This window comes from Tetrao urogallus (assembly GCF_951394365.1).
Source record: "Tetrao urogallus genome assembly, chromosome: 8".
Classification (NCBI taxonomy): domain Eukaryota; kingdom Metazoa; phylum Chordata; class Aves; order Galliformes; family Phasianidae; genus Tetrao; species Tetrao urogallus.
In genome coordinates, this window is record NC_136821.1 from 31,749,166 (window position 1) to 31,893,006 (window position 143,841).

At 42.3% G+C, this 143,841-nt stretch overlaps 3 protein-coding genes across 4 annotated transcripts; 2 read left to right on the top strand and 1 right to left on the bottom strand.

The window, feature by feature from the left end:
- Positions 1–1,376: 1,376 nt before the first annotated feature.
- Positions 1,377–6,318, bottom strand: DUSP19 (dual specificity phosphatase 19; the record flags this gene model as incomplete). The annotated part of the gene is made up of 4 exons (XM_079539300.1): positions 1,377–1,598; positions 4,671–4,823; positions 5,978–6,024; positions 6,099–6,318. The coding sequence occupies 4 exons, from the start codon at positions 6,316–6,318 to the stop codon at positions 1,377–1,379; spliced, it is 642 nt and encodes a 213-aa protein (XP_079395426.1).
- A 13,406-nt stretch (positions 6,319–19,724) lies between these two features.
- Positions 19,725–72,986, top strand: NCKAP1 (NCK associated protein 1; the record flags this gene model as incomplete). 2 transcript variants are annotated; one of them, XM_079539159.1, is made up of 32 exons in its annotated part: positions 19,725–19,832; positions 30,737–30,754; positions 31,884–31,994; positions 40,128–40,220; positions 40,387–40,443; positions 41,340–41,482; positions 41,561–41,651; positions 43,830–43,967; positions 44,625–44,673; positions 45,134–45,290; positions 45,907–45,963; positions 46,638–46,734; positions 46,931–47,037; positions 48,665–48,797; positions 50,149–50,230; positions 50,662–50,720; positions 51,883–52,028; positions 53,240–53,372; positions 54,913–55,032; positions 55,329–55,468; positions 56,300–56,431; positions 57,072–57,290; positions 57,589–57,719; positions 58,085–58,182; positions 59,779–59,872; positions 60,834–60,916; positions 61,325–61,405; positions 64,793–64,886; positions 66,098–66,214; positions 69,995–70,104; positions 72,206–72,295; positions 72,870–72,986. In XM_079539159.1, the coding sequence occupies 32 exons, from the start codon at positions 19,725–19,727 to the stop codon at positions 72,984–72,986; spliced, it is 3,405 nt and encodes a 1,134-aa protein (XP_079395285.1). The 2 variants fall into 2 exon arrangements, with proteins under 2 accessions (XP_079395285.1, XP_079395286.1); XM_079539160.1 differs by lacking the exon at positions 30,737–30,754.
- A 9,666-nt stretch (positions 72,987–82,652) lies between these two features.
- On the top strand, positions 82,653–97,290 carry FRZB (frizzled related protein; the record flags this gene model as incomplete). The annotated part of the gene is made up of 6 exons (XM_079539033.1): positions 82,653–83,106; positions 88,934–88,981; positions 93,219–93,284; positions 94,686–94,890; positions 95,138–95,201; positions 97,180–97,290. 6 exons carry the CDS (start codon positions 82,653–82,655, stop codon positions 97,288–97,290), a joined length of 948 nt encoding a protein of 315 aa, XP_079395159.1.
- Positions 97,291–143,841: the final 46,551 nt, after the last annotated feature.

Sequence of the window (143,841 nt, forward strand, 5' to 3'; positions counted from 1 at the left end):
GCGGCGCGGCTTCACCTGCGGGAGGCGGATCCATGGCGAAGCCGGCCATGCGGGCGGCGGGAAGAGGCGGCAGCAGCTCCGCCGGGCGCTTTCAAACAGACCGGAACTTCCTCCCGCCGTCACTTCCGCCGCCGCCGCCATCTTGTGACGCAGGGTGGCGCGAGCTGTGCCCGCCCACTCCGCTCGCCGCGCTAATGGAGGCGCCTGCGGGGCTGGGATGTGGGTCGCGTCCCAGGGACGCGTCCTAATGCAAACGCAGTGATCGGTTCGCCTCGGAAATGAAGACGAGGGAATAGTAACCAGATTTCACATGTTTTTCATTTAAAACCCCAGTTATTCACACACACAGCGTTTATTTTGGTCGTTATATTTGGTGTTGAAAGTTAATGTATCCAACCGCTTAGAACAGGCACAAAGGCCACATAAATACTGCTATCAACAAAGTCTTTGTCACAGATTTTGTATTTTTCTTTCCTAAACATGCTATCTTACAACACAACCTCGTCTGAGATCTGTCAGCAGGGTGACAAAAAAATAAACCGAGTTCCTATCCTATGATGTGTGTTCTTTATACTGCGTGGAGTGGAGCGAGGGGGCATTGGTAGAGGGGACTAAAGCGAGAGTTTTGAGATTAGAAAAATGTTTGTGACTACCTACCTGCTCCCAAATGATCTATAAAACCATCAACAGCAAAACCCTGATAGCTTGTTTCCTAGGACTTTGAAAACATCATGCTAGTGTACTTCCCTTTGCTGCCTGATGGGAAACAGGAGAAAGAAGTGAGGTATTAAAGCATCCTACACCTTGTTACTTCCATCAGTGGACTCTATCTGCTTTATTTTTTATACATATTTAATGGCTGGCTAGCCCATAACATTCAATAAAATCCTCTATGGTTTTTCCATAGATGTAAGACCCAATATCGAGCTACTTCCTTATATTAACACCTTATCCAGGTGTTACAACCAGCTAGAACATGTAAAGATTTGGTCTAGCATGAAAGTAAGTGGGGCAACTTTATAATCCCAGTTACCTTTTTATTTCCTCTCTGCATTGCCTGCATTCTCTGGTGATTCATTTAAAAAAAAAAAAATCATTCTGTCTCTTTCCTCGCTACAGCAAGAAAAACTATCTTTTTTCATTGCTCTCTGAAGAACTTTCTCTTGGGTAAAACATCTGTGAAGTCAGTCGAGTACCATTTGGCCTCTATACCAGATGCTGAAAAATGGGAGTGTAAAGGTGAACATAAGAAAAAAAAATACACAGAGAAAGATTTTAAAGTGCACCTGTAAGAGGACTGCAAAACAAGAGGTTAAAGTACATCCAACATCTGGTACTATATAGTCAGAACAGATTGTTTCACTTCTCCCTTTCCATCAGTCCTGATCATTTATGCTTCCATTTGCCTTTATATTCTGTTCTTGGTACTTGTGAAGCTGTTCCATGAAGCCAGGATTGGGACAAATAGAAGGCCTTACACTTTTTACCAAGGAAAAGGCTGAAGCAAAACTCAGTCTTTCTGAATTCATCAGAAAACCGATGACTATTGCTGCTGCACGGGAGACTCCTGCATTACAGTGGACCAGGACCACGCCATCCTTTGAGAAACAAACGAAACATTAGTGAGGACATTCATGAAGTAGATAAAAACAAAAAACTATAGCTAAAAAACTCGATTTATAATATATTTAGTAAAAGTTCCTTGCTTAGCTCAAAGCAAATATATACATAAATAAATACCTCCAAACACAGATACGTGAGCCCCAAACTAAATAGTTTTCTAGCCTAGGCCACTTGATGATTAGCCAATACTTCACACCTCACTAATGTTTCAGAACTAAAAAGCATTCTCTGTCCTCTTCTCCAAGACCTTGCAGTAGCTTCCTCACATAAACACCAGATCATGGACAGTTGGGACACTAAGACTCTTGATCTACTTGGGCGCTAACTTTAAAATTTACTTTATTTGAAACGTGGAAGGAAATTGACTGTCTGTTGTTACCAAGTTAAAAACACAAAAAGGCAGCTGTAGTGGCAATGCTAAGTCGTGGCCTAAAGCAGTGACTGAGCACCTGGTGGGAAGGCAGGGCCAACCCAGGGGAGCTCAGGTGCGTGCAATACACTGAGCGATCAGAAGGGCTGGAGCCAGGATCCACCCCTTCCCAGACCTCATTTAAGGGCTGGCAGTGGAAGCAAGAGGATTTTTCTGGAGATCCCCAAGTATCTGAGGTCTTCTTTAAATAAGCTCCTTTTTTTCTTTCCTTCTGTACTCCTACCAGTTGTCATTGGGTTCTTTCTCATTTGCTGTAGCTAGAGGCTTTGTTACCCTACTATTATTGTGATATTTTCCATCCCTTATAGCATTACAATTGCAAACAGTTAGACGTAGAGGCAGGTATTAGAACATCCTGTAATGTTAATTGCATGTTTATTTCGTGTTCTGGAGTTCTTTATTTAAATCTTGGTTAAGCAGAATTGCAGATAGGAACACAAAAATTAGACAAAATATTATATGACTTGCAATAAATCTCCTTTTCGCTATTGTATGACTAGTACAATTGTTGGTGCAGGTGGTTCAACTAAGGCCCCTTACTTGGGGATTAAGTATCCATCTGTACTCAACTTCCCAGGAATTCACAAATCTTTCTCCTAGTGGTTAAACTCAAGCTTATCTTGAATTACATATAAAAATCAGTATTTTTCAGCCTGCTTGAACACTTTCTACACAACCCTTGAGACACCTGAATAAATCTTCAAAAAGACATTGTAAGTTTCATTTACAAAATACTAGGCACAAAGACATCTAGACAATTCAGTGTGGTGTAGGCCAGCTTTACAACTACCAGGTGTTATGATAGTGTCACTTTTGTATACCAGATTCTGGCCTGGCAAAGGCTCAATCCAAACTGCTTGCCAAGTGATAGTGGTGGTGCTGTTGAGATTGGCTACTGCAGATGTCAAATAAAAGATACTGAAATGTGACAGAACACACTCGGTTATTTGAGACTACACAAATATATTCTTGACATTAGTAGTCTGTTCTGTCTGTCCTTGTCGTGCACAAATTATTAAATGGGCCTTTTACTTAGAAGAAGAAAAAAAAAAGAACAACTGGGCTGCAGGAACCTTATGACTTACGCAGACCTGGAAGTTCCAATTATCTGCTGTATTGATATACACAGAGCGTAAAATGATTCCTGCTCCAAAAATACTCCAACCTAAATTACAAGATGAAGTATGAAATTGAGTTTACAGTCCTCACTGATCACAATACTACCTCTTTTCTTCTTCAGTGGAAATCACATCCCCTTCCCACTGTCCATTGGGAACATGTTCATTTTCCTTCTCACACTTACTCCATAGAGTAGACTTGAAAACATGTCAATAATATTAAATCAAATATAACACTGAACGCATTTACTTTTCCTTGGTAAAATCTATTGCTAGTTTATACAGAGGTGACTTTAGCACTAATTTTGCATTAGGTACGAGCAATATTATTGACACTGGTTACCCAGCATGTCATGGAAAATCTGTCTGCTAATTTGCAGCCTAGAGAAAGAGGCGGTGACCAGTATCAGCATTTGTACCACAGTGTCTACAGACTCGAGCAGTTAACAAGTGTTAGTAAACTCAATCCTGTTACAAGCAATAACTGCCAGGGACTCATACAGTGCACACTTTTCTCACTTCTTCAATGTAAGTGTTTCTCCTAAGTTAACCACGTCCTGGTTACAATTTCTTATACATCTAAACTTTCTCATTAGTGAAAATCCCTTGCCCCCCACCTTAGGAGATGAAACTGCAGCATCTCTTTGTAATTACTTACACAAAATAGCACTTCATGATACATCTCATCATAAGGTCTTTTAACGTTGACTTGACATAGCCAACGGTATTATGCAGAGAAGAATGTGAGGTGGTTTTTAATTACTTATATTTTTCATGAACTAATCTTAGAGAACACCTATTCCACTACCTGATCTTCATTACGAAATCACTAGTACTGATGGGAGGTGGAGGGGGGAGGAAATAAGCAGGAGAACTCCCTAGTTTACAAAATAGTAACTGGAACATAAATACCAGAGGTAGAAATCAACTTTGTGGAGTTATGAATGGCAAGTCTCATTTAGAAATGAAGTGGAAACAGTAACAAGAAACCTCGAGCAGGTCACTAAGTGATAATGTGTATCACATAGCTTGTAAATGATATATGAGAGAAGGAAAGAACATTGTGTGACACAAAGCCAACTGGGGCAAGATTATCTTCTTTTATCTCAAACTGTGTAAATAATGAATATGGTAGAAATAGTCAAATAATGTATAACAATGTCTGGTTGTCAGGTCATAGTGTCAAAGCTACCAGTGATATAAATTAAACAGTAAGGCCAAGTTGAACAAATAGGAGTCATCCCTCTTGGTTTTACATGTAAAGCAGCTAACCAACCCCCAAACGCAGGTCACTCATCCTACTCCCTGTGTGATGACTTCTCAGGGTTTTATCAGCAGTTAAAATCACTGGATGGCTCCAAGCTACTAACCCATTCTCTGATAGTCTTGGTACATAACTGTATGTGGATACACGGCTTTTGACAGAGGCAGCTGTTTAGATTTAAGAGGAGGTAATAAATAACCATACTGTATAGTTATATTGTATAGATATACTGTACCTGGATTTTGGCTTTCTCAATAAACTCAAAGCATTCTGGGAAATAGGAGGTGATATCAGTTTCTGGAAGATCCAATATAGATATGGTCTTGTATATGAAGTCATTAAGGAAGGCATTTTGGACTCCATAGGCTACATTTAGAATATGTGTAACCTAAGTTAAAAAAAAAAAAAAAAAAAAAAAAAGATTCTGAAGACAGCAAGCAAAATAAGCAGCAACAAAGGTATATTATTCTTCAGACATAAACAGATTGTAACTTCTACAACAACACTGTTTAGATGTATGTCCATCTATGGTGTGCTTTTCTTCAAGTTCACTCAAGATCAAGCTGAATCAGGCTCAGGGCAGCCTAATCAAGCTGTAGGTATTCATTGTGGAGGACTTGGACTGGAGGCCTTCAGGGGTGCCTTCCAACTCAAATCATTCTCTGATTCTATAATATGTTGATAGGTGATGGTTACCACCTCAGTGCTGAGTATGACGGTGAGGAAGACTTACTCTCTAGGGAAGGTCACTGACATGAGATCTGTCAGACAATCTGGACAATGAGCTTTAAAATTCCTGCTACACACCATGTGCTTGAAAAGCTCTATTTTACCCTCTCAGGATGAATACGAGGAAATGTAAAGATCTGTGCTTACCCAAACACGTGGACTGAAGGAAGGACTTTAAGCAGCAAAGGGAATCGCCAGCATACAGGTGGAAAATGAGAAGTGGTGGGAGAGCAGAGATCATCCAGTAACTCCCCAAATTTTAAGCCTGCCCTCGCCCATCAGCCCCCCATTTGTGCTGCTCAGGTACCTGCACAGCTTACTGGATCACGAGGATCCCTGAGTAAACTACACCTGTGCTTGGTAGGAGAGACTAAGTCTGGCCTCCTACCACCTCTACTCTGCTCAAGCCATGGCTGGCTTACATTGTTGTCATTTACAGGGAACTGATGTTTAGATTGCAACAGCCACCAGAGTAGCGCACTCCCCGTCCTGCAGAACGTCCTAAAGGCCTTATTGTCCCCTCACTCTGATGGAGGCGGGTAGAAGCACCAGTGCTGAGGACGGCCTTGGAGCCGCAGCCTTCCCTCTCTCAGCCTCACAGGCACGCACGTCTGGCTCTGCTCAGCTGACATCTGCACTGAGGGCAACGCGGGGAATCAGCCGCGTCAAACAGCGACACGTCCCAGCTCCTCGCCGAGCCCTCAGACACGCAGCTACGACGTTGCCACTTCCCTTCACGCCACTCGAAAATATGTCAGTCTCGAAGAACGAAACCCGCGCCAAATCAGCACGCCAGACGCGCTGCGGCGTTACCTTATGCTTCCTGAGGGTCTCCAGATCGTGAGCGGCGTCCTGCGACCCTGAGGAGAGAGCAACCCGTCGCACGGCGGCCCCGCGGCGCCGAGAGGCCCCGCCGCCCTCCTCGCTCACTCACCCAGCAGCAGCCAGGGCCGCGCGGCGCCGACCTGCAGGTCGCAGCTCAGGTCCCGCACGAAGCCGCCGCCGGGCACCGCCTCCGCCTCCTCCTCCACCTGCAGGCAGGCGCCCCGCCACGTCTCGATGATCCTCCGGCCCGTCAGCGTCGTCACCCGCGTACGCTGCTTCCGCAGGTTGGCCTTAGAGAAATTCCTGATCTCCTGAGCGAGGGAGTGCATGGCACGGCCGCTCGGCTGCCCGCCGCCGCCTGGCCCCGCGCACGAGGCGGCCCCGCAGGCTGCCGGCCCGCTGAGGGCGGCGCTTGGGTGCGCGGCCGCGCGGCGGGCGCGGCCCTGAGGGGGCGGGCGGTAGAAGAGGCGCTGCCCGCCTTGTCGCGCTCAGGGAGGCGGGCGCCGTTAAAGGCGCTCCTTTTCTCGGCGACATCCTCCGTGTCGGTTCGTGGGATAAAGGCTTGTGAATTACTACGTCTCACCGTGCCCTCTGATGTTAAAATATCCCTAAATATTCGTGCGATGGCTCTGAAATCATCCTTCCCCAGAAGCAGCTACAGAACCGAGCCGGGCGTTGTAGCTCCGGTAAGGAAGCCGACAAATGCAGTTCAAGAAGCGGAGGATAGTGCTGGGGACTGCAGCGCTGTGAGTTATTTTGGGCTCTGCCGGAGGCGATTATTTCACAGGAATTCGGTTATGAAATGAGGTTTATCTGAGAAAGGCAGAATGCTGCTGTGTTTGGGAAAGCAAGAGTCAAAACCAGGAGATAAAGCCAAGGAGAAGGGTCAGGGTAGGGACAGGAGCACGGAGCAGAGATGCCGACAGAAGGCTACGTGTGACTTAAAGCAATCCTTTTCTACATCCGAAAGTACTTTCTAAATACAAGCGTGAGATTTTGTAAAATCCTGCACGACAGATGTGTATTTAATAGCCTCCTTGAAAGTGAGTTGTGGCTTACAGTGTGTATGGGAACTGCTGAGTTACGGCCTGAACCTCTGATCACCTAAGGCAAGCTGTGAGTCAGCCAGAGGAGCACAGGTGAAGGCAATTCACCTGTGCTGCCGGAAGGGGTGCAGCCTGGACCCCTCCTAGACCTGTTTAAGAGCTGGCTACCAGTGGGGAAGGATCTCTTCTGGAGATCCCTTCTTCTGGTGCTTTCCATTTATTCTCCTTATTGTCCTAATCTATTTTGCCTAACTTTCTTGTGGTTATAACATCTTAATATCCATTGTTTATACACAGTGGTTACCTTAAAGTATTAATGACTTAAGTTTTATTTTTTTCCAAGGCCTGGTAGATAATTTTGATGAGGTAGGTCAGCTGAAAGGCAGTAGGTGAATGCTGTTTGACAGCATACGATTTTAAGGTGCATTGGTTTGCTACAGCTGTCCTTGAGAAACAGAGAAAGACCAAGAGCTGTAGAGTATCCTGCAAGAGTGCAGGGAGCCTCTTCTGTCAGGCAACTTGGCAAAGTATTTGCTTATAGTTCAGACTCAGAAGCCTGCCTCTGGAGGAGCAGGGCTCTAGGATTTGCCTCATAATTGACTTCTGCACCACGCAAGTACAGGATCTGAGAGCTTGCAAGGCTAAGCTCTTACAGACACGTAAGGTTCCTACGGCTAAAAGATAGTAATACGATTACATATTGTTCCTTGACACCTGAGGAAGACTGCAGTTCACGTGAACGCGGTAAAGAAGCTGGTTTCAGAGGGGCTGATCCGACTTTTGCCAGGAATGTTTGTCATTGCCATAACTACACTAACCACCAGGGGTCCCTGCTGGACACGAAATCTGTACTGTTATCTGCGAAGTGCAAGTATTCTGCAGATATTCATTGAGGAATTCATATGATATTGATTACTGTGTCAGTGTAAGCACACTGAAAGCTAACAAGCCCAGATATTAACAAGCACCGTTCTTGTTTTTTGTCATGCGGGCATTTACTTGTTGCTGTCTAGTTCATACCATACATTACGTGATAGCAGAAAAGATTATGAGATTGGAGTTTTAAACTGGGATCTCATTTCACAGGTGAACACTTTCTCTTGCACTGTTTCTCAAAGATAGAAAACTTCTCTAAAGATGTGACAGGAGTTGGATGCTGTCTCCCTGTTGTTGGGTGAGTGTGTTTATGGTCTTGCTGAATCTTCAGTTCTTGAACAAGCTCTCTACCAATGCAGTAGAGCTGTAAGCTGTCTTTAAGTTCATAGTTCTTCTGTTTTCTGTCAAGAAATTTAGCAGAACCTGTTCTAATGTTTGTCAGATAGAAAACAAAAAAGGTAATAGTTACAGAAAATGTACGTATTCAGAAAGCCCATGTGACAATATCATCTCTCTGCTGTATTTATTTCCTTCTGTTCATTCTGGCCTAGATACTGCTCTTACTCATCTATGCAGAAGAGCCAGATTCTATCAGAAATAGTCAGACATTCCAGATAGCTGACTTTGAGAAACCAGCCTTGTACTGCAAAGAATGTGCATGGTAGAGGGTTGAACTTGATTGCAAAGTGTACCAAGAATTTATGATAGATTGCTTATAGCAATAATTTAACTGAAGCAGGGAATGAAACACAGGTAGTATGCTATTAATATTACATTTCCAACTGAAATAACTAGATGATTTTGAGGACTGTAATAAGAGAAATGATGCCAAGATCAAAATATTGTTAGTTAATATTTAACTAACAATACAAGCCTCTGCTGTAGTATAGAAGTTCATAAGCTGAAAATAGTGACAAGCTGAAAATAACTATGTGTACTGGTTGATCACAGAGTGACTGTGAATCATGAATGTACTGTGGTGATGAGAAAGGCAAGCATGACCATGGAATGCATCGGGAAGTAATCAGAGTGGGAGGGGGGAGTAATAGTGCTGTTTTGTGAGGTTCTTGTAAGCCTTTTCTGGAATGCATTGTGCTATTTGAAGATGATCATATTCAAGAAATTTGAAACAAGTGCAAGGAGTAGCTTACATCGTAAATCATAGTGCATGTGTTCATCACTTGACAAAGCACTTGGTGGTACGTGGTTCCTTTGGAACAGGCAGGTCGTGTCCATACTGACCTTCTGGCACAGCACAACCCTCTGGCATAATAAATGTTTCCCTACCATTTGTGTTGCTGCTTAATTTCAGCAGTGACTTCCCTGCCTTGTACATTCCAGAATGGTGTGCCTCACACGGTGTGGGGGCCATAACCTGGTGCAGAGTTTCAGTTTCAGCTTTGCAAAGTTGTCAAGACACAATGCCTACTCCTGTTGCCCTTCCTACTGCTGAAGAAGACAGGAGCTTCGAGGAATAAGGTCAGAATAATTCACAACCTAAGCAGTAGGACAAGATGGCATGTAGCAGGATGCCTGGAGTGAGTCTAGAGGAACAGAACGCCATAGTTCTTGTCAGAGGCATTTGTTTTGTACACATCCGTGCTCTGTGCCATTTCCCTCACATAGAGAAGTTTTGACTGAGAGACAGCTACTGATTCTTACCTGTTAGTTATCACACTTAAGACTTGTTATGAATAGAAATGGATCTACTTCTGATAGGAATGAAAAGAATTTTCTAGAAGAGAACTGGAGTCCCAGCAAAGTGTGAGCAATGTCACTCAGGAATGAACTGTCCTCCAGCCCAGCTGTGTAGTTCTGTCTTGAATCACGAAGGAAGGAACAGATACTCCCTGCTTTGTCTTGGTACCCAGTAACATGCCTGGGAACTTCAAGAAGTGTAAAATGTAAGTAATAAATACGCTACTCAAGTGCGGACGGAAGGTGGAAATGGCGTTTCCCAGGGAGGAACGAATTTGTAGCAAGGACTCTTCTGAACTGGGTGTTGTGAAGAGTGATAAACCTGCTAGGATTGTCCCTTTTTGTGCATGGAGATCACGTCACTGAGGTGAGCTGTACAGGCCTGAAAAACTAAGCTTGTTCATTATTACAGGGTTTTTTTTTTTTTCTAGGATCACAGAAAGGAAGGGAAACGGTGGAGTGGATCGGTAAGTTGGTCATCTTACTATGATAACAAACCTGAAAGACAATTTCATGCTTCAAAAGACTGCAAGCAATTGGAGAACCTTCATCCTCATAATCTTGGGTACGGCTGTTGACCTACTCCAAATACTATCTCCTATCTCTGCAATGAAGGTAGGCAGCTTCACTTTGTTATTTATTCCAACAGTTTGCTGGTTCTTGCCAGCATGAACCAGTGGTGTTCCCCTTGGGATGTCTCCACATAGTGCTGCAGGGATATTTCCCCAGAAGCAAAGCCGAGCACATAATCCAAGTCAGGACTTCAGGAAAACTTACTGAGGCATTCCTCTCTGTTCTCACCACGCTTTGTGAGCAATCCACGTGCATGAGCAGGCTGATTCACTGATATAAAGACGTGTATTTTTATAATGTGTCAGAAATCGTGTTGAGTCATGAGTGCTGAGGAGTGGGGCGGAATGCAAAACTGAAGTGTTTAAGGCATCCTTGAGACCTGGTGTGAGGAAGATCTGGCACAGCTCCTGTCTATGTATACTTAAAACAAGTAGAATCTGCTTTCCACTCCCACTTACACTCAAGTTTCTCTTTTGCAGAAGCTCTTCATTTTGCTTCACTGCGCTCTTGTATGAGCAAGGATAAGCGTGTAAAGATCATGTTTTCTGAAATGTCAGTGTAAAACAGTTTGTGTCAGTGGAGATACGGAGTTAATCAGGGAAAGGGGAGATAAGAAAAACATCATACTGTACCAAAGATGTCCATTTACAAAATGCCTTCCATTTGTGCTAGCTACTCTATAAATGAGTGATTGTTAATTATGCAGCAAGCACAGACTGTCAATCACTAGGGCAGTTATTCTCCACCAGCTGGTATGCAGAGGTCTCTTCCTGCCTCAGTCTCAGCCACTCTGTGCATTTCTGTGTGTCTGTATTTTAGGAATACCTTCAGTAAAGAGAAAGAGATTTCAGAGAAGTGAACTTTGTAGTGTGGCCTGAAAAGAATGTGTAGGGTTCAAGACCATCACTGAGAAAAAAGCTTTTCAAGAGAAATCAAGTTAACTTAAGTGAACTTCTGTAATGTTTTCAATTCCTTTGGAATCCAAAGCACAGTTTTCTTTGGTTTGTTTTGCAGTCAAGAACAGAAACCAAAAAGCAAGCATAAAAGTAAAACTGTTCTTCCATGGCTGAACATTAGACCACTCAGAATTTCTTGTTTTACCAGCACAGTCAAAAGAGCAACGTCCATTCTGTGCTTCAGCTTCTCACAGCCTACTTCTGCGGATTGTAAGTCCACAAAGGTTTCTCTGGCAGCAAAGGCCAAGCCTACAGCCTGGAAAGTCAAATCAGAGTTAAGACGCAACAAGAACTGTGAAATTGTGTGTAGGTTTTGCTTCTGTGTAGTTCAAAAGGCATAACAGAAGATTAATATTAGGACTTATTGGGTGCATTACAAGTTTTCCTAGCTTCAGAGCTCAACAGGGAAACCATCACAGCTTCTAGCAGTATTTAATGTCAGGATCAAAACCCAAGTGCAGTAGGAGAATTATCTTGTAGCCAGTCAGCCATGGAAGTAGAACCTGTTCTTACTGTTTACATTTAAGAGATGTCTTGTATAAGTAGCAGTTAAAATCATGGGTAACACGTGTGAGTATAGCATCTCGCTTCCTACCAAAATGCAGTTGGAGAGTATGGCTTCTCAACATGTCCCTTTCTTGCCTTAACATATTGCTAATATTGCATCGTGCCTGTATGCTCACGCGTGGGAGGAAGTTCCCTGCAGGCAGAGAAGGAAAATGTAGTTATCTGTACCCTATCTCATTCCACATCTATAGCTTGATCCAGCCAGAACCACTAAAGAGGAGAAATCTGGTTTTTCTTTCCCTCTCAAAATAGAAATATATTCAAGCAGTAGTGGGCTTAAATTATTCCTTCATATCCTTGTGCTCTAGACACTGTTAAGCTTTTGCTTTAAAACTGTGTGGGTGCAGAAAGCAATGGACACATCCACACAAGAGTGGAGCTCTTGTGCAGCTGCATGACGTGTAAGATGGTGTCCCTGTCTCACGAAGCCACAAGCTGTAGGGAACCTGGGAGTGTATTTTGCAGAAGCACAGATGGATGTTTTGTGCTTACGCTCTCCCTGTTGGCTCCGTTCTTTGAGTCGTGAGTTAGATATAGGGTATTGAGCTGTATGGATTTTTGGTCTGAGCAAATCCGTATGTTCTAATTTTCTTTCTTAAAATCACTTTATTTTAATTCCATAAGACTCCTGACCCTAGAGATTATATCTGTGAATTATAGAGACAGTAAATCACAGATGATGAATTAAAGCCCTTCTAGTCAATGGTGGGATAAAAATTTCCATCGTAACTAAGTTTGTGTCAGCAAAGTAGTTACATTGCTGGGATTTATTGTCATTATGGGGACTGTGATAGATGTATCTATTGATATTGTGGGGACAGCTGAAAGTTCCTGAAAACCAAGGCTTCAAAAATGAGAAGTGATCAAAGTTAAAGGAAAGACACTTCTAGAAAAAGAGATGACAGCTTGGAATACACACGTGTACTCGCAGCCTGAAAAGTGAATTATTTTTGCTATATTGCACAGTCAAAGAATGATCCAGACTGACCTAAGTGATCTCTTACAGTGCATTCAATATTTTTCTTCAATAAGCAGACAGGTTGAAAGGTCAGGATTTTGTTCTTTTTGTTGCTGTTTCTATTTCAACATGCCTTTGCTTTGAGTGTTTCAGTAAAAAAAGAAAGGACAGGATCACTTTGTTACTCCATACTCCATCTTATTTAATCAAGATTTCAAGTAACCAAAGGCTTCCGTTCTGTTTTCTCAGGAAAACAAGTAAGTATATTAATAAAATGATTGTGCCTAAAAATTCAAGGTGAGATAGAAATATTTCCTGATTTACTTGAGGAAAAAGTCTAGTTAATTTAGTCATAGACTAATGGCAGAAAATTAAAAATTTTGGAAATCAATACGGGTTAATTTGAACTAATTTACTACTTCAACAAAATCTTAATTAGCAAGATTTCTTACCCTTGATGCTGTCTTGTCAAAACAAGTCACAACAGTATTTCCTTTTCTTCCTGGGTTCCCCCCCACATCTTTTATTCACATTTTCAAAATAACCGAAAGATTGATTTGAATGTGAAAGAAATCCATCAAATTTGAATGATGAGAAAACATCCCACCCAAAAGGCTGCTTCATATTTTGAGCACCACGAGCCACTCTTTTTTTAGAAATATTTAGAGTTCTTGGTTTTACCTTAATTTCAGAACTTGACAGTGTTCAGTGGGATTGAATAGCTGTCTCCTATTTAACTCTAAACATTGAACTTGATTAGTTAGTTCTCCACACATACAGATTCACACTGCATACTAGATAGTCTGTCATGTCTATCACAGTATTGTTTTCACGACAGGTTTAGGTTGCATATTTCTGTGTTGTGTGAAACAAGTGTTATGTTTTCTATACCCTCAAGTGATTCATATTTTTGTCAAATGCAGAAAACATTACAGATGGAGATGTAGAGGATAGCTGTCACAGGTTTTACTTTTTTTTCCCCCAGTTTGACATGGAACGTGGATGTGACAATTTGGGTGATTCTGGTGTCATCTTCCACTAGCTTGCTTTTTTTTTCCATACACTTCCTTTCTATAAAAAACCTACTATTGGATTGCTCTGTCATATGTAAACCTGAGACTTTTAAAGAGAACAGTGCAGCTCAATTTTTACTGCAATTGGTACTCAGGGTTCCCACTGGTTGGTAAACGTGATTCCTAGCAACAGTGGAGGATAGCACTTTTCAGACTGTTCATTGACTAAAATTTTCCTCTCCTAAATCTAAGGAAAGTATAGTGCAGAAAACTTCTTCCTTGCTCTTTAGATAGACTATGAAAGCTATTGTATTTAAAGGTGTATGTACTACTCCCCAGCTTTTCTGTGGGGCGACAAAGAAACCTCTAATAGGTTATTTGCCTAGGACAGAAGTGTAACAAAGCCTGAAGAAAGTAGGTCAGAGCATGAGGTTCTATGTGCTTCTCAGAGAAATCTCCATCGATATTCCAAAAGGCAGAAACGTGCTTGTGAGGCCAGTGGGAGCCCCACAGCTGTTGTGTGCAGGGTGACCTTGGCAGGTTCTGTTTGATTAGCTGCCATCTGTATTCCAGCAACAGCTTGCTGCTTTCTGACCTCACCCCAGGTTCGAGCAGGATGGAGATTGTTCTTTGCTAACTGACTATTTTTGACTTAGTCTAGTCAGTGGCCAGTTCCTTCAGTCTAACTCATCTTTATAGTAAACATTAGGCATTGTCTCTACTTGGTAGCTGCATGAATACCTCAGAGATGGCTTTTGGCTTTTCTTGACTTGGCAGTCTGTAAGGAAACTGCAAGTAAAATATGCTTTGTGCTACGTGGACTCCTAATCCAGTGCCCTTTCTGGCTCCAGTATTTACCAAGGTATATTCAAAAGTTGTGATGTAAACTCTGCCTAGAAACATAATGTAAGGTCTACGCCCATATCAGATCAGGACCTTAATTTGGTTGGGTGACTCATCCTGACAGGCTTCCTAAGCTTTGTTTGACATTAAGAGAAAAAACTCTTTAATCCTTCTGTTCACTGAGTTCTGCAAGAACCAGATGTAACCCAAACTCTGAAACCGCACTATTAGACCTAAGGCTGGCATTTTGAACCCACGTTTGGTCCAGAAGTAACCAGGCTTCACGCTGAAGTGAGCCATATCCTACTGTGTCAAACCTTCCTGACTTCCTTCTCTCTAGTCACACTGCTAGCTCACACGTAACTAATTTGCTTTCTGCTGCCACAGACTTCCGTGGCTTCCAGACTGACAATTGATTTGCTATTAATTAGTGGTAAATCACGGACCCGGGATACACTGAAAAAGTCAGGTCTCACATGCTCCTAACATCCTGCATCTCTACTGATTGAGGCCCATTGGCATAGCGTAGGACTGGGTGTTCTGGAGCAGGCTCGTTATACTTGTCCTTCCAGTATGAGCAGAAGTGCCTGTGCTTTCTCAAACCAGCAGGTTTCTGCAGTGCATTACAGAGCAGCTGCTATAATACTCTTCACCATTTTCAAACCAGTTCTGCACATCTCTTTCATGTTCTCCTTGGAGTTCAAAGGCCTAGGATCTCTGTGCAACTGGCTGTGCATCGTATACAGCCTCAGCAATTAGAACTTACTTAGACGTGCAAAAAACTAAGCAAGGAGCAGACACGCATACATGCTCAGATGTTAATGACAGTATAAATTAAAATAATGCCAAAATACTTATTGAAAGAGGGGAAAAAAGGGATATAGAAAACTGCAGACATGGTAACTTCCTGAGAATTTAAAGAATGAAAAAGTTTGAGATTCATCAGAGAGACTGTAGATTGAAATATGATGAGTCTGTGTCATTTTGGATAAGTGAGCATGATAGGCCTTTTGAATCTGTCCCCTCGGAACAAAAGCCTGTCTGATAAAGACAACTGCATTTGTTTAATGCTATTTATTATTGTTGTAGGTGACTGAAACAATGGCATAGACTTTGTATGGTGAAGTTTGCAGCATGTGTGCCTTTAGATGCAAGATTAACATTAACTTAACTATTACTGACAAACAAATATCTGACATTAACTAATTGGGATTATGGTGGTGGTGATTTAAAAGCTCTAGTTGGTTTAGAGAACTGTTTGGCTTTGTTTTGATTTCTGTTTGAAAAGGAGATGTTGAACAAGAGGCGTCTGTGCAAGAATTACTCCTTGGGCTCTGCTGGCTGATTGGCAGAAGCCAGGCAGCGGATCATGCTAAATCACTTGTCGGCAGCTCCTGACGGCCACCATTTCACTGCAGTCATGAGTTTTGAAATAGTCCCCAAGTCAGAAGTTAAACGAAGAATAAAACGCAGACAGGCAAGCAAATACAGAGAGGGAAGTCTAAGTTAGAAAGGTAGCAAGGACCGAGGTGACAGTGCACTCTGCTCTGCAGTAGTGAATTGATCATTGCGTATTACAAGTAGCACTGCTAGAGAAGTGTACATACGTACAATATACATGCTTTGCGAAACACCAGATGTAGTTGGTGCATAAGGAGCTGCTTGATGTTGTGTTTCTCCTTCTCAAATTCTCAAGTGAAATTTTCATTACTCAAAAGCCCCTCGGTGAACTGTATTGTTAACCCTGGAGTGAACAGAAAGTTGGCTTTAAAAGGTTCAGAGCTGAGCACAAACCAAACCTGAACTTTTTGGAACTTATCCTAGGCTTGTACTTTTGTAATAAGTATAGTAAGCTATTTGAATGTGAATCATCAATATCAAGTCAAGCAAATGGTTGTGTCTTAAAGATAATAGCTGTATTTTTCTTTTCCCTTCAGTTTTGCCACACCTCTAAGAGCTTTGCTGTTACTGACAAAGCTTTTGTTGCCACTTGGTCGGTGTGCTTGGTGCTAGACTGGTGAGCCCAAGTTGTACGACACATTTTTGTAATCCAACCTCCAATAGAACTTCCTGCTGAAAACCTATACTTACGAAGCCAGCAACTTCTGCATAAGGCTCCTGCAAAACTAGTATGACATGAGCTTTGCTGTACAGCCATTAGAAGTGATAAATTCTGCTGACAGCTTAAATAAATACAACCACTTGAACAAAGTTTAATCTTAGTAACAGCTGCTGCTTGTACCTGGGATTGCTCTGTTCGCAAAGGGAGAAGGTTGTGGAGTTGTTTTTCTTTTTGATGCCGTTTCTAAGAAAAACAACTTTTCAGCTATACTCTATCTTTCCTAGCACATGTGCACATTTTCCTTCTCTAATAAGCAGTGAAGGGTTTAGAAGCAAGAGGAAAAAAGCACGCTTTGTAGCTCCTAACTTAAAACCGGTCCCAACACTCAGATCAGCAAGATGCTGCCAATTACGTGACCAGCAGCATCTTGTGTCTGTGTGGGCAGAAACATGGTCTGTCAGGGAGTTTTGAACTTGCCTTTCACATCTTGGTCTAGCAGGGCTGAGATACGCCTCTTTCTTCTAATCAGTACCTTGCTGAGAAAACCTTGTTCTGCCAAGGCTTGTAAGGGACATTCTGCTCTATTTAGTCAGGCTTCATGAAGAGTTTATTTTTCATTTTAATGTATCTGCCTGAATATCAGACCAACTAACCATGCTAAGGTGATAATTCAGATAATATTCTATTTAGTACTAGGTCTGTACAGCTGCAAGGTAGTAAAAATTCCTTATATCACAGATTCTTGCTTACTGGTGCTGCTCCCTTCCCTCTTGCGATATTCAGTCTGTTCTCAAGAAAAGCAGCTGATTTGGCACCATTTGCATTGAAAATTATAGCAAGCAGAGGTGCTCCCTAAGACAAGATTTTGTGAATAGCCTCATGAATAGCGTGGGGGGTCAAAATGGGATGCTCTGCCACTACTATAGAAGAGAACGAGTCAGAAATGTTTTCTTTTCACACTTCAGCCTGTTGTTATCTGTGCAGCATGGAGAGCAATTGTGACTGCTTTCACCTGAGAACTGTTACTAGTCACAGAGAGCCTGAAAGCTCTCCAGAGAACACTATCAGAGCAAACCTTACTAAAATCGAGCAGCCTGGTCTCCATCGTGATCCATAGCTTTCCTACTTATTTCAGGGAGAGAAATTTGGGATGTTAGCACACCGGTGTTTTAATATGACACCCACAACTTCACTATGAGCTGTCACAGTGTTAAAGCCATTCCACTTACTTGGCAATAGAGAGGGTTGGCTGTTATTGTTTGGAAGTTCCAGTAGACTGAATGTGGCTCAGAAGTAATTCAGTGCTGGATTAAAAATTGGCTGCTGTTTCTTTCAGCTGTAAATAAGAAAAAAAGTGTAAAAACAGGAGGGGGACTGACTTTTTATATGGCCTGATGTGATAGGACAAGGGGGAACTAAACTAAAAGAAGGGAAATTTACGTTAGATGTTGAGAAGAAATTCTTTGCTCAGAGGGCAGCGAGGCCCTGGCACTGCTGCCCAGAGAAGCTGTGGGTACCCCATCCCTGGAGGTGCTCAAGGCCAGGTTGGATGGGGCAGCCTGAGCTGGTGGGGACAAAGCAGCCCATGGCAGGGGGTTGGAATTGGGTGGGCTTTACGGTCCCTTTAAGTCTAAGTCATTCTATGGTTGAATAATAGCATTGTTCTTTTTTCTTGGGGTATAACTACATGGGAAACATCTTTACTGTGATCGGAAGCATTAGTATTTGTTTTTAAATGAATTCAGAATAGGAGGAACAGTCTTCATGTAAACATATTCCTATAGATATTTGATTAAACACTTGGAAATTAAATAGCATTTTGTGCTTTATTAATTAAAAGATTGATTTGAATATTTCTGATGTTTTCACAGATAGCGTTGTTGCTAGGAATTCCAGGCTCCTGGACAGAATGCCTAGAGAAAATTGTTTGATAAAGGACAACAAATGAGTCAACGGCAGCTGTAAGATTGGAACTCCAAGTTCTCGCTTCCCAGTTTTGTTCTGAATCATGAATAATCTTGTAGCAGCTAAAAGGAAGGAGGTCAGTAATAATTTAATTACGTTTAGGCTTCTCGTATTCAATTCTATGCTTTCTAAAATCTATTAGTTTAAAACTGCTGAAAGACAGAAATAATCTGATTTACACAGTAGAAATACAAACTGAAAATTAAATAGAAGTATTAATATGCAGCAAAAGGAACAGATGGTGAGACTGTTATTTAAAAAATGAGATTAGAAGGTTAGTTCTTAAGCCTCTCCTATGAACGCGATGAAGGAGCCCCTCACAGCAGCTGGCTGTGGGAGCCGGCAGCAGCGGGTGGCACTGAGCTCTCACTCGGGCCTTTATGCAGCAGTCACTGTGAAATTCATTACATTACAGCAACGTGTAGTTCAGGCCTTGTTGTATACGCCACAAGAAGAGTAAGGTTTACATGTTTCATTCCAGCACCTGTTCGTTCTCAGCTCACACGGCACTGGATAAGACCTCTGAGATCATTGTGTCCAACCATCCCTCTGTCACCACTGTTCACTAAACCACGTTCCTAAGGATCACACCTCATGTTTTATGGTGGGGATGCATTGGCAGTTAGACTAAGTCATCTTGGAGGTCTTTTCCAACCTCAGTGAATCTACGATTCCACAGGTCTCCCTCAGGTGCACTGGTACCATATCTGTAAATACGCCCTGCAGTGTTTTTCCAAGTGTCTGCGCTGGGTTTTAGATGATGATTGGCAAAAAGAATCACGAGGAACTTCTAGGAAGAACATTCACGGTTGTTTCGAACCGTGACTTAGAACTGACTCTGGAAACCGAGAAATCAATCAGAAAAGCATTCACCATTTTGCTTTGACCCTAACATTTGGACAAGCGCGCTTCTCGGCCCTACGGCCGCCACAACGACACCGCCCCCAGCGCCGGAGCACCCCGTGCCGGCTTCTCCGACGGGCCGCGAGGGGCGGCCGTGAGCCGCGCCACGTGACACCGCGGGCAGCGCCGGGCCGTGGCCACGCCCCGCGGAGGCAGCGAGCGAGAACGGCGGCGGCGGCGGCTGGGAGGCAGCGCCGGGCCGGCGGCCGCGCCACGGCGGGGCTGCGAGCGGCGGCGGCGGCGGGGTCCGGGCCGGGGGCGCGGCGCGGGGCAGGATGTCGCGGTCCGTGCTTCAGCCGAGCCAGCAGAAGCTGGCGGAGAAGCTGACCATCCTAAACGACCGGGGCGTCGGCATGCTCACCCGGCTCTACAACATCAAGAAGGTGCGGGGGCCCCAGCGGGGAGGCGGGGAGAGGGACCGCCGCGACCCCCCCCCGTCCGTCCGTTCGTCCCGCCGCCCCTCTGGGCCCCGGCCACCCGGCGCTCCTCCCGTCGCCCCCCGCCGCGCCGCGGCCTAGCTGCGGGGCCCGAGGGGCAGGGCAGGGCGGCGAGGGAAGGAGAGGGCAGGGCAGGGAAGGGGCGGGGGGCCTCCGGGCGGTCCCGCAGGGCCGCGGGGGCCGGCAGTACCTGACGGCGGGCGGGCCCGGAGCGCGCAGGCCGCGGGGCCTAGGCCACGGGCCGCTCCCCGTGAGTCAGGCGGCGGCCCGGCTTCCCCGCGCCGCTGCGGCCGGCCAGGGCTTCGGGTAAAATTAGTGAGTTGGGATCCGCGAGTCGGCGTTGCTTAGCGGCTCGGGCGGGAGAAGGAACCAGGAGCTGACGCGGGTGCCGCGACCGCCCGCCGCCTCCCCGAGACGCGGCCCGGCTGCCCGTCCTGCGGCGGAAATCCCTGCCTTGTGCCGGTGCTCCAGCAGCTCGCCTGGCCTTCCCGGCTCGATTTTCCCAATGCGAATGCGTGATCAGGAGGAACGCGTTTGTATAATCCAGTTCCAGCAGGGAATTTTGCACGTGAACGTATTTTATGGGAGAGTTTTTCATTTTCTCGGAGGAAACCTCTCTTCTGTGCTGAAGCAGCGAGCACACCTTTGCAGGCTGAGTGCATTAGAAAGCCTTTGCTGTTCCCCGTGCTGTGTGCTGCTGTGGTGTTTGGGGGCTGCAAAGAAATCTGAGGTCCAATGAAGTTCTGAGGAGCTGGTCATCATCTGTGAGTTAGTTGTAGAGAGTGAGTTGTGTTGTAGCCCTGAACCCCTTTCAGGTGGGAGACACCCTGTCCAGTGCTCTGTCCAGCAACCATGCTCTGGGAGCAGCGTGAGCTGCCGGCAATCCCACGCACAGAGTTGGTCTTAATTGGCTGTCGTTTGCAGGGAAAGAAAGTGACTGTAGTATTCAAAATCAGTGTTAATCCCAACCAACAGCAGTACTTGATGCGCAGTTGTTGTTTCACTAACATCAACTCATCTAACCAAAGTATTGCCAATTTATATTTTCCGGAAATAGAAATGGAACTCCTTTTAACTTGCAGTTTTATGTGTCAGAAATTTGCTGCTACTTATTAATGGCAGTGGTGTAAGTGTACATGTAATGCAAAGCAGAATTTCTCTATTTATGGGGAAAAGCATCTAAATGTTGAAGTCATTTGTGTGTGCGCTTTGAGAGGCGTGTTGGCTGAAAACTGGTCCAGTAGAATTGTGCCTGAGCTGTGCTGTGTAGGAAGGAGGCAGGAAAAGGTGAAGCATCTCTTGGCATAAAGCTGTGCCTTAACGAGTGTAAGGTTGTGCTGCGATTACTGGTTTGGAGATGCTCACGGTAAGCAGCATGGTGCCTTTGGATGTGTTTCCGTCAGCGCATTTGGTGGAGGGAGTCCTGGGTGGGTTGGTCCATATGGCATTGCTGTTGGTGCGGTGATGCGTGCGGATGGGCTCTCAGTGTGGGAACAGAAACACTGGAGGTGACAGCAGGTTTTCCTGCAAACACCGTGAACGGACTCAAAAACTGTGTAGGTCTCAGCACGGAGAGAGGAGTTGAATCCAAGTGACTTGGTGACTGAGCAATGTAGAGCTTGGCAAATCTGGAGACAAGCAGATAGAGCACTTTATATTCAAATGGTGCACTGAGATACAAACGATTATTTTCTTAAGCTGCAGTAAGTACTGGTTGATGGTGGTAGCTGGCTGGCTCTGATGGTGTGGCCCAGAAGTCATGTTTGTGTTTCGTCCCTTCAGACTGGTTTCTGGCTTCTTGGAACCTTTTCTTTTTCTTTGTTTTCCCACTTTTTCCCTCTTTGCAAGCGGTTGGTTTCAAAAGTGCTGCTAAGGCTTCTCCCGGCTTCCTCCGCAGAAGACAATATCAGATCTCTGGTTTGCAGAGAACTGCACAATATGCGGTATTGCGGTTAAAGGAAGTGGCTGAGACTCATTTGAATAAGGGGAAGTGAGAGCTGCCGCGCTCATCACTGCTGTGTGGACTGCTAGAGATGCTGGTTAGGGAGCTGAGATTTTAAGGGATTAGGATTTTCCTGAGTTACAGAAATTGGAAAAAACAGCTCGATAGTTACACTTGCTTTAAAAAAAAAAAAAAAGAAAATAATCAATTTTGATCTCATTTTCCTTATAGCTGTTAATTGTTCCTCACTTCCTGTTTGCTGCCTGAGCCGCAGTCTTCTGAAATGGTTTATGATTCTTTTTAAAGGTGGGATATCTGAACACACGATTTTCTGCCTCTTTAGGAGCGGTATGGAAAATATGAAATGCAGAGTTACTGAAGTAACGGTGGGTGGTGAGGCTGAACTCCTACTTGATCTGTATGGAGGTGGAACTTTTTATAAGGAATGACATTGCGTGCTGCTTTCAGCTGTTTTTAGCTGCCTATTGTACTGGGACCAGCATCAGTCCTGAATTTGGAAATGTTATCACTGCAGTTTCTCTCCTGTTTTGCTCCTTCTGCTTTTAAAATGTTTATCCTCAATTGTACAGGCTAACAGTTGTCTTGTTGCTCTTGCTGTTTGTACGTACGGCCATGTCTGTAAGTCAGATACAGCATTTTTCATGCCATCCTGGCTCAGGTGAAACTTGAATGCTGTTGTTAGTGCCAGAGTAGACAGAGATGGTTTTGGTATGCTTTGTGTGATGCTGCAGTATTGTAAAATTAAAATCAGCGTGGTGTTGAAGGAAAAACAAAACTGTATGTGGGTCTGCTTTTGTTTGTTTATAAACTACTTGGATACCAGAAAGTACTTGCAGTCAGAGATTCAGTGTTGAAATAGCAGACTTTGAGCAAATAAAGAGAGTGTGGTTTTGATGGATGTCAGAGCAACGCTACTTAGAGCTAAGCTGTTTGGGATGAGAGGGTTTTGAACTATTTGGAGTACGTTCCTCAAAAACGGTGAGTGTTACTTGGTGCTAATGGCTTTGCAAGCAGTGTCCTTCTGTTATTTACAGTACAGGTTTTAAGTTTGTATGCAAAACTTATTTCTTAAAATGTCTTTAGTGCAGCCTTCTTTTGGCTGTCAGACCTCCCGTGATCGCGTGGTACCTGGAAATGAGAACCTAGAGCAGACTCTTAGATTAGATACCAGCTGCGTAACCAAGCTGAAGGCTTAGGTCAAGGGCAGAATAAATCCTCGTCAAGGCTTTAGTTGGCTTTGTCTTTGCCATTCTAAACCAAGATCTCAAGTTTGGTCCCAGTCCGTACAGCATAATAATAAGTGAGATATGAGATTACTTAGGTGATTGATTATTTGTTGGTTAGTACTTCAAAGATGTAATTTGGGAATAGTGTATTTGTACCTGTCTTAAAGGTGTTGCTTGTTAGCCATTTTAAAGGCCAAATGAATACTTTTTTCCTGGTTATCTCCTGCAGCAGTTAAATGACATACTATTTATGAAAGAGCAACCGTGCTGTGAGGGTAAAGAAGGACGGCACCAGTTCTCCTGTGGTAAAATGATGAGAAGTTGGCTGGGTTGGCTAAGGCTGCATAGAGGGCAGACCCTCGCATCTCCAGCCTTTCATTCTGATCGTGAGACTAGGGTGAAGGAAAAGATCCCAGGAGCTCCAGAATTGGACTGGAGAGGACTTGACGAAGTCTAAACATTGATGAGAAAGTTGTAAGCCAGTCAGTGAAGTCTGCTCTTCTGCTCAGGCACTGCCATGGCTTTTTTGGAACAGTGCAAGAGCCTTCAAAGTGACTGGCAAGCATGGAGAAGTTCCCGAACTACAGAGCTCTGAAACTTGGAAGGGTATAGAATTAGATCACCCTTTGGACCCTGAGCTCTAAGAGGGCTGCAGAGCATTGAGCTGAGGGGAGAAGCTCACTGCTGATCTTGTTCTGAGTTGTAAGTTTGATATTGGAAGGAGCAGATAACGTCTTTAAGTCATCAGGAAGTGACTTAGGGTGGGGTAGGGCTGTTTTTAGTGCTTGATTGATATTAACAGTTCTTTAAAGGTTAGGACAACAGTATTTGTTGGTGCATTTGTGTTTGTAGCTTTAGAGGAATGGTCCAAAATACTGTCCAGCTGGTAGTCAGGAGAAAACAGCAAACAAACTTAGGATCCATGCTGCCAAGGCAGAAAAGCTACTTGCTTTTCCCTGGAGGCAAATACAAACTGTTGGTATCCTGTGACCTTTTTTTTTTTTTTTTTTTTTCCAGATTGAATATTCCAAAAAAATTCCAAAAAGCAATTCATGTTGTCAAGAGACATTAAGCTTTTAAATACAGTACAGAAATATCCCATGATACCTTCTCAAATATACAGAAGGAAATCTAGATGGGCTTATGCTTGTGTCTCAATGGTAGGCACCTAAGATTATTTTGCATTGTCTCTTAGTTTAGAGGCATCCATACTAGTTGCTTTCCCCTGCCTCCCAGTTGCTCTTTCTTTGCCCTGCTGTGTGCTGAAAAAAACAAGTTCTGTTTTTGTTGCAGGTGATTTCTGAGATCTGTATCAAAGGAGATGTAGCTGGAGAATCTAAACAATCCATGCTATAGAATCGAAATGGAGAGGATGTTCCCATTGCCCCGTGTTTTTTTATCAGTGTTACTTTATAAATTACAATCAAGGAAAGTGTTGTGGCAGTGAAACTTCTTTCCATTTTGTTTTTTGTTTCATCTGCCCTATATTTGAGTAATAGACCCAAGTGCTGATTTAAATAGGCATTACAAACACAAGAAGATAATATGGAGTTATGTATACAGGTAGTATCAAACCAAGCATGTTTCTTTCATCAGTGAGATGACAGGTCACTCTCATCAGGACAATTTGGTAGTTATTTTGCACGTTGACCTTAGCAAGGCTGCTGATGTTACCTCATCTGATTGTTCACATAAACAATCTCAGGAAATAAGGTCTGTATGAAATTGTGATTATGAAAGCAGATGGGTAACCATGTTAGGGAAAGGTTATGAAAATGTCCTTGTTGGAGTGTAGCCCTACAGCATCTCCCTGGGCTGTGTCCTAGCTCTGCTGCAGCCAGGCTCTGCCTTACCAGCTGTAGTGGCAGTGCTAAATCACAGCCTGAAGCAGTGATTGAGCACCTGGTGGGAAGGCAGGGCCCACCCAGCAGAGCTCAGGTGCATGCAATGAATCTGATTGACCAGAAGGGTTGGAACCCGGATCCGTCCCTTCCATGATCTCATTTCAGGGTTGGCAGTGGAGGCAAGGGGGTCTCATGCTGGAGGCCCCTGCCTGCCTGCAGCCTTCTTAAGGTAAGCAGCTCTTTTCATTCATTTTTGTAAGTGTGGCTGCTGCATTTGGGCTCGTTCTCATTTGCTGTAGCCAAAGACTATGCCACCCTGGTGTTATTGTGGTACTTTCCATTCCATTATGGCATTACAACAGCCTAGGTGATGAATACAGCACGCTTATTTAATTTTTAGGTAACAAACTGGGAAGAGCTGCAGAAATAATGAGCGTACTTAGAGTTCAGTTGGAGCCTAAGAGGTTGTAGGTATGCCCAAACAAATTTTGTAGGTAGCTGAGCAAGCACAACTGTAAGTCAGTTTATGCTTACTGAAATGTGAAATAGAAGGTAAAGAGTAATGAGGGGGCTGGTCTGCAGAAAGTAGTCGGGAGAAGCGGAGGAAAACTTGGGCCAACTAGGTTTAACTGCTAGAAAAAAAGACAGATTTGATAAAGGTGTGAGTAGGTACATGGCATACATGGAGACTCACCTGAAAAACAGCAGTTTCAACACGCTCTTGAAGAAGGATGTGGACAAAATGGAGGCAATCCGAAGAGCAGTGCAGGTGACCTGGAACGAAGAGAAATTGATCCACTAAGCGATGAATCCTTTTAAAAGTAGGTTGTTATGTTTGATACGAGTTTTCCAATACTTTAGACTACTGCAGGGCAAAGAGGAATACCTTGTCCAAGTCAGCATGGCCACAGAATGTGAAGTGGTGAATTAGATTGTAGCAAGAAAAATACAGCTAAGGTCTTAGAACATTCTAGTGATAAAGATGACTGAATAGTGAAACAAGTCATCTCAGGATGCTTTTGAGTTGACTCTATTGAAGGACTGATTTGATAGGTACCCCTTTGAAAGCAAGAGAAATGCAGTTGATCCTACTTTGGACAGGGAAAGTAGGGTAGGCAAGTTCTCAAGGCGTATTTCTAGCTTTGTTTCTTTGGATTTCACATGAGATTACACTCGATATGTTGTATCTTTGAGTTTAAATTCAGTGGATACTCTGTGGTTCAATGCACGGTTATGAGCAAATAAATCTGGACTAGGACGGTTACATTTTAGCCATCAAAATACTAAGCTGTAATTTGTCCTTTTGTGGTTGGCTGATGCTTGCGTATCTTTTCATAGCTGTTAAAAGGGTTTTCATTCACAAAGATCGTCTGGGACAAGCTAGTTTATTATTGAACTCGAGCTACCTCAAAACCTGAAGTGCAGCACAGCAGCCATGGTAGGTCAACAGAAGTAGTAATGGAATGTGAACTGCTTCCTAATGCACTCAGCTTTCAAAGCAGTTACTCTTTGATTATTCACCTCTCTGTTCTCTGTAGTTTTATTTTTTTTCAAAGTCAGAAATTGTCAGTTGGTAATCTCATTACTTTTAAATGCATGATGTAAATGAGAAATACATAGCGCGCTCTATGCTACAGCAACGTGGAGTTAATAATGAGCTCGTCTCCTTGAGTATTTCTTTGCCATTTATTATTTAGTATAATTCTGTAGGATGTGCAACCACAAACCAAGTGTTTAAATTCAGATCTGTTTTAGGGAGAAGTCTTTAATGTCAGCATCAGGGAAGAGGAATGGTTTTTACTGCACATGCCTTTCCCGGGTGTCAAGAGAATGTGCTGTAGTGATCTGTAGATGATACAGGAGTTTTTTCCTCTTTTTTAATACTAGATATCTTAGCATATTTCTTTTTATTAATGTATGTTACTGGCTAAGGAAATGACTTTTTAAAAATACCTATTGTAGTTGAAATTGCACCTATTTGCTTGTTAAATGTTTTTAATGCAGATTCATTCACAAATGAAACTTGAAAGCAAGGTGATTCATTGATTGTTTCAGTATATATTGTCACCAGTGAAGCTGCTCAGCAGTATTTTATCTCAGGTCTGTAGTAGCAGTGAAATCCTAAGTATAAAACCACGTTAAGCTACTGCAGTATATGACTTATTTTATCATAGTCTACTGATGTTGACAGTTTGAAGGATGAAAATAGAAGAATACTGATTCAAGCAATAGCTCTCTTCTGGCTCTCTTTCTTTTTTCATTGGGCAATAGCCCTGTTCATCATTTGGAATAGATGGGGCTTAGCGCCAACAAGAAAGGTATAAAAGCTGTTTCCATATTCCAGTAACTTAGAGCTGTATCACGTAACTGAAGTAGCATTTGCCAGTGCTCCTGAGGATCCTGCAGGTCTGTGCAAAAGGCTGGAGTGAAGTGTAGCTGTTACAAATGGAAGATTGTGCCCCGCACACTGTGCCATGCTACTGGCTTTTGTCAGTGATTGTGCCTGCACGTGAGCTATCCTGTCACATCACCTGGAGCCTGCCCTGTTTAATGATGACTGGGGTGAGGAGATGGGGTGCACCCTCAGTATGTTTGCAGCTGGCACCAAGTTGGGAGGAAGTGTTGATCTGCCTTACAGAGCCATCTGCACAGGCTGGGTGGCTGGGATGAGACCAAGTGCTGGATCCTGCACTTTGGCTGCAACAACCCAGGCAATGCTTCAGGCTTGGGGCGGAGTGGCTGGTGGACTGTGTGCAGGAAATGGACCTGGAATTGTTGGATGATGCTCAGTGAAATGTGAGGCAGCAGTGTGCCCAGGGGATCAAGATTGCCAATGGTCTCCTGGCTTTTATCAGTAATAGCCCTGCTAGCAGGAGCAGGGGGGTGATCATCCCTTTGTATTCAGCTCTGGTGAGGCTGCACCTTGAGTACTGTGCTCAGGTTTGGGTCTGTCACTACAAAAAAGCCACTGGGGCTCCGGAGCGTGTCCAGAGAAGGGCATTGAAGCTGTGATGATCTGGAGCACAAGTCTTCTGAGGAGTGGCTGAGGGAGCTGGGATTGTTTGGTTTGCAGAAGAGGAGGCTCACGGGGGACCTTATTGCTGCCTACCACTACCTGAAAGGAGGCTGTGGTGAGGTGAGGCTTACCCTCTTCTCCTGTGTAACTAAAGATAGGTCTAGGGGTCATGGCCCCGCGTTGTGCCGGGGGAGGTTCTGGTTGGGTATGAGGAAACGTTTCTTCCTTGGAAGAGCAGTAATGCACTGGAATGGTCTGCTGGTGGTTGAGTCAGTGACGTTGGAGGTGTTACAGAAACATTTAGATGTTGTATGAAGGATGTGATTTAGTGGGAAATATTGATGGTAGGTGGATGGTTGGATTGGATCTCAGGTCTTTTCCACTCTTAATGGTTCCGTAATTCTATATGTACGGTAGTTCTGTCCATGAATCTTTTTTGCCCTTGTCCAACATCTGATGTCCTCAGCTTGGCAGTACAGAGTTAGGCTTTGATTTTTGCAGTGGTAACTCCAGCTACTACTGATAACTGTGGCAAAAGGTTTTCTTGACACACCTCTTGGCATTGGTGTTCTGTGGTACAGGGACAATTATACTTGTGGTCCTTGGTGTTCTCTAGAGACTGCTTAACCTTCAGTGTAGATATTAAGCGTGCTGTTGCTCGGTGCTTTCTTGTAGGCTGCTGCTTATGCAGTGTAGTCTAAAAGTGAAGCCACGTAGTATTCATTGTTTCCAAAGTGACACTTGTGTGGAGGAATGCTGTAAGCTTCAAGTGAAGAGGAGTCTGAATTTTGTTTATTAATGTAGTTTCCAGAGGGAGGAAAATGCTGCTTTAGTTCAGAATACGTGGCATTGTAAATCACTTGAACAGTTTATGTGACTTCCTCTATCTAGTCTGTTTTGATGACCTGTGCGTATGATGGCGAAGAAATGTTCTGATTAATGACTGCGAGCTATAGAAATTGGCTTGTTCTTGCTAGGGTTGAATGCACAGAATCGGATCAAGAAAAATTGCTTCCTTGGTTAAGAGCTTGTTGTAGGAGGGTTCTAAAGTACTGTGGAAAGAAACGAAGCCTAGTTGGATGGAAATCCAGCATCTGCGTCCTCCCTAGTGTTGTTTTTTAAATAGCGATGCAGACTGGTCTCAGTGGTAGTTCTGCATTGGCTTTTTCATCACTAGTGCTTGACAGCTGTTTGGTAATGTTCAAAAGAACTGGGAGGTGTCTGCTGGGAGATTCTTGTGGTATAGTATGTTGAGCTTGAATGGGCTGGAATCCCGTAGCTTCAGAGAGCTGTATTCCACAAATGCTGTGCTAGCAAGTCCATATAAATTCTGGAGTTCTCAATGCTCAGATACATAGCCTTGAAATGTAGGTTTGTGTAGTTTCTTAGAGGTGGGATTTAGGGTTATGTAAGTAATGGTTTAAAGCTCTTAGCATGCTAAAGTTTTCTTCCTGCTCTTTGGATTAATCTTATGTCATTTATTAGGAGGCAGAATTACAGGTGCTGTATGTGTAATGTTAGCAAATAAGCAGTGGGAAGGAACAAAGCTGTGTCTTGCGCTCTTGGATGTCTGCAGGGATTTGCCTCTTAGGCTGCGAATAACATTTGTCATTGCTGGGAACCAAGTTGCTGAAACCCAGTGAAGATGTTTGTGTTTGTGTTTTCCGAGGGCTGTTTCCATGTGAAGAAGCTGCATGCAAGGGCCTGGTTGGAACGTAACTTCTAGTAAAGTAAACCTTCATTTTATGGGAGAAAGGCCATCCGGTGCTAGGAGGCAATGAGAAATAGCATACGTGGAAGTACTTCTTGAAGTCAGGCTGAGAAACTTAGGGAAGGTGGTGGCAGGATTAAGAATTTTTACCTGTATGAGTGCAAGTGCATTGAAATATAATGGATACACATGCGTGTTGGCTGTTGAGATCCTTCCTTAGTTTGTAATCCTTTTGCTAGAGAAAGCTACGTGTGTGGCAAGGATACCAACTTCCATTAAGCTGATACAGATTTTTAGGAGATTTGTGGCTTCTGGTTCATTTAGACTTCATAAAGCTGAAGCGTGAGTTGTTCAATTTCTGACACTTGTAATTTTTACTTTAGAAATAGAGTGAAGACTTTGAAGTGTGTGTGGAACAGACCTTTTGTGGCTCGCGTTGTTTGCTGCTGTGAGAATACCGAAGCAACCATTTTCATACCTCATCAGTGACGTGGGCGCTGCTGAGTTGGTGGTGGTTATCGATTGCTCTTGGGATGTTATGGATGGAACCTTTTGATGAAGTTTAGTATGTGTTGTGGAAAAACTAGCAAATGTCAGAGTGTAGATGTTGGAGTAGTTCGTTAACATGCATTTTGATGGTCGTGTGCTGCAGGCAGGAGTTGTAGAAACTTACAATAATGACTTTTGTTTTGTTTTTTTTTTTCTTGGCTACCGTTTCTTTTTCAGGTATGTAAAACTTCACTGAGTTTCTCTCCTGTTTTTCCCTTGTAGATGCATGTGATGTTGAACTCGTTTTTTTTCCTTCCTTCCCGAACTTACGTTTGAAATTACTATTAGAAGTTACGTGTTTCAGCTTGTACTTGAACTGTGCGCAATAGTAAAATTCTATTAAGTACATGTAAACTTGTTTGTGAGTATCAGAATAATCTCTATCCGCTAGAAAGTGTGCTGTCTGTAGTAACAGATGATCGTAATGTTCTCTTGGATGGAGGTAATAGTGTATTAGCTCACTTAAATGTAACGTATTGTAGAATTTGAGTCAATTGTTTATGTGTAATTTTTCTCTCTTTCTATTGCAATGCTTTCCCAGCAAGGACAAGTTTGGAAGGTTTGCAAAGCTTTTCACCTTCCCTTTGCCCGCTTGCCCGCTTTCAGAACCGGTCTCATACTCCATGACTTCTGTCTTCTACGGTCTGCAACTCAGCCATAGAATTGGATGTGGAAGAGTTTAAACGAGCTGTCATTCAAGTTCACTATGTTGCGTAGAAATGCGTAGCATGTAATTCAGTTTTGCATGTGACACGAAAATCCCTCTGAGGAGTGTAAAGCTAAATACATATTTGAGAGAAAATGCAATTTGAGCACAAATTGTTGCCTTAATAATGCTTGCTGCCTTTAGTTTGTCTCTCCCAGCTAAACCGTGTAGCATGGCTCATTAGAGTAGTTGGGAACAAGTAGCGTGTCCAACAGCATGCTCTGCAGCTGGCTAAAGTAGCTGAGTCGCTCCTCCAACCTGGGCTTCTGAGATGTCTGTGTAGGCTATTCAAGAGGCTTCCACTGAGCTGTGGCTTCTGTTCAAATGGAAATTTAATCAAGTTTCTTCATTGCTGCTTTTAAAGCACAGCTTATGCTACTGCAGGAGTAAAGGAAAATGAGCAAAACGTGAGTTGCTAATTTAAAGAAATAGGGTGTTTTAGGCAAGTATTGGTGTTTTTATTGTGGGGTGGAAAACTCTCTTGCAGTTCACAATTAAAAGATAACTTAAATGCCGATTGGTGGTGGGGCTTCTTTAGTTTTGTTTCACCAAGGGTAGTCCTCCATAGATGATGACACGATCGAATTTTCTAACAGTTTATTAACTCCACATGAATACAATACTACCTCAAACCAGGAATAGCAGTAAAAAGAAAACCTTTTTTTTTCCCTTCTTTTAGGATTGAGTTGTTTTTCCCTCACTGCTGTTCTGCACTAACTGCTTTGATACTTCCATGCATCTTTTTCAGTAGAAGAGCATCTTTGTACTGTTTCTCATTGCATACTTCAGCTGTGACAGTCCCTGCACTTTGCCTCTCATTATCACCTGCTCACTTAAAAAATAAAAGTAAAAAAAAAAAAATAAATCAACAAACCAAAACAAAAAAATCTTTCTAGTTTGTCTTCAGATTTGCAACTATCGCTTAATTTGACAAAGTTGATTATTTTTTCTACTACATTTTGTATTGTATTTTTTTTTATAGGCATGTGGTGACCCCAAAGCCAAGCCATCCTATCTTATTGACAAAAACCTGGAATCCGCCGTCAAATTCATAGTCAGGAAGTTTCCAGCAGTAGAAACACGCAACAACAATGTAAGTAACGAAATGACTGTCTGTGTACTGTTTCCTTCAACGCCCTTTGATACGTGCTGCTCTGTTCTGTGAATTATGCCAATGAAGCACCTGACGCTGACCTACTTGAAATAGGGTCGTGGATGCAATTGTCTGACAAGATCCTCCAGCAAGAGCTAACTCCCTAGTTAGAATGTTACACCTTGTTAGTGTAGCTTAGGTTTCAGTTTTCTTTTTGCTTATTCTTTGTTCAGATTCTGAGAGCTGTTAGTGGGAGATAGTTCTAGACACAAAAATCTACATTTGCATGCTGCCTTCCTTTGATAGCAGAAATCATTGGTGAGTGGAAGACGAAAGCTGTGCAACTTCTAACTTCTTGTGATGAGGCCTGACAAGCAGATCATTATAAGCCAGCTGACTGAGAAATGGGAAAATGTGTTTGTACCTCATGGGTGCTCCTGCCTGCGGTAGCAGTCTCCATGGAAATAAGGCATGTGTACGTAGGAGAAGCCTTGCACAGGACAGAAGACAGATTCTGAAGAAATATAATTATTTTCTTTTCAGATGCATTGAGATCAGCTGTGATTGCTGAGTATGATGACATTGTAGTCTTTAATTAGATTGCAGGTGTTTTTTTGGCAGGTAATGCACATGAAGTTTCTCTGTTTCAGTTTGAAAGTCAAGGGAAAGATTTTTGTTTTCTTTTTATCTGCTTATATTTCTTTCACAAGGTGGAATGCAGAGGTAGGTGATGGGGTTTGCATGTTCCCTGCATGCAGTAAATTGCATGTGTGCTTGAGAGGGTTAGCCTTGCTTTAAGCATTCTGATTTTTGCAGAATGGTAGTGATAGCAGCAGCAGGGGTAGTGAGTTGGTTTTTAAACCTCCTGAATTCCCATGTAATGTCCTCAGTAACGCCAACAACAACTCAAAAAGCAAATAAAACCACCAGAAGCTCTCCTTTATGGTAGAAACTATTTCAGTTGCAATGGAAACAGCGTGCTTTCTCACTTCAGAGCTTACACGTTTTGTACTGTTTGATACTGCTTGTTTTTGCAGTCAATATGATTGTGCTAGTTGCAAATAGTGCAAATTCTTTATCAAATTAACATTAACAATTAATTTTTTTTCCTAATCTCTTGGTAAACACTTCTGTGTTCTTTTCAACTTCTGTGGCAACTACGCTATTGAAAAAAGGCTCTTCTGTACAGAAGAACTCATTCAGCATGGTTAAGTGTATGTTTCCAGTGTTTTCCACTTCTCGGCTATGAATTTAGATCTTAACTAATGATGGCTGTGTATGAATTTTGTACTGTGAAGTTTATGAGATACCTTGACAATCCAATTTTCTGAAATAGGACACACTCAGATGTTTCGTTGTTGCTTTTTGTTTGTTTGCCACGAGGTAGGCAGGGCTGTACTGAAGGAAAGCAGTGATAGTAGGGCAGGTCATGAAAAGCCTGCATTACATAGGAGCACAGTTTAAGCTACGGATTTTGACTTCCAGCAGTAGGCATCCATGGTTACAGGAAACAGCAGTTCGTTTCTTTTCCAAGATTTCTTTTATAGCGTTATATCTTTCAAAATAAACCTTTATAATCAGTACCTTGTGGGACAAAAGTCATGTATACCGCAGGGAGAGTTCAAGTTCAATGTGAGATAAACTTCTGTTCCTAAACCTTAACTTTGGAAAGGCGTGATTATCAAGCCTGAGTCAGGAAGACTCTGTTCCCCTACTTGTCGTCTTTCTCCCATTGGCCAGCAGTGCTCACCGTAAGTTAAAAGTGAGTTCCTCCATCAGGGAAACATGATGAGAGATGAGGAAGGGCAAGGAGCTAACTGGCACAAGGAAACAGCAGTTAATGAAACGTTAGAGGATAATTACAGGGGAAGTGCGTGAGACATCATAACCTGTGTCTTTGCGATGAAAATTGGAGCACAGCCTTTTAGGACCTTTTTTAGATTTTTCAGCTGCAGCAATTCCATTGTTTAGCATTGTGCATCTACACAGTATTACCTATTGATGTGTCGGTAGGTGATGTTGCCAAGCAAGCAAGCTTGCATTCAGTTAGAGAATCATTAGTGCTTGTATTTTTGATTTTATTTTTTTTTTGATTCTTAGCTGTTACGTGGGTTTCTCACATACCATCACTTGCAATGCTGTGTGTGTCAAAGGTGGACAACCCACTTTACTGAGGAATATGAGTGGTCTCTGCATTAGCTGAATGGGTGCCTTATCTTAATGTGTGTTTTAAGTCCGTTGAAACGAGTGACTCTGTGACATTTACTACAGAGAGCTTTAGATTTTCATTGACTAAAGCCTTGGCTACTGATTGTGATCCTTCTCTGACATGCTGTCACGCTGGATTCATGTCCAACAGCTGCTAACTTGAAGTACTGCAGCAAGAGTGAAAGATTATGAGCAGTTTAAAAAAAAAAAAAAAAAAAAGGAAGTACCTGATGAATCCCTGCTGCCTAGGCTGAAAAACTGCATGGAGTAGCCTGTCTTCAAAAAGATCGATTATAGAGAACTCAGGACCTCGTCAGTTCATAACTCTCTCTCCTTTTCTCAGAGGGCATCCCCAGTAACCTTACATTTGCCCTTTCTTCTCCAGTCACCACCTAGCGCTATATAACATTGAAAATGAGTAGCGTGAAGACTGAGCTCTTAAAACTGCCTGTTAATGATGTTGGCTAGCCAGGTAGCTCTGCTTAATAACATGTGAACAGACATCTGATGCAGTAGGACCGAAAAATTACTCTTTTCTTAGCCAATGCTAACATTTAATGACATTGTAAAGACGGAATAAAATACTTCACGCTGGGGAGCTGGAGATGGAGGGAGAGAAGATGTACATTTTCTGGACGTTGTGGGTAGGATGTGAAAATCTACTGCCTGCATAGGTAAAATTCTGTTTTATGTAATAGAGCTAGCTCACTTTCTGCTTTCCAAACATATGGGAAGTAGTGAGAATTTCTGCATTCCTTCTTGAACATATGTTCTTCTACTCAGATGGCTCCTGAGCATTTTTCCTGTAGAAAAACTTCCTTTATTTTGAAATGTCTTCTGGTGATGCTGCGACTTAGTCATTGCTTAACAGCAAGCAGACTGATGAAACCTTACAAGTGTGTAAGGTATACTTGGTGGGGGAAGTGTCCGTGCTTTCCAGCTACTGTTAATCCTGATTTGTCAGTAGCTACGTTCCTGTTCTTATCTCCTCATTTAGCTTGATTTCAAATTCTCGAGATATTCTTTTCAGAGCTATTTCCTTTAACTCCAACTGCAATCTGCTGGTTTGTGTTGGAGGGGGCTGGGAATAAGATCAGATAGAGAACAGAGTGCGAGTGGTGAGGCCGTTTCCAGTCTCCCTGGGTTAGGGTTTGTACACATGAACTATCTCACTCTAAATTTTGTCTACTGTTCTTCATGGGTGCTGGCTTTCTCCCTTGAGATGGCAGTTTGTATGTCTGGGCTGCTTGCTTTCCCTTTCATGGTTTTGATTCAGAGTGATTGGGCTGCACCAAAAATGAGCTGAGTGTGGGAGGGGTGCTGGGTGGCACACGTTGGCTGGACCTCCTGGCTGAAGCATGCTTTTATTAATATTTTCTTGTATTGTAATGTTACTTAAAGATGGGCTTTATAACCAACCTTGAGTTTAATTTGTGGTAGATGCTTCCACTTCAATCTTTTTCAAAACGCTGAAGTACTTAAAATCATGCTCTTTTAAAATCACTCCTTTCAGCTCTTTCCAGTACAGTGCCACAAAGCAAGTGCTGTTGGTTGGTTTGTTTTTAATGAAACTCTTAGCGTTGCCATTTGCACAGTGCTAGTGGGTACAGTCTAGAAATTCTCCTAAATGAAAAACTACTTCAGGGTCTCAACTGTGCTGTCTTATGTATTATTAAAGCTTCTTCACTAAATAATAGTTGTTTACTTTCCAGGGAATGGTGTGTTATTAAAATGTATGGCAGCTGTTATTTAAAAGGTAACTTAATCCTCCCAGCCAGTAAACTTGAGAGTAAATGTCCTTCTGGTGAGCTGGGTCTCGTGCCTGGAGACTTGACTTTCCAGACACCTTATTGCTTAAGCAATAAAACCAACTCCCTGTATGCTGCCACAAAGCTACCTGGCTTCCTGGGCAGTAAGACAAAAACCTTTCTGGGATAGAGGATGCCTTGCCCTTGTTGCACAGCTGTTGGTTCAGCTCCCATGCTGCCCAAAGAACCTACAGTGCGGTAGACACTGCAGATGAGCTTAGCTTCCCCGAGCTCCCCAAGGCATCATCTGGCTTGCAGGAGATGCCCTACGTGAATAAAGCAATCTGAGCAACAACCAGTCTGCATTAAGCTTTGCACTAGCTGTTGTTTTTAATAATATTTGAGAGTAGGGTGCAGTGATGACACTTTTTCAGAAGAAACAGCTGCCTTTTTGTCTGTGTTTTTACAAAGAGTCAAGAGTTGAACTGCTCTGCCAATGCTGTGCTCTGATAAAGTCATGCCTCCTGTTTCCATTTGATGTGCAGTAGTAGTTCTGATGTCTTCAGTCCTTAAAAGTCTGGCCATTGAAAAACACAAACCAACCCACCATGCTGTCGTTCGTACCTGAACAGTATATATGGTTATAGTTATATAGTTATATGTAGTTATATATGGTTAACAGTTATATGGTGACGGTGGTAGGGATGGCGTCTCAAAACTGTCAACCAACTTGAGTGAAGTTTCTTCCCAGTTTCGGGCTGTAAGTGTTAAGTGTGCAGGCAGGTGGACTCCTTTTTTTGCCCCAAACATTTTTGCCTGTACAACAGCATGGCGGGGAATTGTTCTCTATAAATGGTTGCTACAGTGATGTCAAGACCGATGATCAAGGCTTGGATGATACAGCAACGTGTAATGAGCTGAGTGTAGGAATTAATGCAGAAATTTGTGTGAAATTGAGGGAATAGGGTAATGTGGTGAAGCCTGGCAGATCAGCTTCTGCAAAGGGGCCTCCTGTGCTGAGAGCAGGCCCTGCACACAGTAGCAGTTGTGGAGGACCTAGGCAGGATTTTATTTCCTTTTCAGGAGAGCTGCCTCGGTGCAAGAAACTCAAAAATAACCAAAAATAGATCATATGGTATGAATGGTTACTTATTAAAAATGTAAAAAATTCAATTGGAGAGAAAACCAAGGGCACATCTATCACTCTGCAGTTAATTTACACTGCTCAAAACTTTTTCTTCAGGTAGTTAGATTCTCCTTCTCTTTCCACTGTGCTGCAGTGGTTTTTGTATATGCAGAATTCGTTTCAAATGAATTGAATTTTTTGAAGTATTCTCTGAAAGACTGTTTGACAGGCATATGGAATAAAATAAATAATATCAAGAATACTGTCAGTAAATATTTTCCCTGTGTCCCCTGAATTGTAGTAGGCAGACTTCATAGTACTGATTTGGGAGCATATATTCCAGCTGGCAAGATGGAGGTGATGGTGTGTGCTCTGAGGGCATTGTAGTAACAGTACAGTAGTATTGGTTTGTTTAAAAGTCAATAAAATTACACTATTGAATGCAGGAAGGATGTCAGTATGTAGAAACTGGAGAATTCCCCTACCTATCATCTCTCTTGGATCATGGTATCAGACATTTGTGCGCGTGCTGCTGCTGCTAGTCAGATAAATGATTCAGTAGTTACAGAGCTGTGCTTATCCTGTTTTTCTGCATGCAGTTCCCTTAGAGATTTTTTCACTTGTCCCTTGTTTTTCTTGTGGATTCATATTTACTGATGTCAGTAATGTGCCTGCATCTCTGTTGCTGCTCTCATTACTGAGCATTCATACGAGCTGTAAATGATGCTGGCTTGCGATTGCTGATTTGATTCCTGTTTCTTTTAAGATACATCCTCTGTGAATGTAATCAGTTGTTTCAAGATTTAGGGGTTAATATGAATAAGGAAATATGCATAAACTTGGTAAAGGTCAGCTTCTCTCTTACAGATAACGTGCTTAACAAATTGGTTTGTTAAGCATTTCACAAACATGCTTTTTTTTTTTCTTTTCTTGCTCTTCATACATCTTAAGTCTAATTAACCTTGTTTAACAATTTTACTGACATCCTTGCTGGTATGTTTTGTTCTTCAAGTTCTTGGAGGATAAATAAAACTCTTCTGTCTAACCAGTAAGTAAGGCACAGTTAACTGCAGTGAAAACAATGTCATGGTGAAAGTTGTATTTCAGCTTATCCTTCTTCAAAATTAATACTGAATAATGGAAACAGAAGTATTTGCTGATAGAGAGATGAGAATTACAGCTGAGGAAAACAGCCTCAATCAAATACAAGGCAGTATGGCACCTAATGCATCTCAACAGCTGTTAGGAAATTGGTAATGGAAGATGTTGTTGCAGTGGGTGTGGTAAGAGCTACACCTACATTCCTGAGCAATAAAAACACAAATAAACATCCCAGGCCCTACATGATGTAAACAGCTTTCAAGTATCGCTGTTCAGCCTGTGTTGTGTGAGGAAAGCTTCGTGCACCGTGCTTCGCTAACATGATTGCAGTCGGCTAGGTAAAAATCCAAGTGGCAGTGTACAGCAGTGATGCCTTAATACGGGGTAGGGTGCAAGTAATGCTTCTCTAGATGTTTTTGATTACCAACTTCCTGGAATTTCTGGAAAGCAGAGTTTCCAGCACTGTCTCCTGTTTGCTGTGTCTCCCCACTCTCCGGCCTTGAAGCATGAAGCACAAACTCGGATGTAGGTATTGCATACAGTACCCTGTCGCCTTAGCATTGCCCCTTGCTTAGCCCAGGGTGGGATTGCAGTAGGGAGGAGACGTTAAGGCACGTGTGCACTTGTGATGACAGCCCTTTTTTCCTCTCCCATAGTCTGTCACAGAAGATTGATGAAATGGCTCTTCAGTTTCATCCTATTCACACTTTTTTAGTTACGTAGAAATAAACCCTACTTTTGCTCAGTATTTTAAATGCAACTCGCTTGCAGTATTTTAAACATCTGGGCTGAAGGCTGAACTCCAGCATGTAAGGCAATGAGCTTCCATCCGTAACAGCTGCAGACTGGCAGAGCAGCCCTGAATGTACTGAGCGCTCGTGGTTCTGATGCTCCATTCTCTGAGTGTGGGGCAGCTGGAGCGTAAGGTGTGTGCTGGGAGAGCTTCACTGGCACTGGGCAGGATGGAGCTCATCAACTGCAAGTCTCACGGACACTTAGAGGGCAGTCTTTCACATTAAGTGTCATGAGGCTGCTTTAATTCATGTATCGAGATAGTAATGAGTAACTGAATGTTGGAGGTGAAGTATTGGGATCCTTGTAGTGCTCTGAGACTCAGATATGTAGCTATTGAACAGCTGTCCCATTCATTTTAACAGCTGCATTTTCTGTTCTCAGTTGTACTCTCCTGAGGGAGCTGTTGGACTCCAAGGAAATGTTAAAGAATATGGATATTAAATGAGATTTCTTTAAAAACAAAAACAAAAAAACAGATCAATCCACGTGGACTGTTCTATGCCTTTGTATTCACATTTGCCTCTTCCATTTTATCCACCAGTGTCTATTGCTAGTGTTTTGCTTCTTTTGTGTTCCTTTATTTTGTTGCTTTTGTTTGAATGTATTATTGTGTTATATGGAACTGGTCAAAGAACCGTTACTGTATTTTATGTTTGTATCTACATTTTATTTTGCATGCTTAACGTGGCTTTGCCTGGATATTCTTTTTGGTAAGTTCAGAATTCAAAAGCATAATGTTTTCCTGTAGTAAAACTTGTAACCTGCCACCTTCTTTTCTCCCACCTCAAGTAATGTCATCATTTTTTTTGTCATACTGATCCGTGCTCACGTACTGTTCTGCTTTTGCTAATAATGCCCATGATAACACCATTTTCCTAACTACCCATTTTTATCTCTAGTTGAGCTAAACAATAAGATTTTGGTACTAATGTGTACTAATTTGCTTTTGATCTCCATAGTGTAGCTAGCAGCTTTTAAATGATCCGCTTTGAGAACTTAGCGTGCCCTTAAGATACGCACAGAGCTTCAGTCTTAGAAAACTGTGTTAAAACCTCTTTCTATGACCCGGTGGTTAATCTGCGCCTTACAGGTAGTATTTGTCTGCTGTCTTCTCAAGCTCTCGGAACAGCGAACGTGTTTCTGTTCTTCTTTTAGCAACAGCTTGCTCAGCTACAGAAAGAGAAGTCAGAGATTTTGAAGAACCTGGCATTGTACTACTTCACGTTTGTTGATGTTATGGAATTTAAGGTAAGGTGCAGCACGTGAGATTTGTCTTCTATCTGTAAATGAAGGAAGTTGAATGTGTGGGTCTGCTTGGTTTGTTTAGAGCAGCGTAATCTCAATTGGCTGAGCACAGTGAAGCGCTTTACTTAAATTTCTTTAAAATTATTCCTTTTTCTTTTGTTTTCCACAGGACCATGTTTGTGAGCTGCTGAACACTATTGATGTTTGCCAAGTCTTCTTTGATATTGTAAGTTTCTGGGTTAAACTGTTAAAAGCCAACCAAAAATGTTTTCAATGCAAGTGTTCTGCATGGTGAATTGGAAAGATTTGTTTATGCTATAAGCCCAGAACAGTGACACCTCTAGGTACAAATAGGAGAGAAATACGTGTGTTAGAAAGTTTGTATCTCTAACTTGCTAAGTAGTGCAATATCAGAACGTAAAGCCTTTGGAACAAGCTAATTATGAACTGTAAATAATAGCAAAATACAGACAACATTTTTAGCTTTATAGCATCTGCGTTCTTAGTAGTTTACTGTAGTCTTTATATGTAAATTGGGTGAGGCTCAAAGCCAGGAGTACTGCTGTTGTCCCATCAATATGTGTGGGATGTGTGAGGTCTTCTTTTGGCTAAAGCAAGAACAGAAGTATCTAAAAGCACTGCATTGTAGATAAAATCAATTTTCTCCTGGTTTCATCTTTATTTCCTATTGTACGTAGTGTGACCTTGTTAGTTCTAGTCATTCAGCACTTGGGTTGACTTTCCTATGGCATGCTTGCGGCAGGTGAGTGGGTATCTGCTGGCTTTATTTATATGTAAGAGCCTGATTAAAATCTAGTTTGCAGACTAGGCACTTGTTGACTGTAACATACAAGAAAAGCTTTCTTGTCTGCCAGCTGCAACGCTTGTGCCTGAATGGGTTTATTTGTGTGATTGCTTTCACAAATAAAAACGTTTCTGGGGATTTGGATGAATAAATGAAGATCTTACAGAATCTATATACAAGCAGGACAAAAACACCGATCGAGACAGTCAGTTGTATTTTATAAATGCCAAAAACGGGTGGCAATAACAAGAAAGTTTGATGCTTGTTTCTGAAGGTTTTAGAATGAGATTTACTGTTATTTTGTTTTTTACCTCTAGACTGTGAACTTTGATTTGACCAAGAACTACCTAGATTTGATTATAACCTACACTACACTAATGATACTGCTGTCTCGAATTGAAGAAAGGAAGGCTATCATTGGACTGTATAACTACGCTCATGAAATGACTCATGGAGCGAGGTAGGAGCCTGTCGTGCAGGAGATGTGTTTGGAAAGAAGTAATCATTACACCCAGTGAATTATTGTTGTTTTTTCAAGTGACAGAGAATATCCACGCCTTGGGCAGATGATTGTGGATTACGAAAATCCTTTGAAGAAAATGATGGAGGAATTTGTACCTCACAGTAAAGTATGTAACCACTTTTCGCAGGGACACAGTAACCGTATCTGAGAGAAACAGAGATCAAAAAGAAAATATACAAGAGTTTTTCCAAGGCTCTTGGGTGCAGATTTTAAGGGAGATGTTATTTACAATGGATGATTGGGGCTGGGGATGATATCCCATTAAATGAAGATGCAGAAGTGCAGGAATGCTGTGATGCTTTGGTAAGGTTCTGGCTTATTCAGTGAGGAGTAAAAGCTGCTTAAAAATTGGGTGTAGCTGATTCTGCATTCTGTTTTGATTTGTAGCTCGAAGTGAAGGAGATCTCTAAGAAACGAGTTTTCTTTGGGCTTACCATCGTAGTTGGATGTGTCTTCCTGTTTTGTAACCTGAGGGTTTTTGCTTTGGAATTTCCTTAAGTCTGGAATCCTGGAGAGCAGCTGATCACTCTTTCATAACATCTCTTCTGTGCAAAGCTGGCATTGTGCACCTTGCTCGTGAACTTAACTGAGTTAAATGAGCCTTAAGCCTCTCTTGTACTTTTAAAAAAAATTTGAGTTCTCACACATCTGGTTGTGCACCAGTTGTGTGATAATTTATCTAGGCTGTATTTTCATCTGCAAGTACCTGGGAGCAGTGAAGCCTTGAGATGCATGTACCCTGTTATTATTTGCCGCGTGTCTGCGAGGCTTACTGCTCTGACAGAGGAAACCAGATTTGTCTGTTGTGGTCAGTGCTGCCCAAACCACAAGGGCTGACACTTATATAGGTGTTATTTTTTTAGGTGCTCTCTAATTGTTTGCTTAACAACTCATCTTGAATTTTTTTGTAAGAATTAAAGTTAAGTAGTAAGTAATTGCCTGAAGTTATTCCATTGATGTTTACTTTGTGCTTGGAAATCTAGGTACTGGTTGTGTTTTCTTTCTTTCCTTTCTTGTGTTTTCCTTGTGTTTTCCTTTCTTTCTCGAGTCCTTCAGATGTTATTTAGCTCCTTAGCTTTTGAAGATAATCACTGCAAGTTGAAAGATTTCCAACTATTTTTCCAAGTAGTAGTGTAAACAGTTTTTGAATACTAGTTAATTGTCTGAATGATCAGTAATGTCACCTTGGTTACAGTTTCCTGTGCATGATTCCTGTCTCATTGAGAGACGTTGCTAAGGATCTGATTTGCAGTTAACCTTTTTCTTGTGCACATTCTGGTGCCTCGCTTTCCTTTACCATCTTTGTTTATGCATTTGTGTTTAGCAATGGACCTGTCTCTTCCTTTGAAGTGTTTTTTAAAGTCATTTGCCAGTCCAATTTCTGTTCTTCTTCTGATTCTCTGCTAGAAGTATGAATTGGGGTCAAGGATCCCTTCAGGCAGCTACTGCACAAATACTTAAATTAAACTGTAATGGATCTACATGTTTAAGTTGTTCTTCCATCTTCCCACAACTTTGCAGTAGCCCTGACAGTTGTTTAGCCCTTTAAATTAGCTTCAGCTGAGAACTCTTTTTTTTTTTTTTTTCTTTTTTTTGCCTGAGTGAACTTGTGTGCTGCCTTAATGCTTAGATCCTGGCTCCCCGAGGGCTCATGCAAACATCAGTATTGGTGCAAAAGAGCAGGAAAAGGCACGTAGGACCAGAATTATTTGGATATGGCTAATTTGTTATAAAGATGCTCCTGTAGTATCTGCTCAAAATAGTCCTAATCTGCTAGCAAAGAGGAGAGGACTTTATAAAATAAGTGGCAGAGAAGGGAATAACACAATAGGTGAGATGCTTGAATAAATATTGAACAGCTTTTAGCTGTCACGGATTTATTATCCCTCTACTGCTTTCTTCTGAGTCTTCCAATTGTGAGTGGAGAATTTTTTTAACTCCATTTACACAGACAAATAAAAACCTGCTTCTCTTCATCCTTCCCTTCAGCGTAGAATAGTCTTCTCTCTGTGAAACAAATTAGGCACGGTGGCTTTAAACTCAAGTTAAATTTCAGAACTGTTTCATTAAAATAAATTGGTAATTATTGGTAATGACACTGAAAAAAAAACATAATAAAACAATATTCAGTTTCTCTTGTGCTCGAGTTATGGTAGGTTTTGAACTTGAGATATAGAATGTAGCCGTTGGTGTAAGTTTTAATTTCTAATTGCTTTGTGAATTAAGACTCCTGTGCTAATGCGTTACCATAGCTTCTAACCAGTTCTCTTTGTCGCTCTTTCAGTCCCTTTCGGATGCTCTGATTTCACTGCAGATGGTCTATCCTCGAAGAAATCTCTCAGCTGACCAGTGGAGAAACGCACAACTGCTGAGCCTCATCAGTGCCCCCAGTACAATGCTTAATCCTGCACAGTCTGACACAGTATGGCCTTTTAATGTGATATATAAGAGAAAGTTAAGCAAGTTTATCTGTGAAATAACGTAGGGATGATTTGGTTTCGATTTGGTAACCTTTACAAGGTTTCTAATCGGGGAGATAAATAAGTTTGTTGGGCAAATTGCATCCTTTTGTAGATAGAATGTTTCTGTTGAATTAGCCCGTGCCTTCATTTCTGAAATTTGATGAGCAGAAGGTGAAGGGATGTTACTGCTACAGTGTAGAGCGAAGGAATCCTGTGAACTGTCAGATGGCTTGGGGCTGACAGTCTGAAAATCAGAACTGATGCATTCTCTGAAATGTTTACTGTTTTCAATTTTTGTCTCAGTTGGGATAGGAGCAGTCATGTTTTGGGGGAGGAAAATCAAGCAGTTGTCAGATTGTGATTGGGAAACATCACAAGTCTTTTGTTCTTAAATGTAATGTCAAAATATATATATATTTTTTTCAAGGCATTTGCAAGTGTTGGAAGCACATTTAATGTTCCATCTCCTAGTTTCTGAAGCAGTGACTTGTTTAGTAATCAGAAGCAATCTTCCATGGTTCATCAGCATTTAAGACTTATCCCTTTTTCCAGAACGTACTTCTTGTGTAACATGTTGTATACAAATAGTTTGCTGCAAATGACTGTTTTTTCAACAGATGCCATGTGAATACCTCTCTCTGGATGCAATGGAAAAATGGATTATTTGTGAGTAAAATCTTCTGAAATAGCTCATGGTTTTATTAAAAAAAGAGAACTAACATTTAATAGGCAGTTTGTGCTTCTGTGCTGTACAAAAGATTCTAGAGAGCTTGATTTTTATCTTAATTGTATAGATCATGCTCTGTATGTAGTGAAGCTAGAATTGAGCTTATGCTGGAGTGTAGATTGCCGTGAGTTCAGTCTGGATGGTGCCAAAAAAATTGGGGTTATGGTAATTCACATGAAAATATTTGTAAAACTGAGTAATTTCTTACAAACGTGTGAGAATTCTTCTACTGCAGTGTATTGTGGAGTATCTTCATGTGTACGTAACTGCGTGTTTTCTGTTAAGGAGTTGATCAGCAATCTGTTTGTCCGCTTTAAGAGAGAATGCCTATGGTTTCACTGTTCTCTTACTGTCTTTGTGCGTCTTGTTTATGGCACATGATGACGTGAACTTCTGAAGTTGGATTTATTTTGTGCCATGGAGTCCTAAATAGTGACGCAACAGCTTTGAACCTTTGGAAGCTTGCACTTCAAAGCAGCTCTTGCTTGGCTCTGTTTAGAGATGAAGTATTTCATATTCACAAAGCTGCAGAAGACTTATTTGTAAACATACGAGGGTAAGCTTTCATTTTCCTTTTCTTCTTTCTTGTTTTGAGAGTGTACCATTTCTTTAAGAACTAGTCTGAAAGCATCGGTTCTGCTTCAATAGAGCTCCACTTACAGGTAATCCATACCAAAAAAAAAAAGGTTCTTAGTATTGTGGCTGTTCCTTTAACGCATAACTTCCAAGAGCCTGCTTCGTAACTGTCATGTTTTTTGGTTTTGTTTGGTTTTTGTTCTTAGTTGTGAAAATTTCTGGTGAATTGGTCTCTGAAATGGCAAGCATTTAAAATTAGCGCTCATGAATCTAGGGAAGAGAAACGATGTCATGAATGAAGAGTGTGCTTGAAAAGTTGCAAGCTTTTGTCACTGTTTTTACAATACGTCGTGCTTAAACTCGGGCAGAAGGGGAGTCCTCTACCGAAAAGTAGCAGGAGCACTTCAGTAGAGAGTGTTTTTTTTTTTGTCTTGAGTATCTGGTTTAAGCATTGAGATCTGGGTGTGGGAAGAAGTCGTGCTTTGGCTTTCTGCTTGCTTTGGAATTGCAGTTCCTTGCAAGTCCCAGTTACTGCTAGATTGTGCTGCTGTTTTGTTTTTTTTTCTTACCATCTTGGGTTGTTCTTTTACTTACAGCTACAACAAGCGTATTAATGACATCAGAGAGTGTAAAGAAGCTGCTGTTTCACATGCGTGAGTGTCTTAAAGAGTTTTCTGGGGGTTATTAGTGTTGAATTTTCTTTTCATTGCACTTATAAAGACTGTATAAACAGGTCTTGCTGAATCCCAACTTCACTGTGGCTTTTCAAGAGAAACCATACGTTGACTTTTCTGGATTTGCTTACTAATATGCCATTATCAACTGAACTCAGCGAGTCCAATATTGTTTGTCAGATTTTGACAAACAAAAGGGAGGGACATGGTTTAGTCGACAAGTCGAGGGACATGGTTTAGTAGGAGCTATTGGGAATAGGTGAACGGTTGGACTGGGTGATCTTTTAGGTCTTTTCCAACCTTAGTGATTCTATGATTCTATGATTCTATGATTTCCTGAGCATTTGGTTTATATATTCTCTAGTTTCTTTTTGTCTAGTTACTTAATGCAAATGCTAATGGAATAGGAATGTTTGAGTGGACTCAAATGCAAATCTCAGGCTGGAGCAGAGGACTTTGTATTTTAAATTTCACATCACTTCAGGAATATGCAGTGTGGATGATGGAGGTGCTAATTTCAAATGAATCATGTCCTTTGAAATACTGAAATTTTGAAGTTGATGTGATAAGAGGTGCGCCTGAAGTGTCTGGGATGAGTCAAGTGCCTGTGATTTGCATGTTGGATGATGTTTGGATTTGTTCCTTTGATGCAGCGGTTCGATGCACAGAGAGAGACGCAAGTTTTTACGTTCTGCACTCAAAGAACTGGCTACAGTGCTGTCTGATCAGCCAGGCCTGCTGGGCCCCAAGGTAATTACTGGCCTTGTTTCATCTTGCCTTGTAGTTTGTTCGTTGGTAATGCTGTGTCATTTAAGGGAGGGCGAAACCTTCCGTGCTCCTAGGTAAAACCTGCTTTGGTTTTAAGATTCTTTCATTTTTATGTGTCTTAGTGTGCACCAGGTGTCCTACTGTTGTACAAATCTTAAGAATAATTTTTCTTTTTCAGGCACTTTTTGTATTTATGGCATTATCCTTTGCTCGTGATGAAATTATTTGGCTTCTTCGTCACGCAGATAACATGCCAAAGAAGAGCGCAGATGATTTCATAGATAAGTACGTTAACAACTTGTGGTGTGATTGCTTTAATATTTGCAAGAACTTGATGGAGGCAATATATTTGAAGGCAAGGGAATATGAGAAAATGGTAACTTAGTAGGAGAATTGGGACGATTTGGGGACAATACTAATCTTCCCATCAAAACAGAGAATCAGAGGTATTTATTGCGTTAAACTGTTCGACAAATGGTAAAAATTCATTTTCTGCTGAAGATTTATTTGTAAAGGAAAATGATTTTATGACTTAATTTAAGCTTTTTACCCTCTAAGAAAGGAGGGTACGGTCATCTTTATTGACTCTATTGAACAAATTAATGAAGGGGAAAACTAACTGTCCCGGAGATGGATCTGTAGAATGTCTCCTTTATCATAGCAGAGCTGTCACAGCAATCAGACAAGGTTTATTCATATAATATAGTACTAGTGTCATCATAAGCAGAAAGTAAAAATGAGAAGTAAGATTAAGCAATCTTATGAATGTGAGTAGATAGTAGAGAGCTGGTTGTCCATGCGCTGTTTTCAAGATGAGAGAGCACAGCAGTTTGGTCCTGGGAATAAACTCGGAAATCACATCCATTTGACAAGTGACAACCACAAGGGTATTTCTGTAGCTGAAATAGGAAGGTCTTGGGTGTTCTTCTCTGAGCTGTGTGGAAGGGATGCCGTCACTGCAGGTAAATAAGATACCTTTGGAACACGTTTGCAGGAATCAAAATTCGTTTACCTCTCCTGAAGAATAGTAAAGGTGACTTTTATTGTGATTTCTCAGCACTGAAGTTGGAGTAGTTAGCTGCCATTAGAGTTACTCCGTTTGATTGGTAGACGTACCTCACTGTCATATCTCATTTTTGTGTCATGTGCCGTAACCCCAGATTTGAAACTTCACTTCTAACTCCATGTGTTCTTGGGCTTCTCCCAGCTGAGTTCTTGGTCTTGTTTAAATAGGTAAATGTGAGCAGAGTTGGTCCATCAAAAGAAAATGCACGCTGGATAAATTTGTCAAGCCACCTAATTGTTGCTCACATAGTATTGGGCTTAATCCAGGAAGCGATCAGTCTAATAATTGGGAGAGCATTTTAAGCTTTCAGTTTTAGCTAGGAGTGGCAGGTGTTAGGGCACTGGTGTTACTCATAGAAAATTGCTCGTGTTAACTATTTTTAGTTTATTCATGTCTACGTGTGCAGTATCACCTGTGCGGAGGAGGACATCTTAAATCTTGTAAGATAGTGGGTTTGTAGAGTGAAGATCCTCTGACTTGAGCTGAGATAAGCAATTACAGTTCTATTTTTCAGGTTTAAACGCTTAAGCTTTTTCTTTTAAATTGACCATTGTGAAAGGGCTTCTTCAGAAAGAAATGGGTCGATACAGGAACCTTTGAGGATTACTGTGAGGGGGATCCTTTTAACTTATTTCTATGTGAGTGGGTTGTACCTTACCAAGAAGATTTCTTACGAAAATATTATATAATATGTGAGGTAATATTTTAATACAGAAGTTAACTGTAAATAACAGTTTTAAAAGCAAGGTTTAGGAGGAAATCCCCATGGGAAGCATTGCACTGATAGAAGTCTTTAATATTTTTCATGCTCTGTGTTCGTAAGCTTTCCTTTGTCTCTTTGCATAGGCACATAGCTGAGCTGATCTTCTACATGGAAGAGCTCAGAGCACATGTGCGAAAATACGGGCCTGTGATGCAGAGATACTACGTGCAGTATCTGTCTGGCTTTGATGCGGTGGTCTTGAATGAGCTTGTTCAGGTATGGCAGTGGTGTGGGTGGGTTCTGGGTTTTTTGTCCAAAATGTCTTGAAACCTGTTTTGGTTTTGTGGGTTTTGATTACCGTCATGGAACGAGGCCGACTATCTGAGCATACTGTTTAATTCTGGGATTTAGACTCGTGCCTTTGCTTGCTGTATGAACACCACAGTGTTATGAAGCAGTGTTCTTTTTAGAGACCTTCCTTTCTCCTCAAGGAGCAAGCTGTAATTTATTTTAATATTAGACTGTACGGACAGGCGAGAATTTCTTGAAAGGCTTCTCCTGGGGGCCCGGGGTTCCTTTCAACGTTTTCAGGGATTCCTCTGCTTTACTATTGAGCAAGATAGAGTTTTGCTCTGCTACTTTTGAGAGGGGATAAAACGATTTGTGCTTGCAACAGTGTCAAGCTGATCTTGCTCCCTATGATTCTTTTATATACAATGTTTCTTCTTTGAAGTCTTGTGAGAGCAGAAGTGCTGCCTAAATAATGCTTTTAATGCTGTTTAATGCTCTTGCTTTCTGACACAATGGAGAAAATACGGCCGGTGTCATTGAACAGGTGGTGACAAGTGAAACAGACAGAAACAAGAATCCCAGGCATCCTTTTGTAATATACTCTATAAATAAGTGGCTTCTCTTGTTCAGCATCAGTGTATTGAAGAAGTAATTTAAGTATTTGAAGTCGGTGCTGTATCATTCCAGTGAAGAGTTACCAGTCTGCATTCCTGTTTGCTCCCAGAAAAAAATGGACAAGTGAGGTAGCTTGACATGCTTAAACCTGAATATGAAGTCAAACATTTGTAGGTGTCACCAGAGACGGTTTTAATGTGGTTTCCTTTGTTACCTTTCTCATCACTGCAAGTGAATACGCAGTGGGGAGTTTCTGAGCTGCCTAGGAGCTGATGTAGCGTCACTTAGCCCTGTGCTGTCAAAACTCTCACTCTTCTTGAGGCTGACAAATACCTGTCAGGATTTCTCAAGTGCTTTGATTAGATTTCCAAGTGACCACGAGGTGGAGCCCAAATTCAGTGAACACAGGAGCTACTCAAACTGGAGAAGCTTTTGTTGAATATTAAGCTTTTTTGTTGTTTTCAAAGGTAACTTTCATACTTGAAGTAGTGCATCAGTGACCAGAAGGTGGAACTTGTCTCCTCTGCTGTTCATTTTAACAAACTACTCAAACTATTTCTGTATCCATTTATGTTACTGTTGTTTAAATGGTTAAATGTATCTGAACCCTTGGTTTTACTTTTAATTATATGAACCTTATATTCAAAATTCAAAAATATGAATTTTTACAGTCTTTTATAAATGAGGTTTAAAATAATGGTTGTTACTATTACTGTTTCAGAATCTTTCAGTGTGCCCAGAGGATGAATCAATCATCATGTCCTCGTTTGTAAACACCATGACTTCGCTAAGCGTGAAGCAAGGTAAGTCTATTCCTATGACCCTGGGGGAAAATGGTAACCAAATGAGATGTTCTTCTGGAAAGCTTCATGGCTTTCTGTTTGGTGCAATCAGTGCTAGGAGATAAACGGCATAAACTCAACCGGTTTCCTTGTTCCCGTTCCATTATGGTATCTGCTTCTTGCTCTGTGTCCCTTTTCCTGGGCAGGTCTGTACAGATAAGGCTTCTGAAAAACACTATTTGAAGAACACCAGCTTTAATTTAGAAAGGATATTATACATGTTCTTATTTAAGTATTTCGGTTCCTTTTAGCGTGGTTGTGCTGGGTTGAAATTATTAGGTAAAGGAGGTTCACTGGCCATGTAGCTTATTACTCGTTTAGTGTTTCTGAATTGCTGTAGTTATTTCCCTTGAGTTTTTACATTCTGTGTTTTCCCTTCATTTTTCTTTCAGTTGAAGATGGGGAGGTATTTGACTTCAGAGGAATGAGATTAGATTGGTTTAGATTGCAGGTAAGACTTTGTATGTCTGCATGACATGTAACTTGAGCACGCTTTGGTTTCGAGTTATGACTCACTGCTGCTGCAAGTAGACGACAGGCTACATTAGGATATTCATCACAGTTTAAAATCCAACAAATACACCAGATAATTTGCTGTGTTTTGATGTAACTTAGTTTTTACCTTTCCATCGCATACTTTTTGCAAATAATTCTTTGGAGAACTTATAACAGTTTGGGAATGGAATGCCTTGAGGATGAGTGCTTTGTTGGCAGCTGTGCTCTGTGCAGAGTACGATTCAGCCTGCTCAGCTACGGGCAGGTAGAGACGGTTCAGTGAGATCACTTCTGTGTGCTGAGGTCATGCTGTGTCGTGTCACTGTCGTGTCACTGTCGTGTCACTGTCGTGTCACTGTCGTGTCACTGTCGTGTCACTGTCGTGTCACTGTCGTGTCACTGTCGTGTCACTGTCGTGTCACTGTCGTGTCACTGTCGTGTCACTGTCGTGTCACTGTCGTGTCACTGTCGTGTCACTGTCGTGTCACTGTCGTGTCACTGTCGTGTCACTGTCGTGTCACTGTCGTGTCACTGTCGTGTCACTGTCGTGTCACTGTCGTGTCACTGTCGTGTCACTGTCGTGTCACTGTCGTGTCACTGTCGTGTCACTGTCGTGTCACTGTCGTGTCACTGTCGTGTCACTGTCGTGTCACTGTCGTGTCACTGTCGTGTCACTGTCGTGTCACTGTCGTGTCACTGTCGTGTCACTGTCGTGTCACTGTCGTTGTAGTAAAAGGGGCAATATGTTCAGACAATAAATTATTGATCTCCATTTTAGATAGACGTCACGTTTTCATGTATTTGAAATACTTTCTTCCTCGTGTGTACCAGAACATGAATATTAAAAAGCATGGGGGCAGGTTGTGTAAACTTGATTCCGCTCGTGTGCATACGTGTTTTGTCATTGCTTTCCTGCCTGAGTTCATCTGTGCCTTGCTGTCATACTCAAGGCGTTTGCTGAAAATACAGCAGAAGCACAAAATAGTCTTTGTAAAGTCTTTAAAAACACTTGTTCCATGCATAGCATAGTAAGTGCTTAACCTTTGTTTTGGGCAATAGCAATGACATTTGCAGGAAAAGCAACAGTAGGTTTATTTTTTTCTCTTGTTTCTGTCCAGGCCTACACCAGTGTCTCTAAAGCTTCTCTTGGACTGGCAGACCACAGGGAATTAGGCAAAATGATGAATACAATCATTTTCCACACAAAAATGGTAGATTCTTTGGTGGAGATGTTGGTTGAAACCTCAGATCTTTCTATATTTTGGTAAGTTACAAAGCTGAGCATAGTTTTTTGATAATTGATTGATTTGTTTTTTGCAAGTTCAAGTTTCAACTAATAAGCTTTGTAGGAGGATACTTCAGTGGGAGAATCAAATGAAATTCTGGTTAACTGTTATTTTTCTCTGAGAGGGTTGGTGTTTTAGAGTTTGGGGTTTGTAATTTGCACTTTGTTTTGTTCTAACCTTAACACAAAGTTTGTGTGCCTTTTATTTCCAAGAACAGCAGCACTCAACAGAATTGCTTATTTGTGTAGGTAGCGTGGCCTAATGGGCTTCGATGGAGGATGGTGTGCACCGATTCTCCTTTGGGCAAGAAAAAGCAGTTGATTGCTTTCTCTTAATCTTCTCCTGTTCCCAAACAGAAAGAGCCAGCCTTGCATTGCCACTTGTATAATGGTTTTTTGTAGGTTGCTTTCAGTTTTATTTCTTTGTTTTCCTAAGTTTTCCAGCGTTACTTTGATTTGGAAAAAGTAAATGAATGATGTCTTGCTCATGAAAAAAGCTCTGTGAGAACAGGAGCAGGAAGCAGACAGATGAGAATCTTTCTGTGACTAAGGTCAAATAAGTACGTTTGCAATATCTGCAGTAGTTGAAATAAATCATTGAAGTTCCAGTGTGAAAATACTGTCCTTTGAGAAGCTTTCTCAGTGACACTCTAGGTGATTCTTTGTCAGTTTCAAGTGGAGGAAATACAAACTTCTAGGGGTTAGATGAAACTGTGAAAGTTGTCTTCATATGGTTGTTGTTTGTGTTGAAAGGAGACTCGTGTACTTTCTCTTTTTTTTGCATGTGTTAAGATATTTTTTTTCTGAAGCTGGCTTAAAAAGAAGCAGCCGTGGAATACGTGTCGTCTTCGTGTTCACCAGAATTAATTTGATGAAAGTATTTGTGAAGATGTGTCAGATGCTTCAAACAGCCACATAACTGATCTGGGGTCACTTGTGAATTCTTCCGTAACAAATTGTAGCAAAAGCTCCAAATTCTTGCAGCGCCTGCATGTCAAACATCAGAATAAAAATGGTAGCATAATAAGAGATGTAAACAAGATGTGTCTTTGAAAGCATTATGCACTTTTTGATATCACGTATGTTGTAATGACGTACCTGGCATTAGCAGCAGATGCGATTTGTGTAAGGAGACTTGCTTTGCAAGAGACTTATGCGTGTATTCCATTAAATTGTCTATTTCTGGTCAGTTTTTATAGCCGTGCTTTTGAGAAGATGTTTCAGCAGTGTTTGGAGCTTCCCTCTCAATCAAGATACTCAATTGCATTCCCGCTACTTTGTACTCATTTTATGAGCTGCACCCACGAACTGTGCCCAGAAGAGGTAATTTCTCAAAACATTGTCTTGGATGTTAACAGCTCAGGCTTAAAGTGGGAAGAACTGGTGCTCAGGACTGCAAGGTATTTGTTGTGGCGGCGTGGGATTAGAGGAAGGAAAGCGGTAAAAAAGGGAAGTTCAAGTAAGGGAAGTTCAGCACTTGACTGAGCTCAGAATTGTTTTCTGGAGTATGATTATCTTTGCTTTAAAGAGAGGTTGAGTTAAGGTATGAAGGTGAAATTGCTTTTTTGAGTCATCCAGGCTTGGGTGCTGATACGTGCTGTATGCCTGTTAAACTTGTAAGCAGCAGTTTTTCCTTCATTGTTTATAAACTTGTTGTTCTAAAAGTGAAAAGGCAAGTTGGGAATTCCTAATGGTTTTGTTATACTGTTCTCCTTAGCAGGTCTTTAAGAACGTAATCCCAAGTGATACAGAGTATTACTGTGAGCATTCACATAGTTGTATTTTCTTTTCTGGTTAGTAACAGAAATGCAAGGTGTGGAGCGTTGCTTCCAAAACATTGATTCTTTGTTAAACCAAGTTTCATTCTGAGGAAATTTTTTGTAATTTTGTGTAATGAAATAGATCCTTTAGTACCTTGCCTGTATGCTCGTAGACATTGGAATTACCCAGGGTTAGCATGGGCAGTCTGGTGTAGTGCTTGTCAAAGTGGCTTTTCATTCTTAAGTGTTAAATGGAGTTGTTAGGTCTGTTATACTATACATAGTGTGAGGTCTTCCTTATTTATGTTTGGCAACTATGGCAAAGCTTTCAGGAAAGCTTCTCTTCAGGACAGGAAAAGTCTTTCAGAACCATTCTAGTACCATTTAGCAGTCGGTGGCTGAAGTTCACTAGGTGCTTGTTGCTGTGAATTCAGCTGGAGCAAGCGTGTACTGCCACAGCCAACAGAAGTGTTATTTCAGCATATGAGTTGCATCACTTAGTAGCTATTATAGTTTTGGAGAAATAATCCTCAGTGTGTGCTGTACCATGTGTGGTAGTGTGGCTGTTGCAAAGTAAGCATTAGTGGTAAAAGAAGCATTTCATGAAGACAGAAGGCTGTACTTGTGTGGATCCTGTACAGAGAAACCAAGTCCAGGAATGTATGCAGCAGGGCTTTGTAATTTGACTTCTTTGAGGGTATGAATGACGCTGTGTGCTTCTGCTGTAGCTTAAGTTATGTATTCTTTTTTTCTTCATTGATTTGTACCAATACTAAATCTGAGATTTGCAGAAACCTAGAGTATTGGGTGCTTCAGATGTAGTTCAGAATTGATGATGAAAATCTGTTCAGAAAAACTTGTCTTCTTTCACAGAAATTTTTGCTTTTTTAATTTATAACGGTGAGAATTTCACAGTTCAGGATGTCTGAGTAAAAAAAAAATATCATGGAGGATGAAAGGAGCTGAGGTTATTAAGGACTTAATAGTGTGTTATTTGTCACTTCAGTTCTGAGTGTGAATGAGCTGCAGAACCACGTGTGCATTTTTTGATGAGTGTGGAACTAAGAGGAAAGTGACGATGAGCTGGTATGCTTTTTTAACAGCGGCATCACATTGGAGATCGCAGCCTTTCCTTATGTAACATGTTTCTGGATGAAATGGCTAAGCAAGCTCGCAATCTTATCACAGATATTTGCACAGAACAGTGTACGCTGAGTGATCAGGTGAGTATTTTTTTGTCTCTTTAATCCCCTTTGGAGGCTTTCTAGTTACTTTGACTTAGTGAACTGCTGTAGCTCTGTTTCCTTTTCACCTCTTTTTCTCTGACCTGAGGATGCTCTGTTTATGAAGTGGTAAGTGGTTTGAAGAAGGCATTTGATATCAAACTGTATAGTTAGTAATCGAAGGAGATGCTCTTTGTGTTGTGAAGTCTCCACCTACGTGTGAGCTTATTTTTTATCTCATTGCTGCTGTGATGTTGGATTTTAACTGTGGGGGGTGATTTCTTTCTCTCTACTAGTTGCTGCCAAAGCATTGTGCCAAAACCATCAGTCAAGCAGTGAACAAAAAATCGAAAAAACAGACGGGAAAGAAAGGAGAACCTGAAAGGGAGAAACCAGGAGTAGAAAGCATGAGAAAAAACAGATTGGTCGTAACAAAGTAAGCTGCTCTCCTGTTCCTTTCCCCATGATTCCCCAGTCAAAACTCGTGATTTTTACTTGCTGCTTATATTCTTTCAGGAAAACTGACCGTAAATACCATAACTTCCTAGTTTGCGAACATAAAATACTCATATCTTGTACGGACACTGAAATTTCTTACTCAGAGTGGTGGGAATGTGTAACTCTTACTAATCACTGTGGCTGTTTTCTTTCTTGAGCAGAAAGGGTCTGTTCCCATGCTGTAGGTAGGTTTCCTGTAGTCCTATCAACTGAGCAAGTGGGAGTCCCGAGGCGCGGATGGCATTTTTTGGTTCTGCCTTGCTTAACGCTGTTAGCTGGATAATGTACAGATTGGGCTGAAAGTTTGCCGCCTCTATCTGCGGAGATGGGGAGGCTTTCTTGTTAGTAGCCATAAGAAAACTGAAAACCCTAGCTAACTAGGAAAAAATCAAGGCCCATTGGAAAGAGAGGGAGAGATGAATAAATCCAGCTTGGGGTGTAAGAGGTGACAGAGGAGGAAAAGCAGCAAGGTAGGAAATAATTGCTAGGAAAAGATCACAGGGCAAGACTGTAGAGGTTGAAGTAAAAGGAGGAAGAGAGCTGTGGGAGAGGACAAGAGATGTTCAGTATTGTCTCTGGAAATGGCTAAATGCACACATGCTGCTGAGACAGAATTACAGTTGCAACAACCACGCGTCAGCTCAGCTTGTGTAGACAAGTTGAGAGAGTAGAGCTGTAGGTGACCTTGAGGCATCTTCCATCTGTATATGCTTTCTATGATAATATGTTACATTAAATATGTTTTTAATTTCTTATTGACTTCTTAAAGCCTGGACAAACTGCACACTGCACTTTCTGAGCTCTGCTTCTCAATCAATTATGTTCCAAACATGGTGGTTTGGGAGCACACGTTTACCCCAAGAGAATATTTAACGTCTCACCTGGAAATCCGCTTTACCAAGTAAGAAATAATGTTAAGATAAATGTATTCATAAAACAAGGTAAGTCGGTCTTGGTTTGATATTAGATGTATTGGATGCTTGCTACTTAAGATTAGTTTTAAAGGAAGGTTGCGAAGCTCTGAAGTCATATTCCTACTAAGATTCACTTAACTTTGTGGAGACTTCCGTGTATTGAAATGAATATCATCTACTGAATAGCCTGATCCTGCATTCCTAGTCCTGTTTCTTTTGGTAGGAGCTGGTGATACCTATAAGGCATTTATAGTGTTGCTACAATTTTTTTTTTATTATTATTATTTTTTTTTTTTTTTGCACAGTATGGGGCATTGTTTCAAATATTTGGGTTAACTGGTCTGCAGGAAGGGAAATCGAAATATCAGAACTCGGTAGCAGACAAAGATAACAGAAAATTTTATTACTGTGATTCTTGAAGTTTAAAAAAAAAAAAAAAAAAAAACCAAAAAAAAAAAAAAAACCTTGTCACTTGCTTCACTCATCTGTTCTTACCTTTATCTTCACATCATTATTTCCAGAGCTGCTAGTTGTAAATATTAAAGTGATTAATGATGAACAGTTTTTGATCTGCATCTTGGCTTAACCCTTCTAAGAAAGGCATGTAATTCCTTTTGTTTCTAAAAGGTCAATCGTTGGAATGACTATGTATAATCAAGCAACACAGGAGATTGCAAAGCCTTCAGAGCTGTTGACCAGTGTCAGAGCCTATATGACGGTCCTGCAGTCAATAGAAAACTATGTACAGATTGACATTACGCGAGTATTTAACAATGTTCTGCTTCAGCAGACCCAGCATTTAGATAGCCATGGTGAGCCAACCATTACCAGTCTGTACACAAATTGGTAAGTAACTGGACGAACGCTTTTTATGAGCTTTGGTTATTACTTCTATTTTATTAAAAAAGCAAGCATTAGTGAACCGGTTTCTGAAATTTTTAAATTCCAGATTCCTTATGTTTACTGTTCTTGATCCTGTTAAGAACACTCAAAAATGTAGAATAAAATGTAGTTATCAGCTCAACTGTGCAAGTAAAAAGCCTACAGGCTTTGCTGTTCCTTTATCACACAAGTGTACTGCATCTTTGTAGAGGTATCTACGAATGTATGTCTCCATCTTAAAACTTTTTCCCTTTCTGATAAGGTATTTGGAAACATTGCTAAGGCAAGTCAGCAATGGTCACATAGCCTATTTTCCAGCTATGAAGGCATTTGTGAATTTGCCAACCGAAAATGAATTAACATTTAATGCTGAGGAATACTCTGACATATCAGGTAAACTTTGCTCGATGTTCCTATTGAACGTTTGTGAGGGATAAGTGTAGCTTCAGTGATTAGAACTACAGTAGCTCCTGAAGCATTTTCTGAGACTGCTCTTGTTAACTTTCAGAGTATTTTCATTTAATTTTATTTCTGCTGTCTCTGTGCCTTGAAGTAGCTCATTTTCTTTTTGTCAAAAAATAAAAAATAAAAAACAGAAATAGGAGAATGGTGTGTCAGTGACTGCTGCTTCAGTTCTCAAATCTGAAATGCAGTTTTGAGATAAGAGCTTTGTAATTAAAACACTAATTGTTCATATGTTATGAGCATCAAATAACTGAGGAAGGAATGTTTGAAAAACAGTTTGTTTTATTTCTCAGAAATGAGAGCCCTGTCTGAACTCCTGGGACCATATGGCATGAAGTTCCTCAGTGAAAGTCTGATGTGGCACATTTCTTCGCAGGTTGCTGAGCTTAAGGTAATCCTGGGGAACTCATAGGTGAAAAGAAGGGTGGGTTTGTGTTTCAGCTTCCTGTCGGACGTTTAATAGCTGTTTGTGTGCTATCCTTCTGAAGTGACTGCATGACACGAATGGTAAAGCTGTGCATTTGTACTTCACTGTGTATTGCACTTGTACGTGTGGTACATCTGTATACCACACTCCTCAGCAGCTGAGTGGGCAGGCTCTGTTCGTTTACTGTAATGAGTTCTCTGTAGCTATTTGTGTGCTGCTTTATTAAAAATGCAGTCAGTACTTAGAAGAGACTTTGACTTTATCTGCATCAGCCAGTATGAGCATACTGAGCCTTTAGAAGCATAGTTTTCTGCGATGTCTCTGGTTACATCTTCAAGCATCTTGTTTTATCTGTCAGCACTGTGAATTTTAGTGTTGCTGAGTTGCTTAGAACATATGGAGCCCAAAAAGATGTGAAGCTTTCCATTGATTGAGAAGGGATGCTCATGTTTGCCCAGATGCCACGAGAGGGATGCAGGTGATCGATATGAAGCCGGTGGGCTTGTTGATTCTTTGTGCGCATTCCAGCTGTTGAGTTTTAGAATGAGATTTGCCAGGTGAGAAGGCTGAGAATTGAGGGTTAAATTTTGTCACTCCTGGCAATGCACAGTGACATCTGTCATGTTTCAAGCAAAACTGAAGGTCACTGGAGAGATGTTTTTTGGTTGCTTCTGTCTTCGCCCATTTCTCATTGTCCTGCTTCCTTAAAATCAGCTTATTTGTTATTGTAGCTCTGTGGTTTTTTTAGAAAAACAACTTTAAATTGTTTCTGAGATTGTTTTCTGATACTGGTAAGGATAAGCAAAACATAAGGTGGATCCACGTGCACATGAGCACATAGTTGGAGGAAAAAAGTAATAAAATGTTCATCTGCTTGGCTCAGATACGGTTGGCCTTAAAGAGAGCACTGAGAAACATCTGTGTTTGGGGATAAGAAGCACCAAGAGAATAGGAACGGGGAATTTATTAAGAGTAGGATTCAGCGTGCTTGCTTTTGCTTCCTGGACCAGGTGTTGGTTTTCTATCCGGAGTTCAAGCGAGAGGGGGTAGGAAGTTGGCTTCAGTTAACTGTTTGAACTGTTTTCCTGCCTGTCCCTTTTAAATCTTAAGCCAATATGCTGGTTATTTTTGTGAAGCTGAGAGCTTGACTCAGTAGTGGCATGTGGGCTATTGCTTTCAGTCTTGCATTTTGTAGAGCTTTGAGGAGTTGAAATTCAAATGTCGTGTATCAGCCAGATTCCAATACATCAATTGATTTAAAATGGCCCAGCTTGATTTCAGTGTAAACTGGTGATCTGTTTTGCTTTCTGGCTTTCAGCATAGGAATTTGTTTTTTGGCTTTGTGCATACACTCTTGCAATTTCCTGGAAGCGGTTAGTTTGCATCTTCTATAGCTTATTTCATAGGATTATGGAATTGCTGTTCTTCCCTTGCTTCTCAGTGGAAATAAAGAAGTGGGAAGAAGTACCCCCAGTAAAGCGTTTATGTTATTAACCTATCAGAATAGGTTATATAGCTATATAGGTAATATAGCTGACCTGAGTCTTTGCTTCTCTTTAGAAACTTGTGGTGGAGAACGTTGAAGTTCTGACACAAATGAGGACCAGCTTTGACAAGCCAGACCAGATGGCAGCACTCTTCAAAAGACTATCATGTGGGTAACTAGTAGGGTCCTTACTAAAGATGTAGCATGGTTTCTATCCTTATCTTTTGTAAACACCTTCAAAATGAATATCTCTGTATGAAGTTGACAGAAGCACAGAATCATAGCATGGTTTGGGTTGGAAGGGACCTTTAATATCCTCTAGTTCCAACCCCCTGCTGTAGGCAGGGACACCTCCCACTAGACCAGGTTGCTCACAGCCCCATCCAGCCTGGCCTCGAATGCTTCCAGAGAGGGGGCATTCACAGCCTCACTGGGCAACCTGCTCCAGAATCTCACCACCCTCACAGTAAAGAGTGGTGAGATGTATGCTACTTCTTCTGGATGTGAAATGATTGTTCCTTTTTCCATGTGTGAACTCATAAGCTGATGGACCTTTTCAAAGCACTCTGGTCCCTCTCTGCCACAGACAAAATGGGATCTCAGCATAGGTGCTATGTGATGAGCTTGTAGCAACATTTTTTCATCAGGGCTGATAACGTCCATCTGTGACAACAATACTCGGAGTGAATGCATAGATGTAAATAGGAAGCACTACTTTCTTGATAGGTATCTTTCTGATGCCTTTGCGTTATGTTATTTGAAAGGATTTCCACAATGTAATTAGCAGTTATTTCTAACAATTAATTGTTACAGTGATATGTTTTGGCCTCAAGAAAACACAGCTCTAGTGTTAGCATTGAATACCACTATCTGTGTGTAACAGACTTCATTTGTGGAATGGCTTACAGGGAATGTCTTCAGGAAATCTCATCATCAAATCAGATATAAAAACCTGCTTAAGCTCGTTTATTTTGGCTCTGAAATGCCGATGTTTCAATATCGTGCTATTTGCAGCATTTTGATTTTTTCTTTCTCGTTTTTTTTTTTTTAATTATTTTATATTTCTCATTGAATTGAGCTTGTAAACTTGAGTAGGTTTTTGTTTACTGTTGTTCTCGTTCCTCTTCAGCTGTTGACAGTGTTTTGAAGAGAATGACAATTATCGGCGTCATCTTGTCTTTCCGGTCTTTGGCACAGGAGGCACTTAGAGATGTAAGAAATAACTGAATGTTTTCTCAATAGCCTTTATTAAATTTAATAGAATAAGAAGGAAATAAGAAGGTTTACATGTGGTGAAAATAATTATAACTGAACCTTGAATTGCAGGTTCTAGGGAAGAAGTACTTGAGTGCTGCTTAGAGAAATATTGCACTAAAGCCATCCGTTCGTAGTTGCATGTTTCCTGGTGCTCTTAGTATTTAGTATGTTTTCAAGCCTGCTTTCAGTTTGTTAACTGACAGCTTGATTTTATTGGGCTTTAATTTCTGAAGTCCATAAACTAATTAATATACTTAAAATGAGTCATTCAAGAAAAAATAAATGCAGTAAAATAATGGTGTTGTCTAACTGACGGTGAGCTTCGGGAGTGTTTTGTCCTCATTTTGTGTTTGTGTCTCTTAGGTCTTATCCTACCACATTCCTTTCCTTGTAAGTTCCATTGAGGACTTCAAAGATCACATTCCAAGAGAGACTGACATGAAGGTAATGTGAGGCCCGAAGGGTAATAGAGTCATTTTTGGAGCTTACTGAAAATATGCAAGGGGCAAGACTTTCATTCTTATGAAAAATGTTGAAACCCAAGAACAGTGTTTTTTTCCAAAGAGCTAAGTAATTACCCTTCTGCAGCCTTGTTATGCTCTGGGGGAAAAGAGACCGATGGAAGTGCACGAGTCTCTTCCTACCTGTTTTTACATCTGAGAACTTTCATGGCGAGAAATAAAGAAAGAGATTCATCAAGTGCTAAAATATGACTAAGCAGTAAATGGAAGAGTGCTGCTTTGCTTCATAGTATGTGCAGTTACAACTTGTGTAACTGAGTGTTTAAAAGATCATGTGCATGGTTAGAGCCGTGTGCTTGTGATGTCTACAAGCCTGATTTTTGTCCTGAGTAGAAGGTTCTTCCACACTTCATTTTAGACGCGTCTGAGAAGAATTGGTGCCATGAGTTGGAAGCCTCACTTCTGGATGGTAGTGTATTTTCATTCAGAACCCCTTGACAGTGCATCACATGGCTTCTGGCCCCAGATGCACGGTAGCTGCAACCTGAATGTTTGTGTTTTGGTTTTTTTTTTTTTAATCATTTCTTCTAGCTTGGAGCCTCTGAAGGCTTGCAGGTTCCTTAATAGTACTGTGCTGGTACAGAAAATGTATGGTGCCTGTATGTTGCACAGCTCTTCATTCACACACGTAGAAATAACTTTTTGAAAGCTGCTCTTGTGCCACTTGGGTTTTGGAGGGCTGCAATATGTTGTTATTCCTGAACTTAAAGGCTGTATTTTGCCGTTGATTCTTGCTGCAAAAAAGCTTACATGTTTGATGGAAAAATAATTTTACAAAATCCTTCTCCTTTTCAAGAAGTATATTACAGAAGAGTCAGAAGTTTGCCTCTAAGGCAAACATCACCAGTTCAGAAAACGCAGTTTAGCAGTCTGCCTGAAACTGTCTGAGGTTGTGTGACAAATGCATGTACTGAAATCACACGTGCCTTCTGAAACTTCTGATGCTGATAAACTGTCTGTAAGTGTTTGAGGTCCAGGAAACTCTGAAATTTGTTCCACCACAGAAATCCTCTGGAAATGCTGTGGAAAATAGATTTTGAGGATGTTGGCTTACAATTATTATATTAAAATGATGCGAGTTGCCTTAGCTCTTAGCAAGAAAAGCCTTTTACCTTTCTAGAGAGAAATTCTCACCTGTGGGTGCAAGGAAAATGGTTGATCACCAGAGTCATGTTCCATTATTGAGTTTGAAGAATCAGCTTGTGGAAAAGATGAGAATGAGTCAGCCCTGCTGGCTTGTGCCTGATCTTTTCAGTTAGGCAGCTTATGACCTCTGCTGTCAAAGCACTGCTGAGAAATTGGATGGAATAAAGGCTGCAACAGTAACAAATCCTTGAGGACAGTCTTTTACCATTGGCTTTTTAAAGCTGATTATTTTAGATAATCTTGAACATCTAAATGGATCCATAGGGATATCACTAACCCATTTGTGTCAGTAGACATGACAAAGCACAGTGTTTGCTGCTTCTGTTTTTAAAGTCCCTGCAGTAATTTGCAGTCACTGGAATAATAGAGTGGCAGAAGAGCTGTCTTCTACTAAATGAAACCATACTGAGGACTGTTTGCCAGGTCGTACACCACATAGCGCCAGCTTGTTGCCCCTGCTTTATGTACTGTTTGGCTGCTGGCCTTTTCTGGTGCCCTCTATACTTCCCTCGTGGTTCTCATGAGGTACCTATTTTGTGTACCTTTCTTCTAGCTCCAAGTGTGTGAAATAACACAAGGGCTGTGGTGCGGTCTGTGCTGCTGTTTGCTCGGTGTCAAGCTGAGATGTTGCGTCTTGGTGGTGTGGGCTGCTGATGTATAGTCTTGTTTAAGAAATCAGCACGAGTTTGCAAGGGTGATGTTGGAGGACTGCGAGTGCAGAAGGAGCCAAACCTGTGTAGTCCTTCCTGTAGTGCCTTCTGGGAATACTGGGAACTCTGGCACGTACTACCCCAGAACTTTGCCAGAGCTTTGTCTTGAAAACAGCTTGTTGATGTGGCCAGAGCTAGCAGCCTGCTAACAATTAAGCCCTGTAGACAGTCAGCAGTTCCTTGTTTGAACTTTCTCCCCAGTCTTGTTCTGTACCGAATTTCCGAGTCTCTGTGCAATAGGTGAGAAAATTGCATATTCTAAGATACAGTAACATTCTGTATATTGAATTTGCTGTAGGAAATAGCTTTAATTTGTTAATGAAACATATACTTGATGTGAAATATGATTTAAAACTTAAAATTTGGAAAGAGTAATAGAATGAAGAGAATGATTATTTGTTTTGCCTTTATTTTTAGTGTCAAGGTATTGCAGTATCTGCTATTAGAGTCAGGCTTACACTTGATCCTGCGTTAATAGTAGGCTGTTTTGTTGTGAACCAGCTCCCATCTCTGTAATTCCCTGAATGCAGCTCTGTACTCAAGCTGTTGTGCCTCTGCTGACAGCAAAGCACCGTGCAGACCAAGTCGTGTCCTTCCTGTATCGGGGTTTGCCTTCAGGTAGTGAGCTGGACCCTCTAAGTAAGGTGGTAAGCACAGTACCACCTTCTGCAGCCGGCAGACTCGGTGGGAGTTTGAGAGAGCAGTTGTGTACAAGGCACATCAGCAGCATTTCCACAGGCTCCTTTGGGACAAGCCTCCCTTTGGAGAGATTCATTTGAATTACACCTTCAAGTGTTTAATTCTATGTGTGAATTAGGGAAAGAGAGGAATGCAGGATTACATAGGCAACAGTATGAAATGTAGCCTGAGCCAGGCTTGAAAATGGACTAGATTGAAAGGCATTCTTAGCTCCTCCAAGCATTGGGATCACTTACAGTGTGGTTCTTGGCATCTGAAATCACTGGACACTGATTCTGTATCAAACTTGTATGTTGGAAGATGCTTGCCTTTCTCTGCTACTTCGTTAGCTTGTGACTTGTGGCTTTTGTCTAGAAATGCAGTATTTGTGGATGCTGGTTGTCTCTGGTGGAGACCATGTGTTAGGTTTTTCTTTTTTGAACAGAATGAAGAAGCAGAAATGGCGAATTGGAAGTCAGGATGTTTGCTTTGGAGGTCACCTAGAAAAGTATACAAGCTTTGTTTGGCTTGAGAGAAAGAAATGATAACTGAGCACGCGAAGTACTGACTGCTCTGCTCAGAGCAAGTCAGAGGTGGAGAAAAAAAGAAAGAGTAAAATCTAGACGTTCTTTATTTAGTTTCAGCCAAATCTCCAAAGTCTCCCTTAATGACTCAAACTAATACAAACATTTTAAACTTGTCAGCATAACTGTGCTTCATCAAGTTTACACAAAAGCGTTCAGTTCCCTTGTAATTGCCTTTTTTCTGATCCTCAGGTGGCAATGAATGTATATGAACTGTCGTCAGCTGCTGGATTGCCTTGTGAGATTGATCCTGCCCTGGTTGTAGCGTTGTCCTCCCAAAAATCAGGTAAGAATCTACTATTTTAAAAATGTAATGGAAAAGAATGGTTTGCAAATAACTAAGTCCCCCCAAGGCGTGGGTACGTTTTAAGTGCTGGTGGAAGGCTTACATATCTTGGATCCTTTGTATTCCTTTGAACTTCATAAAGTGCCTGAAGAATGCAAATGCTTTGTGCAGACTGCCCAGAATACAGTGATGAGCATCTTGAGAATCTTTTCAACTGCGTAAAAATTGTTCTCTTGACCTGGGAAAGAATAATGGGTAGATGCTGAGGCAGTCTAATGGCTGATGGTTAAAAACTGCTGTACTTTAAGGACATTAGAAATAGGATTCTGTTGTGAACAGCTGTAGATGGGATCAGTTCTGTTGCACAGATCTGTAACAAATCTGTGTAATTAATTCAGACAGTAGAAGCTGAAATGCCAGCTGAACGCATTTGATGAATTTCACAGCACTGTTACTGATTTGTAGTACAGATGCTAACATGCCCTTTACAAGGGGAAACATAGAGACCAAACATAGCAAAGCCCTCATGTGTGTAGCACTTCCTGGCACTTTAATGCACCGCTGCTGAAGCTTTTCAGTTTTGTTTACCCTGGCAGTTTGGAAGGTATGAATTAAGTTTCTTAAGGGCTTTCTGACAATCTTAAGTCTTCCTGTCCCTGGAAGTGTTCAAGACCAGGTTGGATGGGGGCCTGGCAACCTAATGTAGTACAGGATCTAGTGGTTGGCAGCCTTGCTTGGGGTGGGGGGTTGGAACTTGAAGATCCTTGAGGTCCCTTCAAACCTAAGCCGTTCTGTGATTCCTTACTGAGCATTTTATGCCTTTTTTTTACCCGTGTGTAACAGATAGTTGAAGTTATAATCAGACTGTAACTGTTGTAGATGTTAACCTGTTCCTTTTTTCTTGCTTTAATACTAGCTATTTGGCAAGAGAAAATATAGTTTCAAGAGGCAGTTTAGTATTAAAGCTTAGATGCGTCAAGCACAATATATTTGTATTCATAAAATACAAATGTGGATTTGTTTATATGTACTTGTGTTGATACACATAGTTGTTGATGAGAAAGACAGCCAGTATCTGTGATGGCATTTTCAGTAGTTCCTGTTGAGGTGCAGCTATGAAGTGTTGAAGCTTTGTGAACAGGGCAGGGAATTTCTGTATGTTTTCATGACTGGCTGTGATCTGTTACTAAAAGGCTTATTTTTGTTTTCAGAAAACATTAGTCCGGAAGAAGAATACAAAATTGCTTGCCTTCTCATGGTCTTCGTGGCAGTCTCCTTGCCGACTTTGGCTAGTAATGTGATGTCTCAATATAGCCCTGCCATTGAAGGTAAACGTCAGCAAAATGTTTGTCCTGAATGCTTACTTTGTAACAGCCCTGGGAGTGTTTTTAGTAGTTCTGCTGTGAATAAGAAACTGCTGTTTCTTAATGAACAAAAGTTGGAAATCCAGAAAAGATCAAGAATAGGTTTTCTGAGAATTACTTTGTAAAGCATTCGCTTAACTCCCCTGAGATTCCTCCAATGGAGGAATCTTTTGCTTGAGACTTGGAGAGCAGTTCATTTGCTGGAGGGGGCAGTCTCGTACTAGTGTGTGAAACTGGTAGAGAGCATATTCTGTGTTAATTAGGGCACAGTGTATAGATGTTTCAGTAATGGCTTTATTGGCTTTTGTGCTGCTCTACATAGTAGCTTTTCTGTTCTTAACGTGCTATTCATCTTACCGTAAACTTTTGAAGATGGAATCCGGAAGGTATGAGCTGTGAACAGAACTGTAACCTACAGAATAGCTCAGCTTCGAGAGAGTACTTTGCCTCAAGGAAATTCTTTGCTTGTAATCCGCCAAAAAAAAAAAGGTTCTTTCAGACAAAATGAAGTTGAAAAAGAATGACTGAGAGAACTGTTCAAATACACACAAGAGTCACCTTTCAGCTGTTCAAGCTATTTCCATTATGTTGTATAGCTTGCATAAAGGACTGTTTATTCTGCATGCATTTACCAGCTACACAGAGAGATTATTTTTCTATTTTCTAAGTTGCTTTGTTTTTAATCAGGTCAGATGTAACTTGCACAGTGTCTAACAGTGACTTTTGAACCTTTAAAGTACCAAGAAAAGACCAAAAATTCTGATAGTGTGGGTCACTTAGTGAGTGTGTGGTATGCAAATCCCTTTTTCTTTTTCCAAAGATCTTCCCTTTCCAAGATTGCTGTTTTAAATGAGGTTAATAATTTTGTACTTACCTGTTTGAGTTATCCTTCTTGATAGGGAAACATCTTCAATTTTAGAAGATGGGGGGTTTGTTAACTGTGATTTTAAACAGATTGTGTAGCTCTTTGCCTGTTGTGAAAACGTTGGGTAAATCTCTGATGTAATGAGTAGAACTTGAACGCTGATTTGACAGGTCAAGTATTTGAGGCTAACAGCTTGTTCTGATGAACAGTGAGAACAATTTGTATCCCACAGGGTTGTTCTGTGTTATCTGCGCTCTGTTTCTACCGCTCTGTTTTTTCAGCCATGATGGCTGAATGAAAAACTCAGAATATGTTGAAGAGTATGAAGGACTATGAAATGATTGGTGGGGGCAGGCAGAGGCACTTGTTTGTGGGAGGGCAGTTAGGCTGGGTCTCTGATGTCATCCAAGTGAACTTGCTTATATGTGTTCAAGGCCACTTCTCTTAAGTATTTATTTTTGTAGTTTCATAAGAAGAGATAAACTGGAGGCACTTTCTGACACCATTTTTGTCCTTCAGTAGCCTCCTACCTGCTGCGGTCTCAAAATGTACACTACTTGCCACAGGGACTGTAGCACAGGTTTTCAATGGTGACTATATTTGCTTATTATTTAATAAGGCATGTCTATGAGATGCACCTACCCCTCTGAAAACTTCTTCCTACGAGCCGGAGTCAGGCAAGCGAGATGTTGATGCTCCCAGATTTTCTGTAGCAGGTTGGAGCTCGTGCAGTTTGCTTCCCCCAAGCTCCCCTCTCTTCCAAGGTTCGTCTCTGTCCTCAGGCTGCTGGCAGTCTGAAACAATAGACGAGGATTATCTTCTGTCTGTTTTATGTGATGCAGCCAACATATTCCAGTTTCTGTCATTTAATTCAGTAACTCTTAACCTGAAGTCACGCAAAGCCTCTTTCATAAGTGGTTTCTTAAGTTAATAAGATCTCATAAAACTGTGACTGGAGAGGAATTGCATCTAGAACTCAAATAAGCCTGTATTAGGAGTTGCTACTGATGTTATGAGATGCGGTCTCTGTATTACGTGATTCTTTACTGTGTGGACTCTCTTTTAATAAGAGGAAAATAGTCTGGCAAAAGGAATATATAAAATATGTTCACTGTACTAAAATAACAAACAGAATAGACCTTGTTGGTTCTGCTTTAGCTATGTATTACTTTGTTCTGCCCCTTACTGTAGAACATCTGACTTGAGACACTCAATATAGATGCTATTTCCAGAATGAGAACTTAATAAATGCTGCTTTTTATGAAGTAAATTCCCTGGCTAAATCCTGAATTTTACCATCAACAGGTCACAGTTTTGAAGGAGTTTCAGCTTTCTAATCTGGCAAGAAATTTGTCCCAAATACACACAGTTCTTGGACAGGTTCAGCAATGTCTGCACTCCCTCTGTCTTCTTCAAGTTCAAGGCAGTTTCTTCCACTAGTTTCAGATACAGGCTTGGGCTCTAGCATTGTTCTTTTTGCTTGATATTTTTTTTCTTTTGTTCCCACTAAGAAATCTGAACTTGGTCCTATTCCAGAACAAAGTGCTAGTTTGTGTCTAGAGACTTGACTAGAAAAGCAGGCTACAGAGACCAGGCCTGTCCTGACAGTGTGAAACCTGCCACGTGTTGGAAGGCTGCAGCTTCTCGGTTGAATTCCCCTTGCTGAGACTTTGACAGAGAAATCAAGTCATTTGAGAAGCAAGCATAAATTTAAATGGGCAGCACTGAGCAGAGCAGACATTCTTGACTGATGCTGACAGGAAGCAGCTATCTATTTATTTCCTTTTGGATTAGCATATTTATGCAGCAGTTTTTAATAATAATAAAAAAAACAACAGCAGCAGTAGCTCATGACTGGCTGGGGTGAGGACCTGCTGGTAGAGGTTTATGATTCTACGACCTACTGATCAGCACGTTCATAGGCTTCTGGAAAAGTGGTGAAGGACCAGGTAGCAGATTTCAAATTCAGTGAATTTCTGGAGGCATGAAGAGCTGCAGATAGATACTGTGACACTGAGTAGGCTGCACATAAAGTGCCAAGTGAAAACCATGGTAAGTGAATACAGCGATATGTGTGTGGTTTGGAAGAAGTAATTTTTTCTTGCACGAAGTGATGGAGTTTAGCTGACTTCACTGCTGAGATGTCATCTTGTAAGGAAAAAAGAATAAAACAAGCTCAGTTATCAGCAATGGTTGGAAAATGGGTGTAACCTGTCAGCATTGTTTGCAAGCATCCATACTTGGTAACTCCTTCAAAGACCCCTTCCTTTTCATGGGTTAGCAGTTTCCCAAGGTACTTAATTAGGTCTCTATTCATTTTGTTCTAATATGTTGTCCTGGACTAAGTTGCCCAAAGAAATAGCAGGTTTGCTGATAAGCAGTTCCTGTTTTTCATCTATAGCCTTTTTGAAAACTGGTGTCATCCAATCACCTTCCAGCCCCCCGCAGCCTAGGTAAATCTTGGCAAGACAGTTACAGCCATCAGAAATTCACTACTTCTGTTCTTGAGGTCCTACAGATCTCTTGGGGAATACCATCCAAGCCTGCTGATCTGTTGTTCATGTACGAAAAGAGGAGGAAAACAGTCAGTTAGGCTGATCAAGTCTTTTCTTATACAGACTATTTTGTCAAGTGGTGATACCGTCGAATTTTATAGTAGAGCACAGCATTTGGAGGGAGATCTGTAGTTCTGGTTGCTCTGATGTTGGTGTTGGTGTTGCTCCCAAGTTGGTGTGAAAGAGCGCTTTGCTGCTGTTGTTTAAGATGCTGAAACTTGCTCTTTGGTTGTGATGAGCATGCTTACTCTTTGATAATGTTTTCCAAAAGACTATCATTTTCAGTCACAGCGCTGAGGTAACTTGTGTATGTTTTTTGTTCAGGGCACTGCAACAACATTCATTGCTTGGCAAAAGCTATCAACCAGATTGCTGCAGCTTTATTTACCATTCACAAGGGAAGCATCGAAGACCGCCTAAAAGAATTTTTGGCTGTATGTATGATTTAATTTCTAAAATTAGCTTTTTGCAATATAATCCTCTGTGTGTTAATTAGAATTTTAGCACCTATCATCTCTTGTACAGAAAAAACTCTTGTACAGTCTGTGACTGGAAAAAGACATGTAATGCACATGAAGTCATAACTCTGTCTGCAAACTTTTCCCTTGACGTACTGGACTCTTAAATGATTTTACCTTTTCAGGGAAGGTACCGTAGGAATGGTGCTTTGAGTGAATGGCTCTTTTGATATGTCTGCTCTCCTTGCATAGGAGCTGTCAGATAGCTGCACAATGCGAGGGTATTTGGGGAGAGATGTTTTTATGTTTCAGAGTAGACTGAAGTTCAAAGTTGCTGGAATCCCCACTGATGCTTCAAAAGAAGTCAGAAGCCTTTAGGTCCTGAAGATGTGTTTTAAATTCTTTTTGGCATGCTTCTTAAGTAGAAATAGAGTTTATTTTTTTTTTTTAATGGCTCTTGATTTCCGACTACTTAAAGTGAAACTAAAGGTTAAAATGACTTCATTTTTTTCCTTGAAAGGATACTAATTTGAGCGATTCTTCCTTTTTCATGCTTATCTGTGAAATGAAAAAACACGCACGCCCTGCTTCTTACCTTCCTCAGTTAGGAGGGTTGGGTAATGGTCAGTTTCTGTGAGGATAAGTCCACAGAAGCAATCGCTGTGTTTTTTTTTTTCCCTCATCATTAGAGGCTCTTTCCCTTCTGGAAGCTCATTGCTTTTTGTTAAACTGAGAAAGCCTTTAGCCGTTGACCTTGTCTAATGCAACTGCTGGCTGTAAGAGATGAAAGAGAGATGGTTGCGTCAAGTTGCGTATGTTTGACAAGTGAAGGAAACCAGTTTAGTTTCATGTGACAAAAACACTTTTGGTATGAGGTTTGCATTTTTGCAGTGTTTATGAACTGATTTCAGACCACTGCTTTTACTGTGCAGCCTGTGACTTGATGGTTCAGATGTTTTGCTAATCTATCTTTTATGGCACCTTTTATTTGTCACTTACTGTCAGTCTGAAGGAAAGCATCTCCTGAGGAGAAAATATGCTGCTGGAGATGATCTGCTTTCCTGTCATAGTTAATTAAAGATGGAAAAAACTCACTGGGTTATTTAATACTGATGAGTATATGAACATTCTTTTCAAGTGTGCACGTTCACTTTACATTACAAATTAATTTGCAGAAATTGTTTCAAGAGGAATACTGAGATATTTTTTTAAAGTTAGTATTTTAAATTAAAATCCCTTTGTGGTAAATGTTGCTTAATTGTACTGCTGCTCCTTGATGGGAGTGCACAATAGCTTGTACACCTGACAGCTGGAAAGAGGTGGGTCGTCTTGTTGGGGTTGCTCTTGGTTTGGATTTTTTGTATTTCTGTGAGGTATGAAAACACGGCTACACGCTCATCTGCACATCAACTATTTTATTGTGCTGTCATCATGTGTACCTGTGTATACGTGTAAGTTTCTGGGATATTTATTTTTTAGGCTATCTTTTAAAACTAGTAATGGAAGGTTGCTTATAGTCTCATATAATAAATTCACAGTTAGGACGACATTTCTTAAACTAAATATATAGTTTTGGAAGTCATTTTCTTGTACAGCAAAATGGGTAAAATATCAACGGGTGAAAACTGTAAATTGTAATGCAGTTAAGTTTATATGCATACTGGGAGAGACCAAGACAGTGAGATCTTGATCCCAAGGGAGCTCTCATGGACTTTAGTAGACTTGTCAACTTACTTTCGTAGACTTGTCAACTTACAATCAACTTACCTACTTTTATTATCTGCTTTGATGAGCAGAAGTTCTTCACAATAAATGAAACGCTTTCTGACTAAAATAGCACGTACTGCTTATTAAAAACTGCTAGATGTAAACAAAAATGTCTCCCTGAGAGCAAAGCCCAGCTAGCAACCATCAGCGCTGCTTTGTAGTTGCAAGTTCAATGCTGTCGCTACTGAGTGGGCTGTTGATGTCTTCAGAAATGTTCAGAAATTGATGTCTTCAGAAGTGTTGAGTGAAAGAGAAGAAGCTGATCTGTGCCTTTACTTCTTTATCACTTTGAAATATTCATTTCACGTAGCTTGCATCATCTAGTCTACTGAAGATCGGCCAGGAGACGGACAAAACTACTACAAGAAACAGGGAGTCTGTTTACCTACTACTGGACATGGTAAGCTTTGTCTGTTTATTGGTAACTAACTAAACTAAAGGAATAGGATCGGCATCATGTTGTTCACACCTCTGGTGATGTAGTTCCTCAGCCAGGGTGAATAACTTTTTATGTCATTCTTAATCATACTCTAATGTCAGTAACATATTTCTTTGATTCCCCCAGCACATCGTCATCTGTTGCCATTGTATGTGGTATTGTTTTGTTCAGACAGTTTGCTTTGTTGTACAATATTAAGACAATTTACATCACAGAAGTGCCGTTCAGAATGTGAGAGGAGATAATCGTTCAGACTCTCTTCCTTTACTGCAGTGTCTGTTTTGAAAATGAAAGGAATGCTATATGACGTTACGCGTAGACGTATGAAAGCTACGTGACTGGTTTAGAGAGGCACTGAAATTATAGCAACTTTCTTCTTTCCTGTGTCTCCCTAACCTCATGACAATCCTTTTTGCTATGAGAAGCGGTGGTGGTGGCGGCGTAGTGCAGAGCAGAGATACCTACACGGGACTGGGTATGAGCAACAAGTGGTAGAAGGTGTCGTGCACAACCTTACGTTTCTGCTCTTTGTCAGATTGTGCAGGAGTCCCCGTTCCTGACGATGGATCTCCTGGAGTCTTGTTTCCCTTACGTCTTGCTGAGAAATGCGTACCATGCTGTCTACAAACAAAGTGTCACATCCTCTGCCTAAGTATCTACTTCCTGCAGATAAGACATAGCACGCGTCTATGTGGCCTCGGTTTTACCTGTCAACTGTGGAGCTATTTTACTTTATGGCCTGATGAACAGTTTTGTGGATTATAAACTTTTTCCATCAAGTTGTATTTCTGATCAGTGGTTTCTTAATATGGTTGTACTACAATATCGGCTTGGTTGATTTTAGGTTGCACATTCATGGAAAATCTTCTTTTCTCCTTTCTTCCTTTTTTTTAATTTTAGAGCATCAGTTACGTTAAAAAATATACTACTTCTGCTATATGTTTTTGATATTGATCACGCAGAACAGAAATTGCTTGTTTATTTCCCAGAAGAGAAATGTATTTAGTGATTATTTTAGTGTAGCTTTCATCTGTGTGTAAATTATTTCATATAGGGAGAGTTATAATCTTGTACCTATTGTTCTTATTGAAAACAAATATTGGATGTGCATTTCTGTGAAGTAATTACAGCATTTCTAGTTTTATTTTGAAACATTCACCAATCCATGTACTATGACACTATCTAACATTAAAAATGTTATCCTCCAGACAGCGATCCTTTCCCGATACTCTTAAACAACAGCAAGTGGTGTTGTTTGTATAAAGCATAGTGGGAATTTTTTTTTAAACTAACTTCTGTGGTGCCCTGTTGGCATTAACACTACCATTGTACCCTGCTGTATAATAAACATTCTTACACATTTATCACTTGTTGATAAAATGTTAGCCCTTAACCACTTTTTATATGTTTTAAAATTTTGAAATTCAAGTGTACCTTCCATAACATACAATAAACACTAGACTGTACTATCTGTAGGTGAATTATTTTTAATATAAATGTTATCCTAGTATTTTAATCTTAAAATGTGCCGTGGTGCATTGATTTACATCTCGGAGTTCATTAAATTTCAATCCTCAGAGCTTTTATGTGAAGATTTCCTTCCATCATCCACCTTTTGGCTGACGTGACAGAGATTCTTGTGAAAAGTGGAAGAAAGAATTGAAGCCAGTATAAAAAGTGTCAGCTTAGTGCCGTGAGTCTTCAGATCTTTCTTTGAGATAGTAGAATGAGAAAAGCATTTATATAGTGCATGGTGGTGCCGGTTGTGTCAGTAGGGAGAAGTTAGAATGTAGAACTTGAAATAACTGTGGAACAGGAGAACCGTAACATAAGACATCACTGAGACAGATGTGTAATGAGCCTCCTTTTATCAGTGGTGCTCGTTGGCATGCAGGAGAGCATTGGCTCACTTTGCCTGAAAGCTGACCAGATGGTTGTGCTCTGTAAACTTCAGCGTGGAAAGAGATGTGGTGCTCTGGACGTTGTATGAAGCTCTTGTTCTCCATGCAGCTTCTGCACACACTGGTAACTTTTTTTATTATGAAAGAGCTGTTTTGTGCTCCTTTACAATAGCTTCCTGTGTCCAGAGGGGAAAAAAAATACTGCATTACTTCCTTAGGACAATTCTATTCCAGTACATCTGTATTTCTCCTAATGTTGCTTTTTGCGTTAGAACTACAGAACAGTTCTTAAGCTGGTAGTTTAGTAGCGTAACACCCAACGTTGTTCATGAAGAAGTCAGGTCACATGTGAGACCTGAGAGTGTAATTCTGTATTATTTGAAACCAGATACGTTCACATATCTTACTACTAATTAAGGCTTCGATTGTAACTTAGTCTTTTGTGGAAGAAATGACTTTCAGGATTCATTTGTGCAAAATTCAAGTTACACGTGGTTTACGAAATAACCTTTTTTTTGTCTTCCATCTTAAGTTGAAAGGAATTGTGATTGGCCGTTTATCATGATCCCTGTCAGCTTTCCACAGTGTGAGGTTTTACTGAAGTAATCCTAGGAAATGAGTAATGGACAAGGGCAGCATCTCTGCGAAGAAACCACTCCGGACAGTCAGATGCCTGAGATGTCTCTGCGTGTCCTTCCTGCAGAGGCTCAGAGCAAGCTCAGAACAAAACTGAAAGCAGAGGAAATTTGGGAAGGGAGATTTGGACTCTGCCACGAGCCCTTTGGGTTTTGAAGATGCGTGAGGTTTGTTGCCTTCTAGGGGCAGGGGTTCTTGCTTTGTTCCTACTGTATTGCTCCTATTTCCGGTTTTAGCTGAGACACTGCAGAACCTGCTTATTGAAGGCACAACGCGTTGGCCACAGGCCTCGAGGCAACTGGTGTCCATGCACACAGGCAGCAATATGTCTGTTGAACCAAGATTGCAGGGAAGAAGGCACAGGAGGAATGCTTCCTCTGCAGCCAGCAGCACCGTGTCCTCCACGGCTTTGTAAGCTCATGTGATGCTGTGTATGTTGAGTCACCTCAGGTGGTGTTTGCATAAGTGCTTCTGATTCCTGAAACGTGAAGCAGGGACAGCTGAGCTGGTGCCATATGGAGCCCCTGTGGAGCAGATTCCTTGATTGTGGGGGGAGAGAGTTCTCCATGCAGGACAGTGTGAAAGGATAGTGTCCTGTGACTGCCCGGAAAACTACTTCTTGTTTAAAAAACAAAATAATAATAATAATCAAAGTAAATGACTGCTGTTAAAACTTTTTGTCTGTAGCAGTTCCTTTTCTAGAAAGGAAGAGGAATTGATAATGACACTAATATTCACAACGTATCTTTGATGTACTGGAGAACCTCAGAAAATGTTGAGGGGAGGTCAGTGTTTGGAGGAAAGATAGGAGCTTTATTCAGCAGGTCATCAGGGACTTGTCATAGGACTTAATAGATGATTTATTCCAGATTCAAGAATTCCTGACCACAAATGCCTAAATAGCCCTTGCTGCTAAATTCTGTTTTTGCCAAAAGCTTCCCTGGTCCATCAGATGCAGCACAGGCTCAAGCAAGGGTGCTCGGTGACTTGCTGAGAACTACTACCAATTCTCTAAGTACAGCTGTTCCAACATTAGTTTGGCTATATTCTTCAGTGAATCTGTTGAGCTGAACCAAACTCTAAATGAGGCTTACAGGTGTACCAAATTATTCCGTTAAATCAGTAATCTATTACTTCATTTTAGATACAAGCTTCAGAACTTAACTCCATCGTGTGCTAAGTTCTATAGAGAATGTTGTAGGTGTATTCATTACTAAACATGGCTGGTAAATCAGGGATTGAAAGAAGATAGGGAAACTGTTTGTTTTGGTGCCTTTGGTGAATCTCAAACCACAGACGTGGCATGTGCAAAGTGAGGTAGCTGAAGTGGCAGCTATCCATATGTGGTTGGTTTTGTGGATCAGAGCAGCTATTTTCAGGATTGTCAAACAACCAATTTTAAGGAGTTCTTAAGGTGTTTTTTTTTTTTTCCTTTAAGTAAAAGTCTGAGTCATTTTTTTATACTTACTGAGTTTTCCCTGGAGATGGCAAATGTTTTTTGGTGGAACACAAACGCTCCCTAAGTGCTTTTGCTTTTTTTTTTTTTGTTGTTGTTGTGTTCTATCGTCTGTAAACATTATCAGTGACACATAACAAAATGTACCACCAGCACCCAGGCCTATGTCCAAACCCATCCCTAATTAGCTATTAGTCATGCTGTTCCTAGTGCTATTAGGTTAAAATGACCCATTGACTGGCTATGGTCTCAGTGCATCTTGCATAACTTCTTAATTGGAAATGCTTGTATTAAATTCTGGATCAAAAGCATATGTTGAGCCTGATACACAGCGGGGGGATTTGTGTATTTCCTTCTGTTGAATAAATGGAGTTAAAATTGTTCTGCACTTGAATAAAAAACGTGTACTGACACCCATGTGTAAAGATAAGACTTGCAAATCCACTACAGCATTTAAAAGCCTAAAGCTAGTAAATCCAGTTAGCAATATAGCTTAGGATATTGGTTGTGATCGCTTGAAGTTCTGACTGGACGATGAAGGCAGTAAACTTCTGCTTCTTTCTCCTTACCCTTCTCTCTAATGCAGTCTCTGTAGGGCCTTTGTGTTTGGCTAAATTTAAGTGGATTTAATGGGCAGATACGCAGATATTACTTGTAAATATCAAACTAGAATATCTTTAGTAGCAGGGATGCAACAGTAACACTGCGTGGACAGCTGCCACAAAGAGGAAAGAATAAAACGTAGAGAAAGCACTGTGAATGTATCTGATGATGTGAAAAGGGAGGTAGAACGGGAAAGGAAAGCTGTGAGCACAGTGCTTAGAGCTGGGGACAGTTGGGAATCTGAGTCCATTTCATAACTGAGTTCTGCATCTGGTACTTACCAAGAATTAATTCCAGTTTGTATCTCACAGCCGGATTTCAAACCTCCACAGAGACATCTGTGTTCCACTCCTCGAGCAAAGCAGCAATTTCATGTAGGTATAGAATCATTTGTAAATTGCATGTAAAACATTGAGACATCTTTGTATGATGTGAAGTAAGGACCAGGTCAGCAAAACTGGAAGGGAACATCTCTCTTTGTTACATTGGAGCCATAGAGGCTCAGTGCTGTTAGTTCCATTTATGTCTTTGAGGTGGAAGACAGCGGGAGTGATGTTTAGCAACAGTGCTACATTGAGATGGGGTAAGCACAAAGGTTTATTGTCTTGGATAGCAAAACCCTTCAGAAGGCAAAGCAGCAGCTTTTAGAATGGACCGAGCCTGTGACACTTGCTTTAAAAATAACTTCATTCAGAGAATAATCGCCCTACTATTCTCCTATGGGCTTTTTGTTGGAATGCGGAGATAGTACTTGTGAGCTGTTATCTGATAGAAGTTCAGAGGGAGACCATAATGATCGGACTAGAACGTGTTTGGATTCTAGCCTGTAATGCTGGTTTGCTGGCTCATTACAGGCAAGGTGAGTAGTCAAAGTTCCTGAGCTCTCCGGCATCGCTCCAGCTGCTGGAGGTGGGCATGGCACACTCCTGTGGTGGTGGTGGTTGGGTGGCATGTAGCCCGGGCCTCAGGTGCCTTTCAGGAAGGATTATTTCCCGTCGGCATCACCCCAGAGCTTCTCGAATTCCCAGTGATGCAGAAGATACAAGCGGCAAAGGAGCTGCATAGTGATCTTGTTGTTTTGCAGCTAAGTGGTGATGATGGGGAAGAGTACGGATGGAGCCTCTGGCAAAATATTGAGGGACAGGAACCTCATTTTCAAGTCGACGAGCTGATCAGTGTTTAGTGAGCCCCTGAAGGGGGACAAAGTAACATTAAGGCAGTGATAACCTCCTGGGAGCCTTGTATTGTCTGTCTGAGCTGACTGGGACGGGGCAGTGAGAGGGTGGATAGCCTCCAGCAGCACTGGAGCTGAGATGCAAAGCAGACAAAACCACTGCTGTCTTCTGCTGAAGGAAGACCAGCAATAAAGAACCCTGTGGTATTTTTCTAAGCATGTATTCTAATGATTCCAGCATGTGCCCAGCTAATAGTCATCGTAGATGCAATTGGCCCTCAGTGAGCAAATAAAGCCTGCAAGGCTTTTCTAAGTCACAAAACCTTCGTTAAATGTATCCCTGTCCTTTTAAATTGCCAAATATTTGCATGTATGCTAAAAAAAAAAAATCAGTGTTTCCAGTTTTGGTAAACCTGTGGCTTCCAGGAGAGAAAAAGCAATGTTCTTGTAGGAGCAGTCTAAAAATGTGTGACAAACAGCCTGAAAAAAAAATCTTGTTGGGAGGTTTCAGTGATGGACGTTCACTGAGTGGACAAGTAAAGCAGCTTTAAAATGTTTTAGTTGTCAGTGCTGTCATCCCAGTGTTTCCCCATTTCTGTCTTTATCTGAATACTATCAGGGAACTAGAAGAAAATGAGTGCTCTGCTAATTTTGCAGGCGTAACTCCCCAGCAGTTGTGGGATTTAGAGGATGATCAGAAACCCGCAAAGGTCCCAAACTCGCGTTGGCGAAAGCTTTTGGGGAAAAGCACGGGTTTGTTTTTTCCCTAAAACTGCTGAGGCTTCGTGACAGCGCCTTGTGATCCCACTGGTAGCTGCTAAAAACATGAGTAAAACACAGACACCCTTTGGGCTGCTATATATAGGAAACACTTGATCCCAGGGCACATCCAACCCAATCAGCTCCCCCTGAAATCAGTGGTGAGCCCATGTTAGCACCTGGCAGCACGGGGCGGTCCCCATACAGCTGAGCTGTGTTTGCAGGGTTTATTTTTAGGTGTGGGTGTGATTTGGTACTTAATGCTGCTGTGCGCGGCTCATAAATCTGTGCGAGCAGGGGCAGGCTTTGGGCAGTGCGACCGGAGAGCCTATAAATCCCCAGCAGTGAATTTAACAAAGTTAAATTCAGAGTGGTTAATGGCACTGAAGCAAGGCAGCTCAGCTTATTTCTATAGAGGCCAGAATAGAAATTGTGCAAAACGTGCAGAGTTTTATAGAGCTTTGCAGTTTCTGCCTGAACTGCTCCGTCTGGAGGTGGCTGTAGCTCCAGAAGGGTGAAGTGCCTCGTGTCCCGAGGACGGCTGCGGTGGGAGGAGAGGCTGCGTTCTTCATTATCAGCGCATCCATTGTAACAGCACGCAGCCATGTGCTGTGAAATAGAGCAAAAACATCAACGGATATAGAAGTTGCACATCTGTGCGTGATGTCAGCACGGCGGCTACCTCATATGCTTAAGTACTTGAACAGCAATTTGGAAAAAAAAATAAATAATAAAGTAGAGAAACTTTCCTAATCTTTGGCCTATGAGCCCAAGTGCAGCCCATCCAGCTGTGCTTTGGGTGTGTGTTCAGTTCAGCTCCTTCTGCTGTTTTCTTAATATTTTCTGCAATGCAAATTGATCCTGCAAATACTTAGGCAAATGCAGTAGTCCAGAGTGCTGTTATCTGAGGGGCATGTTTGTGGGGCTGGGAACAAAGGTCCTGTTTAACCTCAGTTCTGATGCCTCTGAAAAATAGGGTTTTGTGACATTCCTTAATTGTAAGGACATTTTGGCTTATTTTCCTGTACTTTCAGTCACAAAGTGGCCGGGTGCTCTGTCAGGCCCACTGCTTGCAGTGCACCTGGCTGCAGTGTTCTGTAGCGAAGCAAGTGCAACTTCCAGCATCCTGCTGGGAAGTGAGCACTGCATGTAGGAAACCCCACCAGCAAGGAGCTGCGAGCCCCCACACAGCCCACAAGCCGGGAGAGTCCCAAGCAGCCAACAGGTTCGCTCTGCAGAATGAGACATCCGAGGCAGATGGTTTTGCTGTGGTTAACGTGGTTATTTCTATAGGCTGAGCATCTTCAATGGTATGAACTAAAGCTGTGGTTGGCATCATTTGTCTCTGAAATGTGTGTCAGATGGTTCTTCTAGGCGTTTGCAGATTAATCAGTGTATTTCCCTACCTGTGCCATTGATTGTGCCGATCATACAGAGTGCGAACAGCAGCTTTTTGCTGAGATTGCAACCAGACAGGTAATGTGAGCAAACATGATGTGAAAAATTTGTCTCTAGTATGCATGCACGTCCTGAGGGCACAGGATAGTTAACAATGAGCTGTCTCACAAAAACAGCCGGAAAAATTGCAAGTCTGAAAGAAACTGCATTTAAAGAACCTTTTCTTCTTCCTTTCCACTTCCAAGCCATCCACTCAGAGATTATTAATGTAAGTTAATAGTCCCCCTGTGCTTTGTCTACCTGAGGGAGCTGTAACAAGAGCCAGGCTGGAGCAGGAAATGTACAATAAATCCCATTTTTATGACTCTGGAAGTCAATGACTTTATGGTTTTAGTAACAGCCATGGAAGAAGTATTGTAGGGTTTGGGGCACGGTGGTTTTTGGGTGGTTTGTTTTTGTTTTGTTTTGTTTTTCCCCAGGGCAGTGTATTTAAGTAAATTAAACGGTAAGAACTCTGAGATTGCTACGGAAAGTCTCAGGAAAGTGAAAACCTGCTCTGAAGAAGTATTCCCAGCTGTTTTTCTGAACAAATGCAGGTTGGGGCGTGTTCCTTTTTTAGCTGCCATGTGCAGGAGCATGGCCTGAAACAACCTGTGTGCTTCATACCCACGAGGACCCAGGCCCTCAGCACCTTGTCTGCTGCTCCCAGGCTGCTGTAGGGCCTGGGGACCGTGTGAGCAGTGCTGTGGCAGAGGATTCAGCATCACCCAGTGCTCACAGCTGAGCCTACGCCATTTCCTATTGCTGGGAAGCTGCTGCTTTTGCTTCTCGTGCCTCTTGTTTTTCCGGTGGGAGAAAAAGAAGCAGAGGGCAAAAAATAGGCACTGGGGAAAGTAAGATGAATGGCTGAATAGATTAATGCTCGTAGCCTGGGAGCAGTTCCTTACTCTGCTCCTTCTGGTGCACCGACAAAGATGTTAGTCCTTCTCCGTGTCCTCTGCAGCACTCCATGTGCCGTTACATGGACATACCCAAATGGAGTTAGCTGTGCTAGCAACTCCGTTATCAAACCTCTGCCAGCTGAAATTCATCTTCCTGCTTTGGCAATTCCACTGATTTATTGTTTTCACTTTTTTTTAGAGGGTTTATACAAGTGTACTGAGGGCAGCTTGGCCTTGAGATGTGCTTTGTGCTCTGCTGGATTACCAGGGTTCTGGCGGGATGCCGTAGCAATAACAAACTTTGTCCTTCTTCGGCATATGAACTTCTCCAGGAGCAAATCCTCACCTGCAGACTGTTTTGTTCTAGGAAATGACTTAGTGTGATATTACTGCTGTATTATTATTATTCCTTAACATTACGGGTCTGCACTACTGACAAAGCTCACCAGGAACCCCCGGGCATGTTTTCATCACTAAGTTCTGTTGATTGTACACCACGCTGAGCTCGTGTGGTAGTAACATGGCTGCTCCTGTTAGATGGACCCATTTTCAGGATGTATCTCTGCTACCCATGATGAGGGAGCACGTTGTTGTCACCAGAGAGGTGTGACGTAGTGCTTGGTGCAAGCTATGTTCCTTTTTAACAGGAGAAGAGGAAGGGCAGAGCAGCAGCACCCAAAGCAAAGCCGCTTTCCTGCCTTTTTTGATGTCAAAGTGCTCAGCATCCACCAGCTCTCTGGCAGATGTTGTAGTCAATGTGAAGAGAGGGCTGTGCCTAGGAGTGAACTGGCTGTTATTGTGAGCTCCTGTTATATGTGCTGAGCATCAGTCTGTTCATGCACTGTGCTGCTGCCGTTGTTGGTGTTGTTCCTTCCTTGTCCGTCCTTGACAAGTGCTACTGAGACCACAGCTTTCCTCGTGCAGGCAGGCATTTGTTTGGAGCTTTGAACGCAAACGTAGGCAACGGCGATAGGAATTTTACGTTTTGGTTTTCTAAAGTAAAACCTTAAAAGTGTTCTTTGAGAACTCCTCCAAGGACAAGTACTTTGAAGGAAAACTCTTCGGAGGCAAAGCACAGGAAACGTGCTTTGCTTCTAAACTCAGTTTTGCACGCACGCTAACAGGTGACGCGAAGCCAAACGCTGAGAATCGCACGCCGTCCGAAAGAAGCCGGGGCTCCCGGCCGCCAGGTGCGCTCCCCGCCGGCTGCGGGACGCACGGCGCTTCCTCTCGGACCGCGCTCTGCGAGGGGCCGCCCTCGGGCACGAGCAGCGCGGCCCCGCCGCCTTCCCCGCTCCCCGCCCGGCCCCTTTGTTCCGCCCGGCCCGGCCCCGGCCGCGACCCCTCCCTGCCCGCCCGCCCGCCCGGGGGCGGTGCCGGGGTCGGGCCGAGGCGCGGAGCGGAGCGGCGGGCGCGGCGCTCGGCCCCTGAGCTCGGGGCCGTCGGCGGCATGTGGCGGGGGCTGCCGGCGCTGGCCCTGGCCGCGCTGCTGCTGCTGGGGCGGGCGCCGGCGGGGCGGGCGGCGGCCTGCGAGCCGGTGCGCATCCCGCTATGCAAGCCGCTGCCCTGGAACATGACCAAGATGCCGAACCACCTGCACCACAGCACGCAGGCCAACGCCGTGCTGGCCATGGAGCAGTTCGAGGGGCTGCTGGGCACCAATTGCAGCCCGGACCTGCTCTTCTTCCTGTGCGCCATGTACGCGCCCATCTGCACCATCGACTTCCAGCACGAGCCCATCAAACCCTGCAAGTCCGTCTGCGAGCGCGCCCGCGCCGGCTGCGAGCCCGTCCTCATCCGCTACCGCCACGCGTGGCCCGAGAGCCTGGCCTGCGACGAGCTGCCGCTCTACGACCGCGGCGTCTGCATCTCCCCCGAGGCCATCGTCACCGCCGAGGGCGCCGGTGAGTGCGCGCCGTCGGGCCGGGGCCGCCCGCACAAAGCCCGGCTCCCGGCGGCTTCTCCTCCTCTTTCCGCGGTCCCGTCCCGTCCCGCGGTGGCTCTGCCGCTCGGGGGAGCCCCGAGGTGACGCCTCCCGCGGGGCAAAGGCAGCGGCTGCGCCGGGCGGCTGCGGGAGCGCTCCGTGGTGGCTGCGCGCCGCTCCGTGCCTTGTGCTCGGCTCCCCGCCCGGCCGGGGGCTGCGGCGCTCGGCGGTGCCGGTGAGAGGCGCCCCGCGGAAATGTTAACTTGCGGTAGCGGCGGAACTGGAAGTTAGAGCGGGGCGGTGGGTGGCTGGGTCGAGCGAGATTTGACCCGTACGAAAACGGTGATGTTCTGAGCCGGAGGCGGCCCCGCAGCTGCCCCGCGTTCCGCCTGTAGCTGAACCAAGTCCGCTGCACTGAGCCCTGTCCGATTCTCGAGCTGCGACGTAGCTCTTGGTGCCGTGCCCCGGTGCCTCCGACTGCTGTAGTTATTCTCTGGCCGCCCTGCTCTCACCTGTCCTTCCCCCCACGCAGTGTGCTGGGGATGCCTTGCTGCTGCCTTGTAAGGGCTGCCGACCTGCCGGGCTCTTCAACCCCGAGCGCCTTTCTCGGGGGTGTTGAGGTGCTCTCAGAACTGCCTTAAAAATGGACCCAGACCGAGGGAGGCTTGGCAAGCCTGCAGCGATTTGAAAGCAATCGCATTCAAATCTGGAGGGAGGAAGTTTGGCTAAAATTGCCCCCGAGTTACCTATTTCTGAGGACCTCAGCAGTACAATGACCTCTTTGAGGGATTCCAGTGCCGGATCCATGAACACTCTCTTTCAGTGAATGAGAACCTGATGACATTCTCATTTCTGGGCTGAAAATGTTGAACCGATGCATTATGTACCAGACTGAAAGAATCCTTCTTGAGGGAATGAAAATGCTCCTTTAGAGAGCAGAAGGAAAGATTCCTGTTCGAGGAAGAGGTAAGGTGAACACTTGCAAATTCAATTCTCCAAATGGAGCATCGCAGCCAAGCGGGAGACACAGAGAGCAAGCTGCTCAATGGCTTGAGTACAAAATGCTGCTCTTGCTTTATCTCCTGAGCACTCGCAGACCTCACGCTGTTTGCAAACAACAGCTAATAGAGTAGGTGGAACTATAAACCCATTTGTTATGGGCTTTTCTTGTAGAAGGAGGTGCTTTTATCTTTCAGAAGTCCAGTCTTGATTTTTCATTTTTCCGAAGGGGCGTGCTACCTGCAGAGTAAGTCTTAATGGTTTTCTGTCCTCCCAAGGTCTCCGTGTCATTGCTGGTGAGGATTGATGTGTCTGCCTGATCCCTTTGGTAAGGTGGCAGCCTGAAGGGCAGCAGACTCAGAGGGCTTTTGTGGTTGGAACAGAAGTGGAGGTGAGGAAGCTCCGTTTCCACTCCTTGTCCAATACCAGACTGAGACTTCGATGGGCAAAGTGCTCCTCTGATCTTCAGGGCACACCTTGCTAGAATTCCCTCTCACAGTCACATCTTGGCTCTCAGGACAATGATGCTAAGTTGAAGATGAATTGAAGTTCACTTGATATTTTTCTTTTGACGTCGCAGTAATGATGGTAAGATTCCCTGTTAGTTGTCCTCCCCTTGCCTGCTGGACCCGGGCTGTTGCTGAGGAGAAGCTGTGGTTGGCAGAAGCTGTGGCAAATCCTAGAGAAAAGTTCTCTGTTATTGAGCTGAGGGCTACACATCCTGTGTGAGTGTCTCCTGAGACTTCTTTCTATCTGCAACACCAGTTGAAGGGCCTGTTTAGGGGCTTCCTCTTAGCAGGAATGAGGGAGTATTTGTGTCTTTCTGCTGATGTCGCTTCTAGGCTGATTGCATGTTGAAGATGTGAAGTAAGCATTGTTATGTCCATGATGGAGAAGGCTGCTGAGGATAGTGCAAGTGCTTTGTTCAGGGCTCAGTCAGAGCAGAGCTGTGCAGCTGGAGTTAAGAGGCAGTGAACCCCTGGGCTTGAGCAGGGCTGCAGATCTGAGGGCCACCTTCAAGCCAGCATTCCATGGGAAATGTATCATGTCTTTAATTTTGCACCCAATGAGTCACCAAAATGGCTGCGTTAATTGCTGATGCTCAGATGCACATACATGTAGGCCTGCGTGCTCACTCTGGTTATGTCTCTGGTGATGCGTTCTTTTCCAGTTTTGAAGAGGGAACTGGGCGCTGCCCGTACCAGAGGACAGATCCGTTGGCTGAATTTCTGGCTCTGCAGATGTTAAGATCACAGTGAAGTGTGGGCATGGTTGAATAAACAGGAAAAACTCTGTATCTTGTTGCTTACCCAGCAGCAGGTGTAGGAGTGACTTCATGCTCCTGGATGTTTCCTTTGGGAACTTTTGAGTGGTGCCTTGGTAGAGACAGTCACATCTCACCATACCTTATTTTCTTAAATGTTTAGTCACTTCCAGGCAGCAATATTTACTCTCTGATTTAATTTGTATCCTCTGTAGATAATCCAGATGCATCAGAGTACCTGGTTGCGCGTACGTGAGGCTCATGCATCTGACTCCCTAGGAGCTGCTGGAACTCTTCCTGCTCCTGTCACAAGTTGCTCTGTGACCAGTTCTAAGTGCTGATGGATTTCAGTATTACACAAAGTGACCTCTCTGCTGCACCAAACCACCTGCTTGTCACTGCACGTGCTTTATCCCTTTGGCACAGAGTAGGAGCACTCCATATTATAAGTTGACATAAAAATGGTTTGAAGGCATATCAGGCTATTAGTGAGATGCTGGAGAAAAGGGAGATGTCACAAAGATATCCAACAAATGTCAGAACCATTTTGACTGATTAACATAAAACAGTGGATTAGAATTCTGCCTCTTTTTAGAAATATAATCCCTTAAACATTAAAGAACATGAAATACGATTTAATTGATGGAGACGTGTTCTTAGATCTGAAATGAAGCTGCAGTTTCTATATGTAGTCCAAGTCCTCCACATCTGCTGTGCCGAGATGAAGTTGTTGTACCCCAGTACTTGAATTTGGTACTGTGCACCTAAAAGCGAAATAACAGGTCCCCCTGCTCATTTTTTCACACGTTGTTAGCTTTCTGAATCAGTGGTTTCCAAACTCAAGATCAAATTTGCTCCGGCTCTTGCTTTGCTTGTGTTTGCTTATGGCAGTCCAAACACACAAAGGAGGTAGGGGGAATGGTCAGGGCAGTGCAGAGGATGAGCAATTACGCCCATCTTAAAAGTTGAGATTTGTTTTAGTTGTTTGCTCAAAACTGCAGGCAGTCTCAATTCTTAAAGAACAAAAAAATTGCACGTTGTGAGCTTTGAAAAAGACCGTATTGATGATAACACCACTGGTCACTTTGACTCCATTTTTACTTCAGTTTATTTGCCTTTGGAGACCTGAATTCCCCAGGATGGCTTTCTTTTTTAATTTTATTTTCATTATGTGATCAGATAAGATACATAAGATGTATGCACAAGATTAAGTTTTACTGAATTGCTGCTGTTTCCCAAAGCTCTCATCAAATCTGTGGTCCAGGAATTGTTTTGTGCACTTACTATGCAAGTGGCTTTTACTATCTTTGTTAGCTTTTTCTTTTTTCTTTTTTTTTAATAGCACCCCTCTGAAAAAAGATTAGTTAAAACAGCTCATTGGAAAAATTAGTTTGGACTTTTCCCCCTCACTCTTAACCAAAATTTAATAGGAAGCCTTTGAATCGAAGCTCTGGGTAATATTTCCTCTTTGGCAATCCTGCTAATCATCACTGACAGTTATTTCTTTCAAAAGATTGTTTTGCATAGACAAAACTTGGCAAAGAGGTCCTCTCAGAAGAGGACTAGAACAATAGCAAGTCAGCTGCTTATTTTTTTAAAGTAGCTGCCTTTTTTTGTTTTTTTTCTATCTGCCTGGAGGTCTAAGCAGTGTGTGGATAAGCCTGATGGAGAGGTCCTGTCTTCTGAGACAGCTGGGGTCAGGGGCTGGCATATCATGGTTCCTCGTGCCTATCTAAGCTGGTGGCTGATGGTAGGACTGGCCAAGGCCACCTTCCTTGTCCCTTCCCTGGTAGATGGGAAGGGACTGAGTGGTATGAGCCTTGTGTGGTTGTTGGCCACAGAAGAAGTATTGGGAAGTTGGAAGCCTTTTCCCAGACACGTTGCACAGTGGTGAAAAGTCTCCAGTTGCTTCCATAAGCCCACACTTCTCTCTCTCTAGAAACTGCTCATCTCTTAACATATGCAAGGGCCCTGAGAAAGATGAACATCACTTTAAAGTCAAAACTTGCCTGTCCCAAGACCTCAAAAGTAAGATTAATCATGATTCTATGAAGTGGCACAGTGTTACCTGTTTACTCCTCCATCATTCATCAACAAGCGCTATGCACTGAACACGAATGCAGAGCACAATATATTGCACACCTCAGCCTGAACTCAGAGAAATTGCACTAATGTACTTGAATAGCTTCTCTGCACACAGCTGAATCGCTCTCCTGTTGCACAGCAGCTGTTATGTCACATACCCAACAACTGGTAACAACTGGCTTGGAGGTTGGATGAGTGGCCTGGCAAATGAAATAGGTTTTGTAAAGAAAAAAACCCTCAAAACAATTGAGTTTTGTGTACTTAGATGTGGAAGAGAACATCTGGTGGGAAACAGTTGGGTTTGATGTTTGTTGCAGTGGCAGGTATATATTACGCATGTTGGGTGTTTATCACCCTTGCTGCATCGGTGTTCGTTTGAGGATGGTTCTTCAGCCAGTACAAATGAGTCTTGTACTGGTAAGTGCAGCTGGGGATGTCTGGGGCTCTCTATTTACAGAATCTGTGATTCACTGATAGCCCCTGCTCTTAAAATGCAGTCCACACGTCTAAGTTCTTCAGCTACGCCAAGTGTCATCCTAGGCTGTACTGTAATACCAGCATTGCTGTATCCAAGATCCCATAAGGGTACAAGAAAGACTATGTATGATACCAGCCTTGACATCTGGAAAAGGTGAAGAAACCTTTAGCCAGGCCCACTTAAAGAAGGGGGATTTTATTTAGAGCCTATTTATTTTCCCATCTTATTTGTCCTTCTAATAAAGTATGCTAGCTCTCTTCCTAGTCTTGTTTCTCATGTGTTTTTTTTTCTCCTTACGCTGTGCAAGACTACATGCGTTAACATAGACATCTGTTGTTATCCAATATATTTATAAACCCGTTAAATTATGTGATTTAATAAAAATTCGATTTAAAATTTGAAATGTGAGGCACATTCCACAGACCAACGTGTCTGAAAGCAGTTCTTTGGAAGTTTGTCACAATGGTTGTTTTTTTTTTTCCCCTTCTATTCTTTATCCATCCTTCAAAATAATCAGCATGTTCTTCAACATGCTGAGGAATAGGGGAAGGTCTGAAACGTTGGTTTGGCATGATATGATTATGGTCGGTTTGATTTCCTCAGTAACTGAAAAAAGCCAACCAAAAGTAATTTCTCCTTCATCATCTTATTAAATGCAAACTCTGTATGTAATTTTTAAATTCGGCAAATTCATGCCACAGATTCCCATCCTTGTCCTAAACCTGCCAGTCTTTGCACCACTAGAAGCGGGCTGTTTAATGTGGTTCAGCATGTGACATCATGTGCTCTGTGAGGGCGAAGCTCAGGTAAGAATCGATCGCAACTCTGGCAGAAACAGGGAGGCTTCTGCATCTTTACAATCTGCTTATTTGTTGAGTTTTACTATATTAAATATCAGAGAAAGATAAAATGTCATATGTGTATGTGTTGAAATAATGCAATACTGAAAGTGCTAACATTTTTTTAATGAATCCGTGCCAGATTTCCCAATGGATTCTAATAATGGCAACTGTAGAGGCACCGGCATTGGTGAGTACATTTTTCTAAAACTAAATAATAAGCTGTATGAGCACATCCCTTTCATACTTAATAAAGAGCAGCACTGATTGATGCATAGATATTCTGCCCTATCTTGAGATCCTGTAGATTGTGCTTTTGATTTGTGCTTACAGCTGTCGTGGAAAGGTGGGATTTGGGGCTGCAAAGACTGTGTACTTCTGATCAACTCACTTGTGCAATTCAAGTCAGGGGGCTGTGCTGATTTCACTACAAGTTTTATCTTGAACACTGAGAATGATCGTTACGTGGGGTTCCCTCCCTACTGCCTCCCTACTACCAAAAATGTCATTTTCTCTCCAGTGCATCCAGTTGTTTTTCCATGCAGAACTGAAAATGCAGGGAGGAGAATAACACTGTAGTCATTGGCAGACTTTTGCTAGCATACTGCTATGAGCTTTGATTTAACTGAGAAATGCTTACTGAAATGATGAGAAAGAAAATCCCAGGTCTGCGAACTGCCAAGCAACACAGTTGGGGTTGAATGCACCAAAATGAGTTTCTATAAACTTATAAATACCATTGTCGTAAGTTGCAAGGAGAGCAGAAGTGAAGTTGCAGGTGTTCACAGTCACGTGCTGCAGGAGCAAAGTGAAAAGCAGTTGGACATGTAATGTTCTCGGTGTTGTGTGTTTTAGCCAAAGGGGGCTGGATTCAGGCAGACTGTTTCACATTCAGAAGGAAAGGAAAATTATTTCACTTTGTAGCACGTTGGTGAGTACACCAACTCTTTCAGTTGTTGGGAGTAAGAACACTGAGGATTGTGCTTTGCTATGACTCTCAGATTTTCAAATTAAATTCCAGCTTCTCTGCAGATAATGGTAAAACTCAGGCTAACCTGAGGAAGCGGAAGCTGAGACCTTGTGAGACTGTTTTTATTCCAGTGAGTCTCCCACTGTTTTTACTTTACTGATTGGTTTTGTTTTCACTGAACGGAGTGAAATCAATCTCTTGAGTGTCACCACAATTCACAGGCAGTGCGAAGAAAAGCAAAGCCCAGTTTGGTAGCTAACATTATAGAAAGGTGAATTTGTTGCTTGAGCAAGCCAACTAGAAGTTTTCTTCTCCAGCTACAGTACATGCTGATGTCCAGTTTGCTAATGTAACCACCTAAATACGATTGAGCAATGCAGAATTAGAGACCAAGTTTTGCTAACTTCAGCATTGATCTTCTGTTACATTATATGAAAAATATTAGATGTATCTTCAGAACTGCTTGCCCTCAGGGATGTAGAATTGAAAAATTGCATCCAAAAGAGAGTGAGGATGAATAGAAAAGGTACTGGTGAAGAAGAAGGGTAATATCTTTATCACTAGCTTTTTTACTGTTGGAACACAGTTTGTGGTTCAGTGCACCACACCCATTTCAGCTGATTTTTCTGTCTCTTGGAAGTAAGCTAGATATTTGTATGCTCCATGACATGCTATTCAGGCCATTTAGAAAATTTTCCAGGCTTCTTTATCCGAAACTTAAAATGGAAGCATCTGCCAGGCCTGAGCATTTGTTTAGACTGTGCATGCACAAGTATTTAAGATGACATGTTTCTAGGTAGTGATTATAGCAGAAAACCTTCCCTGTAGTTCTTTTATTTTGGTAATTTACAGGGAGAAGTTTCCCATGGAATAGATGTTGAGCATATGTTGGTATTATGTTGACATGCTTTAAAAAAGAATATTGAATGGCAAAGTCAGCAGAGATCTCAGTCCTGGTTGCCATGAGCATCTGCTGTCTGTCTTGGTGCTTAGGCCCTAATGGAGTTGTGGTCCCTGAGCTCTTCCGGCAGCATTGGAGGGGGAACAGTCAGGTCAGATGGGATTTCCCCTTAGGATTAACAGTCAGTGAATTTTTACAATGCAGTTTTTCTTGCAGCCGCCTTTTGTGGATGTTCCCCTTTGCTGGGGAACGCTCAGAAACATGCATCAGATAAAATCATGTTTTCTAATACTTGCGTAATGTTCCCTTTGAAAGCCTCCATAACAGGTGATGAGAGAGATGAGTTGCTCATCACTCTGCATATGGCTTTAGAACTGACTTTGGCAATGCCCTTGTGCCACCTTCTGTATTCCTAAGTAGTAATTAGAAATAATGCATCATTATGTAAACTTCTGTGGTATATAAATTTGAAGAACACAAGAACAACTAGAAAGTACCTTCATCAGGGATGTGTGCAGGTCTATCCATTAGTTCTAGAACAAGTAATAAAAGATACTCCCCTTTTTTTTTTTTTCAATAGGGAAATATGGGACTATATATTTTTGTCCCTTAATTTAGACTGTTTTTGGTTTGTTTTTTTTTTTTCCTACTTATGTCTCAGAGAAAGGAATTGTAGAGCAGGAGAATGTTAAAATGTAAAACTTGTTGAATATGAATGCCAAGATGCCTGCATGAGTGCGGGTCAGAGCAGCACGTCTTTTATGGCGTGTTGCGAGGCAGCTTATAAAATGGGCCATAATTTGGTCTAAAGTATGCATGAGCTCCCACAGGCAGAAGGGAAGCCAAAAATCACTTCCCTTCTCAGCCTTTATTATTTTAACACAGTTCCATACAAAAGCCTAAGTCTGTAGGATACTATATATAGGTTCCTGAGGACATGTTTGAAATTCAAGGAAACAATATCCTCTTCTTTGGAGATGTTCTCCTCTTTCCTGTATTTTTTTTTTTAATTTTCAACTACAAAAATCCTTGCAGTCCAGGATAAATGATAATTTTGAGAAGTCTATAACCATCTTTTTATTTAATGCAGAAACCTTAAAAAGAAAATAGAAGTTGTTTCCCAAACTCTTCACGGTGGATTTAACGAAGTAACTGGCTGCATGCATCATTATTTTAGAACAGTGATGCATAGAAATAGGCTGTGTTAAGTCTTCTTTCACTTAAATGCTGAGTGAAATGCAGCCAGCGGGCAAGACTGGATATTTAGGACACTGAGTATGAATGAGGACACCTGAGTTGTACTTGCAGCTCACCTACTCTTCTCTGAATTACATTTTACTTCCAGTGGTACGTTAGAGTAGATAACCACACGCACATGATACTGGGACCTGTGGTTGGAGAGGGGGGAGGCAGTGGGCTTGGGGGCAATTTGCCAGTTCAATGATTCTGACAGAGCCCACCAAGCTCTACTAGTAAAAAATAAAATAAAATAAAATAAAATAAAATGGATATTTGCATTAGAATAATTGGCAGTGAAATATTGTTAAAGTTAATGAAAATATGGATCTGGGGCTTCAGCATTAGCACTTCCGAGGTTCTAATGAAGATGCTGTTACATGCAGTACTGTTCCTGGCTGTCTGGAACACTGCTGGATGTGCTGCTCTTCAGCGCTCGTTCATTTTGTGTTTTGAAGGTCATCCTACCAGAAGAGCTAATAATTTCCCATTTTTAATTATACCTAGGGTTCTGGATCACAAACCCAAGTGACAGCAGCCTAACTTTGTTGTTAGGTGTGTCCAAAGCACAGGCTTCAGTTGTACTCCGGGCTGAGGACACATGGGGTGGATAGATCAGAAGGCTGATCATGGCAGCCTCTCTGCATTATTTTTTCCAAGTTAGAGAGCAAGCGCGCTGGTGGAACCATGGTGAGATCTAGGCAACATTGCCAAGAAACTGCTGAGCTTTCCTCCTTAGAAAGTGCAGGCTGCAAGCATCTGCTGAGTTTTGTACTCAATGAAGTGGTTGTTGCCACAGACCAGAGGTTCTCAGCAGCTGGCTCTACTGTATGCTGGTCAATTCATTCCCTCTGGCTCTCCCAGTTTTCAGTCCCACAGTCCATAATGTGGACTCATGAGTAGCTCCTTGTTTTAGTTACACCTATGCAGTCATTTGTTACTGGAGGAATTTTTAGTCCTCTATAATTTCTTAAGGGAGTAGTCAACACTTGAGCGCTACCCCTCCTTAAGTTGTTTCAAGTAAAATTAGCTGGGAAAATAATATCTAGCTGAGAATTAGCTGAGAAAGTAATGTGTCTGTGGCAAAAGAGCCTGGCTTCTTGCCTTTATCCCTTCCTGCTACGTGGCTTTTACCATACCAGTGAAATCCAGTCCCAGTGTTAGGTGAGTTTTTTGCAAATCCTGAATGAGCCTGAATGAGCCAGGCACTGAATAAATTCAGCGGCGGGAAATTCTTGTTAGGTGTGATTTTGGGGTTTTGGGGAGGTTATCACTGAATGCAGGCTATTTTCTTTCTAAATAAAAGTTTCTGTTTTGTAGAACGCTGCAAATGCAAACCCATAAAAGCTACCCAGAAGACCTATCTACGCAACAATTATAACTACGGTAAGGACAGCTGCATGGCCAGCTCCCAATCATTTAGGAGATCGCTGTTTATAAGGCTACAGTCAGAGAGTTAAATAGGACTGGGAAAAATGTCACAAAAATAGCCTATGGTTTCAATTACTGATGGTTAATCCAGTAGGACTTATTACAGAAGATGTGGCCTGAAACTTTTCCAAATTCAAAACGGAGAGTGTTTATAGAAGGATAGAGGGGATTAGCCTAATATGTTAGTACAAGAGTGTCTTTGTTGACGTTGAGTGCTAGTTATTCCAGTGTCAGCATGGGCATTTGGGATTCATGCACTTCTTTAGTGTGAAAAGTCATTTGTTAAAAATGACACCGTGGGCTCCTATGCTTGAAATTCCTTTTGGATTTACAGCTTTGATACATTCTGATTTCGTAGAAAGGGATGTTTTTGCTGATTTTCATGCCTAAAATCTCACCGTGGCATCTAACAGGCATACTAGGCTTTTGCATTCTTGTGCTTTGCAGCCAGCAATGAATGACTTTTTGACTGTTAGTTTGTCAGTACAACCTTTAAAAGTGCTCTACGTCCTCTACTGTCCAAATGGCCCTGGTCTTCTAGCGTATCAGGTCCACTGTTACTTTTCATAGGCTATAAGAAATTAGGAATCTAAGGAGTTTATTATCTGTAATGGAACGGATGTCATTTGCAAGCTGTGAAAGATGTGGTATTCTCTAGAGTGTGACCACTGGATTTGCTTTGCATTTAGTTCAGTGGTCACTGTGAGAGAGCCAAATATCTGTTGCCTTTGAAAGGCAACTTTCCCTCCTATGCAACTTATGGCAAAAAGAAAGAGCAAGGAAAGAAACAATTAAACAGGTCACCAGGTCAAGATCAGGAGTATTTGGTGTTCATAAGGAACAGAGCAGATTGGTGCTGGGTCAGTGGAGAGAGGATGAAAAAGGTAAGGGCCTGTCATCCAATACAGTGATACAATAAGCTTTGATGCATATTCATGTCTCATGAAAAGATGAGCGTGACAAATTAAGTTTAGACATCTGTAGTGCAAGCAGTCAAATAGAGAGCAGTACATGAGGCAGAAGAAGAACATACAAAGAATGAATTAAATACACGAAGTGGGAAGAGCAAAGAGAAGGAGATACTAAAAATCAAGCCCAAATGTAACGAAACACCCTTACATCTGGTATGTAATTCCTGCTGGTGACTCATTGTGTTTTGAAATATACTGAGCTGTCTGCAGCCTCTTGCTGGAGGATGAAGTAGTGAAGAGCTGGGGGCAGGGGAGTTACAGAGTCCAGCTGAGCTTCTGATAACAGACCGTACAAAAGACTAATCCTAGAGGTCATCAAGAATGGCCCCGGGGCGACCTGTATTATCTGCTGCCCTTAGCTGTACTTTTTGCTACTTCTTCCTAGTCATTCGGGCAAAAGTGAAGGAGGTGAAGACTAAATGTCATGATGTCACTGCAGTAGTGGAAGTAAAGGAGATTCTCAAATCTTCCCTGGTGAACATCCCAAAGGACACTGTAAACCTTTACACAAACTCCGGCTGCCTCTGCCCACCGCTCAGTGCCAATGAAGAGTACATCATTATGGGCTACGAAGATGAGGAGCGCTCCAGGTAAGTCTTGCAGCATTATCTTTGAGGTGTTACTTGTTGTTTGTTCTCCTGTCCATAGAGATTGCGTGGTCACCAGCTAAGCCAAACTTTGTGACGCTCTGCGTGGCACTGTAATAATATTCTCTACTCAGAGAGAGTGCTGAGAGCCACAAAGCTCTGCAGGCACGGAGGTGTGATTGTTGCATGTATTGGGTTCTGTAGGTCATGCACGAATGCTGTTTGAGTAACAGTTTATCTCCTTCTGTAGGTTACTCTTGGTGGAAGGCTCCATAGCCGAGAAATGGAAGGATCGACTTGGTAAAAAAGTAAAGGTAGGAAAATAGCTCAACGAAAGTCAAATATTGCAGATGCCATGGAACAGCTACTGAAGTTTTACAAAATGAAGGAAAAAGACACACCCTAACTCGAGCTAATTGATAACAAGTATCAAAAATTAACATGGCTTATTATGTTACTTAGAAATACGTGCCAAGTAGCGCAAGTGGATGGCAGGCAAAATCTTCATCTCGACAAAGCAGACCACAGAAGTGTTCTGCCTTTGTGGTGAAATGTCCCTTCTGCAACTCCTATGTACTTCACTGCAATTGTAACACTAATGAAAAAAGAGGGCTTTACAAGTGTTTTCCAGACTAAGTCAGAATTACACTTTTCAGATTTTAACATTCTTTAAACATAGTTAGCAAATTTTAAATATAGTTAACAAATGGCATGGGTTAATGACTATGCCAAATTTGTCTCTCTTGCTTAGATATGGAAGGTGCATGGTAAGGAAGTTTTGTATTTTACATGTAGTAGCCAACTGGAAGCAATGAGCTCAAATGGAAACAATACATGAGTGTTTTCTCCAATGTTTTCTAATTTTAGTGTATTCTAATGTCTTCCATGTTCTGGAAGGACTGCCTTTTTATGCTTTGATGCACAGCAGACTATTGGCTATTTCTACATTTTACACAGATTTCTCTTATTTTAAAACAATTTCTCATCTGTTGTCTCGACACAGTGGTTGTATTTGTGCAAACCAGTCTCTTCTGCTGAATGCTTTCTCCAACCGTTTTAATGGTGACTGGCAGGAAAATATTGTTCTCATTAGAAATACAGGATTCTCAGTGTAAATATGGTACATCCACAGCGATTACATGAGTGAAAAGATATGGGGATCTTATTCCAAGCTGTTGTTTGGTTTGGCAGAACTTTCTGAAATCCAGTGCCATGGAATAAACACCAGGTTGCTGCTGCAGGCTGATCTCTGCTCGGTCCCAGTTCGGGGGTGGCAGGGTGATATATGGTTTCTTTCTTGGGAGCTCACATATTTTCTAGCTTATTGCACAGCTGGGATTGCCTTCTATTAAGCACTGGTTTCAGTCCAATTCAGTTGTTTTTCTGTCCAGTACTGGCTTCAGTATGCAGAGCATTTTTGTGGTAGGTCTAGAGCCTCAGCACTGAAGAGGCTCATAGATAATTTTTTTTTTGAAAAGCAATACCTAAACTCAATTTTTTTTTCCTAATCATGTGATACTTGTTCATTCTTGCTGAACTCTCAGCTCTTATAGCTACTGATGCATAGCATGTGTGGATAAAGATTTTTGAAGGTCTTTGTGCCACTGTATCAATGACTTCTGGTACAGTAGCAGTGCTTGCATCAGGAAACTAGTTGAATAAATTCAAGTACAAAGTATAAAGGACGAGAAATTGCTAGTTAGGGGTTGTGGCATTCATGACTTGATAACTTCAGACTGTGTTATGTTATGGTGGGGCAGAAGCTGCTGAGAATGCCATTCACAGTTGGAGAAGCCTGACGATGGCACTTATCATCCCAGTCCCAGTTTTTGTAATGCGTCATCATTTTTTCCAGTTACATTTATTATGCCTTTTTGTACTGCAGTTCCTATTGCCTGGAAAAGAGGCATTTAAAACATTTTTAAAAAAAAGCACTTGATTATTTTCCCCAGCTTCCCCTAGCGATTGCACAGGTGGCTTCATTTACATAAGCTTTTTAGATACTTCTGAAGACTCTGTACTGTGCCTTGCCATCAGCCCCTTCATTCACAGAATTTATTAAACCAGGCCAAGAAATGGATGCTCCTCTCTGTTGGAAATAATAATTCTTAATAACCTCACACTCCTCCAGTGGGGCCCAACACAGGGTATTGTGGTGGCAGCACAGCAGTGACTTTTGTTGTCTGTAAAGCCACACAGTTACCATATTTATCATCATAACAGCATTTATTATTTATAAACTCCGACTTCTTCTGTCATCTTTTTGCAATTCCTCTGCTTTTCCATATGCAGCGCTGGGATCAAAAGCTCCGCCACCTGGGCAAGGCGAAAGGAGAGCCGGGACAAAGCGATTCGGCACCGAAGACTGGGAAGCCCAGCAATGCCCGGCAAGCTCGCAGCTAGATGTGAAATGCCCTACGCCAAAATTCAGTGGACTATCTGTCAAGACTTCACTGTTGGAGCAGCAAAGGAGAAATTGCACTATTGCACGTTATATTCTATTGTTTACTACAAAATAATGTTTTAGCTTATATTAGTTTTTATTCTCCCTCTTGTTTTTCTACCTTTTTTTTTTTGTTTGTTTTTGGATGTGTGCAAGCTCTGGAAATAATATGTTCTTTCACGTTACTAAGAACTGTAGAGAACTGCCTTTGTGAGGTGCGGGAAGGTCAGGATATGCTGAAGTTGCCACTGACTCCCAAATCTTCTTAGCGGGTGCGCCTGTGCAAGCAGGAGATCTAGCGCCGCCCATCATTAGTGACCCACACCAGCTGCCTTGGCTCAGTCCTTCTCATCACAGCCTTGGTCGCTGCTTGCAAACCTCCTTACTGGGCCGGGGTTTGTTAAGTGCCTACGTTGTTGTTTGAAAATATAACTGCCATATACACACACAGCTTAGAGTCACATGGCGCTTCTGGAAAAATTATGAAAGGACAATTTTTTAAATTCTCTGGACCTTGTAGGAAACCTGATGTAGCTGTGCCACGGCAGGACTTTATTTATCATACATTTCTTCTCTTATAATGGCAGTTTCTTCTTCTTTTTTTTTTTTTTTTTCTTTCTTTCTGCTGAGTTGTAGGAGTAGACTGCCTTACCAGGCCTGCTTCTCAGTACAGGTCTGCACTTTATCATTCTGATTTTGTGGTGTTATTCTTCAATCAGTGCCTATATAAGCAAGTGTTCAATACTCAGTAAAATACGTCCAATAAAAAAAAAGAATTGTAGTTGTCAATATGGACCTTAGCTGACATTTGAGCCAGCATCATATTTTTATATTGCTGTTCAAAATATAAAACCCCAAATCCTTTCCTTTTTGTGCTTTTATACAATTCTTTGCAGATAGTAATAACATGTTTGAAATTAAACACTCTGTTCTTCTGTTTTTCTTTTCTCTCTTGCTTGAAAGAAATTAAAGTGGTGTAAATAAAATAACAGTTCTTTCCATGTAATATACAGAGGGGAAACCGCTCTGCTTATGATGGCTGTTGGGTTTTCGACTAGGAGTATTTTCCATAGCCACCTGTTTTCCTAGCTCACCTAAAAGCATTTGGGCTGCCTCTTGTTAGCAAAGCAGGGCTGAAGTAGTTAAGTTGAAATGTGCTGGTAACAAGTACATCCCAAAATATTTGGGAATATTTATAATAATGTCATTTTAAGATTACATTTAATAAGGAGGGGTGCTGGGGCAGGTTCTCCGTCAAGCAGGATACCAAATTGAAAAGATAGACCTGTTTCCTGCAAAACTCAAAATCTGCGTGGGTTGATTTGTTGTTGCTGTTGTTGGGTTTGGTTGGGTTTGGTTTGTTGTTTTTTTTTCGTAGATTGCAGTGGGATATTAAGTCTTCAGCTGGTTTGGTGTCTGCTCAGAATATTGCGCAGGCTGGCTCAGAAATGGTTGGAAAGGCTTTCAAAGGGGAAGCTGAATTTAAACAAAAAAAAATCACATCTGGAAACCTTGCTCTGGTGTATTTTGGACATTGTAGTTCGTTCTCATCTGCTCTATTGGTTGGTTCCTGGCTTTTTCAGGCGTGCTGTCAGGTGTACATCCAAGCAGGTATCTGCCTGTGGTGAATGAGCACCACAGTGTGTACACCACCATGAGTATCAGAGCAGATGCATCAGGATGAACATCAGTACTGCAGCAGCAAACAGACTTCAGGAGTGAGTAAACAGCAAGTCCTATGAAACCCACTGCCAATATTATCTATCATATGTACTTATTGGGCTTTGGACTTTTTTTATAAAGCAGTGAATAGCAGGCCGTTCATGAGAAGGAAGAATTGTTGCACAGAAAGTCAAGAAAACTACAGTTCTGAGTCATCCTATTTCCTGTTGTGCTCTTATCCCCATACACAAAGCTTTCTGAGGAAAGCTAAGAAGTTTGTAATTTTGCACCCTGCTTAATTCTCAACTAGAGACTAATCTAATCTATCAAGTAATTTATATTCTGTGATGTGAAAATGTTTTTGTTTTTCTCTTCAAATTGCATTGACCTTTGCCTTGTGCTGCCCCTATCATTGCTTCAGAACTTCACTGCTAAGAGGTAGCATTTAACTCAGATTGTTAAGGTCCTCCTCCCCAACTAGAATCTGCTCCATCTGTCTCTGGAAGACACTTGTGCTTCATCTTTTAATCCCTCTAGCTGGGTCAAAGGGAAAATAAGGCCTTCTGGGGACAAAAGAGGAGGAAAGCAGTAGCTCCATTCATTGAATAGAGAGCTGGTTTCTGATCAGCTTTAATGTTTTATTTGCTAGGCTTGAACTCATGCCCAGTCTTTGTGTAGTCAACAACATGATGACAAGAAAGTGGGACAGCTGTATGTAATGCTGTTAACCTCTGCTGTTGTGCATTTCCAGAAAGGACAGTGAGGCACAGTGACATCCTCTGAAGGTGAGTGAAGCTACTAGTAGTGGTAGCAATCTGCACCAGTCTGGTGAGGACAGCTGGTTACCTCTTGCTCCTGTTCGGCAAGGAGAGCAGCTGAGAGGAAAGGGCAGCCTTGTTCATAGCTTTTGTGCCCATCCCACGGTGTCTTTGCTGGTGAGTCCCTTTAAATGGTCATCCGTGTGCTGGAGAGAGCTATTTTTCCTCTTTTTCCCAAGCTCTTCTGTAGCACTACAGAGACAACATCTGTCTCCTAATCCTTAATTTTTATCTGCAGTGAAGTGATTTCACGAGTCATCATCAATCTATTGTGAGAATCTTTGTATCTATGGAAAGACCCAAAGCATTTAGTTGTTTCATTTGAAAATATGTGGACTTGCTTTTTCAGAGGGTTTTTGGAGACAGCACTAAAATTGCGTAAGAGAAGTGCAAACAAGAAAGCATGTGTGACAGCCAGCTTATTGGCTGTGTATAATGCGGTTATGTTACTGGGTGATGCACATGCCTATGCATGCACATGTGACCAAGTGACATGGGATGTATGGAAGGACTGATTGAAACCATGCCTTTCCCACATCTGGGTTATATTATTCCAGCAAGCAAATATGCAGCCCCAAATCCCTGTGGATAATTAGCCTGACATGTTGCTTATCAGAAGGCACCCTTTCCCAGCACAGCTCAGCAGATGAGAAGATGGGAGTATTGAACACCAAAGATATTTGTGAGCCATGCCTGGTTTCTGATGGAGGTTCACTCGTGATGTTAATAGATCTTCACAGAAGGTGCTGGCAAGTTAGAAACAGTATGAAAGTGGCACACCTTCATTTCAGCCTGTGCATGATGATTTTTATCTGTAATTCCTTCTATCAAAGCCAAGAGTAAGCAGAATCTATATGGTGAGAACAACTTTCATGTTCATGTGAATGAGAGTAGCGTGGTTCATTTTTACAGCTTTGCAGAGAAGGAGTTCCAGGAGAAGTAGGAAGAATAAAGGCCTCTTGTTCTTAGAAAGTCCGTTCTCAGAAAAATGCCAAATCAGATCCTCAGGCTGTGTGCTGGCGAGGCTCAAGTGGAAAGAGAAAATGCCAGTGTGTTTAAAGAGAGGGTAAGATATGAAAGGGTACGACTGCATAATATCTCTCAACTAGAATCAAGTATTGTTTCTGTAAAATTTTTAAGATTTGGGTGCATTGAGCATGAGAAAAAGTAGTGGTTGAGTTGTAACATCAATGATGGAATGAAACACGGCTACACCAAGCTTAACTCAAGAGTGAGCGTAGGGCCAGCTGGGAAGTAGCTGACTGCGAAGGACCCCAGCCTGGAGGCTGCCAATGTCAGCAAATTAAATTGCACAATGTGCAGAGTGAGATGCCAAAATCAATATCCTGAAGTTTGTGGTATAGAGTAGGTAGGTAAGTTAGTGAGATAGTAAGAAGGAATGAACAAATTAACATTATATGTATATATTATCAGGGCAGCTAGTGCAGCTGGGGATGCTTAAATCCAGCTGTACAGGAGAGATGTGCTGGCTACCATCGCTTCTCTGTTATGAAATAAGACAAATACCATGGCAGCTGGTAGTGCCTAATGCAGTCCTAGTAATTGGCAGACAACAAGTTGGAAATTCCACGTTGTCTCCAAGTTCTCTGGCAGCATTGCTATCTTCAAACAAATGTGCTTTGCTTTACCTATAGTGCAGTGGAATAGCTCCCCATTCTATAGAAATCGTTCTTCAAATCCTCAGAGAAGGGCTTTTTTTCCCTTCTAAAGGTATTAACAAGATTATTTGGTTATTCACTTTAGACAGTGGTGATGATTGCTATGTCCCATGTGACACATGGCTAGCATTTTCTTTACAGATCTGTGCTTTGCAAGCCTTCAGTAAAATGAATAAAGAAAGGAAAGAAAAAACAAAATGTAAACATCCCTGAAATGCAGTTGCCCTTTACTGGTGATAAACAAGAGAATCAGATACATCGAAAGCATTTCTGGATGTCTGGCCTGGAACAACTATGGATGGAGCTTTCCAAATGGCCAGTGACTTTGATTTTTGGATCATGCTGAAGAAATCGGTATAGATGCAGAATTATCTCAGCTCTGTTACTAACAGTATTTTTTTTTTTAATGGGAAGCTTCTGGGGTTATGAAGTATGGAAGATGAAGTCTTCGGCAGGGAAACACAGTATCAGGCTCTAAAACTTCCCATCAAAGTGAGAACCTGAAGATAGGAGAGACAGGATTACAGTTTCTCAGGGAAGATAAATTCATTCATTCCTGCGAGTACTTGTGAGAACCACTGCTGAAATGCTGTGCAGCTGACAGCTGCAGCTTTAGTAGCTACTGGTGAAGGTAAGGAGAGCAGTTAGAAAAATCAAGATCCCATCAGTGAAATAAAGAACGTGTTTCTGTATAACTAAAGGCAGCATCACACTACTGCAGATCAACAGTGGACTGAATATAAGTGTTATCAATAGCTTTACATTTAGGACTTTCTAAATGTTGAATGCTCGTCAGAGCTAACCTGACATTCCTGTAACAAAGACTTAGGGCTTGAAGTAGATGAGCTGAAGAAATGTTGATGGCATCATCCTCTATGGTCTGCTGGGAAGACTGAACCTGTCTGTCCCTGTGTGGAGAAGTTTCTGTCCCCGGGAGCGTGTCTGCTTTCGGCCTTCTCTTTGTGCTGCTGAGGTAGGGCAACCTGCACTACTTGTGCTCCAGACTGACTCTCCCTAACTGGATGTTGGCCACGATGACACGGAAAGCCAGGATCCTCGGTTCCATGTTCTGGTCTCCATCCCATCAAGGGACTTCACAGATAGAAAGTCAATCTGCTCTCCATGCCGTCAACACTTTCCAACCTAAAAGAGCCTATTCCCCCTGAAACCTTGCTCAGCCATCCCATCTGACGTTTCCTGAGGCTTTCCTTTCCAATGCAGGCTTCACTCTTGTTCGCTGCTGGATGCTGGTTTTGCTTTTTCCCTCGCAGTTCTCCCTTCTCTGCTGCCTCTTAGATTTCTGGTCTGGCTTCTGCCTGTTTCCTGGCTGCTTATCTCCCTTTCTTCCGCTCATTGTCTGCTGTAGCCCTGTTTCTGCAGCTGTAGCCGTCTTCCCACTGCTGGTTTTTGGGCATCAGGGACGTCTGCTCCCTCCCTTCAGCTTGCGTGAACTTTCAAGGTGACCTATGAGTACTGGTTACAGGGGAATGCATGCATTCTTCTGGGAATTTAACAACCAGAGTCGTCTGGGGAATGGAACTGAAATGTCAAGGAGATCTTAGTATGTTGTTGACACTCACAATTTAATGTCTAATTCCTCCCCTCTCAAATCACCCATGAACGTGCTGGAGCTGCTGCATGGAAGGACTAACTTCTCTTTGCCTGTGTGAGTGGTTAAATTTTCTTCTCTAGCTTTACCCCTGGAAATTACTGAACCTGAAAACAGGGCGTAATAAACAACAAAATAGCCATAAACAACCGATGTTTAATATTTCAGGCTGTGTAAGTATCTCAGCTCAGGACTTAAAGTTTGACAGTGGAAACCTGGAGAAAACTTCAGCGCTGTGGTGCCCAAAGTACCCCAGCTGGTATCTAAATCCTGAGAAGCGCATTGCCCAGCTTCCTGAGTGCTAAAGTCCAGCACAGGCTGTTCTAAACACACTACTTAGGCGAGAAAAATGATGTTAAGAGTTTCCAGAGAGTTTGAGTTTCAGTTGCTTTTAGCACATTCATTCTTGCTCAATGTCAGTAGGCGTTTGCAGCTGGAAGGAGGGCCAGCTCTGACCAGCACTGGGAGGCTCCTTGGGATAACTATCCCGCTGCAGAGAAATTCCCATCAATCCAATATGTATCAGCTGGATCCCAAAATGTTCTTACGCATTCCAGATATTTCTGAGAGGAACTGGGAGAGCCAAGATGTGAATTTTACCTTAATCGGCCCTGGAGATCAGTCAGGAGAACCATTTTGTCCTGTCCCCGCTTAAAATCACATAGTAAAGCACAGGCAAATGTTGATGCCCACATTCTTGTCATTATCCTGAAAACAGGTTAGCTCAAAGGTCTTTAATCCTTGAATTTTCATGCCAAATCCCTGGTAACCCCCTCTTTGTTAATTCCCAGAGCACTGTTTGACTCCCTTCAGCTAAAATTCTTTGTAGCTTTTGATGTCCTTTCTAATTATTTGCATCTTTGTCTTTTTAAGTATTTAGGTGACTTTGGAGCTTGATTTACATTTGCAGCCAATGCTTTGTGTGTCCTGCTGGTTCATTCCCCTGGACTATGCATGATGCAGCCAGTGAGAAAAAGGCTTCACAGGGCTTTACCACAAATCTTTGCCTGCCCATGAGCTTAGAGGCATGGGTTCTCTTCATCTCCATCCCTCTGCAATCCTTCCAGCTGTTTAGCTCCAGGAGAATTCATTTGTCTTCCTCTGACACTGCTTGTCAAAGAGAGGGATGTTTCTCCAGCACTCTATGAATAAGATGAATAGAAATAAAGAGGAGTCTCAGAGTATCAGCTGCCCAAGGCTGATGGGGATGCTGGGTGTTCTCAGGAATTTCATTTACAAGAAGTGAAGGCTGGGCTTCATTGATCATCCCCAAAACCACTTGGGCATGCCTGTAAATCATTCTCTTATTTCAAACTACAGAGGAAACCCTTCTTCCCCTATCGCTGTACAATATTTTATAAGTGATACCCAGGCCTATGGTATTTTGTGTAACTTTGAAGAACTCCCTCATTCCAGAAATCAAACACGATGTGCACCTTGAAGTCTATCTGAAGTTTCTTTGTGCTCCCGCCGACTGAATCTTTCTGAAATTCAGTATGTCTTTGAAGGCTTCTGTGTCAGCAAGGAAGGAGTTAACTTTTCCTGCCTTGGAGCAAGGAAATGCTTAGTTTCAGCGCAGACATTTTTGCAGGGTTAGGGGGTTGGATCAATCATGAGGAATTAAGTCATAACCACAACACTATACCTGAATGACACACACACATTTATCAAGGACAGTTTTCAAAGGAGCTAGGAGACATTTTTGCATAAAATTCAGCTGCATTTTAGAGTCCTTTTTTCCTGGAAGGTTCAGAAGAAAAGGTAAATGTCAGGGTATTTCTTCCTTCGCCAGCACGTTAATGGAAAATATATTTAATAATCAGTTTTCCTCTTCACTGTTCTCAGACCCTGCTCCCTGTCCTGACCAAAGACCATGAAGCCCAGTCTTCACGAGGCTGCTCAGTAACTGCTTCAGTGACAGTAACAGCAGTGCTGAGTGGAGCTGTGAGCAAATAAGGAGGCAGAAGTGGGCCCTCCTGCAGGCTGGGGAGCACGGAAGGAAGAGTCTGAGAGCTTCCTCTGTCATAGAAGATGTCCACTATGGATAATGCTTTCCCCTTCAGCTTGGCTCTGTGTCCTACGTGTGTCACTCTTAGGGAATTAGAAAAATATTTCCTTTTGCTTTGCTGGTATTTTCTGCATATTTTGCACAGCTATACAAAAGGAATTGTCTCCTTGTGCATCACACCCATCAGGTATGAGAGGTGAAGATCATCATCCATCACTGTTAGGTGAATGTCTCTTATGGTACCTAAGACATGCAGGACACATCTATGGAAGTCTGTTGCTTCTTCAAGTATCGTTTTCCACAGACATCTTCAAACATCACAGCGTCACTTATAGGAAATGGATCTGTTGGGGTTTCTATGGGAAGCTAAATATGCCTCCTTGTCGAGGACATGTTTTCACTGGATATTATGAAAGCTGGTCCAGCAAAATGATCTTCTTGGGTCTCCTGGCAGGCCTACAGTAGGCCTTCCATGCTTTGCTGAATCTCATTTATGTTTTAGGTTCTAATTCCTCCTAGACAGAAAGCACTGCAGTGGCTTCTTCCTACTTGCATTCTGCTTTTAAAAGTAGATGCCCCAGCAGCTAGTAAAATGATAGATATCATTTAACAGGACTTTGTAAAACCCTTTTGGATGTCTATTACATGTTTTAAAAGGATTTTGATAAAACATTCAAGAACAGGAAACAGTCCAGTAACGTTGCTGAGCTTATACTACAACGTACCCTGTGTTCAGCCCATTTAAAGTAGAAGCCTGATTTACATCTGATGTCAGCTAGTGATGATTTCCACATGCCCCCTGCTTTAAACAACTTAATCTGATCATACTCTAAGAGTGTTTGTTTGGACTGTGACTGATTCCAAAACTGGTTTTTATCAGGAGCCTTGTTATGTGATATGCTTTTGTGGTATATGGAAGGTGGTTGCATGACACTACTACCTATCGGTGAAAATGATGTTTGCTGTGTTTCAAGCTGTTGTGAATTATGTGGTTAGGATTAATCTACCCTTAAATTCCACATTCTTGATGACAGACTTCAGCTTTTGAGAAACAAATTTTATCTAAAATACTGAAGACCAATCTTCTGCAAAAAGTTAAACTATATGATCTGAATAGCACAGAAAGAGAAGTGCGGGTGATCTCCCAAGTACAAGAGCCAAGGAATTAAGCATGAAACTCCCTGATGACTGCATATTTTTCAGATGAAGAGTCCATTAATTTTGGAGTATTTTCTTTTTTGGAGATAGGAGAAAAACATAGCTTGAAGCAAAGTAGTCGGATCAGAAATTGGAAGAAGGAATTACGTGGTAATGGGAGAGTGTGAAAAAACTTAAAGCTGAAGTAATTTATTCTTCCACCATCTGTAACAAAAAAGTGTGCCTGAAAGGCATGCCTGACACTGGCCGCAGTACTGTTATGTCATGTAGGCTTTGCAAGGGCTTACGAGCTCGGCAGGGACATCAGGTCTGATGTCGTTTTGGGGAAGGGCATAAACTGAAGGGTTAACAACTAACACAGCTCTCCTGCTGGACTTTAGGGCTGAGGAGCCTAAGGCTGGGGAGGAGATGACCGCGTATCACAGAGGGCAAAATCACTTACGGTGAGTTATGTACTATGCAGGCAACTCTGAGATAAATGGCAGCCTGCTCTGAGTGGGATAAAAGCTCAGGGCTGCAGCCTAATAAAGCAGGGATTTGTTACACCAGAGTCTCAGTATATCTTGCTTCTTTCCAAGGAGACAAACAGTAAGTCAATATAATCAACACCAGCAGCATGGCCAAGGCTCGCTGCCTCAGACTTTGCTTAGGATTTGCAAGAGCTTTCGACAGAAGGGCTGATTCACTGAATAAACCTCGCAGGAATTTCTTCCATATCACTTTTTCTTCCGCATTGAGCTCTGTTATATTGAGCTCACACGGCTGGGGACTGGGTAAAAACCACACAAAGGCTGCATAGAAAAAAAGAAAGTTTTCAGCCCTTCAGGCTTCCTGCAACCCAGAGGGGCAGTTCTCCTATCCTTTGTTCGATACCTTGGTTCCAGCCAATTTTCTGCAATTCAGATGAGCTGAACAGGCTCTGGCAGTAGCCCAAGGAGTACTGGAGCATCCCAGGAACATGACAGTAGCGTGAATGTTCACGCTCTCCAGGCTGTGGTTATTTCTTTAGGATAACACTTGTATGTTAGCAGGGGTGGTGCTGGTCTTAAAAGCAAACAGAACTTCCAGAAAGTGCCCCATACATGGAAAACATCCTCATTTGCAACTGCTTTAGAAGTGCAACTGAGGGTTGTTACAGCCGGGTCCTTCTCTATCCAGCTACTTTACTTTTAAGAAATACAACACTTTCAGTTTAGTTAGCCTTATTTATAGTGCGCTAGAGGTCCACTGCCAAGCCACTTCAGCCTTGAAGGCTTCCTTTGCGCGGACATTGAATAGTCACTGACAAATCAAGGAAAGCAGACACCTAAAACTGCCCCTTTGAGCTAGGGAAACTTAGTGGGAAGCTACCCGCCGCTACTTCCAAGAAAGCAAGATAAACAGCTTGGAAAATCACTCTGTAATCCTGAAGGCAACAAAATCCAGGGAAAGCCAAGCTCCTGTGCCAACAAAAGACATGCAGAATCTTTTCAGATCTTCTGGGAAGAAACCACACAATTATTCTTATGACAATGACTGGCAGTGCTACTGGAAAATCATTGCTAAGGAGCTGTCTCCTTGCCTTCCTCTGCACAAGCTGACGTCCCATCTCAGACATCTCATCTCTGACTACTTGTTTAGCCAAAGTAACAGTGGTATGAGCAAGCCTGAATCCTTAACCAATCTGTGCTATGTATTTAGGGTACATACAGAGTAAACACACGTCCTTGTAGTATCGTAGAATCATAGACACTTCTGAGTTGGAAGAGATCCTTAAAGGCCATCTAGTCTAACTCCCCCGCAATGAACAGGAACACCTACAGCTAGATCAGGTGCTCTAAGCTTGATCCAGCCTGACCTTGAATGTCTCCGAGGATGTGGCTTCCACCAGCTCTCTGGGCAGCATGTTTGAGTGTCTCACCACTCTTACGGTAAAAAACTTCTTCCTTATATTCAGTCTAAATCTTCCCTCTTCAGTATGACTCACTTGGGTAAGTGAAAATGGTTTCTACTTGCATATGACTTGTTACAGACTGGTAAAACAGCTTTGGGTTATATATCTCCCACAAGTACTCATTTCATAGCAAAAAGGTTGAATAAATTAAAGTTCTAAAATAATCTCTTGAAACAAGTGTCACTGATTTCTGCTGGCCTCCTTTGAGTTTTCTCAGTGCAAAGCAGAATGAAAGCAAACACAAAATTGGAATAACACGGATCAAGTGCTAAGCTATACACACAAAGATTTTTTCATACATCTGCACATATATAAAGTTTGCAGTGTTTTCAGGTGAAGAGTTTCTGTTTTCAGTAGAAAAATTAGTAAATATTAGCTCAATACCACTTTAAATAAAGAAGGGATATGCAAGGGAATGTAAAGGTGGGATTTAGAAGTATAAAGCAGACGAACCCTGACAAAGACCTGCCAGTTTTCATAATGATGTAGTTTGACAAGAACTAGCTCTTGTAACAAAGCTACTGGTCTCGAAAGGAGGCAGTGCTGATTGAGAAGTCAGTAATACCATTAGAATGGGCTTCCAAAGGAAAAAGCAGAAGCTGAAGCTAACAGTACAGCGTCAACTTCAGTTAAATAGCAACTGCACTACTCGTATTTGAGGAATATGCTAACTAATATCCTTATGTAGAAAAGTTTATTATTATGTTTTTGCAATATTTATATCCAGCTTTAGTGAAAAGTCTGGAACAAAATGGAAGCGTGCCAAGCAGCACATTTTTCACAAGGCTGTGACGAACTATTGCCAGGGAAAATTGTCTCAGAATAAAGTTGGGTAATGAGAGAGAATTATACTAGAGGTCCTTTTCAGAAGTGAGGGTTGGCTTTTAACAAGCAACTGGCGTTCCTCTGGAGAGATGTATCTAAAGCTGCAGCCTGAGAAGAGAAGGCTCCAAGGTGACTTGATAGCAGCCTGTCAGTATCTAAAGGGGAGCTACAGGAAAGAAGGGGACTGACTTTTTAGCAGGGTCTGTGCCGACAGAACAAGGGAAGTGGTTTCTGTAAGAGGGGAGATTTAGGTTGGACATAAGGAAAAAGTCTTTTACAGTGAGGGCGATGAGGCATTGGAACAGGTTGCCCAGAGATTCTATAGTTCTATGTATTTCAGACAGCAGGCTCCTAAGTGCTCAAACAGGAGAGTCGGTGTCCTTTGCTTTCAGTTAATTGACAGCTTGCATTTCAAAGAAAAAACGTTTGCTTATTCAGTTCAAACTTACTTTAAAACAGAAAATATTTATGTTCATTGAAGCGGGTTTTTGACTGTGGCAGTAATCTGGCCCTAAGAAGGAACTTTTTCCACATTTGTGCTGTTAGATTGTGACTCCTAACAGCTGTCCATAAAACACAGAATAGGCAACTCATTCAAAAGGGCTTCACTTATTATTCCATGGTCTTTAAACTTCATTGTAAGCAGCAGTGCTTTCTGCTCCAACCACAAACGTAGAACCAATAACAAGGCAGAAGGCTTTCCTGTGCGCTGATATATTTAGTTACAGACATCCTCAAGGATGCCAGGCACATTTAGTTCTCCCCTAAAGAAAGCAATTGACTGTAATAAGTTTGGCATATTTTTAAGTCTGAGTTAAATAATAATTTCATTCAAATGGTAGAGATTATTCAGAATGGGAAACGCTTTCTGTATATCTACACTGATAGAGCCATTGCAATGGTAGTTTTCACTATTTCTAGGTTTTTTTAACCCTTACGAGCTTGATTTTTTTTTTTAACCAGTGTTTTGTCTGTGGGTTTAGATGGTCAGTACTGTGCATTTCAGCATTTTGCAAGCACATAAAGCTGAGGAACATGGAGGAATCCTGCTCTGGGTTTACATTCTGAAGCTCAGGTCTTGCATCCGACAATATCATATGGTTTGCATTATTCCTCAATGAAGGAGCAAGCTCTGGTGACTTTATTGGGCATACTTGCTTGAGTTACATTGCAAGATTTTGAGCAGTAAGACTGAGCTTGCTCACCATTAACCTGCAAACTCTTATTTCACTCCTGTGACGTAAAAATTCTCACACACAGAAAAAGTCTCTGTGCAAGATAGACTTGCTTTAGTTTACCTCTCTCCCTTTTCTAAGATGGCAACTTCAGTATTTGCATCCCTTTTCACAGCAAACAAAGAATACTTCTGTCAGTAATTCTTGGGGGAAAATAAAAAAAATAAAAGCAAAAGACAGAAATCAACTTTAAGCAGTAATTACACCCACAATATAACAGCTAATTAAAGCTGTGACCAAAGTGCAGCCAGGGCTCCAGCTGCTGGGAGCAGTGTGACGTGAAGTGCTAGCAGCTGTGGCCAATTACAGGCCCTCCAAGTAGGAAAGAAAAGGAGTAATTAAAGCGGTTGGGTAAAATGTATCTGGTGTGGTGTTGCTGGCTTGTGCCTACTGCAGTAACACACAGGGCATTGTCTTACCTTGTAATGCAATATTCTGTTTCGTTTCTGTTTATTTGCTTTTTGGTGGTGTGTTTGGACCGGGTGTTTTAATAATTTTAATCTGTGGCAAAGGTCTGTAAAAATGCAAATCCTCTGCCAGAGGAATTGTAAACATTTTATCAAGCTTGCAAATATTGTTCCTGAAAGTTATTCAGAAATTAATGCCAGGTCTGGTCTTGTAAAAAGGCATTGAGTTTAAGCTGACAGTTAAGTAACCTCTTTGCTTTTTTTCTTCTCACTTTTTATGTTGTATTTCTTTAACCATTTCTTTCTGTTGCAAAAACAGCATTTTGTGTTAAATGTATATGAGCATCAGGGACAGGAAATATAAGACTGCTCTGATTTCATAAAGGTGCTTAATTTTGTGACTGCGGCTAAGAAGAAGTGAGTACACTGAATTCAATGGAAGGGGATCTTTTGCAATTTTGTTTGTTTGTTGTGTGCTGTCTTGCATTTACAAAAGAGTAGTAGCTTGTCGCTTGTCCCTTGATAAATATGTGGCTGTGATGCAACCGTAAGACTATGGTTCAGTGTGCGTGTGTAGAGCTATAGATGTGTGCAGTAGCTGACAACACGAGGGGCTTCAGGAGGCCTTGAGCTCTATGTCTTGTGCTGAAGCTGATCAGGATTATTGAGGCTTCATCTGACCGGTTCTTAAAAAGGTCCATGGATGCAGCCTGCTGCCACTGCTTGCGGTGGAGAAGATTTTTCATATACGAGACCAAATTATTGGAAGGATAGGGATCTGCAGGTTTTAAGCCAGGTTCAACTTGTGTTTCTTCCAGCAAATGGAGCACAAGATGTTTACGAGGAGATGCAAATAGCTCTGACTATCCTCAACCTCAGAGACTTAGTGGCTCTTTAAAAAGCTTCTGTATCCACACTTTACAAGTGCAGGTGCTGACTTTTTTCCAGAACGCTCCTCGTAAAATTGCAAGTTATACACTCAGCAGCTTTCAGACTGAGCTTTGTATTAACACCTGCCAACAGAATCACAGTGCACTTTTGATTTTAAGTTTGTGCTGATTGCTGGACTTCTAGATGATGGTGGGACAGCGTGTCCTTGTTTCTGGACTGGCTTTGGACGGAATCTCAGGGATAATGTGAATGTTTGCAGCAGGAATATGTTGATGATAAAGAAGTAACAGGAGGCTTTTTTACATGAGTTTGGTGGTTGTAGAATATTTTTGTGCAGATCTTCATGTAGGAATTAGTTGGCTTTGCAACATTTTGTAAGGGGGATGACAATCTGGAGGTGAAGGATGGGATGATGAGTGCTGGGTACGCATGGGTGATAACCGGACACGCTGTAAGGGATGGTTAGGTAGGTACAGCATGTAGGAAAAATCTGAGGCTGGCTGTGCAATGAAACTGGTGGAAAAGATGATGTCCAGCAGGTTTATTGAACTTCAGGCTAGTTGGTTACTTGAATACATTTTCTTTCGAGTATGTGGGCCTAGGGGGACTACGTGTACCCAATGTGCTGCCCAGCACCTCTGCAGGTTGCAAGGTTGAACCTCAAAACATTCAAGGCCGTGTAAAATAGTTGTGAAAAAATCTGGTCTAGCAATTTTTTCTCTCTAGAGATTTGAATAAAAGTGCCGTTTCATATTTTTTAAGCATGCAGGGCATATTTCAAGAAAGGATACTGCAAATTATCAAAGGAAATCAGTTGTTCGTATGTGACTGATATCGTTACAGAAAGTTTGTAATGGGCTAAGAGTTAGCTGAAGTTAATCGAGAAATACAACACACCTGACAGTTTTCTAGGGAAAATGAAATTAATAGCTTTTTTTTGTGGGAACACTTTAAGTAATGTTCTCCTTCAGAAAGCCACCTTGTAAATCCTTTAAGCCCAGAATTTTTTAATTTTTTTTCTGAGAGGGGTCACCCACATTGCTTGTGATTGCCGCCCTACTGCACAACTGGTACTGACATCGTGCTCCAGAGGATGCCCTTCAAGATTCTTCAAGGCTCTTCTCATTTAAGCATGTTTCAAACCAGGTCCTAAAAGAACTAGCTAAGTGCTACGATTTTATTTTAATCATAGCCTCCTTGATCATTGCTTTTATCAAATTTTGCAGTGGAACATGCTAGTGATATACAACAGTGCAATGTAAAAATACTGGTTTGTTGAGGAAAGTGAAGTTGTGGGTAAGAAGCCATACAAAGATTATTTTGAGGTAACTATCTCCAGTTAATAAAACAATATTAGTTTAGTTATGTTGGTAAAGGAGGGGGGAAAAAAGCTCCTGTAATCTCTTCAAGATTCAGAGCAGACCAAGTAATTAAAAACGCCTTATCTATTTGAAGGGCAAGTCTTAGTACTTAGAGCTGAGATTTTGATGCTAATCTGTATGATGTGAAGTATCAGTGATAATTCATGATCTAGTGACAGAAAGGGGTCGGTACAAGGTCTCTAATTTTATCCAGTGGCATTTTGTTCACCTTTCTCAGCATTCCACATGCCTTGGGATATATTAAATCTTCAGACCATGTGCTATGAGGCCAATAAGATTGATATAAGCAAGGGGCAGATGAAGAACATATGTCAGTAAGCATCTTTTACTTGGCTCGTGTTTGCCATTAATTGATGTTCTTGGAATACTGCAATTGAGTTTTTGATCCTTTTTTCATTTTTTTTTTTTTTTTTCTTGATTGCTCCATTGTACATTGCTTTGTTCATTAAGAGTTCTCTGTTAGTCTGAAACTTCCCTCCTATGTGGTGCTAACAAACCCACAAGTGAGAAAGCTGTAGTCCTGGTATCATTGTTATGCATGAAGAAGTTAGGTATAGTATCTGAGACCTGTCTATAACCGAAGAAATGGGAACTCAGGTTGTGTCTAGTACCAATGGCTGTGCTGTTCAGCTTTACAAAGCAACCTTCCTGGTAATGGCAAGCAAATTAAGATCCGTAACTACAGCTTTTCTTCATGTTTGTCCAGTTATTATGGCACGAAAAAATATTCCTGCCCTTTCATGTTTTAAGCAACTAAAGTTGGCCATACTGGAAATATTCAACTTATTAGATGCACAGAAAGGACGTGGGTTTTTCCTTTAACAACTCCCAGAAACATTCAGGAACTCCACCTGCTAAGAAATCATCAGCAGGATACTCAATAGAAATGCAACTTTTAAAATACATCAAGTAACAAGTTGGTTAAGAATGCACACAAACTGTTTGTTATGCACTGTACCTTTTTCAGAGGAGAAATGAGCACATGACACAGAAATGAACAACATCATATAAGCCTTGGGAAAATGTGATGCATCTTGTGTCTTTAAATTATATTCTGGAAGGTTGATGGTGTCTTAGTGTCTTTTCTGTTAAGAATCTCACTGGCTCAAAGTACTTTTGAAAACAGTTCAGTCTTTGCGGCTGCAATATGTCCGGTTGATGAGAGACCACTTGTTAAGAAAACAAATCTACTTCTGGGCACATGGATTTAAAATATGCTAAATATGCATTCCCGGATGACCTCACTAGAAGTTCTGCCCTTCAGGCAAGAGGAGAAGACTGTGGGTTACACTGCACATTAAGGGCCTGGTTTGGAGACTATTTTCTTTTCCCCCTGAATTTTCGAGGAGAATGACTAGCTTTGTGTTTCCTTTTACATGTCTGAACGGTTGCCTGTTCCTACGCGTGTGATTCACTCTCTGAAGAAGATGTCAGAGCAGTATTATTCGACCAAATCTGTGGGAGTACGGCCAGATCATCTTGTTTGAGTCATCCAAATGGTAACGTTCTATTGGGCAGACAGGTTTGCAGTCAGTGAAAGTGGCAGAGAAAAGAAAGGCTGAAGTGAAGTTGGGTGCTCTTCGCCTTGTTGGCCCTGTTGGTCCTGTTGGCTCTGTGCTACAAGCAGCACTGTTCGGGGAGGGGGGGAGGAGGTGGCTGTTTATAGTCTTAGAAAATTTACTGGCTAATGTAACTGTTTCCCACAAAACTGTAGCATTTTAACATTACTGATATGGATAGAGAGGAAACCAGAGAGTATCATTTCTAAAGTGAATTATGAGTCCAGTAGAACAGTATTTCACAACAAAATCATCAAACGCCCGTGATAAGCTTCTTCAGTGTACATTATTAATAGCTGTGAGTTATTTGACTTTGTTTTCTTAGTTTCACTACAAGATCAGGACTTCTACCAATGTCTGAAACTCATAGTTCAGGTTTGAAGAGACTTCCTGAAGTCATCAAAGTCCATTTAGATTAATCCGCTCAGAAATCAGTTTGCTGGATTTTTGCCCTCTTCAAAACTAGAGGTTCTACAGCCGGCTTCAGTATTTGACCACTCTCGTGATGAACAGTTTTCCTTATGTCTAACATAAAAGTAATTATTTGTGATGATTTTCTGAGGCTTGCCAAAGCCTTTATCTGATCTTAATGCAGTGGGGAATGCCAAATGTTTTGTGAATATTTAACAAGTGAAGTCGGAAAAAAACGGTTTCTTCCAGGGTAATTATCTTGCTTTAAAGAAAACATAATTATTTCATGTAAATGCCCCAAAAGGAATGTTGTTCATTGCTATCACTTGATGTAAGTAATTCCCTTCAGTGCACTAGGCAGCTGTATAAGCAGCACGTATGGGCCTCTTTCTGCTTTATCCTGAAATAGAATGAGATAATGGTATGATGGCTTGAGGGCCATATAATAGAGCTTTATTGTATGTTCTTCTCAGTGCTGAGGAATTATGTGCTGCAGGAGGAGTTTTATGCTGCGCGTTTACTGATGGTCTACAGCTTACCCAGGTGAGGAAGTGCTATTTTTTTTATATGACCAGCCTTTGGAATTCCAGCTATCTGCATGAAGGTAGAAGGTACAGTGTTCTGACTTAATACTTTTAAGGTAAATTAAGACACAATTGTGCAGACAAATAACAGGAACTGAAGAGAAAGGGGAGGAGGTGGAGGGAAGCACTTGCCATCTTATACTTCCCTCCAGCATTTCCCAGATGAATTTTCTATCAGGCTGCTGGAATAATTCACCCTTGGAGCTGGATATGCAAAGAAAAACATGGAGCACAGATCGTGCAGAAGAAGGCTTGAAACATTTACTTTCAAAAATTAGGTTTTAATGTTAAAAATATCCTTTAGTTGTTAACCAGTAGATAAATCTAGAATTTCAGGTGGTGGACAAATGTACGAATACTTTATGGTCTGCATTTAAGAGAGTTAAGGTAGCTTTTCTGCTTGACTCTTTCCTATCCCTCTACAAATGTGACTTGTTATCAAATACTTGGCCTGCACTCGAGTGCCAATGCTCCAAAGTTCTGTATTTATGGTTGGTTCTCTTAACTGTAGAAAAAGACATCTTCAGTTCCTGCTCACTCTTACAGTAAGAGCTTTAAAACTTTACAGCATTTCATCCACTTCTGAGATTCCCCTTCCCTCTGTAGTAGGATGTGGATCCATTTACCTGATGTTATTCTCACAACCCAGGAAATCTCCCTCCTTCCTCTGAGAGCTCGTGCTTTCCTGTTGTCCAAAAAGATGATGTAGGAAAGCATCCAACCCTGCTGTCTGTTATCTGTATCCAAGAGATGCTTAGGTTTGTGTGTATTGGTGGCAACTTTCTTGTTAGCTCTAGAACAGGATTGTTTTGATTGTTTCCTTAGTTTTAAGTAACATGTACCCCTATGTTCATTGAAATATTGAGAAAGAGCACCTTATAAATTCTTATTAGTCTGGCAGTATTTCTGAAAACTTGCATTAAATAATTTTTTTTTCTTGTTTTTGTTTGTTTGTTTGCTCTCAAACACTAGTTTTGTTCAAATACTTGTTAGGACTGGTTCTTCTGCACAAAATACTTTCACATTCTTTTCTGCTCAGTAGAACTGTTTACACAATCCAACATGAGAGCAGCACACTAATTGTCCACAAGTTGCAGGGCTTATGTGCTAAACTTGTAGGAAAAAGATAGATATACTCAGTAATCTGTAACTGGGGCATGTAAACATCTAGGTAGATACATAAGCCTAGAAAGGGTGTAATGAGTCTGAAGTTTCTGATGTTTGTGTGATTAACCACAAGTTGAGCTAGTTTGTCAAATGACAGCGAGGATTTAGTTTAGCAATACATTATGTTCTTTTTTTTTTTTCTTGGTTTCTCTGCTTCTTGTTTATAAAATACCCACTTCCTTTTTCCCATGAAGGTTAGGAAAAGGAGAAGAAAACAGTAATAGTTAGAAGGGAAATGACACAGCAAATGACAGCTTGGGAATGAGTTCATGGATGTCAGAGTTTGAGATGTGGAGAAGGGAATGAAAGGGGGCCTATGTGACCAGAAGAGGCAGAGTGGCAGAGTCCATCACCGAGTGATGTTCACAGCTAAGTATGGGCATAAGTGACTTCTGCACAATTCACTTTAGCAGATAGCCATGATTTTCAATAGTGATATGTGTTATCTTATGATTAACTGCCCTATGCATGATTTTTTTTTTTTTTTTTTTTTTTTTTTTTTTTTTTTCCTCAAGCAACAGTTAATTAAACTCTGTTCCTCTTTATCTGAACAAAGGCAGTAGGAGGCCATGGTAATGCATTCATCTCTGTGGGATGGATGAATTAGCTTAAGTATTGACCAGAAAAAGGATGATTTTTCTTCAAGCACTTTATGATCCTTCTTCCTTGGAAGCTGGTTGTCCAGGACAGGAAGTTCTGTAGTTAAGGAGTCTCAGATATGGGCCAGACTTTGCCTTTTTCCTGCTGTTTTGCTATCGTGGCTGGAAGAGCTGGCTCAAAGCATCATTATATGTCTGCTGCACCAGGGACTCTGAGAGATTGAATATATTTCTCACTGACACTTTCTGCTCTGTGGAATATAGGAGATCATTCCACGGGCAATGAGTTACTGCAAGCTGCATCTCCTACAGTATTTCACCACTCACTAGACAAGACTTACATAATTGCGCAAAAGCAATCAGCTATCAGTCTTCTTTCCTCCCTCCCTGTCTCATAAGTCTTATCTGTGCTTGCCAGGATCCTCACAGATGCTTCCATGTGACTTTGGAAGTAGCTGTTCTTCTCCAATACAGTTACCATTTTTATTCATATTAGTCTCCCCTCTGGCTTTCTGAGTTTTCGGGAACTAAATTTAGAGAATAGAACAACAACTTTATTTGACCTGAAAACTTCAATGAGCAAATGCAAAACAAGACAGGAAGATTCCCCAGATGCTACTTAAATTTTATAATTATTGTTTAGCCTATGCAAAACTCAGAGCTAGAGTAGAAATATTTTGAGGGCTAAGAGCAGATAGTGGGAAATTAACTGTCTCTGCTCGGAACAAGTGTGTTATTAAATCTGGTTCATGTACTGCAGATTTAATAATGCAGTTACTGTCAGAAAGATTACATGATCACCATTTTAATTCTGTAAGAAAACCTCTCCAGGAGCTCTGTCAATCCACTGCTAAATGCTGTGAGGAGGTGGGGATGGTAATTTACAGAGAGGAGGAGGAGGAAATGGGCCCCACCAGTTGTCACTACAGGATACCGAGCCCAAGAACAAGATAAGAGAGAAGCTTTGGGCACCAAGCAAGATAACGTGTCTGAGTCCAGTGAGAAGGAACAGGGTGATACTGGATTTTTTTTCTTTGCCCAAGCTATGACTTTGTCTTCCCATGGCAGCTGCAGTACTGGCTTACCTTGAGGAGCTGACTGGAGCCTCTTGGCTACATGCAAAGGCAGCAATTATGCTCATGGGGAAGGCAGCTCATTGAAGGAGCACCCACAGGGAGCGGTCATGGGTGCTGAGGATGTGACCTGTGTGATGTTTCTGTTTTTCGTGCTTTGCTCTCTACTAACTGTTGTCTGCTTCTGTGGCCTGAGCTCACTGTGGTGCTACGACCAAATCAGTCGGTTTACCTCTGGTTTAGGTGCCCAAAGGATGCTCTGTAGTGTGAATCAAAGTACAGGAGTAGAGGACAAATAGGATATTTGCTTCAAAGGTGGGAGCAGAAGGTGACTGCTCTGAATGTATCCTTGCATAGCCATTCTGTCTCCTCTGTATTTCAGCCTGAGGTAATGAACTTCCCCACTTCTCAATTTGCATCTGTAGACTACAGTTTCTCCAACCTTTCAGTAGTAAAGTTTGCATTAGTGAAGCAAACTTCGTTCTTTCACGTGCTCACAGTATGAGGTGTAATTACTTATTACAAAACCTTGTGAGTTAGCTTTTTCTGGCTTTCTCTCAAGCGCAGCGCTCTCTTCATTTCCCCTTGTTCCATAGCGAGCACTTTCACTGCTTAGCCATCACTGCTTACCCCTTGTTCAAGTCGCAAGTGTAAGCTGCTCTGGCAGGTGAAAGGCTGCTTTCAAGTAATCACTGATCTTACCAGCAGTAAAATGAGAAAACAGAGAAAACACCACTTGCTGATTATGATTGCTGTTTAAGTATCTGTGAGTGTAGATGAGTGAGAGGCAGAGAACATTGTTTTGAGTCAGTACAAATGTTTTTCCCTGCAGGCATTAAGAGTGAAGATGAATATTTTTGAAAGAAAGCTTGTAGCTTTTTGTTGCCTATTCACACTGATAATGGCAGCTCTTTGTCTAATTCTTTGCCCTTGAGTCTTTATATGCAGTTTTCCCCCTTCTGCCTGTCATTTGCTGATGTATTCTCCTCCAGCAGCCAGGCAACAGCCAGGACTGGTGCTTAGGTCAATTGGAAGTTTCTCTCTGCTAGTTTTGCACTTGTCAGTGCTGCTTGTTTCTGTTGACTTCATTATTTTTGGACCCAGAAAATTAGAAATTGTTAGATATGTTGGGTTGATTTCAGTGTGCTGCTCACAACCACCTCCTCATTGGTACAATCATCTGGAGCTGGGTTTGGGCAGGCTAAAACACCTTTCAGTTTGAATGGCCTTTAGCAGTAAGCCAGGTTAGGCTACTGGGATGTTCAGTGCATAAGGGAGAGGACCCAAGTGTCAGTGTCTGATCTGTGACTGATCTTTGGAGAAGTCTGACATCTCAACTAATTGTCTTCTTGTTTTTAATTCCTCATATATCATTTATTTGTGCGTAAGAAGTAATAGAAATATAATGCTGACATTTCTTAGGCACCTTTGTTAAGTATATGCAATATTAAATATTCAAGTTAAATTGTGTTATTTAAAAAACAAATGTTCATGTAGCGCCATCTATCGTCAAGCATTTGCAGCTGCATTTTATTTTTAGAGAAGTAATCTCAGCAAAGCTTGGAAATTAATTATTTGGAGTGGAACACAATCATTCATGACCTGTATTTTGTAGGATCTTTCTAGTATTGTGTGCATCTGCACGCACGGCAAGCCAGTGAGTTTGAAGGTTATCTGGATACATACGCAGAGAGCAGTCTGAAATCGGGATAAGGAGGATTCATCCAAAAAACTGGAGACCTATTTTGGCTTGTTGTGGGTAGATGAAGGCTACAGGCACCTGGAAATGGGTAGTGCATGCTGAGCTGTTAGTTACTTCTGTCTAGTGCCATTGACCTGTGGATCCATAGAATCACAACCAAAAGACAATCACACGGTGATGGAAGATTTCCAGAGTTTCATGTTCCATTTATCTTAATGACCTATACATTCAACCTGGCTTTAGGTGTGTGCATATGTGTGTGTTTGTATATATTATATATATATATATATATATATATATAATATATTTCTCCTAGTGTTTTTTTTGTCCCAGTTGATTACTGGGCTGCAAGTGCAGGCACAACAGTGTGGTGGCTGCTGCTCTCCTTTGATAAAATGTCAACAGATATAAGAAAGATATAAGAGAAAATACGTGGTGGAGTTTGGGAACGGAGGAAGAAGCATTGTTTCTTTAGTACCTATTTGCTTAAAAATAACCAGGCCATCTTTAAACCTTATGTACAGTCTGGGAAGCAGTGAGGTTTGGGAGTATTCCCAGATGTTGCCCAGTAGTTGTGTTGCTGACCTCACTTCTTCACAGCAGAAGAAATCCAGAATGGGACAGAGAAGCAGTAAGAGTTTTGGCCTTATTGCAGTATCCATACTGGCAGATCTGGCTGTAATGACCAAATGCAGCCATTTGCTAATTGCCTTTGTGGGGCACAGAAGTGTCTGACCTGGAGAGAAGCATTCTCCAGCATAGTCTGCTTCAGGTGTGGCTGAAGAAAGGTCACGCTGCAACAAAAGGAAGCAAAGCTTTTAAACGTCATCCCCTATGAGGCAGGTGCTAAATATGTCCTATGTCTCCCAGCCAAGCCAAGCTTTTAAATGCATGCTGACTTTAAGCAGGTTAATTATACGTTCTCTGATGAGCACTGCAGAGTGCTTTCTTCCATAAATAAAGTCTGCCTTTGAGTACTTCTCTCAGAAAGTCCTTATACATTACTGGAAGGCTCACAGCTGCCATGATGCCATTGGCAGGACAGAAAGTGGCTTACAAACTAGTAATAAAGACAGTTATTCACAGCAGTGAATAAATAACGTAGGCTTTGATACGATGGACTCCCTCTCTTTTCCTGTCTAGCTGTCTAAGCCATTAAATACAAGAGGGGATTTTTTAGCTTTGCAGCTAGGATGGCTCTGAGCCGCGATTTGAGCGCTCTGGTTTGGTGCAGGCTGTGGCTCTGCCTGTCTGTCACTAGAGGTCAGCAAAGGACCTCTGTGCTGCCTGGTAGCTTGCAGAGAGCTGCGTGCTACCATCTCAGGGCTTCAGAGGAGGCTATGATTTCTTTTCGTCTGGAAAAGGGTTTCTGAACATGTGGGAATGGATTTAAGAATAAAACAAATGCCTAGTTCACAAAAAAAGTGAACTGTTCCGGGTTTAATGATGATTTTTCCCCATAAAGTGTGTACAATACATTTTAAATTATGCATAGCTCTATTACAGTATAATCAGTGCAAGTACATACACAGAGGACAATAAATTATGCATCTGCCCTTAATATTTCATGAGTAAGAAGCATAGCATGTATTGATTTCATTTAGACTCGAGCATTCAACAGAACGCTTAAACATTTCTATTTTTAAATCCATGAATCACCATAATGGGACTGTTCATATGCTTTCAGCTAGATACTTAACAACCTTGCTGAACTTCAGCCGCAACAATAATCAGATTAATATTTTGAATGTGTAGCCAAGGGATCGAAGGAGAGCCATTTCATCCATTTCATCAGTTTTACTCGTGTCTTGGCATACCCTTTTGGAGTAGAATGCTGGGTGGTGGTGATGGTTTTTCTTAAGGTATATGTACAGACTATATGCATACACATATATACTCAGTGAAAGAAAATTCAAAATAAAGCTTCTCTGACAAATCAGACAGACAGTGAGTGCTGTCTCTGTCAGTACTCCCTTAAGATCCAAAATCTTATTGATAGTTCAGAAGACAGAGCTCTGGTTGAACAGTGGAGATTGCTTACCTTGGACCAGATGGTAACGTTAGGACTTTCGGCTGCTTCCCCACACAGGTGCCTGAGATGCTTGTTAAATATCTCAAGCACCATCACAGTTTGTAACACCTTCGTAAACACAGTACCAGATTGGGCACTTTTCACATCCTGAACCTGCAGTTTCAAACTATATTCTATGCTTCCTCTAAGACAACGTTTGTCTTTTAATAGAAAGGTCAGAAAGGATCAAGAAGTCTACGTAAGCAAGTAGTTGCACTAAATAAGTCATTTTATTTGGCCTTGGTTGTAATGCTGAGGAAGCTGATATTTATTAATAAGAAATTGTATCAGGGTTTTTTTCATTTTTAAAAGCTGGGATAAGTAGTTGACTCGGTTGGAAAACATGTTAGTGTGTATGCCAGTGTTGAGCCATTCTGGATAAAACATCTCCTTTAACAGATCTTTAATACTGCTGTGCTTTTCTTCCACAAGTGTTTTTGTGGTGAACTGAGAAAACCAGCTCAGACTTCTCCTATAGCACTAAAGCTTAGTATTTGATTGTTGTTTGTTTTTTTCTTTGTTTGCTCTAAGGATCAAATTAAAATGGTTTGTTGTGTGTTACGAAAAAAAGTAATTTTCAAATTGTGTTTGTCAAGTTCTGAGTGTGTGATAGATTCCAAGCCTTCTGACTCTAAAACTGTTGTTGTGTTACTCAACTGTAATTTTTGAGATCCAAAAATGGTTAATCTACCAAGAATATATGGTTTTTAGCTAGATAGGTCATATCAGTGGTAGTTAATGATGAAACAACAATATTTAATCTATTTTCTGCTCTGCATTCTTTTCATTTTTTCTCATCAGAGAAGGGACGAAAGCTCAAGCTAATTATTTTTCACTTACTTGGAGGGGTTCAGAACTTGTGGATCTCACCAAGTAGACAATATCTCGTGGTTCCCCAGCTCAAGCAGCAACTTTTCTTGTATTCATCTCTGTAGATTAAAAAAAAGATTGTTCAGATACATAGGAAAAGGATATTTTCTCTGCGTTAGTAACCGTTAAACAACCTGAAGGATAAAATCTCAAAAGACTTCCTTTGTAGATGCAATTCTTTTTATGTGGGGCAAAAGACAGATCTTTAAGCAAGCCGCTACTTAATTGTATGATCTAATGGCATCAAAGTTTAGTTACAGTTCCCTTTAATTATTACAAAAAGGTATATATATATATTGGAAACGTGGTAATTCTAAAATCAGATCATGCCATACATTATGCCTGTCAGTTTGCTCTGCAAGATGTGAAAAGAGCTTTGCATACTTCCAACGTAAATGTCTCATCTTCTCTGGTGTTGTTAGTTGAAAAGACTTTTTTAAGAAACAGTTAAACTTGATGCATCGCTTAAAACAGTTTAAGGTCTCCCTGTCAATGAAAAAAATGCTGTGGCTGCTTCAGACTGTCCAGCTTTGTAGCAGATGGACAGTAGAGAGAAAAGAACTGAAAGCTTAGGGGAAGAGCTGTTAAGAAGCAGAAGGGCTCACAGAGGTCCCTCTTGTGGTACCCTTGCCACAGCTGGCAGCTCACAGATGTATGAGCAAGATGCCTCGCCCCCTGCCTCATCCTTCGTGAATTTCTCAGTACTTTCTTTGAACCCACCTAAGATTTTCACATTCACATGGTCCTCTCTCAGCGTGTTCTGCAAATCAGCTGCATCTGCCCCCATAAAGATGTCTCCTGCTAGAAAGGGAATAGCCTAAGGCTAATGTCCCTGTTAGATCCTGTGTAAATCCTAATGGAAAGCAGGGAGAGCAGCTGAGTCACTGATGATAATGCTGGTTTCTAAATTTGGAGTCAAGAATCAAAGTTTAGGCACCTATAATGGAAAGTTTTTGTTTCCACAGTAAGGGAGAAATATGAATTTTGCTACTGAGAAAGTCAGATGATACGAATTCTAGTGAGCAGTAAAGCCCACAATTTTATGGCATTGAATTGGAAATCTCTGCAGTTCTGCATCTGCTACCAAGCTTCTGCACAACCCTGTAGGTCTGCCTGACTCCATCTGAAAGAGAGACAGAAATTCTACTTGTGACCTAAAAACAAAGCAGCTCCAAGCAGATGGGGGCAGCCTAGCTAGCACACATCAGTGTATTTGTCATCGCTGCTTTAGAGGACAAGGCCTGTGACCCTGTCTCAGGTGGGAACAAAGCTATTTACCCAAGGCCAGGCAGAGAGCTTTACATCAAAGCCCTCAGTTACAGCCTGGCATCTTAACCACTGGGCTGCTGTGCCTCAAGACCGGCCCTTTTCTAAGGCGTGGGTGTGATGCGAGGCTTAATTCATAAATGGTTGCAAATATATGAAGAAAAACAGGGTGAAGGTGACATTAGAAAAGAAGTGCATTAGGCTGTCTGCTGGGCAGTAGCAGCTGGAATATATCAAGGCTGCAGTAATATTCGATGGTGCGTGTACTTCACTTCAGGAATGCTGCCAAATGGCATTTTATTCATACCTTGGAGCTCCGTTCAGATGAAAAAAGTTAATTTCCATGCTTTTTTTTTTTTTTAAGCAATGAAATGCCTGCAGGTCTTTAATACAGCTTGACTGTGTTGGAAACAAGGCCTGACTCAGAGTAACAAGCACCATCTGAGCTGACATTATTTACGCTCAGTTAGGGTTTTAACAAGTGGCTGTGACAAGGGTGAAGGTGATGCTTTCAGAGCCAAGATTTTAGTGGACAGCACTAAATGACAGAATTACTGACCCTTACCCCAAGGCCCCGAGAAGAAACAGCTTTCTGTTAAATGTTTGTTTCTATTATGTCTTTATTTACTCTTTCCCACAATTCCTCTTCAATCTCCAAGTCACAGAATCACAGAATCCAATGCAGCAGTTCTATAACCAGCTGTGGTTGAACTGTGTTTGCTTTTTTTTCTCTAAGTGTTTAGTAAACAATCCCACCCGTATTTCTTTAACCAGGCTGATGCTATCCCACTTTTTTTCTCCCGGCAAAGAAAACAATGAGTTGCAGATGGGAACCTGCAACCCTCCTCCAGGTGAGATCCCTTCCTTAGGTATGTTTCTCAGTAACAGTGAGTTAAGATCTGCTGTCCTAGCCTCACTTGCTGATTTTTGCTTTTGGGGTTAATGTGAAGTCTGTGGAAGGCGTTAGTAGATGTTTTATCAGTGTGCTTGACACACCCAGCTTTGAAGTATTGCTTTCCTTCTGAATTGCCCCCTGCATGCAACGTCTGCCACCTGCTACATCCTTGTTCATGCAGAGGTAGATTTATTTTCATTCCTTTTACAGCAGTCCTTTGGTAAGCAGCACCCCCGGTGCTGGCACTGCCTATTAATTGCCATGTTTCCCATCTGGTGCTGTACAGTCTGAATCTCTTTAGCCAACTATACAGTAAGTTGTGGTCAGATGTAAGAACTACCTGGTGCCAGTGGTCCAGAGCTGGCATCGAGGACAGGTTTTGTGCAGGATAAATTGCCGTTGCCACATCGCTTGGACTGCCCAGCTGTGGCTGCTGTTGCTTAGCTACAGGATTCAGCCCAAGCCGTAGCAGAGATGGCACTGAAGCATTTCAAATATGACAAGACCCAAAGGATGCTCATCGCTGTACGTGCAGGAATTTTACAGGTCCCGTATGCTGAGATTTTGGTGACCGTGGCTGTTAGCTTACATGGTGCTGGTTAGAGAGGATTGCATTGCCACTAGCTCAGCTGGGGAAGCTGGGGTGCTTGCATTCTGTGAACAGAGACACTGATTTTAAGGAGTGTGTGTGTCTGGAGAGGGAATTACTGAACAAAGGTCCTTGAAAAGGGGGAAATGAAATAAGAGAGGAGTTCCTTGGTAGCTTCTGCTACCAAGAAAAAGCGCTAATGTTCTCTATGGACATCTCTACTCTTCCTATAAATTCTTTATATGAATCATTAATTAGTAGAAGCACGTTCTCATGGCTCAAGGGCAGAGCAGTTTAAAAGCAGAAAGCTGCAAGATGAAACGTGAAGTTTCTTTTAAAGATGCCTTTGACGTTTTGGAGACTTTTGAGGAAAATTAGGCATGCAACCCCCACTTTGTTGCTGAAATACAACTCTCTGTAGGACTGGTTCCCAGAGTTAAAGCCTGGTTCCTAGAGCTGAGCCACGTCATGTGTTGGCAACGTGAGCTGTGCAACTGCCCATACGCGACGTGTGTGTATCGATGCGTCTGTCTGCAACACTGACGCTTCTCAGCTTCTCACTGCTGGTTCGCATTGGTGCCTTGCTTTATATCTCTACAAACTGTGACTGCGTTTTTACAGCGTCATGAAAACAAATGATTTTGACTGCCCTGGATTTGTTTTCGGTTCCCAAAGCGGCTACATGTGAAGGACAAGAGTGCTGCGCTTCCAGCAATACTAATTAATAGTCTGAAGGTGTGTTCTCATTTTGACAGTTGAATTTAATCACAGTTCATCTGAACGCAGAATGGCTCTCTGGAACTCCAGCAGAACCTGGTGAATGCTGTGAACACAAGGATTTAAGTGATAATCAAGATTTTTGGAAGGGATGTGATTTGTCATTTTCCAGGGCATAAGCCAGCCTCTCAATAGGAAAGGGCTTCATGAAACTTTCACTGTGGAAAATTTTTGAGTCATTATGGCATTGTGCACAGTTCTCACATGCCTGCCTGTAAGTGCCAGTGAGCAGCACCAAAAGAGGAGAGTGCTGACTGCATTTATCTTGAGCTTAACCCTCTCATTTTTCTGAGCTTAATCGTGTCCTTTTGGATACTAGGACCCCCTGTTATATTGCAAACATGCTTGGTAACTTCTGCCATAGCTTGCTCTCAAAGCGGATGAGGGGAGATGCTGCACAGATGAGAATGAAGGGGAGCTATGCTCAGACACTTCTGCATCTCATTTATGTGGGGGGGAGGGGGGCGGGGGGAAAGTCAGAGATAGACAGGAGAGTGCCATTCTTTTGGCATCAGCATAATTACCCTAGAGAAACGACAACAGACTGGGGTCTGCTATCTTCTAGTGCTAGCATAATGAAAGGTAACAGTCTTATAAAAATGAACAGATGTATTTCAAGGCTCCCTGACGCTGGCACCGGGAGTGCAAAGACCACCTGCCTGCACTCGCAATTCCCCTCTATGGCGACTGTGGTGCCGGCTGCTGTGGAAAGGCAGACTGTGGAGAGCACGTCTTTAGGTTCAGCTGTCTTCAGTATGAGTCAGCAACAGCAAAGAAAAGAGTAAAGCAGCACTGATGGAGCTGTGTCCCTGTGCTGGTCTGTCTACAGAGCAAAGCCACAGGGAGAGGCTGTGCTGGAAAAGCTTCATTGGAGCTACTGGCCTTACTGGTCTATGCAAAGCTACCGCGTGTATGCCTACACCTCCAGAATGATGCTGGAACAAAGGGACTTATAAAAGGTTAAGGACTGCAGTTCTGGCTTTCTGCTTATCTTCTGCATCTCTAAAGATTGTTCTTGATGCTACCTTTACAGATGTGAGCTGAGGAAGGAACTGAGTTGACCACAGAACTGACCAATTCTGTTTTCCCTATTTTATGGCAGAGAACCAATATGGATGAAACCTTATCAGTTAAGATGAGAAAAATTCACTATAAAATATTTTGCATTATACTTCTGATCCATGTACAGTGGCACAACCTTACTGAGAGAAAGTACACCGAGTGACCTCATATTATTCTTATTTCTTAGTGTTAAAAGCTATTTAACTTCCCCACCTGTATAAATAGTGGGGAATAAACCCCGTCTTTGAAACCCCTTCAGTGGTTTTTGACCCCAAATTCAAAGGCAAGAGAACCTCTCTATGAAATACATGGTAACGCACCAAATTTTTGTAGAGGTCCTCTTTGAATAACAGAGCAGAAAATGAAAGCTCATAATCAAATTAAACATTCTTCTGTTGTTGCCTAATAAAGAAAATTGCCTTAATATATGGCTTTCAGAAATCTGTGTCATATATATGTGTCATTTATGAGATTGTTCCAACACCAAGAAAAAAGCAAAAGTTTGAAAATAGTCTGGACTGCTGCCCAGGTTTGTTACTTGATTTCCTGTGCGCATACAAAACTTTCACTTCCAAATCCGTTTTACCTCTTAGAAGAGGAGTTGTGCCTGGATAAAAGCGTTAAATGCGTGCTACGAGGGTTGCTCTGAAAGTAGTGCCTCCTATTTTTTATTTTTATGTTGGCCCACAGCCTCAGAGGTGGATGTTGGTGGTGTGGCAGGAGTGGTTGAACTTTCCCACCGATATTCCATTCTATTTTGTTGCTATGAGACAGATGGCAGCAGAGGGGCGGCCTGACAAAATGGCGGCTGATATGGAAGTGAGTAAGAAGCAAAAGCGTGGAACTGAGTTCCTCCAAGTGGAAGAAATGGCACCTATTGACATCCATCAATGCCTGCTGAATGTTTATGGAGACCAAACAGTGGATAGGAGCACAGTGAGTGGTGGGCGTGCATTTCAGCAGTGGTGGCAGTGACAATGTGTCACTTCTGCTGATGCAGACTTCTATGAGCACGGCACACAGGTTCTTGTTCATTGCTGGTGGAAATGCACAGCTAATGGTGGTGGCTACACTGAAAAACTGTTTTGTAGCTGAGAATCTGCTCTATCAAATAGTGCTATTGTGCTCTTTGTAGCTGTTGTAATTTCCATGGAAATAAGTAGGAGACACTACTTTCAGAGTGATCTACGCATCCAAATATTAGTTTTATGATGGGTGTCTGTTGCTTGCTCTCAAAGTGGCTTTCAAAAGCAAGTTACACTTCTGTGTTGTCTATCGATCGCTGCTTTTTGCTGTTTAGCCTTGGTATTTTTATTTTTGCTGTTGTTGATTTTCCTTGCTCTTGCAAAAAGCGGTGCCAGGCCATTAGGAAACTGAATTATTAAACCTTCTGATTGATTTTCCTTGACAATATAGCAGACGTTATCATGTAGGGACCCTTGCCTTAAGCTACGCAGATAGGGTTTTGATAAATGCTTGACAGCTCTCCTCATTCTTTCGCTTCATTATCTTCGCTCTCTTTACTACACCATCATTTCAAAGAGGAGGAGATTCTGAACTCCATTATATTGAGTCTGTTTGTTTTACTGTCAGCCTCCCTTTGCTAACAGCCACAGAGACGAAGGAATTTTTCCTTCTTTTCGTTCTGGAGGTGCACAACAGATCAGCCCATTTGCTAACAGACTCAGCATTGACACCATTGTATCCATGGCAACATACCAGCCTGCGCAAGCATCCGAAGATATTATGAAAGGCAGAAATATCAAATGATGACATCGAGTCACTTCAGACAATAGGTGTTTGTGTGTTTCACAACCCCCTGAAATGCTTCTCTCCCCACCCATCAGGTCCTTGATTATAACGTGCTTTACACTTCTCTTACAGCTCCTTTGTCAGAATTAATCTCAGTTTTGAGGGTTTTGTTCATTCAAATCACTGGCTGAGGTAACTGAGAGGAATGAGCACCCCAGAACTCTGTTTTCTTTGTTTTGGGTTGCAGTACAGGTCCTTCAAATGGAAAAACAAACTAATGATTGAAAAAGAAGTGGTCTACCTCAGCTCAATGTATTTCAGGGCTAAAACACGTAGCTGGGCGACTGCTAGATCAATCTGTGATTTGCCCAATGGAGTTGTATAAACTACTGCTTCCTTATGATGACAGTAGATTTAATAAGATCTGAACATTTTTTTAATATAACTTCATCCAACTTCTGGCATGGCAGGGACTCTGCTAAAGCATCTGCAGATGCTTCTCTTCACAGATCCCATGGGTTCTTCAGTTCTGCTTTCAAGAGAGGACATTCAGGCACACAGGCTGCATTCTAGAAGCTGGTTGCAGCAAATGTACCAGTTCAGCAAACTGGAAGCTCACACAAGAAAACATCTGTAATTTAGATCAGATAACTGCACATGGAGTATTGATTTGTGCTGCTAGATAACTGTTGGCAAATATGGGCATAAGTTACTGTGAATTTACAGATGTAATGTCCATGCTGCCCGTCAGGATTCCACTTCTCATTGTTCATGTACAGAGCAGACCTTTAGAATCACATGCTGATGATGACCCTGAATGAGGAGGTGTTACGTGACACACAACAAGCCCACAGGTAGCCTTCAGGCATTTAGAACTGTCTTCCTCAGGCCAGGGAAGTATTCCAGCCACTCTAAGCCACGATGAGTGTCATGGTGCCCATTGGTCAGACCGCAGGCTGAGGGCATTCTCAAATCTGGACTACTTTGCTGCATTCATGGTTTGCGTAGCAGCTGAGTTTGAAGCAGAGTTTGAAGCTTTTTGAGGGACGGATCCCAAATACATTTGGTTTTTAACCTCAAGCCACAGTTTTGGAGAGGCAATGCAATGTGATTTGCAAGCAGAGTTTTCCTGAGGACTGTGATCAACGAGCCTGAAGCATTGCTGGGCTAGCAGCCAGCAGGGCATGTGGAAAGTGCGTGGGGTGCATGAGGCTTCTTCCAAGTCCCTCTTCTTTCTTTAGACAGATCTTGCCTCATGGGCTTGGTTCTCTTCTCTTCTTGCTCCATATAAGAGGGCAAGGTCTATCACAGCCCTCTGCAAATTGCCTTAATTCTTCAGTGAGTTTAGGACTTCAGGAATGCTGTGCCCGCTCCAGCCTTCTCCTGAAGGTATGCACTCTGTTGTCTTCTCAAAAATGGAAGATTCTTAGCAGCAAGCTGGCTGTGTTTGTAGCCGAGGCAAATAAACAACTCCTTGTTATGTCTGCAGATGCTTCCCCTCTCTTAACAAATAATGGCAGTGTTTTATTTGTAGAAAGAGTAAAAGAAATATGAAGTCCAAAAATCAAGATGAACTTGGTGTTCTGTACCATTATGTTAACTTGATTAGGCTAATCTGTTTTCAACTGGTAATTTAAGCTTTAGGCTTGGAAAATGCAGTAACATTTACATGTTTGAGTATAAGAGTATGAGCATATTAAGAAGTAGAAAGCCTTATCAAAATTCTATATTAATAAAAGAAGCTATTGGTGCATCAGAGAGTTGAAGAGTTTCCATGTGCAAGTATGCAAGCACAGCTACAGATTCTTTCTGTGGTTTTAATTCTCAGTAGATACCATTGGAAAAACTCTTTCAGACTCTTTCAGTAGAACAGGAAATTAACTCTCAGAAATAGTATACCCCTCAAGTTCTAACCAATACGAATTTTAGTAATGCACGTGTCATATTTACTTTGAAAAGCAACTTTTCCACATAAGCTTGCTACAAATGTAACATACAAAGAGAGATTTCACTACTGAAACCTTCTGTTCAACTTTGTAGGAAGGCAGTGGATGCTTATTGCATTAGAAGACCTGGTAAAACTGAATGGGGCAGTAGTTTTATTCCTACAGCTTTCAGGCTAGACAAAGATGGCAGTGCTTGTACAAGTGAGAAGGTAGAGACAGCAAAGCAAACAGCTCAAGCTCACAGACTTGCAGTCATTACTTCCTGACAGTGATCCCCTGTTATAACTAGAAAACGTTAAGAGCAACAATTTTTTTTTTTTTTTTCCCCCTTGAGAGACTTCCTTTTCCTGCTCATGGAGATGGGAACTGAATAGATAAACTGTTCCTCTCTACGCTAGAAAACAGGCTAAAGCAGTGAAAAATGGTTTAGGCTGGGAAACGTCACCAGCTGCATTCTGCAGGGATCAGTAATCTCCTCATTTCCTTTTGAATACATTTACAAAATGTCCTGTGAGATGTCCCTGATGTGACAAGTCTAACATCCAGTTTTTTCCTCTTCAGCAAAGGCAACCAGCCCCATAACTAAGATGACACAAAGCCTCAAGAGCTGAGAGGAAAAGGAGCTGGGTTAGGTAAATGACAGAGGGAAAGGAGGCTCTGTGCATAACTGCTTACTCAGTAAGAGATTTGTGCTGTGCATTCTGCACTTCAGCATGTTATCTGGGGACCCTTTCCTTTCAGTCACAGCGGTGAGAAATAAGGATCCAAATCCCCGCTGGAATTGTGTCTCTGCTGTAATTCTTACTCCTTGTGTCCCCAAGAGCAGGTGGAAGCAGTAATTCATACTCTGCTTTCCAACCGTGCTACTTCTAATACAAAGATTGGCTTTTGACATCTAAAGCTAACTAACTCATCGTAATTCATTTGGGTACCTATTTCCTTTGGAAAAAGACCAAAGACAGTGAGGGGCTACAAAGGCAGGGTTGCTCCAGTAAAAGTCCTCCCACTATGGCTAGATCTCGTTTGCTTAAAGCTTTCGTGTGCCAGCTTGAGACGTATGTTTGCAGACAGATATCACCTCCAAGTAATCTTCAAAAGCTAAATACTATCAAATGGTAGACACACAGAAAAAGGAGGTTTTTAAAATGGAAATTTTACCATAGGAGTTAATGACACAGTTGTGTTTCTTGTCCCAGTCAGAAGCAGCTTGAATACAGTCTCTTATGCAAAGCCAGGCATAAATATACTTTCAGTGGAAGCTTTTGTTTTGCTTGGTGGTTGATAACGCATTTTAAAAAGCTATTCAACTCACGTGTTTTATTTCCTTCGTTTGGGCACTAGAGGGACTCTAGAGTTCTGCTACTGCAAGAAACATCTCAGCAACGTTGAGGCAATAATCACGTGGTCACCTTAGCCTAAGTGTTTCCAAGGGGAAAGGTGGCAAAAACTGCCCAACCGGTTGTGGCACACGCACATAGACTTACAATATGCCACCAGGGAGAGTGCCTCAAAGCTCCACAGGATGCTTTCCACTGCTCTGTAATTCACATTTCTGCTCGCAGCTCTTGTGATAATGAATAATAAGAGCTGGCTTTAACCTGACTGCTCTGTTCACTTAGCTGATATTGTGACATTGGCATTGAGTCGTGAGCTGTACTGTGTTTTGGAGAGATTAAATGTTTCCTTCTTTGTTCAGAAGGGAAGTCAAACACCTAGGATGCCAACAATTACAGCTCGACAAACTGTCAGAGGAGAGGAAGCGTTTTGTTACCGCATACAGTAAGAGAAGAACATATATTGACACGGTCTGTTTTAGAGTGGCACTTCTCAGACACAGTTTCAAATGAATCGTTTTAAAAAGAACTACAAACAATGTTCTTCCTTCTCCTTTCAGCAGGCAGGCAAAAATCCACAAAAATTTCACAAGGTAAACCTCCACACAGACATCCATAATTCAGTGTGTCAGAGCTTTACTATAAAGCTCATCATTTGTGAAGTTATGTAAAAATCTCCTTTGTAAAAAAATCTTTCCCCACTATCTCTTAGTAGGAAGATGCTTTTTGATCTCTGCATGAATATTTCTAATAAAAATACTTGCGTGTATCTTAACATCTCTGACATAAAGTAGAAGATTTTTTTCTCTCTTAAAACGCCTAGTGTCAACACTGCTGCTGAATACTTAATGTAAAGTATAATGTAATTTGACTAGATAATTATCTGGGGGAAAATGGCGAATGCCGTGTTGTTTTTCCTGTGTTTGTTTTTCATCTTTGGTGACTGTTGGAAGGAGAGCTGCAGCTGAATGACTAACAATCTAAGATTCACCTTCTCTCACTGCAGCCTGCTGCTGAAAAGATACTGCCACAACACTGCATCTGAGTGAGAGGCATCGATTTCTGCACGGCGCATGGAATTCTCTGGGCCTTTCTATGGTCAATATATCACCCTGATCTCTAGGGACATTTATAGACAGCACACAGCCATTTGGCATGGTGTCTTACCATTGAGATTTCTCTCCCATGATATGCTTGCACTGCTTTTTTCCCCACAAAAGTATAAGCTGTCTTTTTCTTTTTTGTATATGATAAGCTTAAAATAAATCTAATTCTACTTGCATGAAGTATCAAGTCAACTGCTCATTTCCTCTCAGCCTAATTAGGCTTTATTTGAAGCCTGCATTCCTGTTACCTAGGTGGTGAAGGATATAGCAAAGCTCTTGTGCTTGTGGAGAGAGCTCTGTGTCTCTGCATGGCTGTGTGGGAGCACTGAAGAAACGGCAGGGAAAGGCATTGCTGCACCAGTAGAGTCATAGAATCATAAAATCACCAAGGTCGGAAAAGACCTCCAAGGTCATCTAGTCTGATCGTGCACCTACCACCAATGTTTCCCCTTCAAACCATGTCCCTTAGTACAATGGTAGGTGCTGGGTGTGCTGGTTCATGGGTGTTGTGCATTGAGCAGGTGTCTTCCCCGAAGGCTGCAAGAAAGATGGCCTGCAGCAAAGGTTTCCTCTGGAAGCATCTCCTCCAGGTTCACATACATCACTGATGGAGAGCTATCAGAGATCACAACCGCTTTGTCCTCTTGGCACTAACTGCTACTGATTTGCAGATGATATCCATGATTTATACATGAAATGCTATAACAAGGAAATGGTAGCGGTGGGAAGCTCTCCCAGGTAACGTGAGGAGAGAAAGATGTCTGTAGCCTTAACTCACAAACTCAGACATTGAATGGGAAAAAGGCTGATATACAAATACATATATACATATATATATAAATAATTTGGGATCCTTGAGTCCCTTTATTGACACTGATGTGCGACTGGAATATACTCCAATGCTGAGGGATTTCCATCTCCCATGGCAGCTGAAGAAACAGAAGCAGCAGTGAGGCCTATGCCTTCCTGTACCTGTTTTGATTACCCAGCCTAAGGCATTGAAATTAGAGTGGAAATGCCCATGAAGAAAAAGCACTTCTGAAAACCATCTTTGAAATCAAACGAGGTACCTAGAATTAGCGAAGCTTTGGCAAAGCAGGGACAGGGTACTTGCCGTGTGGTGCAGCACAATGAGACAGAACCGAAAGGTTTGGCAGTGTTATGTGAGCGATGCAGTGAGAATTGCTGGTTGAGACTCTGACAGCCCGGCCTTTGCACAAACGTTTTCAAGGAAAACCACTAGATTCATTTGTTCAGGGAAAGAAAAAGCCACTAGAGCCTGTTCCACTCATAATCTGCAGCAGAACGGCAACCAAGGGACACGGAGCGGGCGCGGCCAGCTGCAGCAGCACTGCCACGCCGCCGCACGACGGCTGCCTTCGCCCTCGTGTTTCTTATATCACCCAAGGAACAGGGAAACGTTAGCTGCCGTCCCGAGGGGCAGAGGAGAAAGTCCGGACCGGGAAGCCGCTAAGCGGCAAACAGAATACCTTTCATCGCCGAAGCCCAGCAAAGGGCCGGAGAGCTCAGCACCGCCCCAGCACAGCTGGAAGGCGGCAGCGGCGCGGATCCCGAGGTACGCTTTTCCAACTATCTCACCGCTCCGCCTCCTAGAAGAAAAGGAAAAAAACGCGAGGTGCTTCGACCGGCCTGACTGGAAGCCCCGAGGCGAGGGGACGCGCGGTCCAGCACGCACCTGGCGACACCGCCGTGCCGGGCCGCGGGAGCCGCCCCGCTCAGGTGGCGCTCCGCAATGCAGGGGCCGCTGCGGGCGGCGGGCCGGGCGCGGGGCGGGGCGGCGGCGAGGGGCCGGGCGCTCCGTCACCGCCGCGGGGGCCCCGCGGGAGCGGCGCCGGGGCCGAGGCGGGGCCGGAGGAGCGGGGCGGGTCCCGGGGGCTCGCGGCGCGCAGGCGGCCGCGTCCCGGCGACAGCCCCGAGAGCGGCGGGGCGGGTGGGCTGGACGGCGGAACGGCCGCATCTTTGCCCCTCGGCGCTCCGGTGCCGGTAGCTGTTCCGCGGCGCTCAGGTAAGGGAGCGCGAAGCGGGGGTCCGCCGGAGGAAAGGGAGAGCGGAGAGAAAGGAGCGAGCGGCGGCGGGCTGGGGTTCGGTGGTCCGGGCGCGCCGCGGGGGGCTTCCCTCACAGGGCGGCGCGCGGGAAGGTCTCGCGCCGCCCCGGCGCGTGGCGACCGCTGGGAGCCGATAGGCGCGAGGAGGGCTCGTGCCGCCCCCCGCGCTCGGGCGATGCCTTTGAGGCGCGGGCGATGCCTGTGGGACGCGGGCGGGCGGCGGGGCGGCTCCGCTCACCTTCTGCAGGTAAGCGGCGGGGCCGTGACCCCGGAACGCGCTGCTTTTATCCTCCTGGCAGCAGTCGGCTCGGGTCAGCTCCCCTTAGGGGTCTGAGCATCCGTAGCACTTAAAACCCTGTGAAGGATGTCACCTTCTGTCCTCTCCCACCCTCCCCCCCTCCTTCTCCTAAGCTCCTCTAAAGGGATCTGTGAGGCTGAACAAAGAACGCTGCCTGAGACGCGGGGGTGCCGCGGGTGTAAGCGCTTCTAATTTGCTCTTGGTGGAGGGGGGGGGGGGAGAGGAAAAGCGCGTGGCCGCTGTAACCGCAGCGGGGCGGCGGCGAACAAAGCCTCGCTGTGGAAGAGAGCGTTCTGCGGAGCGCCCTGCTCGAGCTGCTGCAGGTGGGAGCCGCGGGCGCGCAGCTCCGCGCTGCGATGTGACGAATAAACGCCGCTCGCTTCAGGTTGGTGCGTGTGTGTGTGTGTGTGTGTGTGTGTGTGTGTGTGTCTGTCTGTCTGTCTGTGTCTGTGTGTGTGTGTGTGTGTGTGTCTGTCTGTCTGTCTGTGTCTGTGTGTGTGTGTGTGTCTGTCTGTCTGTCTGTGTCTGTGTGTGTGTGTGTCTGTGTGTGAGACCCAGCTTTGGGAAAGAAGGGGCTGCGCAGCTGCTTTCTGCCTTCAGGATGCCAACCGAATTCATTTTCCGATGGAACTTTCAGGTTTCCTCTGAATAAAGATATTCTCTGACTTGGTGGTGGCATTCAGTGCAGGCTTCTTCCTGATACAAAATAGCAGGCTTTCACATAAAGGGGTTGTACACGTAAAATCACTGATTGCATACGTACACGTTGTAACTCCTACCAAATATTCTAAGTTCCTGCCCTCCCTTCTCGTGATCCCTCGTGTCTTTGTGGCAGTGATTCTCTCCAAGAACCGTTTGCTGTCCAGCACTTGTGCTGCTTCCCATCCAGCAAACCTGTCCCTTTTGTTTTCAGACGTGTTCTTCTTTGCAGGGTGGAAGCAGGTCTCCCCTCTGTTCTGTATCTCCCCCTTCCTGCCCAGATGTTTGCTTTCTCCATGGAGTCTTTTTCTTGACACCTGTGTGCTGCTTTATGCCATGACTGTGGATATCGGCTCTGATGCACCCAAAAAGAGCTCAGCTGCAGGGTGTGTTTGTTTCCAATAGCTTCTCTCACTTCCCTCCCTACTGGATGACGTGATTACAGCATCTCAGCCCTTGCTGAGGAGAGGAAGAGAATGTGCAGAGAGAGCTTTACCTGATGAAAATCCCCCTGCCGTTTCTTGATGGATAACTAAGAAGTGAGAGAACGGAATCCTTCCCTACTTGTGATAGAAGCTCTATGCATAGAAACTCTGTTAGCACAGAGACAGCCTGGGTCAGTTTGTGGATGGGTGTGTGTTTCTGCTGTTAAGATTTTCAAAATGTGGTATGTAAAAATGGTGGGTGAGCCCCAAACTCACCTCCGTAGCACCTCAGTTTAGGAACCAGAGTTCAGCGCTGTGCTTTTCATTTCACCAGCTTACAGAATGCACTTGGCAGCAGGCAGGACCCCAAATTTGGTGTGGTACCAAGTCTTGGTGCTCAGGCAGCAGCACTGCAGAGCCTTACAGGTGAGCTGTACCAACACACTGCACCCCTTGGGCTTAGCGAGGCCATTCGCAGAGCGAAAATGAAGGAAGCAAGTGAGTCCTTGTGTGGTGAGGCTTGGGAGGAGAAGTGGTGCTACTTCTCCCTCCATCCCTTTATGTTAAGGATTCGGTTAATGGAACTTTATAATTTGTTGCACCCATGTTGTGGTTTGCCTGCGGGTGTGCGAGAGAAGCCAAAGAGCTGTCATCCTGAGAATAAAAAGTCGCTGTTCTTCTGTGGAGAATTTTAGCACACTCTGAATGCAGTTCATTGCGCTAATAATGCAGTTTGTTACATAAAGGAGCGTTTGAACCCTTGATTTAGAGATCTGATGTAATTGTTATGGTATGTTATGTCAGTACCCACTTAGCTGGGCTCTTTAAATATATTCTGACAATAAAAAAAATCGTCATCATTTAATGACCCCTGAGGTCCTGCGCTGGAACGTGAGTGATTACAGTAGTCACTAAATGAATTGCTGCGGTCTCTGGGATCAGAATTTCCTTGTTACTTGGCATTTTTCAGAAGCATACCCCTCCTTTTGGCCTGCACCATGCTGCTTTCTGTATGAGGTGCTGTTTGCAAAGCCGTGTACCTGGATTCACGAGAGGGAACGTTTGCTCTTTGTACTGACACCAGAGCTGTTTCTGGTCCCTCTCGGTATGGCCCTGTTCTTGCTGAACAGTTGTCTGAGCTCTGGAAATTGCTGGAAATATCTAAACACAGAAACGGGTGGGTGAGGCCCATTTCAGACTCTGCTGGACTATTTCAGCAGTCACCTCCAAATGTGGCATTTCATATACATGTGTTGGAGACAGGTTTGTTTTCTTAAAGGAGTGAGAAGAGGGAGAATTCAAAAAGAATTTAGCTTGTGAAGACTTGATGATAATGGATTTCAAAAAATTGCCTCTTTATTACTATAAGCTCTATAAAGTCAGAAGGCACTGACAGAACTTGTAAAGGAGATGAAGCATCTGTCAGATGTGGAATCTGATATGCCACAGTAAGACAAATGACGACCAGCTTAAGGAGGGAAAAAATAAAAGCAAGCTCTAGTAGCGCTTCTCTGTAAGTTGTGGGTCTGTCCAAAGTTGAGACCTCTTTCCCATGTAGTACTGGGCACTGGCAATGAGGATGCTGAGAGCTCATCCAGTGTAGCCTCTGGCTCAGCAAAGATAAAAAGCACCCTTTTATCCTGTGGCTTTATTGGGGTACTCTTAAGAGAAATTCTTTGCCTTTAGCACATTTGTTGCTAAATTGAGGCTTTATCCAGAAATGGATTGGGAAGTGTTGCAGTTAATGTGCACGAGTGGGTAGCAGCCAGAAATTTGCAAAACTGCAGTGTTCTTGAGCTGTAGGGCTAGCTGGCTTCCCAAGGTACCTTCTACTTTGAATTATCTGATGATCTGGGCTTTTCATGTGTGTGCTACTTCAAAGTCAATGGGTGTACTTGAAATGTGTTTCCATTTTACAGTATGTGTGGTAAAGAACTGGGACATGTTGCCCAGAGGTGCTGCGGATGTCCTGCCCCATCCCTGCAGGCATTCAAGGCCAGGCTGGACGGGGCTCTGAGCACCAAATCTAGCTGCACATGTCCCTGTTCATTGCAGGGGAGTTGGACTCGGTGGCCTTTATGGGTCCCTTCCTACTCAAGCCATTTTATGATTGTATGTGCAATTGTTCCTCAAGACCCAGAGATGGTTGCTTTTGTCTGTCTGGATTTATTACATGTTTTAATACACGCTTAGTTCTTGAAAATGAATGTTAAGAATGCTTTAAAGTTAAGGCTCACAGTTTTAAACTGTTTTGCTTGGAATGGAAAATAGTTTAAATTCAGTGTCCACGGGCTTAGTTGTGGAAAACCCCTGATGATGATTGGTGGTGCTGAGGACTTCCAGAGAAGGCATGGGAGTGGGCAGTGTTCCTTGAAGTCACTAGATTACAGAGGAAACAGATACACGCACTGAGGGAGAGTGTAGCAGTGCTATGTTTAAATGTGCTGGTGCCTTTTCCCCCTGTTCTTTTCCTTCACATACAGGTGTGCTTGTTAGCAGTGATTCTGTAGTGCATTTGAGTTAATAAGGAAAAACCAACAAGAGACTGATTTCCACAGGGTGGGGCCAATTTAGTGAGGCACTGATGGAAACGGGTGGTTTCCTAAGCCATCTGCCTCAGCAAAGGAAAAAGCTTTTCTTTCCAGGGTAGGGTAAATCACAGGTTATGCTACTAAGCTGCAGAAGGATGTTTTAGAAGGACATTAAATGTGACATTTGTAATTGCTTTCTAGGTATTGGAAGAAGAGACTGCATCCGTGGGGTTAATTTGGATTGCTGTGGCCACATGGGTTGACCGTGCTAGCTGTTAAGAAGATTTGAGGTCTTGATTGACCCATTTTACTTTAACACTAATTGTTTGCTGCTTTATTAAGGAGAAACGATGAGCTAATGCAGTTGCTCCTTATGGTTTTACACTCACTGGTGTAGAGTAGAGCAGTCACACAGATGAAACTGATCTTTATTCTTTTATCTTGACTAGGGAGGAGAAGAAGCTGTCACAGCTGTGCTGTGTTGGTACTCACTATCTAGTGGCTTTGTTAGGGTGCCAACTTGAAAGGAATTGTGCAAATACGAGACCTGGGCAACCTTGGTAATGTAGAGATTTATCAAATCTCATCGTTTCTGGTAATTAGAGACAGGTGCTGGCTGAGTAGTCTTGACCAACATGTTCTGTTTTTGTTTGTTTTTTTTCCCTAGCATTTTTAAACATGTTGTTTTTCTAGCTTTACGTGGTGGAGTAAGTATTTGTTTATTGTAGCATGCAGTGTCTGTCCTCCAGATGAAGTAAGCGTGCCTAGCTATATGAGGAAGGTGTGCTGATTTTGTTGTAAGCAAGAGCATGAGGTGGCGAGAATCAATAGAACCACATTGAGTTCATTGAAACCTAACTTGCACCATCGGGAAAAAGACAGTTCCATTCTCAGCTCTGTTTTCTCATTATTGAAAATCTGGGATGCTTTTGCACATGAGGGGGATAATCATTTATACCAGTGAATGCTTGAGCTACAGATCTGTGGGTAGAATTCAGCTCCACAGGCAAATTCTTTTCCTTAGTTTACAAGTGGTGCACCTGGGTGCAGGGACCTGAGGAATATTCCTTGTCTCCTGTTGGTCACACCCCCTGAGAAGGACTAGTTATTAAGAGTTTTCTGATAGGAGGTAGCGTTGTGAGCCCTAATGCAGCCAAATTGCAGCAGCTTCCAGGGACCTGAGTCTATGGAAACTTTCCTTTCTGTTGTAAAACTTGTTATTTTTCTCCTTGAGGGAGACTGAAATTAAATATCCAGTATCCGTTTGCAAAATTAGCTGTATTTAATGCACGTGCAACCTGTGGATGAGCAATATTAAAAAATCTCAGAACAATACTCTGGTCATGTCAGCTAACTTGACAGCATTTAATTATAAGACCTATTGATTCAAACAACCCTACGTTTTCACTTGTATTTTCTGGAGAGACCGATAGGGGCTGGTTTCTGGTTTAAAACTGGAAGCTGTCAGCTCTATTTTGAGGAGTGTGCATTATCTGTTAGAGCAGCTGCCTCACAGTGTGAAACTTGCCACTTCTCCTGAGCTTCTGATCTTGGGTGCAGTTTTGATGAATGAGGTGAGAAAATGCCTCAAAATGAGAACATAGGGTAAGAAGGCTCAGAGCAGAGTTTTTGAGAATTCTGGCCTTTGGCCAAATTTGATCCTGAGACGAACAGCAGATGTGCTAGAAATGCTGCAGACCTTCAAAAGGGACCAGAAACCAGGTTCTGCTGGCCAGGAGAGTGGATCTGCCCCTTTCCCTGCATAACGCAACCACTGTGCTGTCCAGAATGTGTCCAAAGTCACCTCAGCTGGCCTTGAGGTACAGCTAAGTCTCTTTTTTTTTTGTCTTCCCCCTTCTTCAAACCTTCCACAGAAGGTAACTGTAATAACTAGTTAAGCCCATGCAGGCAATTGCAAGACACCAGGCCACTAGTGGAAGGGCCCTGTTACTCCCTGAGAAAGCTCAGAGACTCAGAGGGACTGTGAAGGAAGCTTCATTTCTGCGTTTGTTGTGAAATGGGCTGACACTGCGTGTTTGAAATCCTTTGACTTTAGGAAGAGTTCAGGTCTGGATCTGAATTGTTCCGTTCTGGGGCTCTTGTTTGCTAGCCAGCCCTTTCCGTGCCAAGTTACTCTGTTTTCTGCAGCGGCTTTGCTGTGACTGCCAGGTTGGAGCTGAAAGATTTGATCCCCTCAGGGAGGATTTGTCTGGACTCTGGACCCAAGGTTGCACACTACAACACAGCAGCTCCAAGCACTGCCATCCAGCTCTTGCGAAAGTTGACATGATTCCAGCATGCCCTGGCTGATTGTGGAATACAGACCCCAAGGTCTTTGAGAGTCCCGGTCCCGTTCTTTCATCTGCTTTCACGTGACCAGGTAAGATACGGTTGGGTACCCATTTCTGCTCTGGCCATGTGGTATCACTCAGAAAGCAGAGCTGCTACTGGGGCTATAGCCTGATTAACAGCAGCTGTATGTTCACGAGCACTGTGCCTCCACTGCCAGATTCCTGATTGCTGGTGCCCCGCGTGCTTTTCAGGTGTCTTAGGCTGCTCTTTGGGAGCAGTACTGCAGGGTGTGGTGGGTAGGCAGGCTGCTGCTTCTGTTTGCAGCAAGACTGTGTTCACACAGTTAGGCATTAGCCTGCTCTGCTTGACTCGTGCTGAACTCAGTCCTAGCTTTTATTTCTCTCAGCAATTAGAGAATGCATGGGAAAGCTGAGGAGAAACTCTAGGGGCTTCCAAAGGGGAGAGACAGATGTGTAGCTGAATGGTTTGCAAAGAAAAAGGAGAGTAGTGCTTGCTCTTCAAGGGATGGTTTGGACGCTCAGTAATTCACATCCCATCCCGCTGGTCAACCAGCAGCTTGGAGTGGATCAGAGATGAAAGCAGGTGTGTCAGTTATAAGTGCTTCCTGGCCTGCAGGGTTACCCTGCTTTCCTTCAGCACTTACCTGTGCCTGTATTAGAAAATTTGCAGGGCTGAGACCATGAAAACGTGAGGGAGAAGTATTTTCCAACACAATGGACAGAACTTAACAGCAAGCTCTTTCAACTTTGTCAGAGCAGTTCTCAGTTTGCAGCGGCACAGGCAGGGCAGAGTTGGGCCCTCGGGATGCTGCTCCCGGCTGGCAGTCAGCGTGCTCAGAACACACCTGGAACCTGGTGTCTGTGTGGCTGCTGATCCAGAGCAGAGCTGGCATTTCGGCTTGGTGTGGGACTCGATGTGTCTAAAAGGAGAATGGCAAGCTAGTTTTTTTTATCCCCACTGCCTCACCACTTCTTTCTAACATGATCAATTAGATGCCCCATTAAAAAATTTCCTTGCGAAAAATGTTGGAGAAACACATCAACCAGGAGGAAGGAAACTGTATATTTATTTTGGGTTAGAGAGGGGGAAAATAATTGTATTTTGTGGAATAGTAAAGAGAAAGTTGGCAGGCACACATGAGAGTAATTAAAAAAAAAACAAAACAAAACAACAAACAAGCCTCTCATTTTTTGGGGAGTGGGGGGAGGGGAGGGCTGTGGAACAGTTAATAATGTGATTCATTCCAAAGAGCAAGGGATAGAACGCTGTAAATAAGGGCTTTCACTCCATGGTGTTCAGAAAAGTTAAGCTTTTCAGGGTACAGAGAGCTGGTTGCGTTTCTGAAAAAGACTTAGGCAAATGTTTAACATAAGCATTTCTTATTGCTCAGTGCTGTCTGTTACAGCATATAAGAAACGTGTATCTGAGATGTTGAACAAAAGGCATAACGTGGCTATATATAATTTTATAGTTTATCAGAATTGGCAGCAGTGATTTATAGGTGACACTTATAATCCTTTAGTCCGATTATTTAAAATGGCATGCTTCTAGCATTGTGTAAAACAATGTCAGTATGTGAAATGCAGCATCAAAGCTACTCTTAAGTGTGTATTTCAGTATGAATAATTGAGCACATACTTCTGTGGAATACATATTTTTTTTCAAGGCCGGGTTGGATGGGCCCTTGGCAGGCTGGTCTAGTATTAAATGTGGAAGTTGGTGGCCCTGCCTGTGCTGGGGGAGGTTGGAGGTTCGTGATCCTTGAGCTCCCTTCCAACCTGGACCATTCTGATTCTACATTTGGAAAAA